The 130,114-nt window shown below is 47.5% G+C and overlaps 2 protein-coding genes across 6 annotated transcripts in view; both read left to right on the top strand.

Annotated features, from left to right (window-relative positions):
• IFT27 (intraflagellar transport 27) overlaps positions 1–9,515 on the top strand; it is a 15,326-nt gene extending 5,811 nt beyond the window's left edge. For 2 of the 3 annotated variants that reach the window (XM_034777501.1, XM_034777495.1), the window contains exons 2-8: positions 218–352; positions 4,959–5,038; positions 6,352–6,411; positions 7,755–7,814; positions 8,460–8,577; positions 8,919–9,028; positions 9,216–9,515. In XM_034777501.1, the coding sequence (XP_034633392.1) occupies positions 319–352; positions 4,959–5,038; positions 6,352–6,411; positions 7,755–7,814; positions 8,460–8,577; positions 8,919–9,028; positions 9,216–9,314 (561 nt within the window). In that variant the 5' untranslated portion in view covers positions 218–318 and the 3' untranslated portion in view covers positions 9,315–9,515. The remainder of the gene's footprint in view (positions 1–217; positions 353–4,958; positions 5,039–6,351; positions 6,412–7,754; positions 7,815–8,459; positions 8,578–8,918; positions 9,029–9,215) is intronic. The other variant, XM_034777509.1, reaches the window with a different exon arrangement.
• Positions 9,516–30,562: 21,047 nt separating this feature from the next.
• CACNG2 (calcium voltage-gated channel auxiliary subunit gamma 2) lies at positions 30,563–95,269 on the top strand. 3 transcript variants are annotated; one of them, XM_034777528.1, is made up of 5 exons: positions 30,563–31,989; positions 86,063–86,146; positions 93,111–93,251; positions 94,177–94,664; positions 95,046–95,269. In XM_034777528.1, exons 1-5 carry the CDS (start codon positions 31,779–31,781, stop codon positions 95,091–95,093), a joined length of 972 nt encoding a protein of 323 aa, XP_034633419.1. In that variant the 5' UTR covers positions 30,563–31,778; the 3' UTR covers positions 95,094–95,269. The 3 variants fall into 3 exon arrangements, with proteins under 3 accessions (XP_034633419.1, XP_034633428.1, XP_034633412.1); XM_034777537.1 differs by lacking the exon at positions 95,046–95,269 and having other exon boundaries at positions 30,563–31,331; positions 31,844–31,989; positions 94,177–94,915; XM_034777521.1 differs by lacking the exon at positions 95,046–95,269 and having other exon boundaries at positions 94,177–94,915.
• Positions 95,270–130,114: the final 34,845 nt, after the last annotated feature.

Genomic DNA, 130,114 nt, shown 5'->3' on the forward strand with positions numbered 1-130,114 from the left:
CACCCTCCCCTTCAGAGCCCACCCTCCCCCTCTGCACCCCACTCCCCTCGGAACCTTCCCCCTCGAGACCTGCCCTCCCCCTCTGCATCCCTCTTGCCCATTAGGACCCGCTGCCCCCACAGCTGGGGCTTTCAAGTCCCACCTCACCCAGGTCCCACCTGCTGACTCGCCCCTGCTCAGCCCTTTGGTGATTGTTTAAGGCTCTTTTCCCCCACAGGCTCCAGCACCCTGGGGTCTCTCTCTTGAGACAGGGCTTCAGTCATCATCGCCGTGACCCCCCAGGAACAGTCCCCGGTTCCCCTTGTTGCAGCACAGAGCATGGTGAAACTAGCTGCAAAGTGCATCCTGACAGGTGAGCTTGTCATCTGGAGTCTAGTGCTTAATTTGTGCCAAGACTGAGCCCCCGGCATCTCTGGGTTTGCTACATCAGTTATAACTGTAAAATAATTGCTTGAGCCACAGCACCTCTTTCATTATAAATTAAGCCTTGCTACAGTCCATGGGGTTGGCTGTTCCTCCTGACCCAAAATAATGGGTCAGCTGAGGGGTCGAGTAATGGCCAAAATGGTCCAATGTTTTAAAACACTGATTTATGAGAACGGTAATGAAAGACAGCAAGACTCTGTGATCTCCAGGAACCCTACATACTTAGACCTACTCACAAAAATGAAGTTACTCAGCTGAGTTATTTTAACTCCGAACAATGCAAGGAAAAAATTGCCCCAGCACTCAAATGAAAAAGATAGACCACCACCTCCTGCTGCAGTAGTTGACAGTGGCCAAATGCTATGTGGTCAGCTGACCAGTGAATTGATGTTATTTGACCAGGCAATTGACTGTCTTGCCAAGCCTACACCGATCTCTCGCCATGTTGTTAGTGTTAGCTGTTATTTATATTATGGTAGCAGCTCAAGTGCCCATTAGGTGAGATCAGGGCTGCATTGCACTAGGTGCTGTGCATGCAAATAGAGACAGTCCCTGGCCCAAACAACTTGCTATCTAAATAGATACGGTGGAATGGGGCACAGAAAGGGGAAGTGATTTGCCCAAGGTCACATGCCAGGTCACTAGTAGAGCAGTGAACAGATCCCAGGTTTCCTGACTCCCTGTCCAGTGCCCTGTCCACTAGATCAGAGTGCCTCAACAACACTGCTTCATTTTGTACAGCAGCCTTCATACCAATTGTACTTCAGTTACAACTGTATTTAACTACAGTCTATAAAAAGCAGAGGGTAACGATATGAGAGGTACAGATGAAGAAGGATGTTTTCAGATGAAATATGATGGAGAGCCAGTGGGAAAAAAAGATGCAAGATCAAAGAGAGAGCTCTCTTCACAACAATGGAAAGATGACGTGACAGGAAGAGCAAGAGAAGCGGAGCAGGGAGCTAAGACCAGCTTCATGAAATAAGTAGGAGCATTCCCATTAGTGATGAAAATAAAAATTGTGTCAGGAATAAAGATGATTCCATGATTTCAAACAAGAAAAAAAGTATGGTGTTAGTCAAGTTGAAAGTAAAAAAAAAAGGCAGATGTGTCTGAGGAGGCTGCTCTTGCTCAAGAGAAGCACAAGTTAACCTGAAAGAAGCTGAGGTAAACCTGCAAGTTGGTTTGGCCATGACAGACTGTGGAAGGTTAAGACGTATGTACAGTTGAATGCTATCAAACATAATAGAAGCAAGACATCAAATGTAGAGATAAGATGACTGAAAGGCATAGGTGTAGTTTCACTTCTATTTTGGGGGGCGCAGCTCTAGCCAAACCAACAGGGTCATGCATGGGGTGCAAATTCCATGCCTGTTGAGGCTTGCAGTTTGAGGAGGGGGGAGGTAACATCCCCCATGTTCCCCCAATTTATGTCCATGATGAAAGGGGCTAGGTAAAATGAAAGATTCTCACTTCCCTGCTGGCTTCAGGAACCTTCGAAGGGGAAGGGTCTTAACACAGAAGAGGAGCCACAATGAATTAAAGGGGGAGAAATAACACAATTAGGTAGGAGCATAAACATCAGAGGAGGGAACAAAAAACTCACATGTACCTACTCATGTGGAGGAGAGAGTGGCTTACATTGCTGAGAGTTGCACAGAGGTCAAGGTGAATGAAAAGAGAAAAAGAGTGTTCATTAGCAGAAGAAGGAGATTGTTAACTATATGATGGACAATGATTCCTTTGTTATTTCCAGGGAAGATTTACAGTCAAGAATATTGTTGTGAGCTATTTGCTGAGAAAAAGGGAAGGTTAAGGATAGGGCAGTAGTTAGATGGTGAAGGGAGTGTTTTTAAAGAGGGTGGTAAACAGCATTTGATATATATATATTTTTTTTTTTAGAGAAATGGGGAAGGTACTGGAGGGCAATGGAATTAGTAACATTAGGAATAGCACAGGGAGCAATGGTGGAAAGATGGGACTAAACGAAAGGAAAAAGGCAGGCAATATTAAATTACTGTAATAAAAAAGTATAATGATGGATTGGAGTGAGGGGAAAGAATGGAGCAAGGGAAGAGAAGAATGTCACTAATGGGGCATGCAGTGTTGTTGTTGGTCTCAGGATATTAGCGAGACAAGATGGGTGAGGTAATATCTTATTGGCCCAGCTTCTGTTCCTTTTGTATCCTCACAAAACAATTTATTTTCCCAACACTGTTGCTAAACGATCCAATAATCCTGTTTCAATACATGAAATAGAATTAGTACTCAAAGGGCAGAGCAACAAATCAATGTACATAGTTTACTTTTCCAGTTGCATTAAATTCAGGCTTAATTTTTCCTAAGAACTGTGTCAGCTGAGCCCAGGGTGAGAGAGAGAAGCTTTGGCACATATACAGAGCTCTTCTTCAGGTCCTGAAGAAGATTTCTGTGTAAGTTGGAAAGCTTGTCTCACTATCAGAAGCTGGTACAATAAAAGCTATTCTCTCACCTACCTTGTCTCACTAATGGGGCAATCAGTCTGAAATAAGATACCAAATTAGATAAGAATTTGCACTGAGAGGTGGAAACAAAAGAACTTTCTGCAGTTTGGGACAGGGTGTGAAGAAGCATCATGTCATGAAACATGGTCTATTATGGTCTATTAAACTATGCATTAGCCTCCCCAGGGAAACAATAGACTGGTCAAAGCACAAGAGAACATACTGTAGGGAACAATCCTGAATTGGTCAAGGTTGAACTAGATCGGCGGTTCCCAAACTTTATTGGTTCATGTACTGCCTTCTTAAGAAGCTGTTGTGAAGTGAACTCCATGACCTTACAGGGCATTTCCATCTTAATTTGTGGCCCCAATTCAGCCCTAGTATAAGCAGGTACAGCTATCTATATAATAGGATTTCAAGATTGTGACTCTGATTCAGCAGACATTCTAGACTTCACTGTGAAGCAAAGGAAACAGCTACAAGCATGGTTGAGAGCTCTTGTTCAGAATATCACCCGGTTCAGTCAGCACTGGTCCCTGTGAGAACCAGGTGGAAAGTTGGAGTCCAAAGGTTCTGTGGCAGTCCGAATGTGACAGCTAATCAGAGAAGGTGGGAATAACACTACTTGGGGTAACAAAGAGGTGGAGCAGGTGTGAACACAAACTTTGGGAGCATGTACTAATAGCACCCTTGCTCGTTGCAACACAGCTCATGAAACGAGCTCCATTTTCAGCCTTTTTTTTTTTTTTTTTTTTACACACACATGACTATGAAGTATACCCATGCAATAGCATAGGCTTTCAGCTACTAGTATTAAATATATTTACTGCAGGGCTAAATTTGGCCTATGATTCTGTGAGCAAGTGTCACTACCCAGAATACTCTCCTGCTCCAGATATGTGTAGCATTCCCATTCTGCCTCAAAACACAGTGTGTACACACTATGGTAAGGTCAAAACTTACCCCATTCCTGGATTCAGCTTTATTAACAAAGTAACTCAACACAAAATATTAATTCCAGGCTTGGTTGCTTCCTAGAATCCCTCCTTATGAACTGTTCAGCCTAGACCTCTATACCCTTTGCACTGGGTAGGCCAGCACAAAGGAGGAGGAAAGTAGGAGTATATCCTGTGGGATCATCAGGACAGCTCTATGCCAGCTTCACAGGAGGTCCTGTTGTAGAGCATGTTCCAGGGAGTAGCCTGTGCATTCTTAAGATCCAGCAATTCGGTGCCACTGCTATGGCCCATAGGGACTATTACAGCAGGAGCCTAAATTAGGGCAGCCCTGGGGGGTAACCTACACTCGAGGGCCAAACCAGCACCTGGCATCCCCAAAATAGGGGCAGCACAAGCCATCTCCCTACTGTCCCTGCACCCAGCTTTTATGGGTATGAATCAGGAGGCCTTTTCGCTCTAGAGAGTGACACTCACTTCCCTTATGTCCAGGATGGAGCTAACCAACCATCTGCAGCAGGAGTTGCTTAGCATCTCCCAGCAGGGGCAACACCTGCTAAGTGGGGGAGGGTTCATAGGAGAACACTGCCATCCTCTTGCAATTCTTCAGTAGCATGAATGACCCGATCGTCCCACAAACATATTTGGATTTGGGAAGATATGTAATCTTGAGAGAGGAAAGTCTCCTATCACAGCTCCTTCTCCCATCCTATTCCACAGTTTTTTGTCTTCACATTAAGGTATGCCTGAATAGGTTTGGGAATCTTTAATTGTTCATGCTAGAAAAGACACAGCACTGACCTGTGAATTTCAGAACAAATGGCAAGTCTGCCCTGATGTTTAGGGACCTCTCAGCCATGGATATTGTAGACACCTAAAGCCAGCTCTGCACATGCAATAGCAACACTCATTTCACCACTTAGACAATTGTCCTATTGATTTTTCTGGCTTTCTTGCCTGTAGTGACTGGTATGAGTAAAATTGCAAATGCAGGTAACCAAAAGTTCTTTTGGGGATTTGGTGGGAACAGGACTGAAGGGAGGGGAAATGAGACTGTCCATCCACAACTAAACAAAGTGTTTTGGTCATGCAGGTGACTCAGCAGTAGGGAAGAGTGCCCTGGCCCAGATGTTCTGCAATGATGGAGCTCATTTCCAGAAAAACTACACACTGGTAAGCTTTGTGGGTTGATACATCCAGGACAGGGATTGAGGGAGGACACCAGGCTCAGTCTGCCATCGAGTGACTTCTCTAAAACTCCATGAGTGAGGAATAGGAAACTCCAAGCAGGATGAATTATTGAGGGCTGGTTTTAGCTATTGACAAACCTGTACACTGATGCATTAAAGGGGGTGTCTAGTAGGGTTTTCTTTCAAAATACTTATAGATACCAGGTTGTAAAGAGAAGCTGACTAACATCATAGTAGATTTCCATATACCTAGGGAGTTGGCTTCAAAGTTTAACACAGAATAAACTAATTGCGATAGTTTCCTTCTGTATCAGAATTTTCACAGGCTAGTGGGGTCTTAGACAATTTCCCATTTTCAGGGAGCTCCAAGGGAAAATGGCTTGCTGCAGGAGGAAGCTTCTTACTCCAAGTAGAATATCTGAGTGTGAAATGTATGCTCTTCACTATACAAACATGAAAATATGCTCCATGGCCCCAAGCTCTTGAAATCTTAAGAAACCATTCTAAGACGAAGAAGATGCAGTTTGCAGCCCTTCCATATAAAAAATATTAATGGTGATAGGTGTACAGAAGCAGGATGAAAAATAAGTCCTGTCACATGTCTTGAAATAAAGACCAAAAGGAAAACTGGAGAATAGAAATAGAAGAGACGAAAAGGAAAAGAGGTTGGGGGAGGGAGAGAGAAAGTCGAAGAGGCATAAAAAGAGGACCCCAGAATCCTATGTGCCAGCTTCAGCAAAGCACCTGTGAAGGATCATATGGTCAGTGCAGAGGATTCAGGGGGATGTTTTGGAGCAGCCAAGCAGAGAGGAACCAGTGAGTATTGATCCAGCTCTAGATCTGAAGTTGTCAACCAATATCCTGGTATGTGAGCAAATCTCCAGAGGCTAGTTCTTTTCTGTCGCCTTTCCCCATGTGAGCAAGTCTCTAGGGGTTGACAGTATCTTTGATTGTAAGAAAGTTTAGAGAGACAAGATCCTGAAGAAGAGCTCTGTATAAGCTCAAAAGCTTGTTTGTCTCACCACCAGAAGTTGGTGCAATAGAAGATATTACCTCACCCACCCTGTCTGTCTAATATCCTGGGACCAACACAGCTACAAAAATACTGCATACAACATGTAAGAAAGTTTGTTATTAGGACTTTAGGAAGTGTTATTGTGAAGTTGGTTCTCCACAGTCTCAGTTTGATGGTATTCTGGTGATCTAAGACGATTGCTGCACCCTAGAGCATAGTGTGTAAGTGGACAGGCCTCTACAATCCCTGCTGATCAATGTTTTCCTGGTTCTGCTTGACAGACGACGGGCGTGGAACTGTTGGTGAAGACTGTATCTGTTCCAGAGACAAGTGATAGTGTGGTGAGCCCTACTGTGTCACAAATAGGGACAGAAGGAGATCTTCAGTCCACACAGTCCATCTATTACGTGGATGTCTGATATGTCTCATTCCCTTGGGATGGACTCACCAGAGGTTTACCTGAATATTAAGTTGAAAACCTGATACACTGCTCATGTGCTAAAATAATTCAAATAATAAATTAAAATAATTATGCACAATAGCTGATTTTTTCCAGTGATAACTTATTTTTAAAACATACATGTTTACATATTCAACTGCAACATGACTTTTTAAACTGAAGCTCTCAGCAATCCAGTTAGGGCCCTGCACTGCCATGTAGGATACCCAGGTATAATTCCAATTCCCTAGAACAGTGGAGACTAAGCCCTATCCAGAATGCTATGTGTTAATGCTCTGCACTACCATTAAGATATAGGTATACTCAGGTTAGCATCCCAGTCTCTTGTTCCACAGATCTAGTTGGTGCTCGGAGTGGAGACAAGGCCTGGTGCACTGCGGAGTAGAACTTTTCACTGTTTATGCAGGAAATCCAGCTACTGCTTTGCACTTGCCCTCTGGGCTAGGTGCACTGCGGAGCGTGTGAGCTTAGCCACTGAGGCATGAGGCTATGTTGCTGTGGTTGTACAAGAAGCAAGTGTGACAGCTTCTAGTATACACCTCCCAAACCTTTCCCCACATAGAATCATAGAAATGTAGGACTGGAAGGGACCTCAAGAGACCATCAAGTTAATTCCCTGTGCTGTGGCAGGACCCCATTAATCTAGACCATCCCTGACAAGCGTTGGTCCAACCTGTTCCTAAAAACCTCCAATGATGAGGATTCCACAGCCTCCCTTGGAAGCTTGTTCTACTTCTAACTACAAGGGTAGTTAAGCCAGTTTTTCCTAATATCTAACCTAAATCTCCCTTGCTGCAGATTAAGCCCGTTGCTTCTTGTCCTGCCTTGAGTGAACATGGAGAACAATCGATCACCATCTTCTTTATAACAATCCTTAACATATTTGAAGACTGTTATCAGGTCCCCCCCTCAGTCTTCTTTTCTCAAGACTAAACATGCCCAGTTTCTTTAACCTTTCTTCATAGTCAGGTTTTCTAAACCTGTTATCTTTGTTGCCCTTCTCTGGACACAATACTCCAGCTGAGGCCTCACTGTCCCGAGTAGAGTGGGACAGCTACCTCCTATGTCTTACAAACAGCATCCCTGTTAATACCCCCCAGAGTGATATTAGCCTTTTTTTTTTCAACTGCATCTCACTGCTGACTCGTATTCTGTTTGTGATCCACTATAATCCCCAGATCCTTTTCATGGTCTTCCATGCAAAAACCTTCTTTCTGCTTTCAGGAACTCTTCCTTTTTGACTCAGCGGGGAAAGAACTATTTTCTGAGATGATGGAGAAACTGGTAAGTATCATGTAATAGTCGTCTTGTTCCTCAAGAGGTGCTTTTGCTGTGAAAAGGATCTGAGCTACCCAGTCTGGCAGATGTAGCAAGCCTTGGCCTGAGTGGGAGAAACCCCTCTCGGTTACCTATGACCCCTGTTCCTTTATTTTCTGAAACTTGGAACAGTACTGTAGGGAATCTGTTCCAAAGGAAGGGAGGTGGGATCCCAGAGGAAGCTCCTTTGGCTCTTAAAAAGAAATGGGAATGCTAAACTGAGATAACTGTGTGGATGTTTTTGTTTTTTTATGGGCATTTTTAGAGGAACTTCCATTTTGCCAATTCTAGTATATCAGATTTTTGCCTTCAGCCTGATCTTTCTGTTCCACATAGACTCTGCCTTCTAATGGGATATAGAACTGCCCTTGACTTTTCACACTCCAGCAAGTGTGTCTCTGCCCCCACCCTACATTAGAGACCTTTGCATTGTATCATCTAATTTTGATGCATAGGGTCAGCTAATTGGGCGTGAGGTCTCATTATATAAGACTCCTTTTATTCCTGTCCTGGAATGTATTTCCGGTACAGACACTTCTTCTCTGGGGATGTATTGACCATTGGTCACACCAGTTTCATTAGAGCTGACAATATCTCCCTCTTGATGTACAGTGGGAGCAGCCCAATGCCCTGTGTATTGTGTATGATGTCACCAATGAACAGTCTTTCAACAACTGTGCCAAGTGGCTGGAGAAGCTGAGAGCACAGACACTTGGAATGCACCTTCCAGGTAGGAGATGGTGAGATTCTTTGCACCTATTCTCATGTTTTGTGGCAGCGTCTCTTCCCATTGAGATGTGGCATAAAGCATTATCTTAAATCCAAACCAGGCATGGCTTCCTCCAACTCACCCAGTCTGTTAATAAGACAGACCAGGGAAGTGCATATTCCATGCATATTCCAGGTGATTTCCTTGCTGTCCTCTCTAGCACCTTCTTTAAGCAGCCATAGTCTAGCAATCCAATTTTTTTCCTCCCCTGTTTTCTAACTCACCCACCAGGTTTTCCGGTATTTATTGCTAACAATTCAGCATTTCTTTTTTTCTTTTCCTTTGTTTCACATTTTTTGTAGGTGTTTTAGTGGGAAATAAAACAGACCTGATTGGTCGACGAGTTGTGGAGCAGAAACAGGCACAGGAGTGGGCTGAGAACCATGGCCTACAATACTGTGAGACATCAGTGGTGAGTGTCTTCTCTCTTCTCCATCTGTGGAAGTGGGCGAATTCTCTTTTGGGGGCTCTGTTACAATCCTTTATCATTTAATCCACTCCCAGTATAAATGTGGGTTTTTTTTATTGAGCAGATAAGAGTAGAAATAGTTCAATGCTTCCTCCATCTATTTTTCACATCCTCTCTTCTCTCTTTACAGAAGGAGATGGAGAACATCGAAGCCCCATTCCACATATTGGCAAACTCATTCCACCGACTGTACAGAGAGAAAGTGGAAACCTTTCACTCACTAGTGTGAGGGCCTTGGGTATAGCAACTTGCTTAGCCCCTGTGGGGTATCTTTTAGTCTGGAAACACCCTGATGCCTAGAATCCCGCAGACTGGAAGATGGAGAGAAAGTGAGAGATGAGATTTTTTTTTTCCCCCCTTGTGACCATTTCCTGACCATTCAGATTAAACCGGAAATAAATATGGGGAAAGGCAGCCTTTCTGAGGTTGAGACCTGGTGTTTCTTTCATGTCTCCGGACTTGGTTTTCTTCTCCATAAAAATCTGTTGGATAGTTGGGGGGGCTACAGAATGGAAATTGCCAGCCTTCTGCTTTGAGATTGCCCCATCCTTTGTCAGAATGGCTTTTCTGCTAGAAACAAGGGTCAGATGATTTGGTGGGGTTTTTGAGATGGGGAAGGAGTAGGGAGGCTAATGGGACATTTCTCACATTGGACAGCCCAGCACTGACATATATCTGAAGGGAATAGGACTGCGGAAGGCCTTACACGTGGAAAGCATATTCACTAGCAGGGCTGGAATAGACTTTAGGCCCAGAGCCTGTTGAGATGTGCTCAGCAATTGTGGCATCTGCAGGGATTCTTCTTGACTCAGGAATCGTTCTTAGATGTGCCTACAGATTGGGGCTTGGGTTACGTGATGTTCCCAGGTTAATCAGCTTGGAGCCCACTGCACTGTTGACATAGTTTGTGACCCTAATCTATGTTTCTGACTTCTCAGAGTCGAGTTCTTACTCTGACTTGGCTCATTTTCTCTCCCTGTTAGAAGCTGTCTGGCTGCCAGGAACTTTTCCCCTGTACCTCTCATAACTTGGTAATGCAGTGCCCTCTGCTGGTCCCAGGTCACAAACGTGCCCAAGAAGATGCCACTGTGTTGTAGTGAGCAAGAATTGTGCTCCTACCTTCCTTCCCCACCTCCCAGATCAGAGCCATCCCTTGGATAGGGTGAATTGGGGTGACCACTCCAGGCCTCGCACTTTGGGGGACCCTGTAGGCCAGTGCGATTGGCCGGCATGGTCGGTCCCGGAAGAGACGAATCCATCACTTCTGTCCTGGACCCCACACCCCCCTAGGGACGGCCCTTTATCCTGAGGAGGGGTCCTCAGGATTTCAAATAGATAATTTCTCCTGCTCTCTCTCCCCATGTTCTCCTCCCCACCCCCAACTTGCCTTTGTTTTGTGTATTTGGGATGTGGGGGGTGTTGCTGAGTAAATTCAGTAGTGGCAACTCCTCGCTAGGTCCAGTTTTCCAGTCTCTTGGTCAAATGAGAACCTCATTTCGTTGTTCAGTTTTCACCATCCATTCTCACATTTCCTAGCTGATCACTTGGTTCAGGTATCACTAGTGCATACAGGACACAGAAAGAGAAAGAGGCCACCTGGCTCTAAACTATTGAGCCAGCAGAGGGACTTGTTGAGGTTTGGTGTGGGGAGGGGCAACATCTCTAGGTAGAATTCTTGTTTCTAATATAATCCTGATGTAGCATGTGTGAGAACCCTTTCAGATCTCCAGTGCAAGGAGATGCACTGCAGTTAGGCAAAACATCTGTGCAGTTCAAGATAGGATGTAGCTCTTTTATTCCAGAAGAGGGACAATTGCAGCGAGTCTCTTCTGCTTCCAAGGTCACAACATCTTCCCTTGGCTAAGGGGTACTGATTTTTCTGGGGTATGCACTGAGTCATTTCTCTGAGACAAGCTTTCTAGGAATCTCTGCTCTTAGTGGGTTGGATGTAATGCATCTAAGTAGGAGATGTGGAGGCAGGAGCCAGCCACCTCCAGCTGCTGTGAATAAGATATAATTATTTTTAATACTGTGTTGAGTTAGTCAAAGAACTTTAGAACTAAAGGCTCACTTTGATTCGATGGCTTCTACTACAGTTTTACTAGTAATGTGCTTCTGTTACACGATGGATCTTTTCATATTTGAAATATTTTTCCAAGTGTATCTTTGCCACCTGTGGCATGATCTATGGAGGATTAATACCTTGGGGATGGAAGATAAGGGGAAACCCATGTGATTTTTATCTGGGAACGCCTTTCTATCTGCCCCAGGAAAAGCCTGCCATAGCTCTTAATGACTGAAGAAGAGCTCTGTGTAAGCTCAAAAGTTTGTCTGTCTCACCAACACAAGTTGGTCCAATAAAAGATATTACCTCACTTACCTTGTCTCGCTAATATCCTGGGACCAACACAGCTACAACAATGCTGCAAATAGCTCTTAATAAACAGTCTGTAAAATGGAGCTGGGTGAATGTTTTTCACTGAATGAAAGCAAAAGCTGGAGAATCTAATTAGAAGAATGCTTACAGTGCTGATTGGTGATTTATAAGGTAGCTGCTTCCTCTGGGTTAGTGAAGAAAAATGCATCCCATTCAGGGAAAGATGTATTGCCTGAGAGTGAAAATGTGTAGTCTAACTAGCTAGCTGTAGGGATTCATCTGCTGCCCCTTTTCCTCTTCCCACAGGCCATGTCTAGAGTAAGAAAACGGGTTGTGTTTAAAACATGGTGGCTAACCTGTTTCGACACACATTTTGAGCACTAATGTAGACATGATTTAATGTCTTTTAAAACGTTAGCTGGTCATGGTCCTCCAAACGGAGGAACTTCGGTTTGACTATATTTAGCTAATGTGTTTCAGAGGCATTCTATCCTGTCTGCTCTCGTATTTTAAAACATGTCAGCTTGTTTTCCTAGTGTAAACGTGGCCCAGCTGGGGAGGTTGGTAGTGGCGTGGAGAAGGGGTGCCTGAGAGCTTGTGGGTTTGTTGTGGCAAGGAGGCTGTGGATGCTCAGTATGTCTGTGCATGAGGGAGCTTGGGGTAGCTAGGTGGGCTGCGGGGGGAGCCTGGAGCAGCTGGGTGCATGGGATGTGTAAGGGAAGAGTCTGGGGCCCATATTGGGTTCCCCGTGCCTTCTGTGATCACAGTCAAACCTACATTCCTCCCTTTGAAGGGTTGACCTGCCATCACCTCTTCCCCATGGGTTGTGTTCTCTGCTCCTGTCGCAGTTCCGTGGCTTGCATTCAGAGGGGAGAGCAGTGAGCAGGGCGGTAGAGAGGCTGCCTGCTGAGCAAGAAACCTTGCTGTCTCCCTGCAACTCTACTGCTTCCTCTAACTGTGCAGGACTCTCAATTTCCAGGGTGGATTTTTAAAACCCAGGACAGTCCCAGCCATACCAGGACAGCTAGAAATTCTTCAGGGTAAAAATTAAATAGTCCTGAATATACCAAGTTCCTTTCAACAGTACATAATCCTTCAGTCTCCTTTTTCCTATTTGCTTCATGGCTGAGCAAGCACTTCTTTTTCTTCTCCAAGCTCCCCTCTCAGCTTTCCAGTGGCTCATTTTCATAACCCTGTTTCACTAAGCCCCTCGTTAGCTCTTTCGCTGCTCACCTTAGTATGAAATATCACAGGTTGTTTATGTTATCTGTCTTTGTCATTGCCCCACTAACTGTCCCAGAAAACCAAGTGGCATTTCTTCTCAGCAAGGTTAATGAAAGAAAAACAAATCTGGAGTTTTTAGACCAAAGCATTTTGGAGAGATGAGCCGAAAATGGTTGCACACATTTTCAAAAGGGAGCTTCCAGTATAATTTAAAAATGTTAAAACTCCTGATTTTCACCACACGTCCCAGAAACATTCTACCCTGGAATAAGCTGCAGCAGGTAGAATGTCAGGAAGATCAGCTTCTCTTGCAGAAGGTGGTGGGAATTTAAAAACGGAGCTTACAATGAGAAGTTTGCCTTCAAGCTCAACAATGGAACAGTCCCTGCTGCTCTGTAATAAATGGTTGAACACCCTGAGACAGGGAGGTCAGAGCAGATTCTTCAAGACCATTAATTAAGCTGAGGGTCTCAAACATTCAGAAAGGACATCTTGTAGATAATGATGCTAGATTAATATACTATTTGGCCCAAATTCATCCTAGTATAACTTCACTGACAGCAAGGGATGGGTTTGGTCTGTTATGTCCATTGACTCCTTTGGCTAAGGTTCCTTTGTACAATTCATATCTTGGGCAGGATTGACCCTGTAGACAAGAATGGCAGAAGGCGCAATGTTGTTGAGGTTGAAAGGGAGAGGGAAAGGGAGAGGGTACTGTGTCTGGGGAGTACAAAAGGGGTTAAGCTGTAAAATAGCAATTAAACTGGGTGCTGGGCAGGCCCCAGCAAGAAATGTATAATCCATCCCAATTAGGAACTGCCTCTCAAGAGAAACCCCGAGCCTGATGCAGGTGCTGACAACAGGGGAAAACACTTCATTTCTAGTCTCTGTGCAGTTTTGACTTTGTCTTTTGCTCAAGGCTGAGGGCTCTGCTTTCGGCACCACACCTAAAACATTCAGGTGGGAACTGCTTCCAGTTGCCATCCTGCCTTCCTATCCCTCTGTGCTTGGACCTCCACTGTGATGAGTCCCCTGCTGGCAGCAGAGAGACATTTCCATTCTTCCCACTGTCAGTCCTGGGGACTCGGCTCCCCCTGCATTGTCAGTCACCTCTCCCACAACCTGAGCGGATATCTGATTCCTTGCCAGTCTCTCTTAATGGACAGCTGTCAACTATGCCTGTTCTTATCAAGTAGTTTTTCCATCTGGTGGACTGCGCTCCAGGCTCACCAGGCACAGGGTCCTGGGGCTGTGCTGTTTTGTATTTAGGGAGTGCCCGAACTTTCAGAACTGAGGCGGAGGGCTGAGGAGGAACTATTAGAGGGCTGTGTTCACAGACCCATCCTCCCCTTTACCCTGAGGGCCCATCTTCCCTCCACAGTCAGAATGTTGTTTCCTCCTACTGTTGTCATCTTGCCTTGAGAATCCTGTCCTCTTGGCCACTGGCTCATGGTTCTTGACCCAGAACAACAAGGTGGGTGGGGGGAAGCTGCTCGTTCGCACTTAAGGTTTCCCAGTCCTTTCCAAGAAATGCTCTTGAGCGGGTCATTGAGTCCCGATTCCCAGCCAGGCTGCCCTGAAAGCCCAAGGGTGTTGCTCTGTCCAAGGTGTATTCCCCTGGCAGGATGGCCCCTGGCTAAGCACTGGCAGCCTAGTCCTGGCTCTGCTGGGGTTGCTGCAATGTAACGTTCACAGACACTGCTCTTCTCATTCTGACTTGGAGTTATTTTTTTTCCCCCTTGGGGGAGTTTCTCTCATTCTTCTGTCACAGCCTCACATAACTCCTCCCCTGGAGCTGTTTGTCAGTGAAGCCTGGATTTGCTCTTTTCCCTGGTCTCTGAGATCAAATCCAAATCTGGCAATGTTTATAGGGGAAATGTGACAGACCTTGCATGTCAGGCTGGGGTCAGGGATGGGGTCAGTTTGATGAAGTTCCCTCCAGCCAGACATGCGTCAACTGGAGAAATGTGGAGCCTGTAATCACTCTGCATGAGTACTGGAAAAATACCCAATGCCTATCCCACCAGCAAGGGGCACTGAAGGAGCAAGGGGTAGTGGGCAGAGGAGAATATGCAGAGGAGAGATCAACTTCTGTGTCTCAGACAACCAGGGGAATTGCAAGAGCAAAGGGGAAAGAGAATATGCAGGAAGGAGTGAATCTCTTTCCCACCTCACTGAGGGCACCAGGGGAATTGAGTGGAAGGAGATACATGGGGAAAGACCAATATTTGGCCCAATTCATGGAGTTTACTGTGGAGAATAGAATGGAAGAAGGAATGACCAACCTCTGTCCTGGCAAGAGGGAGAACTTCAGGAAACAGGACAGAGGAGACCAATGCTCCAGTTTTGGGTTTTGATGTTGGAGTCAGGCTCAACAAGGGTACGCTCCAGGTTGGTATGTCTGGAACAGGGTCTGTGTGGAGATGTCATAACTGCAAAGGATATGGTAGTGACAGGTTGGGCTCAAGATGATCAGTGCCAGAGTCAGAGCAAGGGGTGGCCATGCAAGGGTCAGCGTGGAGGTGTTGGGACTTTGGTGGTGATGTTAGGCTGAGGCGATGCATGTAGTCTCAAGGGTGTGGGCCTGAGTCATATCAAGGACAATAATGTGGGTCTCAGCTAACAAGAGTAGGGTCAACATGGGGAAGTTGGAGCTACAGGCAATGGTACCGGGATCAGGGAGCAAAGCATAGAGGAGAGGATGCTGGGGCCTGGGGACCTGGAGCTGGAAAATGTACAGTGGTAGGGGCTGAGAACACGGCGGTGAGAGTCAGCGTAGCTATGGTGGAGAGGTGGATTGAAATCATTGTCACAGTGTATAAAGCCCCTGAATAGAGCTGGGCCGATATCAACAAATATTTTCCACAAATATTTGCTTGAATTAAAACATCAGTTATCTCTGGCCACGTCTGCAGCTCTATTGTATTTTGCTTTCCCCAAAGATTTCCGTGATCCAGTCGTGCAAACGCTTGCAGAAAATAAATTGTAAATTCATGTGTGAATTATTTGCCCCAGCAACCTGAATATAGACGTTACGTTCACCCATTCAGAGAGCAGAAACAAAACCACATGACTCGTCACCAATCACAACTAACCCAGACATCCTGAATTTTGTGTTGCATACTCACAGGAAAGACTGTTCACGACCACGTCATACAGCAAAAGAACTCAACAACAAATATTGACAAATTCAAGAAAATTGCAATCTCCACATGGACATTCTGTGAACAGAAAAAAAGGCTAAATTAAATGAGCAAATTACTTGCCATAAATAATTCACCCAGCTCTTCATGTGAGAGACCTATTTTATTGTGTGTGCTTCAGTTGTTTGGTCTTTTAAGTCTAAGCGAAGCATCACTGACTGCTCTTTTTGTAGTTCATCAGTTTCATGTGGACTTGGTTCAATGTTGCTAGGGCTTGTTTTTGTGGGGGTGGGGTTTCAACCTGAGCATTTTGTAGTAATGGGGCTCAAGGGCCGTTTGGAAGGCTTCAGGTTCAAAGCCAGCTGATGGGGATGTCAGAACATGGGGTCTGGGGGAGATAGCCTTGAGGTGTCGGGATGGTGGGTTTCACAGCTGATGTTCACATGAAGATACTCAGGCTGGGGTCAGTGTGGCTATGCTGGGCTTGGGGAAAATGTCTGGGCGGTAGGGACAGGAGGAGTGTGGGCTGAAACAAGGTTGGCCATGGGTTGGTGTGGGGATCTTGGGGCTGGGTACCTGTGGAATTCAGGGGACTGTGGCCAGCATAATGGTTGGACTCATATCTGTGTGGAGATGCTTGGGGTCAAGGGGAGAACTGTGTCTGGCAATGAGCATGGAGCTGAGTGGGGTAAAAAGCTGGGGATGAAAGAGTGGTGCTATGACTCACCGGAAAGCCCCTAAACTTGGAGGAATAAATAAACCCTTTCCATCCACTGTGGCCTGCCCACCTACTGAAAGCCTCAGGATATTTCTCTTGGGCAAGGATTGAGTCACTGCTACTGCTGACGACCCTGTCACCTGAGTCTGCCTAGTGGTGTGGCTTTTACTATTCACCGAGATAGGAGACGCTGCTAAGCAGAAGTGACAGGGGCTTGCAGAAGAGACGGGGCAGAACACGTGGCTGAAGAGGAATCTGCTGGACATCAGGCAGTTATATATGCCTCAGCCTCTTGCTGCCTCCCAACATCTTCTATAGCATTGCCCATAACTCCCACCCACCTTTGTGCTGCTGAGGCTGTCCCTACATACCTTTGGTGTGCTGCCTGTGCCCTGCACCCCCATATTGCACCTCCCGCACCTACCTATCTCCTTGGAGCTGCCTGGGCCCTACCTAACACCCATCTTTCTGGAGTCTAAAGCCACAGCCTGGAAGAAGAACTTCACATCCTATCCCTTGGCATGCACGCCTGCCGCTGTCCACCTGGGGCCCCGTGCAGAGCTTAAGCATTGGTTGGCTTTATGGTCTGGCAGGAGACTGAGCTGGTATCAGGACAGTGCCTGAGCTTGGTGTGTATCTGTCACGGGGGGGGAGGGTGTCCCAGGCAGGCACCCCTTTGCCCCCCCATCAGACTGCACTCATTTATTATACCATCTGTTTTCTCAGTGCTGGAGATGATGCTGGGGATATGTGACTTGGGGCACTCAGGCGGAAACTGGCCTGCACAAGGCCGGCCATGTGTTTGCCTCCTAGCAATGCAGCGGTCAGCAGCAAATTCTTTGCCGCTGCCTCCTCTCAGTAGGGGAGAGAGAGAGCGTGGGCCTGGGTGTGTAGGAGACAGAGAGATGGACTGTGTGGAAGTGGGAGAGAGAGACAGAGATGGGCCGGTGTGTGTGTGTGAGGGTGAGAGAGATGAACCGTGTGAAGGAGGGACAGACAGATGGGCAGTGTGTGGGAGCGAGGAAGAGAAATTAACTGATGGAGGGAGAGACAGACAGATGCACTGTGTGTGGGAAAGAGAAGGATTGGTTGGAGGAGGAAGAGAGAGAGTTGTGAAGGGGGGAGAGAGGCAAATTTGGCAGTTGTGAGCAGGGAGAGAGATGAACTGCGTGAAGGAGAGAATGTGGGGAGAGAAACTACAGTAATGGGTGCGTTAGAAAGGCCATAGATGACTGGATGGATGGAGATGGATACACAGTGTGACAGAGAGATTGTGTGAGTGGAAGGGAGAGGGGCTGTGTGAAGGAGCAAGTGAGCGAGGAGAGAGAGGTGGCAAGAGAGAAGGAGACCTTCATCTGAATAGCAGATGGTATATTCAACAGGCTGTGTGGAAGAAAGTTGGGGGGGGGGTGAGCCCTTCCATGTATGGGGGTTTGAGGTTCCCTCAGCACACACTGGGAGAGGAGACTGCAGGGCAGAGTTCGGAGACTGGCAATGTCTCCCTGGTACTAGCAAACAGCACTCACACTAGGTTAGGATGAACTGACAACACAGAGAAAGGTGTTCCCAGGCCTGAGAATGCAGAGAAAGTAAACATTCCCTGGGCACTAGCACAGAACCCTTTCCCTTTGTTAGTGTTCAGGGTGCCCTAGAGCATTACACTGCAACCTGTTGACCAGTTGTTTCTGGAGGGTCGTTTGAATGAGTTTAAATTGACAGAACAGGTTTGTTTGTGTTGGTTTTTTCTCATCCTGTTCTTCCAGTGTGGTTTCGCAGGCGGGACATGCACCCTCTCTTCTCCCAACCAGGTCTGAGCCCGTGGCCACCATCTTAGTGCTCCTTCCTTTTTATTCCTGGTCTTTTAGCCACCCTCTTTCCTCTCTTTCTCCATCTGACTCCAACTGTCCCTTTGTTCTTTTGGCTACATCGCCTCTTTTCTGTTCTTTTTTCCCCTCTCTTTTTTTCCAGTCTCTTTCTTTCTCTGCAACTTTCTTACCTTTTAGGTTTCGCTCAGTCTCTCATCTTCCCTGTCCCTTCCTCTCCTCCGTGTTCCAGACTCTCTCTCTCTCTCTCTCTCTCCCAGATTATAGGTCTTTCTCTTTTTGCATCAGCTGACTTCTTCTGGTTACCCCGTTTCAAGTCTCGTTTTCTCTCCTTAGCCCCTCTATCCCTTTCTGTCTCTGGCTGTCTGCCTCCTTTCTCTCACTCTCCGGCTGTCTCTCTTGAACTGGGTTGTGAATTCTATCAGCATCAGAGCTGGGCAAACTGTAAAACTGAAGTTCCCGGAGGGCCAGGTTGTGATCATTTTATTTTAGCAATGTCCTTGGATGTATAAAGGTGTTTGAGGGGGAGGGGCAGTATGTGTGCTGGGTGGGGGAAGAGAGGGGAGTGAAGGCCAGAGCAAATGGAGCTCAAGACTAATATAGGTCAGTTGCAGACAAGAGTCCCAGTGGTCTGTGTAAAAGAGGAGTGGCTTGTAGCTTTGGGCTAGATACTGGAAAGATGGCAACTGAAGAGTTTTACCCAAATGACAGATGGATCAGACACACAAGTGCACACAAGCAGGCAAGTTCTGTATCATCCAAGAATGCAACTAGTAGTGAGCGGGATGAGACTCTGAATCTGCACAATTGGCTACTCCTTTCCCAGGCATCTCCCCAGCTCGGAGAGTTAACGGGAATCTCCTGAGACTCCAGGCAGCTGGTTCTAATCCTGCTTCTTCTGTTCAGCTCCTTGTCTTGTGCTCTGAGTACGGAGGTCAGAGGCATTGCTGGCAGACCCCTCCCAAATGTCCTCTGCCTGCTGGTTGTCTCAAAAGAAATGGCAGCAAATAATCAACAAGCAGAGTAAACTAGTTAATGACACTCAGAGGAGAAAGACCCCCCCCCCCTCCCCTGCCATATTTGATATTGCAGTGAAGTGGCTAGGATGTGTGTTCAAACTGCCCTTTACTGGAATCAGAACTGTCCAACGGTGTGTCAAAGACCATAACAGCTAGTGGAGATTCTCCTTTAGGTCAAGTGGCAAGAGCCTGGAATTTTGGAGCAGAAGGATCAAATTCTGTCCCTGGTGATGCCATGAAATCCTGAGCTGCCATGGTGCATAGCATAGTGACAACTGCGAAGTGACCTAGCTGGCCACAGATTTGCCACAATATGTGTGAACAGATGCCTCTCTCCCTCCAGACAGCTCCCAGATATTACACAGGGCCACATTAACACACATCATAGCATACAGTAGATGATAGATAATAATAACCATTGATTATACACCCAAATCACAGCCTCTGAAATCCTAGCTTAATTTCTACTAAGATTTTTAAAAAATAGGTTCTTAAAGTTAAGCTCGTAAATCAATATTTAGCCACCTAAATAAGTAGCCAGATTTCCAGAGGTGCTGAGTCTCTGTAGTTTTCTGTAAAGACAGTTGGAGCCGCTGTCTGCTCAGTGCATTTGAAAATCAGTCCACTTATTAGGTGCCTAAATATGAAGTTAAGAGATTAAGCAGGGTTTTTTTTAAATCTTGGTCTTCATTCCTAAAGAACAGGCTAGGACTATTATTCTATCTATGACTTCTGTCTATGACAAGCTCTTATACTATGCCGATCACCATGGTGTCTGAGTGCCTCTGTGGTGTCTGACATGCTTAGTCTGACATGTTTAGCAAAGTTCTTCTATATGGGTTCACTTTGTGGTTCCTAAAATTTGTAATATAGGATTGTGTCATATGAAATATTTTCAGGGTTGCCTACAGCAGCTGTGTATCTACAGATGGCAAAACTCCCATTGATTTCAAAGGAGCCATGGCTTCACCCATTATGATTTGAGCTTCTATATGTTTGACCCCTCTGAGCTCCTGTACTCACAAAGTTCCTAAATAGTCTTTGGGTTGTATATTTCTCTAGATTTGTTCCTCTGCAATGTCAGACGTGCACTTACTAATGAATTCCAGAGGGTCAGCTGCTTTCCCTCTTTGGATCTTGCACTGTGACGGAACTTTTGATTTGGACATAACATTTCTTAGAAAATTCCCTGTCTCCATCATTAGCTCTGACTTGCACAGCTGGATGTTAGAGAAATGAGAGGATCTGTATCTCATTGCTGATCCCCTAAACTAGCCAGTCTTTTGTGGCAAGAGGGCTGAGGCTGGCATAAAGGGGAGAGAGGAACGTATGGATGGCCTGTCACTTCCAGTGGCTGCACTGGGAAAGTAAGTCTGTTCCTTATGAGGTTCAACTGATGACGTTTCTATGATGCTTCCATAGAGGGTCAAATGGAGGGTGCTTGTATTAACAGTGGACCGTGGCTTTGGCAGATGAAAGTGAAAAGGGTAAGGCTGCACAGGGGCTTTTTCTGCACTACTATAATAGAATCATAGAAGTGTAGGGCTGGAAAGGATCTTGAAAAGTCATCTGGTCCAGCCCCCTGCACTGTGGCAGGCCCAAGTAAACCTAGACCATCCCTGACAGGTGTTTGTCCAGCTTGTTTTTAAAAGTTTCCAATAGGGGGGATTCCACAACTTCCCTTGGAAGCCTGTTTCAGAGCTTAGCAACCCTTACAGTTAAAGTTTTTCATAATATCTAACCTAAATCTCCCTTGCTGCAGATTAAACCCATTACTCCTTGTCCTACTTTCAATGGACATGACTTGTTCCTTAAGTACCCTACTATGAATGTCATCTCGCCCTGCTGACTTAAATAACTCTAACTTATCTAAATATTCTTTAACCTGTTCTTCTCTGCCTTGTACACAGGGAGAAGGTCTGCTACCAATAAATATTGATCAATGTCAGAGTGAATAATCCCCATTGTAGGCCTCACTTTCCCTTGCCATTCATTTTCCTGCTTATGCTGCCAGGAAGCCTTTCAAAATCCTTCCATTTAGGTACAATTAGATTTGTCTCCCTCTCTCCTCACTCATATTCTCTGTTTTTCTCTCTTCCTCTTGATTACTGGTATATTTGCATGAAAACAGGGACCGTGTTTCCTTAACAGCCAGTCCACTCCTGCGATGTATTTCCCTACTGAAGTTTCACAGATTTTTTCCTATGAAATCATTAGCTCACCAGTGGACCCCAAACCTGACCTGAAGGGACCAGCGACCAGCCCCTCCTCCTGAAGTGTAAAAAGAATCCAGGGCTAGAGAATGTTCTTATTGTAATCAATGGGAGTTTTGGCATTGGCTTCAGTGGGAATGAGGTTAAGCCTTCTGTCTCTGAATTTTGTTCAGTTCTAGCCTTACATACGCTGCTCCTAGGGTGACCAGATGTCCCAATTTTATAGGGACAGTCCCGATTTTGGGGTCTTTTTCTTATATAAGCTCCTATTACCCCCACCCCCATCCCGATTTTTCACGTATTCTGTCTGGTCACCCTAGCTGCTCCCTCAGTGAGGCTCCATCCTTGTGCCTTCTACTCAAAGCAGTTCCTGACCTCAAGATAATTCCACATCCCATTCACAAACGTCTGCCAACAATGGGCAAATGGCTTTTCCTTCTTTGCTGTTACTAGCTCTGCAATTCAGACATTAGCTCACCCTTGTCTGCAGCCTCCCCAAGCCATTCTGCACGACACCTGGTTCTGGAATTTGCTTCCAGGATTGCATGTGTCTGTGTGCTTGTGGGTGGATGTGTGGGGAAGGGCAGGTGTTTATGGAGGATTCGGTCAGAAGGGTAGGGGCTAGGAGTGGCTATGACAGGTGGATTTCTATGGGGTATTGGTCTGTATGTGGGTGGAGGGATTAGGTACATGTATGGGTGTGAAAGAGCAGGCAGATGGGGTTGTGCAGGGAGGTGTGCAAAGCTGGGTACTCTGGGGTGGAAGCATAAGGAGGATTAGAGACGTGTGGGGTTCATGGCATGTGCTTTGTTTGTGCAACAGTGTGGGGAGGGTTAAATGTGCTGGTGGGAGTGAGGGAAGTGTTCTCCCCGATTGTCTTCACGAGTCCCATGCAATAAATCTGTGTGTGCCTCAGTAAGGATACTCTAGTAATTCTGGCTGGAGTGACTTAGCAGCAGCCTGCCCTCTGTTAGAGCTAATGGGTTACATGCATTGATTTCTTTCCTATTCCTATTGATCAGGCAGTTGCTGAACATACAACACCCACCACAGCATGGAAAGAGGGAGAGAGGTAAAACAGTTCACATCCCAGAAAGCCAGCACTGTGGAGAATTTGCCATGGAAACCCTGTCCATCTCCACTGCCTGTCTCACCCAGAGGAGGGACAGTATTTCCCTGTTGGAAGAAATCCACCCACAAGGTCCAAGAGGTGACATTTAGCAGCATGTAATTAAAAAGGGGTTAGAATGAATACAACACAGAAAGGTCTATTGGGGGAGCAGCGTGTGTGCACTTCGGGAAATTCCAGGACTGAGGGACCATTTAGACCAATTTTTTTTTTTAAATCTCATCCCAAGAAAAGTGGAGAATCCACCAAAGAAAGGAATGTGTGTGTTGCATGTATTTGTTTGTGTGTATTGAGGGGATACTGGCATTAATTTAACTTGGAGACTGAATTCCCCTCTTACTCTGGGAAAAGACAGGACAGGACAGGGCGGGGTTGCTGGAAAGAATCAGGTGGAGGCAAAAAATTCAAGATTTAATGGTCATGGAGAAGAGGGACAATGACTAGGAGAGGACAAGGGAGGTGAAATGAGGGCGAAGATGAGAGGGAGGAGGTGATTAGATAAAGGGAGGAAGACAGTACAGACTTTATCCCATCCAGAAGTCCTAGGTGCTGTTTGTGCACCATAGAACTCATGCATCTGAAGAAGTGAGGTTTTTTACCCATGAAAGCTTATGCCCAAATAAATCTGTTAGACTTTAAGGTGCCACCAGACTCGTTGTTGTTTTCATAATACTCATCTTTTCCTTGGAGATTTATTTTGTTCTGTGATCTGGTAGAACAAACAGCGAATAGAATCCTAAAATCACAGATCAGTGAGGGTTTCAAAAGACCCCACTTAAACTTTGGAGAGCAAGGATGGTCTTGGAGTTAAAGCATGGAAGTTGGGGTTCAGGAGATTGGCAGCTGGTCTGCACGACAAAGTTAGGACGGCTTACCTACATTGCTCAGAGCTATGAAAAATATCATGCCCTGCAATGTAATTAAGTCAACCTAAGCCCCGGGGTAGACACTGTGGGATCGCCAGAAGAATTCAGATGAATTTACTACAGCAACACTTTCTGTCACTGTCTACACTACAGAGCAGCTACAGCACTGCAGCTGTGCCACTGTAACATTTCTAGTGTAGACATGCTCCTAGTTTCAGTTCCAGCTCTGCCAAGGACTTCCTGTGTGACCTTGAGCTAGTCACTTAGAACCTCATCCAAATCCCACTGAAATCAATGGAAAGACTCCCATTGACTTCAATGGGCTTTGCATCAGGCCCCTATCTGCAAAATGTGGATAATAATACTTTATAAAAGTGGTATGAGCATAAATGCATTAATGTGTGTGGGGTACCTAGATACTATGGTGATGGACCTAGTGAGGGAGCAGGTTATCTACACCACTTTCCTTTGCTGAGATACCTAGTTGCCTCTGTCATGGTTCCACTCCTTCCTAACAAATTACCTTTTCCTCTGCCTCTGGAGATGGCTCTTCTTCTGCACCAACATCACTCCGCTATGGAGCCCTACAAGTTTTAATTCTTGACCTCTTTCCTACCCACCTTCTTCTTCCAGGTCATATTGGCCCATGGAGTTACACTACAGACAAATTTGGCCTTTTATATGTATGTTTAATCTTAAGTCACTTTTATGGTTAGACAAGGAGGCTGGGAGTCAGGAATCATGGGTTCTCCCAGCTGTATCAGTGATTCACTGTGTGGTCTTGGCAAAAGCACACTTAACTTTTCTTTCCTCAGCTCACTCATTTGTAAAATGTGTATAACAGTCCCAACCTCATTTAGATGTTGTGAGACTGATGGTTGTAAAACACTGTGAGATCTTCAGATGAAAGACATTAATGAAGTGTTGTTACTTATGGACTGTACATAGCTTTTGATACTGTTACTAACTGCTCTGTTCACCCTCTCTGCTTGTCTCACCCATATCCTTTTATGGCTTTTTTCCTAACCTCCAGCTAAATATCTCAGACTGCAGTGCATCTTTGGATAAAAGGAGCCCTCTTAAGAACTCATCCCCTTCCACAACTCAGATCTCCCTCTTGTCTCCGCTGTCCACTTGGCATCATCCATGATTCTGAATTCTACTTTTCCCACATCTCCTATATCTGTGCTGCTGCCTACTACCATCTCCACATTGCTTATGAATACAACTGCCTCAGCTCCATCACAACTCCAAGTTTACATCTCCTCTCAACTTTGACTGTTGCAACTCCTCCCTCTATGGCTTCCCCGGATCCTTAGATTCCAGCATATGCAGAATATCACTGTCTGCCTTCTCACACCTACCAAAAAGCTCCACTGCATCACCCAGTCCTCAAGCACCTCCTCATCCCTTTCGTAATCTAATTCAGAGTTGCACTCTCTGCTTTTAATGCTCTCCTGTGAACTTGCTTCAGCCCACTTCATCTCTTTCTTTACACTTTCCCCACATGCTTCACTAACAAAGTATGATCCCTTTCTCTCTCCTCCCCAAATCACATCACTTCTGGCGCAAGAACCTTCTTGTCTTCTGCTTCTGCCACCTTAAACAGATTTCCTATATCTTTCTGTTTTATCACTCTCCATTTCATTTCAAATAGCATTCAGATCTCCTTTTTCTCCCATAGCCTATTGCTTTCTCTCCCATTGCTCTGTAGTTGTATTGCATAGTTCTGTTTAAAGCATATAGTAGTACCTTATTGTAGCTCTGTTATAAAAATCTGCGACTGTTGTTAGTCTGTAATGCATTTTTGTATAAAAATGATTCTTTGTATAAAAGATGAACTCTACACTGTATCTCACCCAGCAGCTGCATGCACATTGAAGATTTTGAGTGATTATGTGATTTTGTTTCCTTTGCCTCTTTGCTGTAAATGGTTCCATTTCTCTATCACATCACTACGGATGGTAGAGGAATTATTCAGAATTGTCCAAAGGCATATTACTAGGATAGTGGGAAAGGAAAATTGTGTCTGAATTTCAGGAAAAAGTTGGTAAGAAGCTATATTAGGTCCCGAGCACACTTAATTCCCATTGCAGTCCATGGGAATTTAGGGTGCTTGTCATCGTGCAGGAGTGGGCTCTAGTAAATTGTGGAATAGTCTCCCCGGGGAAGGATCTCCTATTGCTTGTGTAATTTGAAACTATACTGGTCAAAGCTCTAGAAAATGCAATGAAGGGAACAATCCTTTGCTGATGTAGGGAATTGCCTAGATGACCTGGTAGGTCTCTTCTGTCTCTGACTTCTATGATTCTTCTAATATCAATATAATTAGAAACATAATTCTGTTGTTTCAACTGCATTGTTCTTGTTTCAGTTTAAATCTATGTTTTGAGTTTGTTTGGTTTTGGGGGAGAGGGGATGGTTCTGTTTTGTTGTTGTTTTTTCTGGTCCTCTAGTTATATACTGTGGTCCCAGTTGTGCAACACTTACAATGGTTAGCACTTAGCCAAGTAGTCCCATTGGAGTCAAATGCTCACTTGTATGAACAGGGCCCAGATCCCATTGAAATCAGTAGAAGTTAGGTACCTAAATACCTTTGAGGATCTGGGCCTAAGCTCCTTGGGGTGGGGCCTGTCTTTTGTTCTGTATGTATAGCACCTAGCATGATGGGGTCCTAGTCCATAAGTAGGGCTGCTAGGGCTTGTCATACAAATAATAAGGGTTGTACAACTGGGCCCTAAAAAACAATCATAGCACCAGACTATCTTTCTCGCTCCTCATTAAACCACCCCTTTCTGTAATGAGAGCCTAATTTGCAGAGGTGCTGACAGCTGCAGCTCCCATTGACTTCATCTGGAGCTAGAAGTGCTCAGCATTTCTAAAGCGCAGAAGTAAAATTTTCAAAAGCACCAAGTGATATAGGCACTTAAGTCTCATTGAAAGTCAATGACATTTAAGGCTCCTAAGTGACTATAATTTTTGAAAATATGACTTAGGCTACAAAGTCATTTTAGGTGCTTTTTAAATTTTACCTAATTTCCCTAATATTCCAGAATCATATCCCCATGGATTTTCAGTGTTGTTGTAACCAAGTTGGTCCCAGGATATGAGAGAGACAAGGTGGGTGAAATAATGTCTCTTATAGGCCAGCTGCTCTTGGTGGAAGAGACAAGCTTTCAAGCTTCACTGAGTCCTTCTTCAGATCTGGAAAAGGTAGCCAGAGTGTCACAGCTGAGTACAAGGTGGGACAGATTGTTAAGCATGAGGGGTTGCAAGAAACCACTTCAAATGAAGTAGACAATTAAAACCCCTCCAATTATAGGACAAAGAAGGTTTACTAGGTTACAAAATGTTGTAATGAGTCATAAAACCAGAGTCTGTGTTGCAACCATGATTTTTAGTGTCTAGCAGAGTTATAAATTTAAGTTCCCTAGCTCATTTTTTGAAGGCATGTGGGTTTCCTTTGAGGACGAGGACTGATATGTCAGATATAGAGTGATAGCTTTGTGAAAAGTGTTCTTCCACAGGTGATAGGGTGTTTTTTCTCTTTTATCATTTTTCTGTGTGAGTTCATTTGAGAGCATAGTGATTGGCTGGCTTCACCCACATAGCTGTTGTTGGGGCATTTGATGCACAGGATGAGGTACAGCACATGTTGTGATAGGCATGCGTAGGATCCATGGATCTTAAAAGGTGTGTTGTGGAGGGTATTGATCATTGTATCAGTAGAGATATATCCGCAGGTTTTGCATCTGTTGTTCTGGCAGGGTCTGGTGCTGCTTTGAGTTAGTGTGTCCTGGCCTGAGGGGAGCTTACTTCTGACGATGAGCTTGGAGAGGCTGGGGGGTTGTTTGAAGGCTAGAAGAGAGGGTTCAGTAAAGATTTCTTTCAGGATGTGGTCCCCATCAAACATGGATTGTAACTGTTTGATGATGCCCTGTATAGGTTCCAGTGTGGGATGGTAGTGACACATAGGGGGTGTGATCAGTGGGGTTTTCCCCCATATTGAAGCAGGTTCTCTCAGGGTATCTGCATGGCCTGTTCCATTACACAGTCTACTCTGATGGAGTGTCCTTGCTTGGTGAAGGCAGGTTTAAGTGTGTTAAGTGTGTAGGACTTTCTCCTCTGAGCATATCCTGTGGTATCTGAGTGCCCCAGGGATTATGTGTTAAACTACACCTTTAACTTTAGTCATCTTTCTTCATCAGAGCTCCTGCCTCAGAGCCCTTTGTACAGCCAGCTGCTCTGTTCTCTCCTACCTCCTGTACAGAGCGATTGAGGATTCTGGGTGTAACTGAACAGTTCATGATGGGCTGAGATCCCCAGAGGAGAAAGGAATTAAAAATGAATGCACTGACAGAGAGGAAATGGGTCAGAGCCACCACCATCCTCCCTCTCCTAGAACCTCTCCCTGTCACAGTAATGGAACCACCTTGGGGGAAGGGAAAAAACCTCTTTGATAATCCCACCAACACTAGTTCCTAAGTAGTCTTAGTCTTGGAGCTTCAAGCCCCCCAGGACTTTCCTCACAGTTATAGCCCCTCTCCAAAGATCCCTTTCTGGCAGACGCAATCTCTCTGGAGGGATCCCTCTCCTGTATAATTCTAGTGACTCCCCTGGACTCAAGGTTGGAGGAAGGGGTCTCTGAGGCTATTGGCCTTTCCAGTATCTATTTAGTAATAGAACAAGAGAAAACCAAGGGGGAGGGGAACAGCCCCATCCATCCCCTGCTGAAGACAGTGCAGAAAAAGCATCCGGGGGGGGGGGGTGGTACCACCTGTAGCCAGCAAAACACGCTCTTTGCTCGGGGGAACCCCCCTTTGTGCAGAAAGAAACCCCCAATTCCCCTCCCCCCAGTAGGGAGAGAGCAGGGTCACCAGTTCCGTCGCTGAGACTAAGAACTGAGCAGAGAACACTCTCTGGCTCGCCTCCTTCGCTTTACGGTGTCATTCCCAACCTCCAACAAGCAAACCCAACACGCCCTGGTTAACACATCCCACATCAAGCACGTGTGTTCCAGACAGATGCCCGCTGCGCCCAGCTGTGCGTGGAACCGCTGCAGCCCATGCCGCGTGTTAGGCACGGGACCGATCCGGGCAGGCTGGGGAGGGGGGGTCTCACTGGACAGGCGAAGGGGTCCAAAACGAAGTCATGAAACCACACTCGGTCCTCCGATCCTCCCCCTCGCCCCCGCCAGGAGGAACGGCGGCTGCTGCGGAACAGAGCAACTGCTGCTATGGCCAGACATCAGCATTCAGTTGTTGACAAACAAAACCTCCTGAGGGTGTTTGCCATTTTACTCCGTCTTGGGTTACAGTTCTGTGCTCTGAGGGGCAGGGCCAGGTGGGAATTCGGGGGCGAGACAGCGAGAGCTGCTCTGCTGTGGCTGGGTTAGCAATTTACAGGAATAAATAGAATTGGGGCGGGGTGGGATCATAAAGACTCTTGGAGTAGGGCTGGGAAAAGCTGGGGTTTGGGCGTTCTCCTGCCCAGCCCGAAGGAGCTTGCCCTGCACACGTTTTGTTGTGCTGCGAGACACTAGCTTTTTGGTAGGGAAAGTGGGAGTCTCCTGGTCCCACCCATACCCCAATGTAGCCACGTGGCTGCCCCGTCAATAAACTTTGTTTCCCTGCTTGGCCAGGCTGTTTAGTGCACTGAAAGTCGTTTGTAGACTTTCCTGGGTTTAAATGTGCTTATTGGGACCAAGAAGACAATTAGAGGTCGTGGGCAAGGAAGCCACACTGTTAAGAGGGAAAGAAGAAAAAGAAAAAAAGCAGACGACAAAGGAAGAGAGAATGTGTAATCTTCACACTACAGCAAACCTGTCATTGCCCGTGTGGGCAGAAATGGTTAGTCTAGAAAATTAGGCTAAAACCCAGGTAGTTTGGTAATTGACTTGCAAAGCTGAGAAGCGGGTGTTTTATTGTAGGTCAGTCAATTCGATAGCAGAAGGCAACCTTTAGAGATGAATTTATACCTGGTGCAAAGTGGTTTGTAATTCACCTTTTTTTTTTTTTTTTTTTTTACAAACTCTTTAGCGTTCAGCAGACCTCTGAGAGTTTGTCTTCTAAGCATGAGCTCAGCGGGGAAGGGGGGGCAGGGGGGAGTTATGAAATTGCAACGTGTCTCAAACGCTCCAACTGATTCAACTTCCCTGCATCCCCCTCTGGCAGAAAAACAGTGAACCCAAAGCAGCCCTTCTGGTCTCTTGTTCTCTGAACTATGAAGCTGATCAGAGATAAATTAAATCTGTAGCATCAGGAATTAGATGAAGTCATTTTTCTCTTTACTGGCGTTAGATTAAAGAACAGCTACACATGTAGAATGACGAGCGAGGTGAATAATGTAATTAACCGAGTGTAATGATACTGCTCGGAAAGGGAGAGAGGATTATGACATGATTTGATGTCAGCAATGTACAATGTTATAGACATGATTTCGGATTCGGTACTAACGAGTTATGTCTGACACAGGAAACTTTAAATACAATTAACTATTCCGACTTTGATTCGAATGGATTCAATCAACGCTCTTTTCGGTTTCAAGTGTAGACATGAAAGGAGCATTATTTTTTGAGCGGAGAGAATTCAATTTGCAGCAACTCTTTTTTAAAAAAAAACCTTTTCATTACTAATCTTTTCAAAATGTCTGCTTGTTGGAGCAGCATTTGGGATTTCAAGGAAAGCTACAAAGAGAGAGAAAGACACCCAGAGATTCATACACTATTGGATAGGAAGAGACAAAGAAATGAGAGGAGAGGGGGGGGAAACCCCACTATGTAACTTGTAGCCAGCCCGAGAATAATGGAGATCAAGTGCTTTTTAAAATATATATATATATATATATTTATTTTTAATTACCCTTCCACGTTACATTTCCCCCGTCTCCCGGGAAGAGAAACGGCTGATTGAAGTTTTGTGCTGGTCTAATTGTGATGTGAGGGTTGTATTTGGAGCTCTGGGCACGTATAGCTGGAATGCGAAGGAGGCTGGGCTGAGAGCGAGCGAGCGAGATCCAGCTACGCCTTTCTCTCAGCTCCTGAAGCCTAGGGGAGTTATCGTTTCAGGGTTTGGAAGAAGAGGGGTAAAAACAGGAAAGGACAAGTGGGAAGGCTAATCAACCCCCTCCCCAGCCCTCCCTGCTCCTCCGAGCAGAGCAGGGTCACTCGCATTTGTAGACGCTGGGGGAAAGAGGATATAGGAAGACGAAGCGCTTGCCCCCCAGTTTCCCGTCAGCATCCCGGGCAAGAGGCACAGGAGCTGTTCTTCAGCACCGCGGAGAAATCGGTGCAGGGGAGCTGTCCAGATCAGCACCACCACGTTAATGCAGTAGGTGGGAAAGGAACTAACAAGGGAAGAGAGACAGAGGCAGCAAATCCTGCAGCAAGGCACCGGTTCCCTTCTTTTCAGAAGCTTTGCCAAGAGGAGGAGGGAAATCCGTCTCGAGTCTCTGGGAGAAACCCCCCCTCCCTTGCCCACTTTACCAACAACAACAACTGCTGCTGCTGCTGTGGGGAAAGCCATGGAAGGCAAGACCTCAGCACCTGTGCCGCTGAAATCAAGGGCTCACAGTATATTGGGAAGTCTGGTTTGGTGGTAGGAAAAAAGAAAGGACGAAAAGGAAGGAAGAATTTGAACCCCCCCAAAAAGCCAACCCCCCAAATCCCAGGAAGATCACCGAGAACAAAAAGGATTTTCATGGCGCAGGCTGCAGAGCTAAGCAAGACGCCTGAAGGTTGCATCTCTGCTCTTACAATCTCTAACTGTCTAGGTCCAGAGAATGAGAGATTGTGCTGAGGATGCCGCTGCTCCCCTGTTCACTGTGGAAGCCATCTCCAAATTAGCCATTACATATGGAAACTGGAGACCAGAATTTTAGAAAAAGGGATTAAGGCATCTCATTTTGGGGGGGGTTCTCGCTTTAGTCTTTTTTGTTCTTTTCTTTTGCTTTTCTTTTTCTTTCTTTTTTATATTGCAACCGGAACGTTTCTGATTTAAAAGGCAAGCCTCTTCCCGTGTGGTCTTTATAATTTACACTGTTTTCCGTGGGCTTTCTTACCTCCCTTTTTGATATCTCTCTCTCTATATATACACCCATTATATTAGTAGTGGAATTATTATTTTATTAACACATACACCCCAAGAATCAGAAGGCGGTTGGGTATTTGTATAATGAAGAATTATGGGGCTCTTTGACAGAGGTGTTCAGATGCTTTTAACCACCGTTGGTGCTTTCGCTGCCTTCAGCCTGATGACCATAGCTGTGGGGACCGACTACTGGCTTTACTCCAGAGGGGTTTGCAAGACTAAAAGTGTCAGTGAGAACGAAACCAGCAAAAAGAACGAGGAAGTCATGACCCATTCTGGATTATGGAGAACCTGCTGCCTGGAAGGTATTTGATTCCGGATCTCCTCACCCCTCCCCAAAATAAATCTCTCCACATTCCACCATTTTCTCACTTCCACCATGGAACAAGGGTGGTTGGGTTAGTTGCTGAGGAAAGAAAAGGCAATAAGAGGGGTAAAATATGCTTTCTAATATGTTCCTTTATCCTTTCCTTTTTTCCCCTTCCAAAAAACCCCCTCCTAATTGGAGTAATCTATGCATTGTGTAAACATCCAGAGACCCAGTTAAAAGCAATTGTGTGATCCGCCTCTTTCCGGATCATTATTGCCTGGGAAAGCAAGCGAAATGCTACATAACTGGTGCACGGTTGGCTATAATAACAGAGTAAAATAATTGCTCTCCTTTGCAAATTGCTTTGATGATCATAAGTCTGGAAACTGAGAAAAACGGCAAAACACTTCATATGTAAATATCAAGTTCCCTTTATGGGGGGGAACACACCTAACCCCCAATCTTGTTCTGTCTAAGCAGCCTTATTTGGAAAATCCGAATGATTCCAGTCAGCTCAAGCAGAGTTCAAGAGCATTTCGTAATGTCTCTGAGCAACCACACGCTGCTGGGGTGGGTTTGTTTTTGCGGGTTCCCCCACCCCTTCTGAGTGTTTGTTCTCTTTAAAGGGTTACTGCAAAGTCTAAAAATAAATAAGTCTTTGAACAGAAAACCAGCGTAGGTATAATGTGGTGAAACTGAGCAGCAACTCAGCTCCCACCTACAGTGACATGTCTGATGGCCACTGGAGAACCAGCGATGCAGCCAGCCACTGGACTCAGACGTTGGGGGGAGAGAGGGCCGGCAATTTGCTTTTAATTCTGTGTTGTTTAGTATTGCTATTGCTGTATGTGTGCATGGGGTGGTGGTGGGGGTCTTCAAATCACGTCCTGGAAGGAGAGGGCACGGATGCAAATGTCTGGTTTATGGAGACACACACACACACACAGCATTTCCGCGGATCGTAAAATCGGTGTTCAAGACGAGACTCTAAGCAGGAGGGTCGATTGGGGGTGGGGTGGGGACATTCACAGATAATGTGCATGTATGTCCATGTCTCCATGGGTCCACCTTAACCGAATTAGCCTTGATCGCTCTGATGAGGAGGAACGGGAAGTGGATACCGCAGAATTGGTTTTCTAAAACCAGCCCTGGAGGTTTGGGGGTGGGGTGGAGGCGGGGAGGGAATAAACTGTGTTCTGTCCTAACGTCTCTCACCAAAGCAGGCTGTTTGGAAATGGTTGTGGTCCGGGAAGAAGCGCGAATTGTCCCCCCACCCCACCCCACCCCCTCCTCCCCAGTTCTTGGTGCAAACGGTTGAGTGATGGCTGAACATGTTTTGAATAGCTAAGTGACTTCATTGAGCGATGGTCTGTTTGACGCATACTGCATTTGGTGCCCTTTCTCTATCCAAACCGCTGCCTTTTTCACATATTCTGCAGAGGAGCTCTCCGCTGAATACTCGATGCTAGCTCCAAGCCAGAAAATCAATATCAGTAAATTAAGCGGGGAGGTTTTAAACACACACCTTCCACACACAAAAACCAACCCCACCACCCCAGCATGAAGAGCCTCTCAGGCAGCTTTCAGCCGACTCGGGGAACGAGACAGCGACTTCATTAAACATTGATAAGAGCCCTTCATGGGAAAAGCAAAGCAAAGCGAAATGAGTAGGGGAGCTTTGGGGGCAAACAGCCTCTCGGTGAGCTGTGTCCCTAGGCTTGGAGACCTAGCGGGGAGATGAAGGCGAGAGATAAGAGGGGGGAAAGGACATTAATGTAGGGAATATTGTGCATTCCGATTATGTGTCTACCCACAGGCACGTAGCTATGGCTACAATGGGGCGGCGGGGGGGGGGGGAGAGGTTGCATTCCTTCTCCCCCACATTGGACCGGCCCCTAAAGGCACAGGGACTGACATGGCCTCAGCTGGGACCACCCCTAGATTCCAAGCGCTGGAATATTTACATTAAAAGGTCAGAATTGCCCCCCTCTAGCGTAACCAGAGCTGCGGCTATTAGGGGCTTTGTCTTGTATAAGCAACTAACCCCCACCCGGAAAAGCGTCCCGATTTTTCACACTTGCTATCCGGTCCCCCTCCCCCAAGGAGCCATCAGCCCCTTGCACTCCCTTGCTAACGCGCTCCGGGGCTCTCTCCCTCGCTCCGGGAATGAGCTCCAAGGGTTGGGAATAGCAGCCCTGAGATGCAGACAGACAGCTGACTTGCCCCTGCAGGACCCTCTCCCCCTCAGCCTGCTCTGGAAGGGCTCAGCGCCCCCGCAATACCCAGCTCCCCCCTCCCACCCCCCTTTGTTTAATTGCTCTGCCGCCAAGCCGTGTGAACCTTCCGCGGGAGATGAGGCTTCCCATCCCACTACGGGGGAATGCGGAGGCAAGAGGGAGGAGGGTGGAGGGCACAGCTACTGCTCTGCTGCTAATTAACTAGCCCAGCTGCTAAAATCGGCCTCTCCCGAGCAGCAAGGCCAGGTAGAGTTTGCACTAAAACTTTGACGGTGGGCTGGTGAAGGAGTTTTCGCGTGGCAGCACAGCTTGCTGGCCAAGGGTGTGTGCAAGGGGGGGATTTTAGGGCATTAACACTAAGCGGGATTGGCCTTTGTTGCTGGGACAAGTCAGCATTGCCTCATGCTTCCCTGGCACGGGCCTTCCCAGCAGGGATTTCTGTGGGGTTGGATTTCTTTTCATTCCCCTTCCCTAGCTGACCATATTTCAAATCTCTTTGTCAACCTGCTGTCTAATGGTTGCAAATGAAAAGCAACTTTGTGTTTGCATCTCATCTCTCTGGGGTTTTTATTAGTGCGTTTGGCTTCCCTCCCTCCCCCCAGTCCTTTCTGGAGAGAGAATCAGAAACACTTATCTCAGGCACCCTATTTGAAAGCTGGCTGCTTGGGGGCCAGGACCTGTTCCTCCCTTCCCCATAGAGTTCACCAGTGGCCTGTCACCTGGAAGGACAGAAGGCTGAAATCTCACCTGGGGGCTCGGCTAGATGACCCCCTTGCAGTCCCTTCTAACCTCATGATTCTGTGAAGTGCACAATGAGTGGAAATGGCAAAGAGGGCCCTCCACCTGAAATCCCCCACGTCTGCAGGGTGGCGATAGGTTGGAGTTTTTCCATCAACTTCAGTGGGCTTTGGGTCAGGCCTGTGAGGTGAGGAGGGGCCATTGGTGTGTGAGAAGCTATACTGCTGGAAAAGAACTGAGGAAGTAGTCAATGTTTGTTCTCGGCCTATTGGTAGGAAGACACTGTCCAGGCCACTAGCATGGGGGGTTGCCTTGGTCCTCCAAGGACTCAGTGAAATCTGGGCTGGTGCTGGAGAGTGGTGGATGAGTAATGTAGTAATCATTTGAAATTGGGTTTTTCTTTTAGAAATATTTTTGTAGTTATTTACCTTTATATAGGCCAGGTGTGGCTGGGCACCCTGATAGATGCCTCTATTCAGGGTTCCTTCTGCTTCACCAATCAGTCTCAGTTATCACCTAGAGCTCTCTCCTTCCCTGGCCCCATCTATCTCTCAGGTACTTATCTGGCCCCAGTTACCATCCTGTCAGCCTCCATGTTTATTCTGCTTTTGGCTCTCTCCACCCATTCTGTTCCCTGCGGTGATCCACTTCCTCAGTCCCCCTCCTGCAGTAAGAGGGAAATTTAGTATCTCAGCCAAGATTTCCAAAAGTGATTAGTTATATGGGGGAAGGGGGAGCATGTTTTTCAGGGGCACTTTCTGAAAATCAGGTCCCTTTAAGGTGTCTCAAGTTAGGCACCAATACATTCAAGCACTCAAAGTCACTAGTCCCTTTTGGAAATCTGGACCCCCTGTTCCTTCTTTGTGAGGGTTCCACTTCTTTCAAACGGTAGCTTGGCTCCCCACAGTAGACTTCCAACCTTATACTGGAGGACCTTCTGTGCTGAAGTGAATAAGGATTCCAATCTCAATGCTCTTTCATGGCAGAGGGTCCTTTTCCCTCTTCCTCCAGCCCACCAATGAGCTCCAGTCCTACACTAGGGTAAGAGGAGAAATGTAGTCTCTGCTCATGTTAAGTACCAAACTAGCGATGTTTTCTGATCTGCCTCCAGGTACCTCTCTCTCATCGAGCTGCACTGTCTAAGCAATTTCTCATGTCACTCAAGAATCTTTGTGCCGTTTTTCTTAAAAGGGCAGAGACTGGCTCTTTTAATATAAAAACCGGCACTCTTTTTTAATTGCTCACCCACCCACCAAACAGCTCAGATCTGTAAACTCACTGCACCCATNCTTATGCATCCGAAGAAGTGGGCTGTAGTCCACGAAAGCTTATGCTCTAATAAATTTGTTAGTCTCTAAGGTGCCACAAGTACTCCTGTTCTTTTTTAAAAAAATTAGAGTTGTTCAGCTTAGAAAAGAGAGAACTGGGGGATATGATAGAGGCCTACAAAGTCCTGAATGATGTGGAAAAAGTGAATTGAGAAGTGTTATTTACCCTTTCACACAATACAAAAAACAGAGGTCACCTGATGAAATTAAGAGGTAGCAGGTTTAATACAAACCAGAGGAAGTACTTTTTAACACAACGCACAACTCACCTGTGGAACTCATCACCTTGGGATGTTGTGATAGCTAAAAGTATAACTGGATTCACAAAAGAACAAGATAAATACATGGGAAATAGGTTTATCAATGGCCATTCGCCAAGATGGTCAGCAATGTATCCCATGCTCGGACTGACCCTAAGCCTCTGATTATCAGAAGCCAGAAGTGGAAGATGGATGGATCATAATTGCCCTGTTCTGTGCAGTTCCCCTGAAGCTCTAGTACAGATACTGGGTAAGATGGACCCTGGTCTGACCCAGTCTGACAGCTCTTATGTTCTTAAATAGAAATGAACTGTATTTTGTATTTCTGTATTGTTATTGGCTCTGTCATGTCATTATTATTAGAAAAGGGACAGCTCTAAGAGGCTTTTTATACTGGAGAGGAGGGAGAAAATAGTCCAGTGAGAGAAGGCATGAGTGATGTGCGCAGGGTTAGACATCCCTGTAGATCTCACTGGTGTGAAGACAAATAATTGAATGGATGTTGGTGCAGAAAATAATTCCTGCCTAGAGACCCTTCCTGAGGAAAATTAATGAGCTGAGCTGTTTCTCTTTCCAGCTTGTTATATCTGAACAGTGCATAGGAGTTTAGTGCAATTTCAGCGTTCGTGAAAAGGAAGGGTTGACAGCAAAATAAAGCAGGGTGCAGGCAGACATTGGGTAAGCTTTCTCCACACAGTTCTGGCAACATACCTCATCCTTGACCTGCGTAGACCCCCTGTTGTTTCAGTCTCGCAGCTTTGTCATTGTATCTTGATCATGATCGGCCCCTCAATCTCCTGTTCTGGTCCTGGTCCCAGTACCGCCCCCCCCCAGCTCTGCCAATGCACTTCAGTTCAGCCCTGCAGAACTGCCTGTTACTCTAGTCCTTGGCTCACGCAGCTTTGCCAGTGCCCCCCAGTCCTGACTAGTAGTACCCCTGGCTACTCTACTCCTGGACCTCCTCTGAGCACATGTTGTAAGCAGCAACAAATTAACTCAGGGTCCTTGTACCTTCAAGGTCCAGGATCACAGGAGGCCTAGATGCAGTGCTTAGCCTGAATCAGAGCAGCAGGCGATGGCCCAGCGTATAGCTGATTGCTGCTGGCTTTCCACCTGCTAAGGGGAGGGAGGGTCTGGGCTGGCTGGCTGCTTCTTCATCGTGAAAAAGATCAAGGACTCAAAAGTGAGGGAAAGCTCACATTTCATTAGTGTGAGGGACAGCAGATAGGAAGTTTGCCTATGGAGCCCTGAAGCTTTGGTGGTTTTGGTCCTCCTCTAGACTTAATTCATTGCTGTCTGTAAATCATGGCAAGTTGTGCAGAGCTTTTATGATGTGGGTGAATATCCAACAGGCTGAGACCAGCAAACTCATTTCATTTGTGAGCTATGACAGGTTTAGTGCACATCTACAATGGTGAACGGCTGGGAACGGACTTCTAAATAGCTCCAAAAGAGCAAATATGAATCCTCCTACAGAGAGAGAGGGAGCAATGAGTTAATATTGTCCTGAAATGCACTAGGAATTGCCTTGTTGAAGGGAGTGGGTGGGAAATGTAGTGGGAGGGACACAAAGATGTAGTATGGCAGCAGTAACGCATAAAGAAATTACATGGGGGATACGATAAATGTTCTCTTTTCCAGGGAGACAGAGAGCTATTTCTGTTTGATGTTTTCATTTTAACCCATGCATTTCTCCGTGCACCCCTTTACCCATTCCAGTTTGGTATAGTCTAATCCAGAGTTCTTTAGTGGGGAGTGGGGACAGTAGGCAGGGGTGTTGGTGAGGTTTTACATCAGCACCATCCTATTCTAAAACAGAACCCAAAAGCAATGGTAAGCCTGGGAACAGGGAACCCTTCAGAATCTCCGATCACTGCCTCTGTTTTAAGAACAGATTCCCAACTGAACATGCCCTTTTCATCCCTGGGGGAAGCCATCACTCCTCCATTCTGTGCCATTTCTGCCCTCCAGATTGCGATAGTTGACAGGAACTGTGCTCCCGCACATCACCCATGAGGTCCTGCCCATTCCAAAGGGGTCACAGAAGAAAGTGTGTTTCGCTAGAGAATTCAGCTCCTGCCCACCCCTTTCCTTCCCCCAAACATTCAGCGATTTAGGGTGTGTCAGGGGGATCATAGAACTGACATTACAGAAAATTCACCTCAAAGTTAGGGGTTTTTCCTTGCGTATGTGACCTTACCTCTACATCTCTGTTCCCAGCTTTTTCCTCTCCCTCCATCTTTGATTCATTCTAGCCATCCCTATTTTATTTTGTTCTCGTTTCTCTCCATTGTTTTCCCTTTTTATTTTCTTTTTCATCTTCATCTCCCTTCTGTTCTTTCTTTCAAAAGCAGCTGTCCTTTCCCTTCGTTGCTTCTCTCATCTTCACTCCCGGTTCTCTGTTGTCCATCCCCCTTCCCCCTCTCTTGTTACATGATCTTGTCCTCTTGCTTTCCTTGCTCTGTTCTTCATCCCCTTTGCTCCTGCATTTTCCTCTTTCTGTCCTCTCTCCTCTCCTCTATTCCATTATCCCCCATCTCTGGCTCTTTTCTATCTCTCCTCACTGAAGGATCCCAACCCTTTTGAAATCTGTTCCTCCTTTTCCACTTCTGAATTGTCCTAGCTCCCCCCAGCTTTATAAACTGTCTCTTTTTTCCCTCTCCCCTCCCTCTTCCTTTCACCCTCATCAGCTCTTGCTATCCTCCCTTCCTCCACTAAGGAATTTGACAGCTGTTGCTGTTGTGAAGGGGAAGCCAGAGTCCACACTTTCCTGCCCTCCTTCCCCCACTGCCTCCTCTTCTTCCCTCAGGGGGAATGCTGCCGCCACTGGGGCTGTCTGAGACATGAGTCCCCCCTTCTGCTCTCTTCTGATAGTTGCCTGCAGTTGAGCCAGTTCCTCCACTTTGCTGCCTCCAGCCCTTTGTGACTGGAGGCCTCATTGGCAGCTCGGCAGAGGATCGGGCTCAGCTGCAGGCAGCCAGCCAGTGGGCCAGAAGGAGCTCACGGCAGCCTTCCGACATGAATTAGTCCAGGGTCCTACCAAAAAATAAAGGGTGCTGTGGCCACAGCCCTGGGCAACTGTTGTGCTGTGACTAATCTGTGACTGTCAGGGAGAAGTGCCATGGCAAACATTCATTCCCGGCAATCTGTTTATATTGGGGAGGTTTTCTTTGCAAGAAAGGAAATGAAAGCTGAGATTAGCACTGACATTTAAAGGATTTGGGGGCAGGGGCATAGGGTGACTAGATGTCCTGATTTTATAGGGACAGTCCCGATATTTGGGACTTTTTCTTATATAGGCTCCTATTACCCACCCATCCAAGTCCCGATTTTTCACATTTGCTGTCTGGTCACCCTACAGGGGCAATGCCTGCAGGCTGCTGCTTGAGCCCCAAATGAATAGCTAGATGAAAGGACAACGTGATGACAAATGAAATTCAGTGAGGATAAATGCAAAGCAATGCACATTTTGGGGGGAAAGAAACAGGACCACTCGTACACCTTTACAGTGTTCTAAATTAACAGCATCAGCTCAGGAAAGGGACTGGGTAGTCATGGTAGATAGCTCAGTGAAAACCTCTGCTCAGTGCGCAGTTGCAGGCAAAAAAAGCAAACAAGATGTTAAGATGCATAAAGTACAGGATGGAGAATAATATGGAAATGATAATGCTTTTATGTAAATCAATGGGGCAGCCTTCTCTGGAATATTGTGCAGTGCTGGTCACCTCATCTCACTAAGGTTATTGCAGAACTAGACGGGATTTAAAGAAGGGTGACAAATATTATTAGGGGCATGAAAAAAACTCCCATATGAAGAGAGTTTGAAAAGATTGGGATTGTTCACCTTAGAAAGGAGATGGATGAGAGGGGATATGATTAAAGTACATGAAATAATGATTTGTCTAGATAAGGTAGGTCGGGAGCGTCTGTTCTCCCTGTTGTGACACAACGAGGGACCATGCAATGAAATTGAAAGGTAGCAAAATGAAAATAGATAACAGGAAATACTTTTTCACTCAGTGTGTAATTAGACTGTGGAACTCACTGCCACAGGAAGTTGTTGAAGAACTTGTACGATTCAATGAGTGAATGGACATTAATGCGGATAACGGGAATATCCAGAGTTGTCATAATTAATTATGATAATCATTTTCCACGGGGTCTAAAACCTCTTGCTTCAAGTCTTAAGCCAATCTCTCACTGTTGGAAACTAGAATGAGGTCTTTATGAGGAGAGATTATGCCACATTTTCTTGCCGTGATGTTCTTACACCTTCCTCTGAAGCATTGGTGCTGCTCGCTGTCAGAGACAGGATACTAGACTAAGTGGGCCACAGGTCTATTTCAGTCTGGAAATTCCTATGTTTCTAAATGCTAGCCCTGCTCAATTGCACCCATAGGCTTTGAAGTAGCCTGTGTTTCTGCTGCTGTCAATGATTGCCCTAATTTCACAAACTGATAGTGAGACTAGGTCATTTTTATCATATTTCCCTGGGTAGGATCCAGGGATCGAGGGCAATTGAGAGTATATGGAATTAAGGCGAGTCTTTTCCTTGGTACCCTATTGAATAAAATGAGTAGTCAGCAACGAAGATGCTAGATATGTGCAAAGAATTATTCCTATCAGACTCCTGGCTGCAAGAGAAAGCAGTAGGCTTTGGGCCTCTTTGATGCCATCATGACTGAACTAGAAATGAGGTTGTCTCCTTTCTCTTGCCTCAGTGAGAATGATTACTGAACTGGCATTCGATGCCGTACAATGCCATACTGTTTTCATACCCAACAGCAAAGGGCCTGATTCTCCTCTCACTTATCCTGAAGTAACTCTGGAGTAACGCCACTGAATTTAGTGGAGTTGTATTGCTTTTTACACCAGATGCAAGTGGCAGGAGAATCAGGCTCATACAATGCAGTACTTGTGTTTAGTGAGTGAAACGGGGATCTCCGCCACTGTCTTTCTGTGCCCTTCCCTTTCCAGCACACCTTAGGGACCCAGAGCTAAATTCGATGCGGGTGTAAGTGGCTGCAACACCAGTAAAGTCAATGGAGTTGCACAGCCCCTTATACCAGCAGTAAATTGGACTCCCACTACCACTTTCTGGGAGCTACTTCTATTTTTATGCCCATCACCCTGTCTAGAGAATTCAGAAGGAAACTAGAACAAACTGGCTTCTCTCAGGCGCAGATTCCTTTACTAGATCAGCAGCTTGATTTTGAGAATATGCAAAATGGCAGATGGGACAGTCTGGCTTTGAGTCTCTGACCACGAACGCTCCACCATTCTGTCTGTCTCCTTCCTTCCTTTGGAGCCTTCTGTGTTTCATTCTCCTTTCTTCACTGCCATCCCTCCCCATCTCCTGTTACACTCTTTCTCTTAAGAGCACAGTCTCCTCTCATTTTCCACCCCATGCACACAGAGCCCTCACAAGGCACGTGTTTTCACAACAGGGCCCGGCTTAGGAGAGGCAGGAGTCAGAATCAGTAGAATATGCTGACTGAAGTTCATACCCCAGCCCCCCACCAAATCTGTAAGCAAATACCCCTCAGAAGCGTTATGGGCTTTATCCTGAACCTCACAACCCTGAGGCCGTATACTGATACCTGCCAGCTTTTCAAAACACAAAATGAGGATGATCTGTGGACTGCGGTATCCAAAAGGGGTCAGATTTGGGCCCACAGTGTCACCTCTTTCCTGTCCAAAGCTAGGGATTTGTTTGTTTTTGCTAGAAGCAGCCAAACCACCAATAAATCAAAGATTCAAAATGTTGTATAAAGCAAACACTCTGTCAAATAAAAAAATAACACTAGCTGGCTACCTCCCCTGGATGGTTTTTTCCTTTCATTTTTCTCTTCCCATTCCTCACTTTCTCTTCTCCATACCCATGTGCCTTTTTTCAGTGTCTGTGTTTCCTTCCTACCAATTTGTCTCCACATTTTCGTTCTTCCTAAACTTGCTCTTTCTCAGAGACCCTTTCTCTTTCTAAGGCCTTGTTTGCGCTTGTAGCAGTTTAGCTGCACTGGGATTGATCACAGTTTAACTGTGAATGTAGACAAGGACACACCCTGAGCAGCACCAGTTCAGCTAAACCAGGGGTAAACCACAGCTTGCTAAGCCCAGTGCAGCTAAATCAATTGCTGAGACCCAGCGGTTGAAACGGGATATCTCCGACTGAAGACAGTGCCTAAGACTTGTTCTTTTCTGAATCAACTTTTCTCTACTCCCACCACCACAACCACCAATCCACAACTCATTTAAATTTAACTGTTTGTTCTCTCTGTCCCACTCTCTCCCCCCCATCTCTGATACATACCCTCCCACACACACACACAACTTTGGTCCTCTTGACCCAACATTTCTAACCCTTTGGTCCTTTTAGGGTGGGGGTCAGAGCTAGGTCCTGTTCACCCTCCAAATGCAGCTGATTAGAATGAGTGGGTGACAGCGTGTATTTGGGGGGGGAGTCCTCTTCCAAAATGCAAATGAGTTGACTGCCCTGCTATTAAGGTGGAGGGTTTGGGGGCTGAGGATTGCCCTCATTTCTTAGTGCACACGCCCCCCAAGAACTGCACCCAGCATGGGTGGGTTCTAAGAAGTCAGTCAGAAATAATTACCGCTGCTTCATTTAGATCCCGAGCATTACCTTTTCCCTTAGTCCAAGGAGAAACTGTTTGGGCATTAGTACCGTCATGGCTTTTTGAAGGTCAATAGCAGAGGGAGGGTGGGAGACATTTTTTCTCCATGCTTATTTCTGAGTGGGAGAGTGAATGAACTGTGATAAATGTTCAGCCGGGTTCTGTACATCGCCAGAGCTGCGTGGGAAGGTGGCAGGGAAAAGAGAGGCAGTCGTCTTCTACGGGCAGCTGCCTCTGTCCCTTAAGGTGTCACCAACACCAGCTCAAAGACAGTGTTGGAATGGGGATGCTGGAGGTCAGGGGATCTCGGCAAAAAGAATGTATAAATAATGGTCCCCCTGGGCAAAGAGAGAGAGAAAAGGGGGAAAGAAGAAGGGGCGGCAGAACTGGAAGAAGCTAGGGACAGGAGGAGTGGTTTAGAGAGAGGATATATTGTAATGGGAAGTGGCTAAAACAGCCTGGCAGTGCCTCATTAGATGACAGCCCCCTTAAAAGGCAGATGCAATGGTGGGACTGGAAGGTTCCCTTGCCTTTGGGAAGTGACTTTGGCTCTCAGAAGAAACAGCTAAGTCAGGGGTGTGAGGCAAGGATTGTACCTGAGGCTCAGCCCACAGGGATGTGGAGAGGAAGCAGCTGAGTGAGGGAAAGACCCCCTCCCCCCCCCAAAAAAAAAACTGTTCTGGAAACACAGCCTGAGAAAGGGGGAAATTCAGGAGAGACCAAGGGGCTCTGGCCACAGGACCGTCCCAGTCATGTCACCTCCTGTCTTTGATGCACCCCAGCCTATTCCAGCCAGCTGCAGAAGACCCTAGTGCTTCTGAGGAAACAGCACAGCTTGGCACAGAAGTACCTGTCCAGTGGCCCTCCTGTATCTGCACAATTAGCCCAAGGGAGCCAGGCATAGGGCACTTGCGAGGTAGGCCCCAAACTGTCAGAGATGGAGAGATGTACCTCTTCCCGCAACAACCTACTAGAGCCGGCCACTTGCATGTCTGCCAGACACGACAGGGTTTAACAGCATCCCAGTCCCCCAAGTCCCCCTCTTGCTCTGCCAGTGTCTTCCGGAGAGGGAAGCATTTATCCCTTTAAATGAAGAGGAATTTCACAGGCCAGATCAGTGAGAGTTCAGAGTAAAGACTGTGATTAAACTGAGGGAAGGCAAAGACAGCGAGGGTGTGTGTCTGGGAGATCAAGGGCTCAGGATCATGTAATAGATCCGTGTGGGATTTGAAGATTAGAGAAGCTGAAAGAAGGGCCATTTGTTCTATCTACCAGGGGTATTGCTATGGCCTCCTTCTGTAGTATCTGACCACCTCACAGCTCTTAATGGATTTCTCCTCACAACAGCCCTGTGAGGTAGGGCAATGCTATTAGCCCCATTTTACAGATGGAGAACTGAGGCACAGGGAGACTGAATGACATGTCCAAGGTCACCCAGGAAGTCGGTGGTGGAGCAGGGACTTAAACTCAGGGCTTCTAAGTCATAGCCTCATGCCCTGACCGTTGCACCCTCCCCGTTCTACTGTATGAACTGCCACTTTGTTCGTGTAGCAACAGGAATATGTGATTGTGGAAGGACAGACATGGTTTTCCAGGAGTTAATCTCAGGAGCTGGAGTGAGATCACAGGACAGGTGTGTTTCTTTGTGCAGCGTGATTATAAGTAGGTGCACATGACAAGGACAGCAAGGGGAGAAAGTTACGAGAGAACCAAAACTTCCGAGAACACTGTGTGTATGGAGAAGCAAGCCCAGACATGGAGAGAGTTTCCCCCAACTCCCCACCCACTGAGTAGATCAGACTTTTCTAGAGCTGGATTGGCTGAAACAGCAGGGGGAAACCTTGGCAGAGTGATGGTCCCTTTAGGAGGCAGGTGGCATAATGGGACAGGAAGACACCATGATCAGAGAGAAACAATGGGAAGGAGGCTGTGCCCCAGGTCCAGTTCACTGTGGGAGAGAGGAGAGGCACTTCATTTAGACACATAAAACATGCCCAAGGCAGCAGGATCTACCCTCTTACTGGAGTCTGCCATGGGCAAGGAGATTTTGGAGATTGTGCTCTAATGGGTGGGGCTGTCATTGCCCCTAGGTGCCTGTTACAAGAACAGGAAAGACCAGAGAGTGGCGGGGAGGAAAAGTAAATCACAGGAGTTGAAGTTAAAATATTTAGGTCCTACCTTTTTCCTAGAGGACATTTACCAGACACATCCCCAGCCTCAGAACCTGGAGTATAAAGCGGCAAACTCTTTATTTCTCATCCCTTCCCTTTTGTAAAGGAGAAATAGTCCAAGTGGGGAGGGAGAGTGTGAAGGGAGAGGAAAGAGAGGAGATCGGAGTGGAGCAGACAGGGAAATGGGGGGCAGGGACTTCTGCAGGAATCATAGATTCCAAGGCCAGAAGGGACCCCTTAGATCATTTAGTCTGACTTCCTGTATAACGCAGGCCATAGAACTGCCCCCAAATCATTCCTTTTGCATACATGTCCATGTAAGCAAACTTCATACAAACATAGCCACCTCTTGCCTGGGCTCTCCCCTGATTCGTTCTGGTATCATTCTGTATAGTTTTGTGCTGGGAGACTGGGATGTAACTTCAGTGGCAGCTACTTAGGACTTTGATCATGCAGTGTCAATTAAACAGGGGAAGCAAAGCTTGATGTTCCCCTTCATGTGCTGCTCCTTAAGGACCAGAGGGCTCATTATTATGATTATAGTATCATTATTATTGCTATTTTTATCTCTATTGCAGCATGCCCCAAACGCGGTCGGCACACCTTTGTACTAGGTGTTGTACAAACATACAGAGAGACATGGACCCTACCCCAAAGAGGTTACAATCTAAGATGACAAGCACCATACCACAGGTGTCAAAGCAGGATACAACCAACATATGTACAACTCTGATAGACACCATATACATATTTATATACACTGTTGTTTTCTACATCAATAAAAAGAGTATTTCAACAACAACTGACTACCCCTCTTCCTGTGGGGTAGTGGAGAACGAGATGCAGAATCTTTTCCTACCTTAAATCTGAGAAAATAATCATAGGTCACTAGTTACTCTCTGATCCCTTTCCCAAGATTGATTGTGCTTAAAGTTGTTCCCATTTGACAGCTGTTTGGTGCCCTGTGTGAAATGAATTGACAGATCTCATTTTAGTTCCTAATGGACAGGTCTCTTAGTGAGGAGCCTAAGAGGGAGCTGAGCGCTTTTGAAAATCTGTCCCCACTTGTGAGTGCTGAGCTCTTGGAAAATTGGGCCCCATGGGATGTTAATCCACCATCACAACTGGATCTCTCATTTGCCGTCTCAGCAGAGAGAGGCCAAGGACTGAATGAGCCATAGAGCCCGGCTCCCATATCGCCTCTAGACATTGTCCCTCCAGGTCAGGGCCGAGGGTCTTTGGAGAGGCAGCGCTGCAGTGCTGCTGCCCGGGCTGTTGCTGCTCTGGGGATAAATTGAGAACTGCAGTCTCTAGGGCTGTCAATACAGCACGATTGACCTGTGTAAACTCATTCCGTTTATGAAAACTAAACAGCGCAGGAGTTACTGGCAAAGAAATGCTTTTCTGTGAAAAGAAACAAAACTCTGAGCCGGACACAGCCGCCTGTTCAGCTGTTCACGACATCGGTTATTCTGGGTCTCCTTGCTCATTCTCATTCAGCATGCTGGATCTGCCGTGGCTCTTCATGCCACGGCACTGACATCATTGTTTCCTTGAGGAAAGGGTGGAATTAGACTCATGAGCCAGTTGGCCCCTCTCCAGTGATAAATCCAGGGAAGGGGCTCAAAGAGAGGTAACCCCCAGGGCGAACCCCTCATGGAGATGCCACCACATCGTTCCATCAGGGAGGGTGCTGCACTCACCCAGAGAATGGGCCATGGGTTCCAGCCTGGCTCTTCCTCTGGACTTGGCGTGAGGAACTGGGCCCCCACTGCAGTAGCTTTTCCCAAGTAATGTACTCATCAGAAATACTAAAAATAGGTGGCAATGGAGTATCAGGTCGGCCATTTGGAAGGAACAGTGAAGGGCACTGCTTGTGTTTTATGAACTGAACTATAAAGTGAGAATGTCTTGGTTGGTAATCATTGGGAGAGTGATAAACACTTGATAGGTGATCAACAGGGAACTTTGCCTTCAATGTTGTGACTTTTTCTAGCTGCCAACACTCCCTGGAGCGACCCTTGATCTTCCACTTGTGACAGGATGGGACCTCCTGTTCTTTTCAGGACCTAATTTAAGAATATTGTAATATCTCCTTTTCCCAGACTACTGATTTGCGGTGCCTGGGTCACTCATCAACTTTTCATGAGTTACTGGCTGAGGCCACACTAACCTAGGTCTTAAGAACTGGGTTGTGTATATATAGGAGAAGAGGGCGAGATCAAAGAAGAGTTGGTTCAGATATGTGTGGGGGTGTATGAGAATGAGGGAGGGAGTTCAGGTGTGTGGCAGGGAGAGGATAATGGGGAAATTAAGATTAGAGCACATAGGAGCAGGAATGATGGGGGATTAGGATTGGGTTAAAGAAAGCACAAGGGCAGAAAATGGGCAAGACCATGGGGATAAAGGGAGGTTTAGGTTATATGTGAGAGGACGGATGAGCAGAGTATTGTGGCATGGAAGGGAAGGTAGCAGAATTTGAGAAAGGAGTGTCAGGAGAGGCTGGAGGAGGAGTAACTAGATCAGGTGTACGGGTTGGAATTGTGGGATTGAGATAGGTTTGTTCACAACAGATCCCGTTAGTTTGCTGAGTCCCTTCACCATATGGACTCTGGTCTAGTAGAGATGCACTTGATCCAGGACCAAAAAGGAGGAGCAGAAATGGCTTTAAGATACCTTTATGTTCCTCTGATCCCGAAGTTGGCTGGGGGGTAACGTAGCTGCCTCTGGGCACCAAGGAACCATTCTGGTGGCCAGGGGATCATTGTTTTTCCCTTTTCCTTGACCATCTCCTCTGCAGTGGGGAGTGGCACAGGGAGCTGCTAGGATGGCTTATGCCATTTAGGGATTCCCCCATACTGGAGGAATCCTCAGGTTGCAAGTTATACAAGTTTTATGGCTGCTTTGTGCCACCAAGTGGCCCAGAGCAACTGGAGTGAACCAGAGGATTTGGCCCTAAATTTGAGTATTAGCTGGTTTACGTTAATATCTGTGGGATTCTAATGGGGGGGTTGCCAAATTGTCTCATGACAATTTTTGAGTGTCTGTCCTATGTTCTGCAGAACATTATAAAGAATGTCCCTATAACCTCACACTACACTGTTACAACTGTTGTCTTATCAGACAGCCCTCTTAAAAGTGTCAACTTAAATTGTAACTGAAACACCCAACCTGTAGTCAGCCAGTCCAGTTGCTGGATGATAGAACATTAATATCCTGATTAAAAAAAAATCAAGGAAACTAGGAAAAAGCTATTTTCTAATAAAACTGCAGCCCACCAAAGAGCAGCCAATCTACCAAGAATGATATGCTCATACACCAGGGTGATGAGTGCAGTGGAAAAATGTAAATGGGTTGACAGAAAATGCTACAATAAAATAGAGATTATTTAATTACACTTTGGTGGATTAGCTGCTCTCTAATAGGCTGAATCACTTAATGGGTGTCTTCCAGAAGCCAATCACAGAGGGACAGTTCAATAAAGCTATAGTGAGCAACACTCTGCTGCGTCATTCAGCATCCTCTGGTGAGAATGATTAACTCTGTATCATAGGCAATAATCGTTGTCACGGGGTCATTCTAATGGGTCACGCTGGGTTATACTGGTAATTTTGCCCTGATTATATCAGGTACTGTTGTGTCATGTCTTGGTTTATGCTGGGTCATTTGGTCATGCTAGGTTATCTAGATGGTCTATTCATATTCCCCTGAGATACTACTTCTTCAGGGTTGAACTGAAAATGTCAGGAATTTTGTTGGACTATCTCAAGGGGATAATGATAATGGTATGTTGTGTAGCATGTCTAGCTCAAACCGGTTGCTGCTTCCTACCCTGGATGCGGTAGCTTTTCAGGGATGTGTGGCCCCATGTGTCTGTTGCATACCCTTACAAATGTGCATTTACCTCATTTAATCGTTTAAATAGCTGCAGTAATTCTCCATTGTACGTATAGCGAATCCTATCAGTACTCTAAAAATGATAAATGTAGGAAACAGCATGGTCCTAAGCGCATCCGCTGTGTGTGCATCGCACACATGAAGATGATATCCATGTGATAAATTATGTAGCTGTGTGCTGACTGAACAGCAATGTGATAAATGAAGTTATCATGCACCTTTGACTGTTTCATCCGGCCTCTGCCCGTTCACTCACTACATCTCTCATTCAAACACTCTAAATCCCTGGGCAGCATCAAATAGCCACCATTTTTAAAAAAAAACCTTAACCAGCCAAAGAGATATTTTCTCCTTCCTCTTCAAAGAGTAAATTTGTCCCTGCCCCCCCACCCCATAAATTAAATTTGCCCAAGGCCCAGGATGGGTAAAATACAGTCCTGGGCCAGTGACCTTCTTATAACTAAAAAGGGCATGAGTTTAAAGTTCATTACATTGCCATGTGACTCCACAGAGTTAAAAACAGGGGCCGAGAATCTGTTCCCTGATAAGGCTGCTCTACATTGTTAGTTTAACTGGCTACCTGGAGATTGCCGTGGTGTAGAGGAATTCCTGGGTGGCATAGAGGTGCATAACCACACCCACTTGGCTTCCCCTAGTTTAGGAGACATGAGCAAGGGAAGAGTGTTGCAAGAGTGCCATAGTTCTATAATGATCCCTAGCAGCTGCAACAGCTTGTTCGGGCCATAAGTAACCTGCCCAATTTAGAGCAGCCCTGTGGTTACTCTAAGTGAATATGGACCAAACCAGCCCCTGCTTTTCCAATGATCAGAAAAACACAAAGGCAGCATAAAGATACCTTTAAACCACCACACCATCAGTGCTGTTCCAAGTACAGCTCAGCCACACCTGACAATTAGGGCCAGGTGAGAGGCTGGAGGTTCCTAGTTTCTTCATAGGACCCAGCACCCACTTAAGATGATGGAATTTAAAATTGTGACATTTATATGTATATGAAAGTGAGATTACGTCACTTTTAGAGGTATTTATGGCTTCCTCTGAAGTCTGTATGGTTGGATTCAGAGGAACTAAGATACCCAGTTTGGAGGGATACAAAAAGAGTTCCAATAACATTCTTAAAACTCTGCTAAAACAGTTTTTTTTCCCCCTGCAAAACGCATGAATAGAGAATGACAAAGGGGGGGAGTATAAAGGTTTCACTGGCACCAATCAGGATGATCTCTCTAATACACCTGGTCAGAACAAGGGAAAACAAAGACTGAAATATGATTTTCTGAAATAAATGGCCCATTTGACATCACAAATTTCATTGAAAATGTTTTAGCTAATTATCTCTGTGAATGCTGCAGCTGCCTGCCACTCATGCTCATACAGCCATCTTCTTACATGGTATCTCCTTACCATGGTATCTGCGCACCTCACCATTTTTAGTTATTTACCTCTCTGAGATAGGGAAGTTTTATCAGCCTCGTCTTATAGACGTGTCACAGAGAGACTAAAAGTGACTTACACAGGAAGTCAGTGATAGAACAAGGACTTGAACCCAGGTTGCCCAAGTCTCAAGCTAACACTCTGATCAGTGTACCAGCCTTCCTAACATGCTATGCTGCATTATGTCACCTGGTTCTGCAGTTTATCAATGTATTGCCTGCCTATCAACACGATATATGAGATGTATATAGTCTATAAAGTGCTCCAGGAATGTCACGGATCACAATAATTCGCTTATTAGATCTCATTTGGGTTTTACAGTACTTCTCGCAAGGGCCTAGATTGAACATAGAAGGACTCTGTAGGAACCGCAGCAGATACTGCTGGCCTTCTCTAGGAAACAGCCAGAAAGAAGTTATTCCCTCTGCGATTCAAATCAAACCCACATTTTCTTCAGCAGAGCTATTTTAAGTCATTCATTATCTTTTTGCTCTCCAAAGCAAAGACTGTTTGATACTCAGAGGTTGCTAGAACCAAAGCGGGAAGAGAGGACACTGGGGTATTATTCTTCCTGCAAATTCAGACATATTTGGGGCTGGGAAAAGATTTTATGTCTTGTAATAAAAACACCAAACATTTCACATTAGAAGAAGCCAAAAAGAAAAGAGAGAAAGAGAGAGAGAGAATCCTTCCCCTTGAAGTCTAGGGTAGGAGGGTTTTCTAGCACTAGCAGAGAAGTTAAACCTGCAATTGACAGAATGGGTCAGATCCTCAGCTAGCATAAATGTGTGTTGTGACGTTGCACTCCATATGTTTATGGAAATATGGTTAGAAGTGTAAATATAATGTAACTGGAATATGCTTTATGTAAAAGGTCTCTTGTAAGGTATCATTACAAATCTTATAATCTACTGAGTGTGGTCATCCTATCTTGTATCTAAAACTAGAAATATGAAGTTAACTCAGAGGTCCTATTGTAATTATGCAAATTATGCAAATTATGCAATTATGTGGGCCATTAATGGTGGTTTAGAATCTTGATGGCACCCATTGACTAGGACAATTGGCTGTAGATGGTTTATTTACCTGCAAGCCTTCTTGTGGATGTGGGGGCCAATCTGTGGGTAACGAAGAATGAGGTCTTACAGTGACCTGTGACCATATCACCTAAGACTGGAATCTATTTTTAACCTGGTGCTTTTCCATTTAGAAGGAGAAGTGGGAACCCAGAGAGACAAAGGGTTCCCGCCTTGTGCCAAAGCTATAAAAGGGAGTGGAACAGAACAAAGGGGCTGCAGTCATGAGAAATCCCCTAGTTATCACCTGAGCTGGAACAAGAACTGTACCGGGGAAAGGATTGGGCCCAGACTAGAAAGGAGTCTAGTCTGTGAAAGAAGTGTATTGGACCATCTCTGAGGGTGAGATTTACCTGTATTCAGTTTCTTAAATGTTTTAGGCTTAGACTTGCCTGTTTTGTTTTATTTTGCTTGGTAACTTAATTTGTTCTGTCTGTTATTACTTAAAACCACTTAAATCCTACTTTTTATACTTAATAACATCACTTTTGCTTATTAATGAACCCAGAGTAAGTAATTAATACCTGGGGGAGAAACAGCTGTGCATCTCTCTCTATCAGTGTTCTAGAGGGCAGACAATTTATGAGTTTACCCTGTATAAGCTTTATACATAGTAAAACGGATTTATTTGGGGTTTAGGTTCCCAGAAAGACTGACTACTGGGTGCTGGGAAAGTCCCTGTTAACTGAGAAGTCCCTGGGCTAAATGAATCTTAGTTTCTCTGAACTGCGGGGGCCTGGCCCAACCTCTTGGTCTGTGCTGGAGCCAACTGGTGTGTCTAGCTCAGCAAGACAGGAGTGGAGGGAAGCCTTTTCTGACAGGAGGGTTTGTTCTCAGTGGTATCCCAGCACATCTAGTGACAGTCTTGAGGGAGTTTCTGTGACCCAACCCATCACAAGTGTAACGCTGGGGACTTTACTGGCGCTACTCCTGTTTATACCAGTTGAGGATCTGATCCAGTAGCTCTCGTTTGGCCTTTGTGATGTGAGCAGGATTTGGCTTGCAGGTATTGCCAGGATAAATGGGTGACAGTGCCAGGGTGAATTGGGGGGGTTTGGCTTGACTGGCAACACAAAACTACACCACTCTTCGGTGACTCAGCTTGTCTTTTCTGCAGGGTCTGGTAAGAACAGTTACCAGAGGTGTACCTTTGCAGGAAATGTTAGGCCCAATTTTCCACCTCGCTCTTCTCACAGGAGTATTGAACTTCATAAGGAGGCTTCCACATGTGATCTTTTGCTGCACCAGCGAGACACAAAAGGGCATCAAGATTATCCGGCCACAAAGGTCTGGCTGTAGGAGCATTGCACAGCTTAGATGAAGACAGGATTTGGCATCTCCGATCACCGCTCTCTTTCTCCCACACACTGAACCAACAACCCACCTGGTCCCTTGTCTATGTAATTTCTCTCTCTGTCTGCATGTCTTCTCATTCTACTCATTCATGCACCGTGGGTGCCTTTAGTTCTCAAGCATATCCCAGATCGTTTCCATTGTCAGCTGTAGAGCTAAAAAGGCACCTACTGAATATGACTGAACAGAATATGACTGCGCAGCGTCAGGACCAAGTGATCAAAAGCGCCACACCTGGAAAAGAGCCATATAGGACTGGCCTATGCACCATGCCAGTCCAAACACTATTCTAGTCATAGTGTAGGTCTAACAGTTATAGTGCCCAGGGAAGCGACCTGTAGCCCCATTACTACACTAGTAGTTGTTGGCTACTTGGCTAGCATTGCCCACTGGAACTTATGCTACTTTTAGAGGCCAGCACTTGTCTGCCTGAAATTCTTCTACCAGCTCCAATTTTTTCGGAGTGGCGTTGGTAATGGGGAAGGGTGGGGCGAAGACACAGACTGGATTCTATTCTGGCAAAGAGGCAAGGAAACAAGGGGGGTATAGGATCCAGGAGGACAGTGTAACATGCAAATTTAAAAAAAGGAAATATGAAGACTTTACTGTCAGCAGATGTTGTAGCTTAGTTAATGTTCCATTCGCTTACTCCAGTTTCTGAGGCACTGTGAAAGCTTGACTTAGGTGCTGAAGAATAGAGGGCTGGGGGTCTATCAGAGACATAGGAGGCAGGGGGAGGCTTCTGGTGTCAAGTTTAAGCTACCAGACAAAACTCCACCTCACAAATACACACATGAAATACACTCTTGGAAGGTGGACAGTTTGAGTGTGGTTTTATTATAAACAATCCTTGGTTCGCAATGGCGAGCAAAGCTTTTGTAATTTTTTCTGCCCTTCTGGATAAACTTTCATGGGTTGAATCCTCTGTAAAGTCCTCTCCTCTGTTCTTGGGGTAGTGGTGTGAATCCAAGAACACTCTGGCTCTTAATATGGTGAAGTTTAGCAAGTGAAGAATAACTCTGAACCAAAAATTCAAGCTCCCCTAGTTAAACAGCGGGTTGTTGCAGGAAGTGATGGCACACTAACAGGAAGTAAACACTGTACTGTGGTATATAAGGCTGTAATGACGTGTCATTTACACAGCTGAGTCAATCACATGGTGATTATAAAGCAAGAAACTCTGTGAAGATGTAACTATTTAAAATCAGCTTAGGAGAAGGGAGTGTGGTTCAGTTTGGAAGGAAAATGGAGGGAAGGCTGTGTGGCAGGACTTCTATTGCTAAATGGATGTCTGCTCCATGGTGGCATTCCCCACCCCCACCCCTTTCTTGTCAGGACAGTGCCCAGTCAATGGAACTTCCTGGGGTGGGTGGAAGACATCTGGCTAATGAGGAACAGATGGACACCCACATGCTATAGCTGCTCTTTCCTCAGCTCCTTCCTCATTTGCTGAGTTTCTGATTCCTGTATTCTCCCCCACTGCTGAGCTTTGCCCTCTTTTTGCTTTTAAATACCGAAACCCACTTTTTTCAGAATGTTCATTCAGTTGGAAAAGTTGGAAACAGTTTGTTTCAGCTATTTTTTAATAAAAGCAAATGGAGTGAAGGGCTAGAGTGACAAAATGGAGGAGGAAGAGAAGCTCCTGTTTGCCCTTTGGTCCAGTGGTTGGGCACTCCCCTGTGATGTGGGAGACTTACCAGTTCATATCGCTGCTCTGGAGCAGACACTTGAATTCAGATCTCTCCCCCATTCCCCCTTCAAGGCAAATGCCCTAACCCCAAGGCTATTAGGTATTCCAGGATGGGCCTCTCTCAATCTCTGCCATTGAAATTGTTCCACTTTGTGTGAAATACTTGAATAGTCCTTGGGCAGGGATTCAAACTTGGGTCTCCCACACCCCATGTGAGTGCACTAACCAAGCGGTTAAATGTTATGAGGGGAGCACAGCCACCTCCTCCCTGTTTTGGGGTGTGAATTTATCCCTAAAAGCAAAAGGAGACATTTTGGAAAGATCAAAAAGGTTTGCTTCCATTTTTCCACTTTCTTTATTTTTTTTACACTGAAACAATTTGCCCAAATCATCACCAATGCACAAAACGTTTCAGTCAACCCAAATCTGCATTTTTTGGCGGAAAAAAAGTTTTAGGTGAAAAAAATGTAGAGTAGGCATAGCGCCCCCTACTCTCCCAGTTCCAGAGCACCTACCCAGCTCTGACAATGCATGTCTTTTCTGCTCTGCAGGGGAACAAGGGACATACGATGTACAATTAATAAAGAGTGTGCCCCAGGGTAGAGGAGTAGGCTGTGTGTAATGGAGATTATTATACTCTAGGGTGCTGTTTATTTAGTGCGACCTGTTTTAATGATTTGGGAAGGACTTTCCCCAGGATTTTCTTGATGCCGTCCTCTGGAATAGGCAGTTTATCCCATTGTGAGAATTTCCATGTCCATCCTCCCCACACTCTCTGTAGTACACTGGTGACTTGGTTAGAATAGGTGCATGTGATTAGGGCTGGTGACCTGAATTTTCCTTCCACTTCTCTGGCTCCCTTGCTGCCTGAGGACAAGATCGGTGTCAGTGTTCTTTTGTTCTTGTCCAGTACACAGCAGATTCCAGTAATATGGGCTTGCTGGTCTTCCAATAATGGCCTTCAGCAATCTGAGAAGCCAAGTGCACGCTGGGCCCTGAGAGAAGCATGAATCCTCAAAAGATGTGTGCATGTCACAGCTCATAGGAGGGAGGCCAATGCCCCTAGAGGTGCTTACGCAGATGGCGTATTTCCATAAGTCCCTGCCTTCCAAACCATGATGAAGAGAGAAGAGTTACCTTCCTATCAGGCTCCAGTTGGTTTTTATTAATACAGTTGATTTTCCCCGAGATCTTCTCCCTGAGAGATTTGATGAGAAGGTCAGTCCCTGAGACTTTTCTCACTCCTTCTGATGACAGCTTTACTTCATCACTTCAATGCTTGCTCACAGGCACGGGGTGGAACTGACCCCCGGGTTTAAGTTTGGGAAGGAATCTGTTCACCCTGAGACATTTGGACAAGGACCTTGGGGTCTTTTACTTTCCCGTCAAGCACAGAGCAGAGACTGTAATTGTGGCTCAGGAGGGTATATTCCCCAGGATCAGTCCCTTTCAGTTGCAGTGGGCAAATGAGCAATCACTCAGTCCATCCCATCTTCTTCTGTCTGTCTAATTCTGAAGCTGTCGCTGTGTCCTGAACAGGGATTAGCTTTCTTCGCCGCTCTGGTTTGGATGAAAGGCCGCCACAGCTCCTTTGTGCTCTCCCCGCCAGCTCCATTTGTGACATTTCCTGATGATTATGTAGGGCACAGCTTCTCCTCATCACAGACCGCATGGATGAGGGAGGCTGGCTTCAGAGGTGGTTGATTTAGAGACCTTACACGGGGTGGGGAAGAACCAAGTGAATCCATTTGATTTAATTTAACCTTTTCAATGATATAAATAAGCTGGGTCCCTACTGCATCCTCACCAGAGCACACAGACCTTTGGCTAGCGCTCAAACCCAGGCCCTTCCTGGGGTCTGGCTTTATTGGCAACTCAAAACTATGACACAGTGTAAATCTCGCTTAAGCCCCCTCCCTGATCTTGGCTATTCCTAGAGTTTCCCTCCAAGACTTTCTGTATGTCTCTTCTCTAGTGTCCCTTTCCCAGAGGAGCACTCCCACCTCCCTTATATCCAGGGTCAAGTTAACAAGCTGCCCCTGCCACAACGAGTCAGCACTGCTTTCACAGCTGTACGCAGGATTCTAACACCTACTGGCAGTGGTGGGAGGGGGTGTCAGCTGGAGAGCCTGGTACATCCCTTTTCCTCCCCACCAATCAACACCTACCTGCTTTTTTCCCTGTGCAACCCACTCAGCTCCTAAAGTATCATATAACTCCTAGGAGACCTAGTCTCCTTGCTGCCTACAGCTTTTCCAAGGCTACAGCACAGGGTTAGGTCCATGACCAAACTTTGGAATCTAGGATGGTGGGAAGTGCTCTCAGTCTCTTCCCTCACCAGGTAATGAGCCTGACCCTCCTCCCATGTGAAGTTGGCATACATTTCCCTTTGCTCACTGGAAGATTGCAGCCCAGGGATAAGTCCAGGAATCCTCACGGACATAGGTTACCAGAATAAGATTTGGCATCTGTAGCAGCTCATCTCTAACTTAACATTCCCATACTAATATGTGGGTGTGTCCCAAGTCTACTAGGCTGGACACAGTCTCCACTTTCTAGCTGCCTGGGCACAGTACACTTCTTGGTCTCTGAGTCTTGAACCAGACCCATGTCTCTCCTTAGTCACAATTATTATTGGAGCAAAATTTCTTCTTGCACCTCAGTTTTTCCACAAAAGAAAGACACAAAAGAACTGGTGATTTCCCCATAAATTTGGGACCAGGGTCTATTTTTGGCTTCTTCTCTTGTCCATTAATGTTTTTTGATCACTCCCCTGCCTGTCTAATGGAGTGTCCCTCCGATTTAGAATGCAGCTATGGCCATGATGACATCGTCAGTGGCTCCATCACCAGATATTCCTCCCTTTGCTGTACAGCCTCCACCAGTGTGGCAGGACAGTGCCAGTGCACCTCAGTCTGCACCCTCCCAGGGAGACTTTCTGTGTACTGCTCCAATATTATGAAGGCCATTCGTTCCCCTCCTGTGAAGGTCTTGGATTTGAGACAAGTGATCTAGTAAATCAAGGTGAAGGTGTGCAGCCACATTCCTGGGAGCCAAGGGCTGACCTCCAAACCATCACTGCAATACTTCTCCCAATACCCTCAGCTAGCCCAAGATAGCTACTTTCATGGCCTGTAGTAACATCTTCACGGAGGGACTGGAATGCAGTTTGTGCCTCTGCCATCAGAAAAGGTACTAAACCAATAAGCCAGGCCCACTGATCTGCAGGAGCTACCTGCTTGTGGGACAGCTTCTGATCACAGTGAGGACAGGGAAGGGCTGGGACTTACTGGCAGCCTAGGAAGTGCTACCAGATTAATAAGTTTCTGAATCAGCTGGTTTTTGAACTGTTGCTGCCCATCCTGTTGAACCGCAAGTAGGGCTTGCTTCTTCTTTATAAATTGCTGCAAGGTCTAGTGGGTTATAGCCTTGCCTGCTTGCTGCTGCTGGAGAACGGCAGTCTGCTCTGCTGTAAATATTGTTCCACCAGCCTTTTCAGGAATTCCATTTTCCTCCTTTGTCACAGGGTTACTGAAAAATCTGGCTTCTGGCACCAGCCAGAGTCCCCACCCCGTCTTCAACAGAGCACATGGACCCTGAGTTAGTGCTCTAACTCACCCCCTTCCTGTGCTATGGCTCTGTTGGTAACTCAAAAACAGTAACACTTCATAAACCTCAGTCCAAGCTTGGCTGTGCCTTGGGTTTCTCTCCAAGAGCTTTCATCTTGGCTCCTCAGTCATCTTTCCCCAGAAAACCACCTTCTCTCCATTATAATGTGCTATTGCTGTCATAACATAGCATGGCATGGCAGCAAGACCTCTGCAGCTTTATGTAAGGCTCTGTCCTCTGCCTCTGGGGTGGATCAACACCAGAGTTATGTCACCTTATTACATGAGCATTTGGGCTAATCTGGATGATTTTCTTTATTGGTAAGGAAAGCATTTGTAATGCTCCAACAACCAATCTCTAGCTGTGGAAAGTCACAAGATATTTGCCCCTAGATTTATCTCATTCTGATTACTATCTTTTCTTTTTTCATTTTAGCTGCAACATGAATTTAGCATCTGATGCATCCTGAATTTGTAAAGTTGTTTGTTTTATAACTATCGGTGGTATTTATGGTCTACTCATCACCCTGGTATATACTTTTCAAGTTTGCTTTCTAAGCTTTCTGAGGGCAGAGTATTGACTTCTAGCTCCAGTTGTGCTCAGACTGAAACAGAGAAGTTGACGTTGGGAAAGAAACAAGAGAAACAACAGAATGTTGTGCTAGTAAGGTCTGATATGTCCCTTCAGAACTAGAAATGAATGCTCTATGTCACTGGAGAGCAAAGATTCCCAAATTTCCACAGCTTACACAAAATTCGTTTTTTAGTTTTGGTGGTTTGAGCATCAGGCCTTTAAAACTTCCTCTGGTTCCTCATATTAGCAGTGTTTAGCAGGTACTGACCCGTGACTGAAGCTAGCAAGTCCTAGATCTCAGACGAGTATAATTTTCAAACACTGCACAGGCTGTATATATGTAACAAGCAAGCCACAGTAAGCGGCATTATTGAAAGCAGCATAATGGAGCAAAGAGAAAGTGGAAGAGGCTGAGTCCAGAGAGAGCCTTGGGGTGTGTACAGTGCTCGAGAGATGACCTCTCAGTTCTGGGCTTTAGGAGTAAGGTCAGAGGGGCAGCTCAGCAGCCTTATCACATGTGGCAGAGAGCAGCCAGTGGGGCTGGAACATAGGAAAATGGGGGGAGGCGGCGTGAATTGAAGCAGCAGGGTGTTTTGGGCTGCAATGTATGTACAAAGCACTTTCCCAGGGGAACCACCTCTTGCATGCTGCTCTCAGCTACTTGTGTGACAACGCCAACCAGCGTGCCTCTGGTTCCTGCCACCAAGTGTACATGGGGATCTCCCTCTTCCATAGAGGGGGAGGGATAGCTCAGTGGTTTGAGAATTGGCCTGCTAAACCCAGGGTTGTGAGTTCAGCCTTTGAGGGGGGCCATCTAGGGATCTGTGGCCAAAAAAAACCAAAAACAAAAACAACCATCTGTCAGGGGTAGTACTTGGTCCTGCTAGTGAAGGCAGGGGACTAGACTCGATGACCTTTCAAAAATCCATGCCTTCCTGTAGGACAGATTCTTCATGGTTAGGTTGGAGGGATCACCATGCCCTTTTAAAAAAAACCTAGGAAGGGTTGGAATGGAAAAAGCAACACCTAGTCTTGAGTCAGCTCAGATATTGGCATCTGCATGTAGTTCCATGGTGATTTCAGAGAGAGGGAGAGATCTATGCTGTCAGATCTGATTGGCTCCCATTGGACAACGGGGATTGGAAATTGTTAGTCCCATCATGCAATACACGTCTGCACCAGTTTCCAAACCAAGAGAGTGCAGGCATAATAGCAGCAATACTCAGGTTGTGCAGGAAGCGATAAAAAGGTATAAATTTAAATGCTAACTGTTACTGAGCTAGAAAGGGTTAACAACAGCAACATGCTTAGATAGCTCAGATAAAAGGGTCTTTTTGCCCTAACTGTGCTATGGCATCAGAGTTACCATGTGCTAAGGATCTGTTGCTGTACGTCACAGGGACATGTGACGGTCTCAGCCAATGTAGGTCAATAGTCCATTGGCCAGCTAGGGGAGCGATAGCAATAGTACTAAATGATTTGAGGTCACATGACCCTGTATCAACCAATTGGATTGTGTTGGGTAATCTAAGGGTGTATTTATATACAATAAGTATTTCATAAAGTAATCTCTCCCATCGGGGCTTGTGTTAGATAAACACGGCTCAGGCCAGCCCAGACAGTGCTGCCAAAACCTGATGCTGCAGTTCGCCTCTGGGTCATTGGTTCCCCCCTTCTCCAGGGACAGGCTGAACTTCTGGTGCGAGCTTTACAGCTGATGCTCCAAAGCCATGTGTTGTGGAGTGCAAATGGCTTCATGCTAACCGAGCTCTCTGGGGGTAGCTAGGGCGTCCTGGAGGCTCAAGATTTCTCCCCTTTGCAGCCCTGTCTAGGTGCACATCACTGTTTCCTATACTCCCTTCACAAACACATACCAGTTCTCTGTTAACTTGTTCCACTCTGATGGAGCTGAGTATCCGCTCCAGCTGGCATGGCATAGGAATTTCCGGCATGCTGAAGGAGGGTAATACTGAAGCTTGAGCTTTGCAGCCAGGAGCCCAGTCAAATGGCTTTGCAGATGGCCCCAAAGTTGCCTGAACCAGACCCAATGCAATGCACACTGGGCAGACTAAGCAGCACTCTCATATTCTCTATTATGCCCTCTGGCTGAACATAGTTGCTTTGTTACATATGGCAGATTATGTAACATTTATGGATTTAATATGATTTTTAAGTGTGTGTAGGATCCTAGGGGTCCATTACTGGTTCTCAGGGTTTTCCCCATTTCATGGCTGGTTTCTGATCTGTGTACTAATTATTTCATTGCATACGGTAGTTCGATTGATCTGAAACTAGTTGTGTTGACAGTGTCTTCTCTTGCTGTTAAAGGGTTCTCCCAGAAGTTTGCAAGATAGGCTTCATTACCATTGCAATAATCCCCGGCCATGTCTCTACACAGTGGTCATGTTTATCACACACATGTCATCAGGGAATCAAACTTCAGCATTTTCTCCTCTAGAAACCCAGGCCTTTAGCTGAGGATATAAAAGAGCAGCTTCACTGTCTCTGACAGGAGAGAGGGAACTTTATATTTGATGTTAATACCAATAGGTCTTACATATCAGGCTGAATTAGGAGGTGAGTCTAAGTGAACCAAAGGCAATCTGAGCAGGTGTCATTTGCACCTTTCTTTATTCTGTCAGCATGCAATTCACATCAGAGAGGCACTTAAACTCCCATCTGAATCTGGTTCATGTTACCCTGTATAGGATAGTGGTGCACATGCTCAGATACACCACACACAGGGCCGGGTCTGGCTTTTTTGCCGCCCTAGGCAAAAAAGCCACCCGCCGTCCCCCAGCGCGGCAGGGGAGGGCGCCGAGCCCGGCCGCGGGCCCGCAATCCCCGACCGGCCGGAGCGCCAGGAGGAGGGCGGAGAGCCCGGCCGGGGTTCTCCGCTCTCCCCGGGGGCCAGAGTGCCGGGAGCAGGGCGGAGAGCCCAACCGGGGCTCTCCGCTCTCCCCGGCAGCCAGAGCGCCAGGAGAAGGGCGGCGAGCCCCGCCGGTGCTCTCCGCTCTCCCCGGCGGCTAGAGTGCTAGGGGGAGGGAAGAGAGCCCCCGGCGGCCAGAGCGCCGGGGGGAGGGCGGCGAGTCCGCTGCGGCTCCCCTCTCCCCGGCAGCTGGAGCGCCGCGGGGAGGGCGGTGAGCCCAGTCGCGGCCCCGCTCTCGGGCCGGAGCGCCCCGCCGCGCCGCCCCCCTCCAGGCGCCGCCCCAAGCACATGCTTGGTGGGCTGGTGCCTGGAGCTGGCCCTGACCACACACACAAGACTATCCCATACCTAAAAGTGTAGCATGCCTAGATCAGCCAGGAGAGGAAAATCATACACAAACTGAGAAGTGAGCCAGAGCTGATATATTCCCTTCAGTAGAGGGCAGCGATTCACACCCTGTACCCTGTTATACTGACGTAATGATTCTCCAGACACTTATTTTCTAGTTTGAAAGGGTTGCTTCATCAGAGGAACATTCTGTGGTTGCGCTCAAACTAGGGCAGAATTTCTGCACCTTTTTTTGGAGTGAAATGTGTTAGGGTTAAATTTTGGAGTAGTTCTGAAGAGTGAAGACAACTTCTTTAATCATAGCATCATAGAAATGTAGGGCTGGAAGGGACCTCAAGAGGTCATATAGTTCAGCCCCCTGTGGTGTGGCAGGACCAACTAAACCTAGACCATCCCATTAGGTGTTTGTCCAGCCTGTTCTTAAAAACCTCACATGATGGGGATTTCACAACCTCCCTTATAATCAAAGTTTTTTTCTAATATCTAACCTAAATCTTCCTTGCTGAAGATTAAGCTGATTATTTAGTGGCCATGGAGAACAATTTATTACTGCCGTCCTCTTTATTACAGCGCTTAGCAGGGGCCTGGACTAGATGATCTCTCGAGGTCTCTTCCAGTCCTATGAGTCTATGATATTTGAAGACTATCAGGTCCCCCTCAGTCTTTTTTTTTCTCAAAACTAAACATGCCCATTAAAAAAAAATCTTTCCTCCTGTATTGGCCAGGGCATAAGCAGCCAAACCAGTAGTGTCTGCTGGGCTGAGGTCAAAGGCAGTAGTTGAGACTAGTTAGCAAGCTGAGTCAGAAAACAGGTACCAAGGTCAAGCCGGGCCAAGTCAAAGGCAAGAATCAGGAGCAAGCCAGAGTCAGCATCATTGCTCAGAGGCTCCCTGGGATAACTTCCTGGTTTAAATGGTTGGCATGTGGTTCTGCCACTCTGGCCTCTTCAGGTGATACTTCCTGTGATGCCGAACACTTCAGTAGTTTTTGGGTGCTGGTTCCTCAGTGGTAATGTAGAGTCATTGGTCGACCAGGACCCTCCCCACCCCAGGTTCTAGATCCAGAGATCTTTGTTACTCTTAGGTCGAGTTTTTTAAACCTTATAATTTGTGTTGCTCTCCTCTGGATTCTCTACAACTTGTCCATGTCTTTCTCAAAGTGTGGTGCACAAAACTGGACACAGTACTCCAGCTGAGGCCTCACCAGTGCTGAATAGAGTGGGACAATTACCTCCAATCTCTGACATACGACACTCCTGTCAATACACCCCAGAATAACATTTGCCTTTTTAGCAACTGGATGATATTGTTGACTCATATTCAATTTGTGCCCCACTATAGCTTCAGCTTCTTTTCAGCAGTAATACCACCTAGCCAGTTATTCTCCACTTCATATCTGTGCATTTGATTTTTTTTCCTTCGTAAGTGAAGTACTTTGCACTTGTCTTAATTTAATTTCATCTTGTAAGTTTCAGACCAGTTCTCCAATTTATCATGATCCCTTTGAATTCTAATCCTGCCCTCCAAAGTATTTGCAACCCCTCCCAGCTTGGTGTAATCCGCAAATTTTATAAGTCTACTCTCCACCTCATTATCCGTGTCATTAATGAAAATATTGAATAGTAGCGGACCCAGGAAAGACCCCTGCAGGACCCCACTAGAAACATCCTCCCAGTTTGACAGCGAATCATTGATCACTACTCTTTGAGTATGGTTTTTCAACCATTTGTATACCACTTTATAGTAATTTCATTTAGACCACATTTGCCCAGTTTGCTGATGAGAGGGTCATGTGGGTCTGTGTCAAAAGCCTTATTAAAATCAAGACATATCACATCTACTGCCTCCCCCAATCCACTAGGCCAGTAACCCTGCATACTTGTCATGTTAAACCCCATCCTTCCCATTCTACCATTTGAAGAGTGGGGTCCCAGCGAGATGGGGTGGGTGTCAGGATGCGGTATCAGGCTTTGCGAGAAAAGTGAGCTGTTGTTACTGAATGTGCAAGGGGGTAAAATCCAGAAAATATGACATCAAATATTCAACAAACTTTTCAACAAATTTACTTCAGTTGTGTTCAGACCCCGTTTCTGTTTGCTTTTTGTGAATATTCTAGCAAACAAACTTACTGGCAGGAATTTTCACTGAAACAGAAGATTTACAGTGTATATATTTGCAGAGAGCTAAGGTTGAATTAATAATCACAGATATTTCCTTGGGAAATCTGATACTAACAGTTATGATTAGAGCGGATTGAAAATTTTCACTCAAAACTTTTTTTCCCAATGAAAAACTAGGTTTTTAAAATATTGAAAATTTTTGTGGCAAGTTTTCCTCAAATATTTTCAGAATTTCATTGCAAGATCAAAATGTTTCAGGAAACTGAACATTTTCAGTTTTCGGTTGCTGAAAATAGAAAAAAAATGGTTTTCAGAATTTTTTTTCAACAAAATGTCAACATTTTCCATATAAAAATAAACATTTTTCTGACCAGTTCCAGTACCATTTGGCCTATGTGTCCAATCAAATCAGAACTGAATTTCCAGTCTCAAACACTTAAAACAATACTATCAGCAAATGGTTTGAAAACAATTCATATGCTCAACTATGTTTGCATAAAATGTTCTTAGAACAATTTCAACCAATTTGAGGAGATTGCAATTTTTCTTTGTAGACAATTTGAAAACAGAAGGGAATAAGGGTTAAATATGGCGAATAAATTTCTTATGGTGGACAATTCCCTCATCTCTAGCTGAAAGTATCCAGAAAATTTATTTTCTGTTGATCTTACACAATAGTGTGTTTCTGTGTTGCTCAACATTTTAATTCCTGTAATCTCTTGCCTGGGGTATTTGATGCATCTCTATTTGAAGAACCCAGATTGGACTGACAGAAAATACAATACAACTGTATTTAGTATAGAAGCTCTAAAGCAACCTGTAGCTCAAAACACAACAGAGAAAACAGTGCAGGAACAAAGTCAACATTTTAAATAAAAAGATAGCAGTTGAGATAAATTAAGGGGCATTGATTGGTAAAACGGATGTTTTCAGATAAGATTTGAAAAGATCTGGGGAGTCAAAGAAGAAGAGAGTTACAGGGAAATTATTCTGAGCCTGGGAGAAGGGTCTCCTGCCCCCTGTGGCAATGTTATGAGAGGGGATAGTAAGGAGACTGGTGCAAGTTGGACTCTCTGAACGATGAGCTGAAGTAAGATCTGTAATGCAGGCTGGAACAAGTTCATGTAAGGTTTTAAAAATGAAAGAGGGGAATTTGAAACTTGACCTTGAAATGCATGGGAAGCCAGGAGAGGTGTCTGAGAATGGAGGTGGAGTGGGTGATATTATCATGTTTTGTTGTATGTGTGAGAAGATGGACATCATGTGAGTCTGGAGAGCTGGGATTTGGGAGGCTGTAAAAGGAAGTGGCAAAGGTCAAGGTAAGAGGAAAGAAAGGGAGGAATGAGGAGTTCATCAGAGGGAACGCCAAAACAGCTGCATTCATAGGCAATTGTGCAGAAGCGGTGATAGGCAGATTTGGAGTCACAGGAGATAAGGGAGGAGAAGGAAAATGTACAGTCAAGGATGAGGCTCAGGTTACAGATAGAGGAGGCAAAAGAGGTCTTTGTTGGGGATGGACATAGAAGGGATACAGATATATTTGATTAAGAATGCCTTTGAAGCATCCAACTGAATAAAGTTGAGACAAAGCCACAAATTTACATGGGCAAGAGAGACAGAAGGTGACCAGGGAAGAGCTATAAAGGTGTTAAAAATATTTACACTTGAGGATTATCGACATAAAGGTGGTAGCTAAGGTTTAAGGTAGGAAGAAGATGGGGACGAGGGGACACGTGTGGTTTAGTGGACTAAGCATGAGCAGGCCTTGATTCTGTTCCCAGTTATGGTACTGACTCACAGTGCCCGGCCTTGGGCAGGTCACATACAGCCAAATTTTCAAAAGTGCTCTCTAGCTTTGTGTGGCTTCATTGTTGGGTGCCCAACTTGAGATACCTTGCATCTGACTTGCAAGGGTGCTGAAGACCCAACTGAAGTCAGACTGAAAATCAAGCCCCTCAGGTTTGGCACCCAAAAATGGAGGCACACAAAATTAGTGAACATTCTGAAAATGCTGACCTTACTCTTCCTCTGACTCGGTTTTCCCATCCATACAATGGGGATAATAATACTTACCCACTCCTGTAAGATGCTCTGAGCTCTGTGGATGAAAAGAACCATACAAGTGCTATGTGTGATTATTATTTTTATTAGAAAAAAATCAGAAAGACCTTTACTCCATGGAGGTGGGCTCTTGGCACAGAGGAGGAGTCTCCACCATAAGAACTGTTAGACAGGTGAAAGGTTGTTAAGAAACCAAAGATACCTTCATAACTATTGATACACCCCAGAAGGATGGAATGGTCCACATCCACTGTGTCAAAGGCTTCCATCATGAAGCCCAGGAGAATGTAGGGAGGCTTCATAGAAGGAGATTATGAGATTTCAGTACTGTGGTCAGGGTGAACCCAGACTCAAAAGTGGCAAAGATAACATTTGTGAGCAGGCTAGATAAAAATGGATGACTTTAAAATTTGCTTTTATTGAAATTGTAGTTTTTTTATATAAATTAAATACAGGTTTATTTTTAAAAATAAACCCATTTAAAATTAAATTTGAAATTGACAACCTATGTTAAGGCCTAAACTTATTATAAGCTATCAAAGTTATTTCACTTAAATACAAAATAAATATTAAGTAGTACATATTTACTACCAACATTTTAAAGAAAGTCAGACAACAGAACTGGTGGAAGTCACTGGCTAAGCACTGGAACCAAAGTTGGTTGATGTGCTAAACCAGTTTTCGATAACAGTAGCCTCTTCTACAGGCAGGGAAACTATTTTTTTCAATTCAGTTTATTCAACTAGTACAGTTCAATCAATACTTCATTCAAAGTTAAAAAACCAACTGGAAACTGAAGAAGCAGGATAGCTTGTTTTCCTCTTCCAATCTCTGAATAAAAACTAGGTGTGAGAGGATGAGATCTACTAATCTTGAAGGATATGGTGACCAGAAATAATCAGTTCATTTCACTAACTACAGATAATACTTCCTTTGTTCAATTAATCCGTTTCAAATGCAAAACCTGTTTTGATACATTTTTTTCCTTCCACTTTCCAACACATTTAAGGTAGTTTTGCTTAATTTTAAAAATGCTGGATTTGTGCATTTTAAATTGAATTTGAATTTCTATCCAAATGGAATTTGACAAAAATCACAAGTAAAAAATGAATCATTTAGTAAATAAATGCATCAGTCACCATTTTCTAAAATATTTTAAAAATGTAAAAATTAAGAATCTGAACAAATGTAAGTTAAACTATATAATTGCTTAAACAAATGGGTATAGATATAGTGTATCCTCTTGGTTAGCACAAAGAAGCATTAAATTTAGTGTAAAGGCTGTATTTAGTTGCAAATCAATATGTTTTAATGATTACCAACCAATGAGAATCAACTTCTTTTTAGAAAAATAACTAAAAAGTACAAATACAAAACCTGATCAGAATCGATTATTTAAATCAAGGGTTTCTGTGTTTGATCATTTAAATCGGTGATTTAAATTGCTTCAGTTTAAATCAATCCACCCGCTGTGTGAGAGAGAAGTCTTGAGAGGAGACTTATGTCAGAAGCTTTCAAAGATTTTAAAGTGAGTGGGAGGAGAGATATAAGGAAGGACCAGTGGAGGGAGGTGTTGAGCCTACACAAACTATTATCATATATTGGGTCCATTTTACATTGAAAAAAGGAAGCAAGTTTCTCGTGCTTGTCTGGAGAAAGACCAGAAGGCAAAGACAATCTGGGTGTGCTGGAAGAGAATTAATGGTATAGAAAAAGGGAGCAAAGATTACTAGGACCTTTTGAAATAAGAGTATCTCTGTTAGAATAGCTGAATAGCTTCCCAGATCTCATAGTGGACATGGAGATGGGACATGCACCACTGTTTTTTGAAGTGCCGATGAAATGTTAACCTGTGTGATTGAGGATCTGTAGCTGGTCTGTATATAAGAAAAGCTTGAAATGATGGAAATAGGGTAGATTGTCATGTGGGAGAATATAGGAAGTTAGCGAAGAGTAGGGAATAAGACAGTATTGTGGGTATCATAGATGGGGCAATAGAGAGAATGTTCATACAACCAAAGAATGGTCAGTGGAGGTGAGATCATGAGAAGAATCGGAAAGAGGAAAGGGGGATTATAAAATCAAGTGGTGTAGCCATGGGTATGGATGAGAAAAGGGGAACATTAGACAGCATTAGAGGAGTCAAGGAAGTTAAAGGAGACAAAATTAAGGAGGACATCAAGGTGCACAGTGAAGTCAAAGGAGAAGAGATTAATCAGGGGAGAGTCACACTTGAAGTAGAGAAGTGGCAAAAAACCACAGACCGTAAAAGACTGACAGAATAGGGGAGGTGAAGGAGGAGAGATTCAGATGTACTCTAAGGAGAGAGAAGAGAATTTGAAAGAAGGATCCAGTCACAATTCCAGTATCTGGGTCCATCTTGTTTCATATCCTAAGAGTTCTGATGCCATCTTGAGAAAATGACCTCCCTCGCACAATGAGATAATTGTGCATAGAAATAAATTTCAAACGTATATGTCCGAGTCAGGCTCTTCCCCTGCATTGATTTCATGTGACTATAATCTCCATTCCTGCCTTCCCTGGAGCCACTCCTGCAGCTGGCTGTCACCTTCTCTGCACCAGGGAGAGGCTCTCTGTTGGTTCAGGCATTAGATTTGTAATTTCGTCTCTTTCCATATCTAAAAACAGCTGTGAGTTGTTCAGTGCTGCTTATCCATGCAGCAGATCTAGAACTTTCTCCCAGTGGCAGAGGGTGAGGAAGGATGAAGGGACTCTTTGTGGGGAATCGATCACCAAGCTAGCTGGGTTTCTTTCTCAATTTGGCAGCCAGCACTAGCCCTGGGCTGATGGAGGGTTCCTTTGGAAGGACATAGCCCCAGTAACACTACAGATAGTAGCATAATCTTCTCAGGAATCAGCAGAGTGTGGAGGACAGCCTGTGTCTGTGACAATGCCTTCCTTACTGCCTTTATGGGGAGGCGCTGGGACAGCAGGGGCTCCACCACCGTTTGCCGCTCCTATAGGGAGGATCTGTGACAGAGCGCCTGTGTCTGGGACAGTGAGAAGCCGTCACCCTCTCAGTGTGGTGTTCCTGTACCAGTGAAACCTGTACTACAGTCACTGACTGGTAAGGTGGTCCGCTCCCTCGGGCAGGGCCCTCTTGTATAAAATGAAGTCTCCTCATGTGTTATTGATTTCTTGCAATATAGACTAGATCACACAAGTAATGCTCAGGAATAGAGAAGCCCAGTGGGACTCTGGAGTATGCTTAATGCTTGCATGAATATATCCAACACGCTGCAGCTAAATTATCTTCCGTGCCTACTGTTCCACTGGTGTCATCATCTCTCCTTGAATCCCTGCACTGGCTTCCGATCTCTTTCTACATCAACTTCCAACTCCTCATTTTCATCTTCAAGGCCTTGCACTGCTCTGTTAGTCCCTACAGCTCCTCTCTCAGCTCCTATCCTTTACTGTGATAACTTAGCATGCCTCAGCACGTCCCTGAGCGCCTTCTCCCTCCAGCCATGACTCTGCACCATCTCCCATGCCACCCTCTCTCTCTGGAATGGCCTCCTTGTGCACCCCTTTGTGCACTCACGTATTTCAGCTGGCTTTCCTATCCTAATGTCCCTCCGCCACGCCTCTGCTCTTGACAGACTTTGCTCTTCAGTGAATTTAGCATATTGTATTTTTAGAATGAGAAACAATGCCAGAAAAGATATACAACTCAAACCAGGAACAAACAAGATGTGAACATACAATAGCTCATCTCAAGATGCTTTTCCATCACAACCTCTATCCGTTCCTTACTCTAGCCCCCAACCTCTTGGTCCCAATCCTGCTCCTCTTAAAGTTAATTGGTGTTTTCCCACTGACTTTAATAGCAGCAAGATCCAAACTTCTATTTCTCATCATTTGCTGTTCTATGGCTAACTAAGGTCCTGATTCTGCAAGAGGCTGAGTGCCTCATGTGAAATGCAAAACACCCTCAATTTCTACTGAGTTCCAGGTACTCAGCACCTCACAATTTGGGGTCCTAATATTGTAAGAGCCCTGTGGTAAGCTCCTGTCTTTGTAACTGCCTTTAAAGTGCCATGCACACACCTGTCATTGTAGAAATGCATAATAATGCTTCACTTTCTGAGGATACAGCATTAGCAGGGAAAGTCTCTCCCACTCTCCCCTCCTACTCTCCCTTTGTGTATCTGCCTCTCTCCCATTGTCAAAATTTAGCATCCTCCACAGTGCGGCTCAGTTTTCCTTTGACATTTTGGACTGTATCCAGTCTCTGCTCTCTGTCTCTCTCTGCCTGTCTTGGCAGGTATTCTACACACAGCACTCCCAGCGAAGCAACCAACGCGCTCTCCTCTGCCCCCTGCAGGAGATCTTCCAGTGCTGGGTTTGTTACAGAATCCCGGTGGTTTAAGCAAAGTCTCTCATTGTTCAGCTGAGGTGTTTAACTGCCTCTGTGCTGCTGCATTTATAGCATTTCACTGAAACAGGAGCACTTCAGTAGGGACAGGAGCCAGCCCTGAAGATTCATTTGCACCATGAATCTGTTATGGCAGCTGGGAGGAGAGGTGAACAAAGTGGTTTTGGTTCTAGTTTGGCCAAATTTCACTTGGGGTTTTTACTAGAGATTGACCCAAGATGCAAAGTTTGGTGCTGGATTCAAACCTTCCCAAAGATAGGGATGATTGAATCTGGAGGTTTGGCTGGAGACTGTCTAGTTGTGGCTTTCAAGGCTATGTTAACCAAGAGGCCCCTGAGGTCCAGACTGCAGGGTGCAGTGATTCTATAAGTTCCATTTTGAAGAAACAGACAGTCAGAGGAGCAGCAGCAGCTGAGAGAGCTGAGCGAAGAAGTCCCTGAGGAGCAGCTGGCCAGCTGTGTGCTTAGCCTCCACAGCTGTGCTGGCAGGTCTAGAAGACGATGGATCAAGCCACGTGAGGAAAACTATGCCCTAGACTAGTGTCTCATGTAAACTTCACCCCAGTATGTGCAGCCTCATCCCCATGAGTGACCCTACAGTAACAAACCAGTGCATAGAGCAGCAAACAACCCTGTTGTGATTAGCTTTTCTGCGTAGTCCTAGCCTCTGGACCCACTCTATAATATCAAACCAATGTGCTCAATGGATGGAAAAAATACTGGAAAGATAAAATATTTTAGAATCAAACTTCCAAGGGGTTATTATTACCCAACTGCAGTAATCAGCCTCCCCTCTATTCCAAGTAATATCCTTCCTCCTCCTGCGCACCAGGAAACCTCAGACCTCTGTCCTCCAAATCTCATTCCCTTTGGCCAGCCTTCCGTCCCTGACCTCGACCTTTTCTCGTAGGCACCATCCAGAAACCCAAACGTTCCCATCTGGAACAGCTGTTACCTTAGTAATACTGTTCCATCCAGGGAGTATACTGGTGATTATCCTTTGGTCCTGGGCTGTGGGCAAAAGCTTACTGCAGTCCAATTGCTTGTGAGCACTGGGGCTGCACACACTGATTTGCTGACCAGTGGGTCTGTACCTGCAGTTTGTTATTCTAGGGTCTCTCCTGAGGACCGGTGTTGCATGCTCACATTAGTGTGGGGACATTCAGGAGTCCTGGGCTTGTTTAGTGTGTTAATGTAATCGAGTTCTGGAGAGCTGGTTTGGTGTAGAGTTCTTGCTGAATACTGGCCATGGCACAGAATGAGATGTGTCAGGAGTTGCTAGACGTAACTGCAAAATTAAAGCAATAAATCCATACCATTGCATTTTAAATAATGTTATTGTGCATATCCCACTCCACGTGGTCCAACTCAGGTATTCAGTGGGCACTAAGAGAGAACAGTGTAGCAAGCACCATTCTTGTCTCTGGGCCAGTGCACTGTGGATTAAAGTTCAACCCGAGGAGTTGTGCTCATCTGCAATGCTGCACTGTTGGCGGAGCATCCTGTCAAAGAAATACTAAACCGAGTTCCCCTCTGGCCATCTGTGGTGGGCTGCCAAGGGGGTTGTTAAAGCTCCCAGAGCGCTTTTGGAACAGAATAAGGGATAACCAATATTCCCTGTCTCAGTAAACCTGGGTCTGTTCTCAGAGGGGGTGTGCGTGAGTGATCACTGAGCACATAATGGCTGCCATGTTCATCTGTGGAGTTGCTGCACCAGGGGACCTTTCTTAGCGTAGCATGAAGGGCCTTGAGTTCCCTGGAGTATGAAAAGTGCTCAAGGAATCCCAACTCTGATTCTTCCCAAAATAAAGTCCAGACACAGACGTGCTGTATGAAATAGCAAGTCCAGCTTCGGAGTCTCTGTGAGGAGAGCCACCTCATCTCACTCTGCTCCTTACCTGCAGCCACTCCCACAACACCCACCCAGAAAACATTAGAGCAGCCAGGCAATCCCTAGCTGCTTTGTCCTTTTCCCCAGGACGTGAGGGCAATGAGATGAAAGGGGCCAGCATCTGCTGTGGGAAGGGTCATCTTGGGGTGGAGGGGAGAGGAAATTAGGAATTCAAATGCCCTGATGTTCCCAAATTGTGTCGACCCCACCATCATGCTGACAGTCCTGCGTAATCATAGTCCTCGTGCACCCAAGATCAGTAGATACCACTGAGCAGGATCTCTTCATACTGTGACTGGATGGAGGGAGGAGCGGTAAGGTGGCTCAGAAGAGGACGGGAGGACTGGATTGAATGATGCTTGTATAATTGACTTGCTCCACTCTCTGGATTATTTCCCATGGGCTCTGGGGTGTTTTTTTAATTATTAATAACAAATAACTTTAATATAGCACCTTCTATCCTGAAGGACCCCAAAGCATTTTACATAATTTATAAACTAATTACTATGGGCCCAATTCTGCTGTGGGTTACCCCGATGTAAATGTAATGGAATTCCACAGACGAAGTTACACCAGAATGGTGCCAGTATAACTAAGGCCAGAATCTCTCTCTCTAGACCCAAAAGGATATGTCAGAGTCAGGGCCGGCTCCAGGCACCAGCTGAGCAAGCTGGTGCTTGGGGCGGCAGATTGTTGGAGGCGGCATTCTGCCCAATCCTAGGGCGGCACGGCTGCTTTTTTTTTTGTTCCACTCCGGCCGCCCTGTAGGGGGAGGTGGCGCGGAGAACCAGAGCGCCCTGCAGGGCAGTCCTCTTCCTTCCCTCCCCGCCGACTGGAGCGGAGCCCTCGCGGCAGGAGGCGGCGCAGCGAGAGGGGCCGCGTGGCAGCGCCCCTGCTGTAGCCCTGGCCGTCCCCTTCTCTCTCTCTCCCGCCCGCTCCCTCCCCCTTCCCTCCCCCTCCGCGCCCCCTCCACCCCAGCCAGTCCCCCTGCACCTGCGCTCCGGCCGCGCTGCAGGTTTTTTTTTTTTTGCTTTGCCGTTCTGGGTGCCCCGTTTTTTTGTTTGTTTTTTTTTGCTTGGGGCAGCCAAAAAGCCAGAGCCGGCCCAGGTCAGAGAGAAAGAGAGAGAGAGAGAGAGATGCAGATGTGGGACTGGATGGAGGAGATGAGCATTTTAATCTCCTTTTCCCTGTCTAATTTAAAAAACAATCAAGGAGATTTCATATGAAAAGTGACAAGAACATAATGTTAGGGTTGCAAATTTAAACCCTCAAAAGTTGGGAAACAGAAAAGCTAAAGTTCTCACAGCAACCTTCAGTCACCCATAGTGACATGAATTCCTTCAAATACTCCCTGTTCTATAGAGTGGGTCCAATTCTGTTCTCAAATATACCCCAGATGAGTTGCACAGATAGATCTGAGGAGAAAATTTAGTCTAATATGGTGAGTTAAGGTATAAACTCTTTGGGGGTCTCTAACTCGCATTTTTCCAGAGCCTAGCACAGCTCTATTCATTGGGGCTTTTGAGAACTATCATAGTATGGATGAATAATAACTAAGGCTACGTTTTAGTCACAGGTATTTTTAGTAAAAATCATGGACAGGTCATGGGCAGTAAACAAAAATTCACCACCAGTGACCTATTCATGACTTTTACTATATACCCCTAACTAAAACTTGGGCGGGGGGGCTGTAGTGTTCTGGGGGGGCAGTGTGGGGTGCTGCAGTTGCTGGGGGATGGCCAGAGACCCTGCTGGTGCTGGAGGAGAGGTGGGTGGCACACAGCCCGGGACCCCCGCTGTTGCTGGGGAGGGGGGCGGGCGGTGGTGCGTGGCCTGGGATCCCCACTGGTGCTGGGGGGAAGGTTTGGCGGGCCTGGCAAGCTCCCTACCCGACTCCACATGTCCCTGCAGCTCCTGGGGGAGAGGCGCCATGGGGATCTCCGTGTGCTGCTCCCACCACAAGCACCGGCTCCACAGTCCCATTGGCCAGGAACCACAGCAATGGGATCTGCAGGGGCGGGGCCTGTGGGCACGGGCAGCAGGCAGAGCCACCCGGCCCCTCCGCCTAGGAGCTGAAGGGACATGCCGGTAGGAGCCGGGAAGCCTTCCACCCTGAGGTAGGTGTCACCTTACACCCCAACCCCCTACCCCTAGCCCTGAGCCCCCTCCCACACACCCAAACTGCTGCTGCTGCTGTTGGCCCATGAGATGCCCGGCTGTGGCAGCCCTGAGCCAGCACCGGCCGCTGTAGAAGTCACAGAGCCCTAATAATAACCATATGAGAATTTTTGCATTTCCTAACTTTTGAGGGTTGAATATTGTAACCTTAACATGGTTACATGAATATGATTTCCTTGATTGTATTATTGTTTTTAATTAAAGAAGAAGAAAAAGAAAAGCATTTAAATACTAACTCTTGCCCTCCAGTCTGCCATCTGCATTTCCCTCCCCCAGATATCTGTTCCTGGAAGTCCAGCCACCAACTCAAACTACACATGGTGGAAATAGCACTGCTTATCTCCTCCCCACACCCTACCCACTTCATTTCTCTCACTACAGATAATTACACCACCCTTCCAGTTACTAGCCTCACAGTTTTGGTGTCACATTTGAGTCCCCTCCCACACATACGAAGGCTGTTGCTAAATCTTGCGTGTACTTCCTCTGTAATATCTCTGAAATTCTTCATTTACTCTATCTATACTGCTGAAACTTTTCTCCGTGCCCTGGTCATCTTTTGCCTTAACTACTGCAAGCTGCTCCCTGGCCTCCCCAGCTCTCATGTTGTTTCCCTGGAATCTATTCAACATGCTGCTGTTAAAATCCTCCTCCTTACACTCCATCTAGCTATGCCACCCCACTTCTTGAATATTTGGCCTGGTTCCAGTCTCACCTTCAAGGCCTTCCATAGTTTTGCCCCTGCTTACATCTTCTCTCTAGTTGCCTGTGTTTTCTCCCATGTACCCTATCTTTTCAAAACACACCTTGATGTCTGCTTCTCTCGTCTTCTCACAAACCACTCCAGGACCTTCCCTTTTATGTCTGTAAAAAGCCGAGAACATTATAATGCTGTAGAAATAATAGCTAAGTTCTCCGCTGATTTTTCCCTGAGTACCTCCACAATTGCATAGTCACAACTTTGGAATTCCATAGTGAAATAGCAGCAGAAAACCAGACCTACCTATCTAATAGCTCTTCTCTCCTTCTTTGAAATCTACCTCTAATTCCAGTATGCCCATCACCGTTGTGTCAATGCACCATATACAGAATGAAGGGCAACAGTCCTACATGTCTTTTGGTGAACCTACTAATCCTTTTGGTTCTACACTGCTTTTTCAAATGAGATTCATCTCCAGGCTTGATGAATAATGCTCCAGAAAGAGTGTCATGACCCTACACAGAGCCGAAAGTTTGTCCTGTTCATGTTTAACATGGATTTTTCTGTTGCTTCTATTGTCATGCTACTTGTTAATATTTTAAATCAGACTGAAGACTAGCAATTGTAAAGTTCAAACATTTCTGAGTTAAATTATTTTTAGAGTTAAAACATCAGAAACGGATGTACAGATTTTGCGCAACTTTTCTAGACAAATCTATCTGTTGGCTGAGACAAATGATGGGAAATTTCAAGCAAAGACGTTTTTGTTTTAGAAAGTTATGATCCTATGAAAGAGGGTGTTTTTATATGAAAATTTCCATCTATATGTTAATGATAGGTTTTGCTACAGGGATACTATACGTGTACATACAGAAATAACTGTAGCCAGTTCTGAGGTAGAATGCATCACCTATTTAACAACTCACAGCAACATTACTGTACAGTTTAGGATAGGAAGTAAAGAAGAATACCATATCCAATGAATGGCTGAATTTTAGGGTGGCGGAATGTTATTAGTCCAGCTGTAAATGTGGCAAGGAGAATCAGGTTAATGGTCCTACCGGGATGGGGTGCACTTAATAATCACAAGTTCTATTTTTATCCTATATAGGTTTTTATATTACACTAACTATTGTTGTATCTGAGCCCCTTCCAGTATGGCATTTAGCGATGTGACTAATTAGGGTGACCAGACAGCAAGTGTGAAAAATCGGGATGGGGGTGGGGGGTAATAGGAGCCTATATAAGAAAAAGAACCAAAAATCAGGACTGTCCCTATAAAATCAGGACATCTGGTCACCCTATGACTAATATCTGTCACGTTTGGTTCATTCCTTCTTTCATCCTATCCCTGGAGGGAAAATTTGTGTGTGCAGTGTATTGCCTGGTTTGGTAGGGTTTAGTTTTGTTTTGAATGTCTACACTGCTGTGTGTTTATGTTAGAGAAGGCCAGGTTGAAGAAGTGCACCTTGCACTGGAAGTGGAAGGTGGTGAGATTTGTCGCAGGCCTTGGTTCCTGTCAGAGCTTGTTTCTCAGTCTTGGCTCATCCCCCCCACTCACTCCCAAGCTTTGTCTCCTGTCCAGATGAGCTTTCCCTTATGACAGAAAGTTCCATTGTGCCTGAGGAGCAGAGTTGTGGACTACATGGGCAGCACCTCACCTACCTTTCACCTAAAAGGTGGTACCTCCGCTAGTATAGCAACCCTTTGCACCGTGCTGGAACATTGGTTCTCACTCAGATGTTCGAGCCGCAACTGCTGAATCCCCAACATTACTTCTTGCAGCTCAGCCCCCTCTAGCACCAGGGCCAAGACCTTCCACAATAGGACCCTAAAGTTAGGCTTCTAAATCCATATTGAAACAGCTAAATAAGTGGCCTAATTTTCAAAAGTGCACAGCACCCAACAGCTCCCATAAAGGTCAATGAGAGCTAATGGACAGTCAGCACTTGAAAATCCAGCCACTCATTTAGGTGACTGAATATTAATTTAGGAACTGAAGCCAAGATTTTCAAAAGTGACTAGCGGCTTTGAGTGCCTCATTCTGAGCTGCCCAATTTGAGACGCCTTAAAGGGGCCTGATTTTCAGAAAGCAGATTTAGACTTTGGCTCCGAGCCTCGCTTCGCCAGCTGGTCCCAAACAGACTCAGCTCTGAGATGGGGACTTGGAACAGACAGAAATGTGTATGTCTCTCTCTCTCACAACATGATTTACCTACCCCTTTCACACTTTGTTTCTGGCAGCTTTCTCGTGGGTAAATATTAAATACCAGTTTCATCAGAGATCAGGATTACTAATAAAACAGGAAGTCTAAACCTGGTTGGTTTTATTTATTTTGCTTCTATGTCCTCTGCTACCATAGTATCTGAGATTCTCACAATGTATTTATCCTCACAACACCCCTGTTAGGTAGGACAGGGCTGTTATCTCCATTTTACAGATAAGGAACTGAGGCACAGAGAATAAATTACTTGCCCAACATCACACAGAGCATCTGTTGCAGAACAGGGAAGTGAACCACGACTGGCATCCTAACCACTGCATCCATCCTTCCTCTCTGGTGAAGAAAGCAGTCTCATCCAGCTCCCTTTGTACATCTCCCCAGAAGCCCTCTTCCCCAAAACCTGTGCTGAGAAGGAAATATCCAAAAGCATTCTGGGAAAGGAGGCTTTTCATCCCTGGCTCCACCTCTGTCTGCTTGTTGCTCTCAGATGTCTTTCCCTCTACCTCAGGCTCTCTGTCTCCAGATGTATAGTCTTGGCCACTCAAAATTCCTCCTCCCCTGCAGGAAAGGGGTGTTTCTTTCCCAGGAACTCACTGTTATTCAATGGAGCTCCTCCTGCAGCCACGGAGGACTTTTAAACAGACATGGCCATACAAAGTGGTACAGAAGTAAACTGTGTTACTAACAACATAGGGCCAGCTTCTCAGTTGGTGTAAACCAGTGTAGCTCCACTGATTTCATACCATATAGTAAGGGTAGAATATTTCAAACCATCAGGGGTGGGGGGTTGGCTGCCCAGTTCCCATTCATTTCAATGTGAATTGGCCATCCAAAACCCTTAGGCAGCATTGCAAATCTCAGCCTCACGTACTATCTCCACCCTGCCTGTCCCAACTGGAAAATATTATCCCTTTGGTCCGTGCGTTTTGGGGGTGCCCTGGAGTGCTAGTCTTAGTTCTTCAGGCCGCCATTTTCAGAAGCTTGAGCAGGTGCAAAGTAGCCATTTGCGTGGCTGTGGGGACCCAGGTGATATTCCAAGCTGGTGTTTGGTTGTGCCCAAGCTGTATGAGAGCCCAGTCACTTGAATCCTGTAAGGGGACAGGGATGGGGGCATGGTCTGGGCCAAGGAGCGTTTCCAGAAAGGCCCAGGAGCAATCCAGGCCTGCTCCAGGGGCTCCAGAGTAAGTCAAATCAGAAGTTTGACTAGCCCAGGATGGGCGGGTTTAGGTGTTGAAGGAGCCCCTCATTGGCTGTGCCACAGCCTGTGCACCTGAAGGCAGGCAGTGCAGAATAAAGATCCCCACACTTATCTCTTAGGGACAAGACCTTGGCTGGAGAAGGGAGACAGACAGGATATATTGACGGTGTACAGGATTCACATTAGAAAGGAAGAGGAGAGGCAGGATTGGGACAGGACCAATAGGAAATGGGGTGGGGCACAGAAAGTGTTGGGGCTCACACAGCACGGCTTCAGAAGGGGCAGGTGACTAGGGGGTTGGGGAACAGGGAGACAGCACTGAAGACAGGAGGCAGTACAGAACCGGCCCACTTTAGGGTTGCTTCTCATGCAACAACTCAGGGAAGGGAGGTGGTAAGCAAGGGAATGCCAGGCTCAGAGGAGAAGTTGCCCTTGTCCTTCTAACAGGGTCTTGGGCCCACAGATAGGCACCCAAATGGCTATTTGTACCTTCAGAAAGTGTTAGCCACAGGGTAGAGAAATGGCCCCTTCACTGCTTCGCATCCCACTCCTGCAGCCCCTGAGTGCAGAATGGGGAAGGCTGTTTGAACAGCACTCGGGAAGACTGGTGACCAATTCCCTCCCCCACCCCACGTGTACTGGAGGCTTTGCTATCAATGCAGGTGCAGGGGAGGTCGTTCTCCTGTCTCAGCAGGCCACAGGTGCCCCATTAGAGAATCGCTGAGTGACCTTGGAGCAATGGAGGGGACATATACGCCTTCTCCACACCAGGCTTTTTTTGAAAGATTTCCCACCATTGCTAGTCCATCTCAGGCACCCATCTGGCCCCCATTCCAATCATTCTGAGCACCTCACAGTCTGTAATGTGTTGATCCTTGCAATGCCCCAGTCAGAGAGGGCAGAGCACATTTTACCGATGGGACCTGAGGCACAGAGGGACTAAGGGAGGGATTTGCACAGGTATGTCGGCACCTCGCTCTTAATGAAACCAATGGGAGTTAGGCACCTACGTGTCTTTGTGACTCTCACCGCAAGGGTGTGTCTGTACTGTGTTGTAAACCCAGGTCTGTGGGACCTGACTTGTGTCATGGCTGTTTCCAAGCCCATGCTTGAGCATCCAAACTGCATTGTAAACCTGGGCTTACAACTGCTGGATCCAGGTCTCACAGCTGTGCTAACACATCCATACTGCACTACACAGACCTTCTGACTCGGGTCTGTGGCTTGAGCTGTGTGTATCCACATTACAAAATGACAGGGCTTGGACCCGAGTCACAGCAGGACTGGCCTCTGATCAACCCCCTAGCAGGGTCCTAGGACTTCGGACCAGAGTGCTTGCTGACCCAAGTCAGACTGATTTGTGTGTGGACAGAAGGGGAGCTTGGACTCAAACCTGAGTCAGAGCTGGGCTTAGTGGGCAGTGTAGACATACCCTATGTGAATGTCTAAACTGCAATATAAGTACAGAGTTAGTAGAACTCGAGTTAACAAACCCTGGGTTTGTTACCTAGGGCTTGAGCATCTACATCAGGGATCGACAACCTTTGGCACGCAGCCTGCCAGGGTAAGTCCCCTGGCGGCCCAGGCTGGTTTGTTTACCTGCCGCGTCTGCAGGTTCAGCCAATCACAGCTACCACTGGTCGCAGTTCGCCGCTCCAGGCCAATGGGGGCTGCGGGAAGCGGCGTGGGCCGAGGGATGTGCTGGCCGCCGCTTCCCACAGCCCCCATTGGCCTGGAGCTGCGAGCCGCGGCCAGTGGGAGCTGTGAGGTAAACAAATTGTCCCAGCAGGGGGCTTACCCTGGCAGACCGCATGCCAAAGGTTGCCGATCCCTGATCTACACTCATTTGTAACCTCATGTTAGGCATTATTGAACCCTGGGTCCCAACCTGGAGATCCAACATCTATACTGCACTATGCAGGCCTGCGTCCAACCACCCGTAGACCACACTTCTTAGCACCCTTCCAAAATGTAGTTGCTATAGCCCTTTGTGGTGCAGTGTGGAAAAACTTGACTGTCCACCAAACTTGACTGTCCAGAGAACTAAGAAAATCAGCCCATGGGATTGTTGGAATACTTGGAGCACGAGTCCAGTAAGGCTGCATCTACACTGCAAAGCAATAGGGCGTGAACCCTGGATTCCAGTTTGACTCAGGCGTGGCCCCTCCACCCTTGTGGGGTTCTGAGATCCTGGGTTCAAGCTCTAGGTTAGCACAATTTTTTTGTAGAGAGAAGGGGGATTAGGTTTGAGCCTGAGTTCAAATCCTGGGTTTACATTGCATTATAGACGTACCCTAGGGTCATGGACCTCCGCAAGGGGTGAGGAACCCAGAGCCCAGGCACCAGCCCAAGTCTGAATGTCTACACTTAAATTTTATAGCCCCGCAGCCCAAGCCAGCTGACCCAGGCCAGCCGCAGGTGTTTTACTGCAGTGTAGGCAAACCCTAAGTGACTTGGTCGCACAGGAAGTCTGTAGCAGAGCAGGAAATTGAACCTGGGTCTCCTGACTCCAGGTTTGTGCCCTGACCATGGCAGAATCCTTCCTCTCATCTGGCTGGGCTCCAGATGTGTTAGCAGCTGGGGTGCTGGGCAGTGGCGGATTAATGATTTTGCCGCCCCTAGGCCCTGAAATAATTGCCGCTCTGCCCGCCCCTGACCCCGCCCCCATTCCAACCCCTTCCCCAAAGTCCCTCCCCAACTCCGCCCTCTCCCTGTCCCTATTGGATCCCTTCCCCAAATTCCCGCCCCGGCCCTGCCTCTTCCCCCAGCGCACCACGTTCCCCCTCCTCCCTCCCTGCCCTGCGAAACAGCTGTTTCACAGAGCAAGCACTGGGAGGGAGGGGAAGGGAGAGAAACAGGACACGGCAGCACGCTCGTGGAGGAGGCGAGCTGGAGCAGGGGAGCTTCTCCACGGGTGCTCAAATTTGCAGCCCCTGCAAATTTGCCGCCCTAGGCCTTGTCGGCCTAGGCGATAATACGCCGCTGGTGCTAGGGAAGACAAAGTTGTGATGGCCAGCAACATTCTTACCACCTTGGCATGTCGATATGCTCTGAGCAGCGTTAGACAGCACAGTGGTTAAAATGACAGCAAACACCTGGAGCCCTGTGTGCACCAGCACTCCCAGCTTTGCTGCCAGTGGTGGAGCTAGACCAATGGCAGCAGTCATAGGCATTTTTCAGACTAAAGCCTGGTGCAGACACAGCGTGAACAGCAGTGCCTGGAGGGGGCATAGTGTCATTCAGCAGGGAAGGTTTGAAAATCCCAGTGGCTGGGCACCTGCTGACCCTGAGCACCCAGACACCTTGGGCACCCATTACTGGAAGTGGATTTTCAAAGAATAAGCATTGCCCCATGTGGTGCACTGAAGTTTGCCCTAGTTGTCTGAGGGTATGTCGACACTGCAATTAAAAACCTATGGCTGACTCGGGCTCGTGGGGCTCAGGCTAAGGGGCTGTTTAATTGAGATGTAGACATTTGGGCTTGGACTGGAGCCCAAGCTCTAGGACCCTGCAAAGTGGGAGGGTCCCAGAGCTCAGGCTGCAGCTGGAGCCCGAACAGCTACACCACAATTAAACAGCCCCTGAGCCCGAGCCCTGCGAGCCCGAATCAGCTGGCGTGGGCCAGCCACAGGTGTCTAATTGTAGTGTGTAGACAGACTCTGAGTGCCCAGAATCTCTGTGGGGTACCCAAAGGAGGTCATATGAAAACTGTCATGCACAAGATGCAGCATCAGTCACAAGCAGCCTGATTTTCACACAGGGATTAACCAAGCTAAAAGACAGGAAGGTGTTATGGAGTGGGGAGGAGGGGCAGGGAATCATAACTGCCTAAGTGTGCCAGGAAGCATAGGGTTCTCTCCGCACACACACATACACACACAAGCACACAGTGTCTTGGGCTCATTCCTGGCCATCTGTTATTCCTCATTTGCTGGGGCACTGACTCTGTCTGCTGTCCCCACTGCATGTGGTGGGAGGGGGCATTCCCTGTCGAGGAGGCGGTTCCATCCCAGGTGGGAAATGTGAAAGCTACGGCTGGAGGCTTTTCTGGTGCCACCAAGTGAAAGGGGACGGCCAGCTGAGGTGCCACTGAGCATGGCCATGCTAAAGGGTTTAGAGCTGCAAGCTAACGAGAGGTGGAAGGTGGGCAATTTAAGACCAAGGGAAATGGAAAGGGGTAGAGACATAACTATAGTGGGGACAACATAGTCTTGGTCTCCTGCAATTCTGTGGGCAAAATGATGTCACTTGTGGTGGGTGAGAGTTGCTTTTCTGGAGTTTGGGAAAACAGGGGAGATTGGGGTTGTAGAGAAGTCAGCCCCAGCCACGGGCCCAACAGACAGGTTCTAGGCCAGAGGTGCTCCTCTTTCATAGACTGCTGGCTATCACAAGCAGTCAGGAGCAAGGAGAGGAAAGGACGCCCCTCCCATGGCAAACGGCAGCACATCACATGGAGAGAAGTAAAGGGTGAATCAGCGGAACCTGGCCATTCACGGACTATGTCCAGGCATCCATAAAAACAAGAGGGAAGGGTTTATGCCACACCTGGGCAAAGGCATCTCAAGAGCCTTAAGCTTTACCTGCCTTCCATGCAGATGATGAGTGTGCAGGTAGTGGCGTGGGGAGGGAGATACAGCAGATTTTCTTGGCTGTGAGGCATTCTTTCTAGGAGAACCGTGGCTGCAGAGCAGGTACTTCCTGAATGTGGGGCTCGGTGTGGTGAGAGGGCTTAGTGGCTCCCCCCTGCAGAAGGGAATCAACTGCTCTGAATATGGATTCATGAGGCTTGAAAACTTCGGAGGCACCCAAAGATATTTTGTTCCTACCTCCTAATATTCTCAGGTCTTAGACTCACCTCTGCTGTGTCCCAGCTTCTTGGGAGCTTCTTGAATTGGTTGTTAGATACCATGGTGCCTTAAAAAATACCAAAGATCAGCAGATCAGATAGATAGGGTCAAAGCAGGGAGATTTGATAGTGAGGAGTATAACTATCAGTACTGCATGGACAGTTACAGGGTAATAACTTGCATTAAATGCCCTAAGTTCTGCTCAGGCAGAGTCTGGGCTCAGAGTAAAACCTGGGATGGATTCTTTGTGCTTGGTCTCTTCTTCAAATGTCCCAAAGTCCTGTCCAGGAATACGAGAGAATCTTCCCAGGATATTCCTCTAACCAGGACACCTGCATTGTTCCTTGCATGGCCTCTTGATGGAAAGGCTGGGGCTGAAGTGTGCTGGGTGCTCCTCACAACCAACACCATTCCCTCTGTGCAACAGCTAGGGCTGCGGTGGCTGTAGGGACCCCGCATCCTCCATTCCTGATGCTGTGTTCTGGGCATTGTTAGGATTGTTCCTTGTAAGGCAGTGTAGTTCCCCAGCTTCTCCCAGGATTCCTCACTCTCCACGATCACTGTGAAAGCTCTCCTCCCTTCAGCCCATCCCAATTTGGGAGTGCCAATGCCAGGAGCGTAACCCCCAAGAGCATCTAATCCATAAAGTCAAAGAATCTGGGCCCAGGTCTCCTACACAAACGCCTCTGCAGTGGCTGAACTCCTGCTCTGGAGCCCTAGGGACAGGTGCCCCCAAACCCAATTGCCTCAGTCTCTGTGCAGACACAGCAACTTCCCTTCTGGGCTAGTCAAGGGCAGTTAGTTTTACCTGGATGATACCACTGTAAGGGTAAATTCCAGGAAAAGAGAGGGACACTGCATTGGGGGGTGGGGAACCCATGGAGATTAATGAGATTGTTTTCTGCGTGGTCTTGTTTTGCAATCGGGTGAATGTCCTGATACCAGAAGATAGGGGCTGAGTGATCCCAGTTCTGTGTTGTAACCACGGTTCTTCTAGTCTGCCCCAGCTTTCACTCTGTTCCAAGGTGTCAGCAGGGGTCAGGGAGCTGGACTGCCACCGCCCCTACCGAAATGTAGTGTGTGTGGTTGGAAGTATGAGGACATGCTGATAGCTGTGTGTGCATGTGCATGTTGTAATGTATTGGCCAGGGCTTACTTGTACCACTGCTGCTTCATGGCTGGCCTAGAGAGGATAAGAGCCCTACTATTATTGACAGTAAAGGGTGGATCTCCTTTAGCTAAAATCCTGAGGTTTTTGAAGCTGAAGGTCACATGCCAAAGCTGCATGTGTGCAGTTTAACCAATGCCCGTTAGATCTGGATGTAGCTCCCAGATTCCTTTCCATTTATGTGTAATTGGGTGTTATTGAAGAATTAGAGGGGGGTCAGAGAAGATTGACAAGAATGACTAAAGGCCTGGAAAAACTCTACTATGACCAGAGATTGAAAAGACTGGGATCGTTCAGCTTAGAAAAGGGACAAATGGGAGCAGACATGATAGAAATACATTAAATAATGTATGATCTAGAGAAGGTGGAGCTGGAATGTCCGTTCTCCCTGTCTTGTAACACAAGAACAAGGGGATATGAAATGGCAAACTCAAAACTGATAACAGGAAATACTTTTTCACACAATGTGTACATAAACTGTGGAACTCACTGCCACAGGAAGTCATTGAGGCCAAACTTTAGCAAGATTCAGAAAGGGAGTGGACATTTATATGATACCAAGAATATCCACAGTTAGCATAGTTAATGCTAACAAAAATTTTTGAAGGGGACTATAACCTCATGCTTCAAGGTTTCAGCCAGGCTCTGTAAGGGACCAGGATGAGACCTAATGTCAGGGGTAGATTATCCCACACCTGCCTACTTTGTAGTTCTGACCCTTTCCTCTGAAGCATCTGGTGCTGGCCACTGCCTCAGACAGGATTCTGAGCTAGATGGATCTTAGGTCTGACACAGCAATTCCTATGTTCCCATGTGCATATGGGGATATGAAGGTGTGTGTGTGTAGGATAGGAGAGAATGCCCAAGAGCTTAACGTGAGGGTATGTGTTGCCTGCGAAGGAGGCAGAGAGGGCAGAAAGAATGACCCAGAGGGGAGTTGTTTGTCTCGGCTGGTTTCTGATGTTCTCATTTGTTCTTTCTTCTCTTGTTTTGCAGGGAATTTTAAAGGTCTGTGTAAGCAAATCGATCACTTCCCTGAGGATACAGATTATGAAGCTGACACAGCAGAATATTTCCTCCGTAAGTCTGCAGGCTCTTTTCCTTGGAACTGATTGTGGGTGCGAGCACTGGGTGCCCTTTGCTTCCTGTAGATGACACTGTTCAAAGTCTGGTTCCCTTGAGGATTAACATGCCAGATGAGGCAAAATCTGGAAGAATTGACTGGGGGCATCCCTAAGACCTTCTGAATATCTGTCTCAGTGGGTCCCCTGCCTTCCACTAACGAATCCACTCCCACCTCCACAAGACCAAATCTACCGGATCCTGCTAGAGTCAAACTTGCACTGGCAATTAAAGGGTTTTTTAATTAAAGGTATTTAATTATGATAAAATTCTGTAGCCCCTCAGCCTCACCCCCAACTCTAAATACATTGGAAGAATACTGATAAGGAGAAGGAAGCATTTCCAAGATGCAAAGAGAGTGTCCCATTAGCTCAGATAAAGCAAAACAGATAATAGGCTTCCAGTGAAAATTACTCTAAGGAGAAAGGGAAACGACAGAAGCACTGACTGTGTCACCAGTTGCAATCATCTCTCAGGTGGGAGGGACTAAGTAACCCTGTGGATAGAGGGTATGTTAGAGAGACTTGCAGAGAAACTGCAGGTCATTTGTTCCATCTGATCCCCAGGCAAGGAGATTAGAGGGTTTGAGTATGGGGTCGCAAGCCTTTCACTTCTGAGTCTCTGGATCTAATGCATGCCAGGTCATTTGTGACCAGGAGTCACTACCCTCTGATAATTGTCAATCCACATAAAATGAGTCAGTGGTCTTAGTCTATTTCTGGAGCAAGTAGTCACCTCACAGAAACCAGCACCATGAGAGACACTAATTAGTAGCCTTGGTAGCAGTCTCAGCAGAGCAACCGAGGACTGAATGGGCCATAAAGACTGACCTCCCTTAGATGTAGTAGCCCCTCCATGAGGGGCGGAAGGCACACTAGTGGGGAGACTGGGATAGTGTGTGTGTGTGTGTGTGTGTGTGTGTGTGTGTGTGTGTGTGTGTGCGTGCGCACTTGGGGGATAGGGGCACAAAAGTTTACACCTCTTCTGCTTCTGCTGTCCCTGTTGGACTGCATATATTGAATTCTTATACTGTGATCATATCCGATTTCAAAAACTGAGTAGGTTTGTGCTGGTCAGTGCTCAGATGGGCAAGCTCTGAGGAGCTCCTGCTTCTGTCACCAGAGTTGTTGATCAGACACCTTTGGCTGACAGAACATTCACTGAAGTGGGCTGTGGATAAGAGATGGAGAGCGGGTGGTACAGGGAACTGCATGGGAAGAACAGAGCCTGTTGGAGCTAACACTTCTCTTTGGAGCACAGAAAAGACTGAAGAGCATATACCAGGTCCACTTGCTGCACTTAGAGCATGGTGTGTCTCTGGAAGGGGCACAGAAGTGGAAAGCAGAGACATCAGAGATCAGAGCCCTACTTGGGACATGAGGGCAGAGTTCACAACTCCCATGTACGGGTAGATGGAGCCAGCCTGGAAAACTGTGCAGTTCTGTGTGGTCCGTAAAACCTTCACTGATGAAAAGAGACCACTTTTGTTCAGTGCAAAAGCGGAGGCTCGGTCTTCCTTTACAACAGATGCATAGGTCCCAGCAGCTAATCTCTACCACTATGTCCTGTTGTCACTCCTTGAGCACAGTTCCTGTTGACATCATGAGAAGAGATCTTTGCTCTAAAGGAGCCCAAAAGAAGTGGCTTTTAATTGTGTGGGCTAAGCATCAGGGATCTGCTAGGGCTGGGGATCTCTAGGAGTCATCAACTACGACTCGTGCATGTTTGGAGCATGCTGGAGGCCCAGCAGCACCGTGGAGTTAGAAAGATTTGGGATTCTTTCAAGATCATTTATGTGGATGAAAGAGGGAAACTGTGATAGGATTTAATCATCAATTCTAAAATATTTGCCCACCTGCTGTGGTTTTAAATAATCCCCTGGAGAAGGTTTCCTTAAAATGTATTTCTGTTGCATTGCTTGCCACACAGCTTGTGGGCCAGGGCTGTAAACGCGGGTGACACTCATCAGCAGAGGGATGGGCACACTGGTTTGTTGCTGTAGAGTTACCTCTGAGCACAGGTTTGCTAGTGAAGACTTGTTTGCTGGCATTGGTCTCTTTTTAGCAAACAGAGCTTTGGAGCATTTGTTTTGGGGAAGAGCCCACAGAGGGCTCCAGATCACTGTCTCCTCCAAGAGGAGACAAGTGTAGGTCAAATGGTAGGTCTATTATCCTTGACAATGTTCCCTTCAAAGCAAATCCCCAAGGTGGAATCCCTTAGGAAAGAGCAGTGTTCAATGAACTGAAGCGGGATATTGGGGTTTGGGCAGACTTAATGAGATCCTTGCTGGGTCATGTCTGGTAGAAGGAGCCTCATGCTGAGCTAGGCCTGACTGGAGATGACCTGACTTGGACAGGTTCTCCCAGGACTCCTGCCAAATTGGAGCTTGTTGAGGCTTCACCTGAGCTGGGGCTGGTAGTGTTGGCATGACTGTCTAGGAGGTTGTTTCTGATCTTTAGATTAGATTGTTGCCTGGATCAGAGTGGGCAGGAGATTGGGATGGCAGGGAGCCTGATTAGGACTCAGTTTGGTTTTGCTGACCATTCAGATAAAATGGCTCGGGTTCCTTGCAATCAAATGGCCAGTGTCAGGAGGAAGGGGGGGAATGTCAGTGTGTTTCTTTGCCACAAGACTCTGAGGCTGGGTAGAAGCCATTCTGAACACATTGCCAGCTCTCCTTCCCTTCAGACGGCATGGTCTGCACAGGGCCGGCCAACAACATTTTGGCACCTGAGGCAGGGAGCTCAAATGATGCCCCCATGCCCCCTCGCTGGGACCAAAACTTTGAAAGGTCTCAATTCTGCCTTCTTCCTGTTCTACTCCTCTCATGGTACTGCTCTGCTACCTACCCCAATAAAGGAGAACTAACAACTTAAAATGCCTTGTTCAAAAATTTTAAGTAACACAACTTTCAAATGCCTGAACAGCAAATGTAACTTTTCTTGTCTGGCATTTTTATCTGTTTGAATAATCAAAGTGATAAGTGATGCTTTCCATGCCTTCTTGGTTGCAAAGATTTGAACTGCTTCCTGAAGGTCCACAGTCTGGGCCAACTCCTGTTCTATGGAGATGGTTGCAAGGCCGACCAGCCTCTCCTGTGTCATTGTGGAGCGTAGATGTGTTTTTATTAATTCCAGCTTGGAGAAGCTGCGTTCTCCACTGGCAACTGTTACAGGAAGTGTTAGAAGTATGCGCAGAGCAACAAAAGCATTTGGAAAGAGGGTGGTCTTCTTATTTGTGCACATATATTCCAGAACAGCCTTTGGAGTTGATTCTGCTGAAATGTATCTTGAAAGGGCTTTCAATTCATCACCTAAATCACTCGCATCAATATTGCGCATGGCATCATGTGTCAACACTGTCTCTAGTGCCCTGCATTGCTGGTGTAGGTCTTCTGCAGGTACAGTGAGAAGTTTTGGAATATCACACAACATCCCAAATATATTGCTGCGTTCCTTGAGCTGCATGAAACGTTCTTCAACTGACTGTATTGCACAATCTAGCACCTGGTTAAAGAATTCAACTTTGAATTGTTGTTTGGGGTCTCTTATGGGATTATCCTGTGCCTTGTAATCAGAATGTCTTCTTCTTTGGTGACTCTTGTATTCTTGAATGGGTAGGAAAATAGCTTCAGTGTGAAGTTCCTCTGCCAACTTCTATGCACTCTTCAAAACGTTTTGAAATTCCTCATCTGGCCGGTAAGACTGTAGGTATGACTTTGTCCAGTTGTTCCATTGTTCCAAATATATCAAGGTCAACACCTTGGAGTCTTTTGCTTACAACATTTATTTCAAACAGTATGTCATGCCACAACACTAAGCCAAACACAAATTTGAAGTTATGTATGTTTCTGGTGATTCCATTTCCCTCTGCCACTGTTCTCCCATGAACAGTTCCTATCATAGTATTATCCTCCATAATGGCAACTATGGCATTGTTTGGCACATACAAATGATCTGAAGTGCCACGCAGTGCTAGGTTTTGGGTAGCAAGCATTCTCACAATGGCAATGAGCCTTTTCAGAACATTTTGCTAGTAAAGAGACTCTGATGCAATCTTCTTTTGATGCTGATCATCTCTGGTGGCCTTTAACCTTAGTCTCATCTCAAGTTCTTTCCACTTATGGAATGCTCTCTGGTGATTTGCTGCCTTCTCATGGCATGCCAGATTTCTAGCCAGATTTTTCCAGTCCTTTGTTCCTGTAGAACCCAATGTGGCTGGAACATTAGACTGGAAGAGTTTGCAACAAAAGCAATATGCAGCATTCTGGGTTTTTGAGTACATAAGCCATGGCCTCTCCACTTCGTCACCATTGGGGATTTCACAACAGTAATGTGTTAGATGGAAACTTCTATTTTCATTGTCTTTGGGGAACATGAAGTTTTTCACTTGCTGTGGCCCATGCAGTACAAGGAAGTTCCTCAGGCTACTGCTCAAGTGGGTCCACAGTCCTGGATCATCTAGACTTAAGGAACTAAACTTAGCAGCAGCTGTTTCTTGCGCCCCCACCACACTCTTCTCTGATCTACACTTTTCTTCAGAAATGTGCACGGAGATGGAGATATGGATGCTGCAGTAGCTGCCAGGTCACCTGCACTCTGACTAACTGGAAGATCAGGCATCTCCTCACCACTCACATCCTCACTGGGGCCGGAAGGCTCACCATGAACATTTTTGTCTATGTATCTCAGGAGAGCTCCTTCCTGCTTAGATAGAAAAGCTTCCTTTGCTTTCTTTCTTTTTCTGCACGCTGCCCCAGAGGGGCATTTTCTTCTTTCACTCATGACTGCTGTTCTGTGCCAACTATAGTGGCTCTCAACACTCAGTTGAAGGGGACAAATAAGCAGGCTGGTAGCAGGGCCTGAGTGAGGGAAGATATCAGCGTCTTAAGGGCCTAACTGGCTCCTACTACTTCAGTTGGCTGCCTGTTCTCCTCAAGTGGGTTCAGGGAAGCAGCAGGAAACAGAAAGCTCCCTGAGAAGCTGGTGTTAATCAGTCCAGGCTCCTGGGGGTGCTAGAGAGGTACATAAGAGGCTCCTCCTCCTCTCTCTCCCTGCAGCTCCAGCTGCTTTCTGTTATTCCCTCTCACCTTTTCTCCTGCCTGCCTGTTATGTCTCTTGTGCCCTCCTTCCTCCAGCACAGCACTCCACCATCTCTGTGCATCTAGAGCAGAGAGAATACATATGCACCAGCAGCAGATACAGTTTTCTGCACCCTGGGTCCTAGTGGCGCCCCTCTCCCCCTGCACACAGACACACACACACACACAGAGTCTGGCACCTGAGGCGGCCGCCTCAGTTCACCTCATGGTAAGGCCAGCCCTGGGTCTGCACTGGACTCTGGAAGGGTACGGTGGGTTCAGTGACAGCCCCTCTCTTCCATGGTCATTTGACTCTGTGGAACTTCTGAAATGAATAAGGCAACGGAGCTGAGATTAAGGCCAGAGAATCCTGGTTTCACCCCTTGAAGTGTCCTCTGCTCCCAATTTCACACTGTGACCTTGTGTTCTCCCCAGCATGTGATGCTAACAATTTCCACGGGGCCCCTCCATACAGCGGGCATCCACTTGGCATTTGCTTGCTGTCATCTGGCTCCCCACTGTTCAATCTTCCCTACTTTCCCCAAACCATTAGCACGGTTATTCCCATCCCGTTCCCTGAAGTAGAACTACATAGGACTGGAGAACAGGCAAGAGGTTCCTCACACCCCTTTGGGTTTATAGCAAGCAGGGATTGTGCTAGAGTCAGCACCAGCAAGAATTCAGTGCCTGATACGAGGGATAGATTCTCCCCCAGGGCCTGTGAACCAATCATCCCTGCTTTCTAGGGAAACCCCCTTTGTTTGCTTTATTCAGGATGATTCTCCCACCTTTGCGCTGAAAGAAGATTTGCATTGGGCTGTTCTTGCATTGAGGCATGTTCTTTCTCAGCCATGTGTTTGTTTCACTCTGTAGCATCTTCTTTCTGCTGGGAAGAGAGGACAGGCCTCTCTCATAAAAATACTGACTGTACCTGCTGTGATGTATTGTGCAGCGTGTGCCAGTCCACAACACTGCTCTCTGCTGGACAGAATATGGAGGGAAGGGGTGAGGGCGGCACAAACGCACACCACCACCATCTGGTGGCTGAAATAAGTGAGAGCTCCTCCCGGTGTGTGTGTGTGTGTTTGCACACGCATGTGCACTGCTCTCTGCTGGATGGAATATGCATGAGGTTGTGAAGTTGCACCTTTAGCTCGCCTGTGCTTCTGGAGGATTAGATTGTGAGTTTTATTTCCCAATGCCAGTGAGGGCTGCAGCCTCAGCCTATAGCCACAGACTGTCACCCTGCCTCAGTAGCTGCTTTCCAACTCTCTACAAATCTCTCCTTAGGAGGCGAGTTCACTTTCCAAATGATGTGCAATTGACTGACTCTTTGGGTGAAACGTTTGGGACGCTGGCACTGCTCTTTAAAAACCAAACTGCATTGCATTATAGATGGGAATAATAGCTGAAGGGCCCTACTCAGGCACACGGTGTGAACAAAAGCAGGAGTGAGAGGTTTGCAGCGGGTTCAGCCAGGTTATGAAAGAGTCCCAGGTAAACTTCTGCCACCAGGCCCCCTGAGTATGCCACTGGCTTCTGATAGTCTCAATGACAATCCAACACATGGGTGATCCATTTGTGACCACTCTCTCCTTCTGTTTCCTCTCGCCCTCCCCTTCTTTCTCTTTATTCCTCCCTGAATCACTCTGCCCTCTCCATGTTTCTCTCCCTTCTCTGTTTCCTCTCCTTCTCCCCCACACAATACATGCTATTGTTTTCCTTCTGAATCTGTTCCCTCCCCTCCCCATCTCTTTGTCTCCTGTGTTGTTTTCTCTTCTCCCTTTCCTCTGTCTCCTACCTGTGCTGTTATTTCTCCCCCTCTCCCTCTCTTTTTCACAGGGGCTGTAAGGGCCTCTAGTATTTTCCCGATCCTGAGTGTGATTCTGCTTTTCATGGGTGGACTCTGCATTGCAGCCAGCGAGTTCTACAAAACCCGACACAACATCATCCTTAGTGCCGGCATCTTCTTCGTGTCTGCAGGTAAAGGGATGAGGGACAAATGGGCTGGGGAGATGGAAGACTAAGAGCAATAGCGAGGAAGATGCCATCAGGGAACGAGAGTGACAGGCTGTCCAGGTGATGGAGCAGCAGGGGCAGAAGGGAAAGGAGGTGGTATGTTTGCACAGGCAAAAAGGGCAACATATATTTTTCAGTCTAGATGAGCTTTATTTCAGATGAATGAAAACATTCAACCAGAAAGAGTAAATATAAAGTCTCTCTGTGTGTGAGAAAGAGAGAGAGAGAGAGCACACAGTGACTCACTCTGACATTCTGCATCTGAAGTGACACACAAATGGCAGCTTCTCCCTGCAGAGAGATTCCTGTACATGTACAAACGCAGTAAACAGAAAACAGAATCCCAGCTCCCTTCAGTTACATGGCTACGTCCACCACTGGACAGACTCTGACATCAGACAGATGGAGCCATGGGGTCCCTGGACTACTTCTCAACAGGGTGCAACCACCTTGGGTGGAGGAAATATAGGAAATCAATTTCTCCAGGACAAGGTTAGAGCAGTGTTGGGGTGCAGGGCTGGGAAGGCAGGATCTCAGAATTGGATGTACATGGAGACTGAGCGCCTCTCTACATCTGCTGAGGGAGCGGGTCTCACAGAGACAGGCAGGACTGACTGGGGTGCCAGTAGCAGGGTGAAGTTTAGGATTCAGTGAACATGTGGAATGAATTGCTCTCTCACCTGAGAATCCCCAGAGAGGGCTCCAAGCAGGGCAGGGTTGGAGGCTAGTTTGGGGAGCTGTGAGCAGACAGGCAGTCGGGCCCTCACCAGCACTGGACTACTCTTGGGAAGACCGGTGGGATCCTAGGCTTTAACCTTGCACCTCCTGCTGTCCTTTCCCTCTAGGATACTCTAATGTTTTCCTCTCTCTCTCTTATCATCGCCCGCAGGTCTGAGTAATATAATTGGCATCATTGTGTACATATCAGCCAACGCTGGAGACCCCTCCAAGAGCGACTCCAAGAAGAACAGTTACTCCTATGGTTGGTCCTTCTACTTTGGGGCCCTGTCCTTCATTATAGCTGAGATGGTTGGAGTTCTGGCCGTCCACATGTTTATTGACCGGCACAAACAGCTGCGTGCCAACGCTCGTGCCACGGACTACCTCCAGTCCTCCGCCATCACCCGCATCCCCAGCTACCGCTACCGCTATCAGAGACGCAGTCGCTCCAGCTCCCGTTCCACTGAGCCTTCACACTCCAGGGATGCCTCGCCCGTCGGGATCAAAGGGTTCAATACCCTCCCATCAACGGAGATCTCGATGTATACCCTGACCAGGGACCCCCTGAAGGCTGCTACCACCCCCACCGCCACCTACAATTCCGACAGGGATAACAGTTTCCTCCAGGTTCACAACTGTATCCAGAAAGAGAACAAGGACTCTATCCACACTAACACAGCCAACCGCCGGACCACCCCGGTATGAAGCCACCGCCAGGAGCTGAAAATGGGGAAGGAGCAGGCGGGAGGTGGGGAGGAAACAGAAGAGGAGGAGCAGGGGCACCAGGGCGGGCAGGGGAGGGAGAAGAGAAAGCAACCATGGGGGAAACCTTCCAAAAGCAAAAAACAAAAACAAAACAACAACAACAAGAAAAGAAACAAAAGAAAAGAAACGACAATGACAAAAAAAGTATAAAAAAAATAAGAAAAAAGAAAAAAAAGAAAAAACTTTAAAAACCAAGAGAGATTTAAAAAAAATAGAAAATAAATTCAAAAGAAAATGCATGATTTCCCATGTACCATTATTTTAACATTTAAGGACTCTATCCACACTAACACAGCCAACCGCCGGACCACCCCGGTATGAAGCCACCGCCAGGAGCTGAAAATGGGGAAGGAGCAGGCGGGAGGTGGGGAGGAAACAGAAGAGGAGGAGCAGGGGCACCAGGGCGGGCAGGGGAGGGAGAAGAGAAAGCAACCATGGGGGAAACCTTCCAAAAGCAAAAAACAAAAACAAAACAACAACAACAAGAAAAGAAACAAAAGAAAAGAAACGACAACAACAAACAACAAAAAATTAAGTGGGAGGAGGAGGAGGAGGCAGCTCTTTGGATTTTTTCAGGTTTCATTCTTTCATTTTTTTGGTTTGTTTTCTGTTCAGTTTTAACCCGACGTGGACTCACAGGCTCCGGGGGTGGGGAGTCTCCAGGAAGTGTGGGGGGATGGATTAGCAGTGATGAGTGTATCTGTGGGAGTTCTAGGGGTTCGTGATGACCCTGGAGATCTTGGGGTTACTTGTGACCTGCTCAGACTTGCCAAGACCCTGAGATCAAAGGTGATTCATGTGTCTCTTGTGGGCCCTTGAAGGGTTAACATTGACTTTCCTGTCCTTGGGAATCCCAGGGGTTAATGCTGATTCCCTGGTCCCCAGGGCTCCCAGGGAGTTAATGGTGACCAACCTGGACTCACTAGTCCCTGGGGATCCTGTGGTTAACAGCAACATTGCAAAAAAAAAAAAAAGTTTCTAAAAAATAAGTAGCAATTTTTTAATAAAACAAAACCAACTATAAATAAATGTAAATACAGTAAGTGGATTTACTTGCAAGAAAACCAGATAGTATTTTTCTTTTCATTTTTGTTTTCTCCAGCTTTAAACTGTGAAAACGTGGGAGTTGGGGGGAGGGAGGGAGGGAAATGCAAATTAGCAGGGGGGGGGCTTGTAAAGAGAAAACGGAAATTGAATCCCTTTAACAAAATGAAAATCGCTGAGAGGCCGGAGCTCACCTGGCTGGCAGGAGGGGAGAGGCTCCCCGCTGGCCACAGGGCTTTGTGCTAGACACACATCTCTCCCTGAGGAGAGGAAGATGCTGCTATTGGGGGGATGGGTGACAGACAGCATAAGGACTATATGCTAATAAGGAGACTAGCATTCACATGCGCACTCCCATCATGCATGCAGTGGATGCTCCCCGGCGTAGGCAGACATGGGATGCCTACTGCTGTATATATCTTCAAATGTCAGTTTTGCCTAGTCACCAAGAGCCTGACCCCCACCCCCACTAAAACCAACGAGAGTCTGTCCATTGACCTCAATGGGCATCGGATTGGGCCCCAAGGCTTGGACGGACCTCGTCGTGTACAAGGCCTGATTCCCTACTGCCTTGCCCCTGCGTAGTCGTTTACATCCAGCAGGGTAGGTGCAAAGTGCTACCAGATTGGAGGTCCCCATTTGCTTGCCCCAGTGGTAGTGTTTTACTCTCATTCTGTCCCGGGGCAGTGACTAAAACAGGTGCAAGGCAGTGAGGCCCTTGAACTCCTACATACATGCTTTCCTCTTTCTGCTCATACACACTCTGGGCCTGATTCTCCTCTCCCGCTGGTTTGACCCCAGTTAACTCCCCTGCAGTTAGTCCTGGTTTACACTGGTGCGCATGAGAGGAGAATCAGGTCTACAGTCTCCCATTCATACGCGCACTCGTCCCACCACATCATTGCAGACATCTACCCTCCCTTCCCTGCTTCCTTCAAGAATGTAAATCCTGCAAACCTCCTCACCATGCCTGCAGCACCCATCCATCCCAGGAATTATCACACGCACCAGGCACTTGGCCTAACATTTAGCGCCAAGGCTTTGTGCTGAGGAGAATCAATGTGCCAAGGAGGTCCTAGAAACCACTTGTAATTCAGCTCCCTTTATAATGCTGCTACCAGGACACAGAGAGGGATGGCGGGGAGAGTGGGCAAAGCAAACAGAAGGAGAGCATTATCAATATGCCGCCGTGTGTCACTCAGTCAGCTACAGACCAGCCCAGGGCCAGCACAGATTGAGAGAATTCTCCGTGGACGTATGGACAACAGAATCCCTTCTGTTGCATCCAGGGGCAGGTCAAGGGCTGCGGGTTTATTGAGTGGGTCAGTTAACCCTTTCAGCTGCTCAGCCCCACCCTTGACTCTGTTCCAATTCCTGCTGTTCCAGTTTTAAAGGTTGTTAAGTCCCATGGTTCAGCTCCCACTGGAGTGTAGACACTGTTCCTAAAACGATTCCTGGCCCCAGATATTGCTGCTTTATCCTACTTTCCCTCTCAGCACAGGAAAGTGGGGTCCCTTCCAGGGCAGGGTTGGGGAGCAGCATGTGGGAAATTTAAGTCCAAGGTTAAACGAATTCTCTCTAGGTCTTGAGGGGAAGGTCTGGCGCTGATGGAGAAGCACAGAGAAAGGTTAGATGAAACTGATCATCTAGGTGGCATGCCTCAGTCTGTACTGGGTGTCTGGGATTCCTGCTGAATTCCAGTCACCTCCCAGCCTGCCATCCCCACCTGGTCCCCAGGCCTTTGAAAATATAAAAGAATAGATGAAAAATAACCCCCTCCCTCCACCTCCAAGCACTGAATTAAAATTGGTTTCCCAAACTCCGGCATAGACAGAGTACGGTGTTTTGGGTTAAATCCAAAGCTGCTTTCGAGAACTTGATGCCCACAAAGTTCTTGAGCATTTGCAGAGTGGAACGAGAAGATGAGTGAGCACCTGGGTGTGAGAGAGGGGGAGAGAAGAGGGAGGACTAGGACTGGCGGGGAAGCTTTTTCTAAGGATATTGCTCATGTCCAGCTCAAACCAGTTCAAGAAACCAACCTCCATTTTCTTTATTTTGTGGGGTTTTTTTCAGACTGTTAAAAAGAAAAAAATTTAAAAAACAGAAAATTACAAAAAAAAAAAAAAATCCTGGTACATGAAATAAAGATTTTTTTTTTTATAACTTGGTCCTCGTTTATGTGGCTTTATTGGGAAGTCTTGAAGAAAAGAATTTTTGGCCTGCCAGAGGAGTCCGTCGGGGGAACAGTGACACAGAGTAGTTTGGAGGGAAGCGTTGGTCTGGTTAGGAGTTCTAGCTGATGTTGCCACTTTGTCTGGTCTTCCCACATGTTTGCGGCCCAGGAAGAAAGGATGACGTGGGGGGCTTGAGGGGGAATAGGTTTTGCCATCCTTATGTTTGAACTAAATGCAATTAAACTGGAGTTGTTGGTGTGTTTGTTTTCTGGAATAGCAGCCATGAGACAAGGTGCATTGTGGGCTTTTCCCCCCTTCTTCTGAAGCATCCCGATGACAGGCCAGTTATCTGTCAATGTTGCCAATTCTCGCAATGTTAGTAATAAGCAACAGAGGGTCCTGTGGCACCTTTAAGACTAACAGAAGTATTGGGAGCATAAGCTTTTGTGGGTAAGAACCTCACTTCTTCAGATGCAAGTCTTAAAGGTGCCACAGGACCCTCTGTTGCTTTTTACAGATTCAGACTAACACGGCTACCCCTCTGATACTTGAATGTTAGTAATGTATTTTAAAGCCCCAGCTCCTGGAGTCCAGGGGAGAATCTCAGGTTTCATTTCAAAATAAAAAGTTTCTAGCTCTTGTAGCTATGGAGAAAAGTCTGCAAATATGAAGCTAATGCAGCCCCAAAACCAGAAGGCAAATTAAAAAAACCACAACTTTTTTAAACATCTCATGTATTTTAAACCATTCATTATTTTTGGGGTGCTTGACTCATAATCTTTGAATGCTTGAAGCTGGCAATACTAGGCTGGCAGAGAGGCAGTAGGGTTCAGGCTGCTGCAAGCAGGCTCAAGGAATTAGGAAATGGGGCTGGGACCAGACCTCAAGGGGAGCCTCCTCAGATATACGCCCTTTGTATTAATTGTCTGGGTCTGTTACATCCTGGCACCTTTGGATGTCCAAAGCATGACTGAAAAATTTGGGGCAGAGATGGGGATAGATATTTGTGGGCAATTTGGGAGGAGGGAGGATCCCCATGTGAGTGGAATCAGCTGCCTTTGGCAGTCAGTGTCTATAGAGAAGAAACTCCACGCTGGAGGGGAGTGAGGCAGAGGAACAAGGATGGGGTGAACTGGCTCACCAGAAATGTAACTGAGTTACCAAGTCTTTGCCCAAAATTCAAACTCACCCCATCCCCGCTCCCTGATGTGCAGTCAGAACTCAAACTGGATCCTCAAACTTTTGTCCTAAACTCAAAGGAACCCCCAATATCATCAACATCTCCCTCCCCCTGCCACACACACACACAAAACTTTGATGGGGCTAGTTAGTTGTCATTTGTTTTCAATTTCACTTTTGCAGGCTGTTTTGCTTCCTGGTTCCAGCCAAAAGCAACACTGTTTAAAACCCTGCAAGGAAAGGTTGTTGTCCGTGGAACAGGGGCCTGGCTGGAACCAGGAAGTAATGGAGAGGGGACATGGCCTGACAAGAGGGCTCCGGACTTGACACAGCCAGGAGAGTAGGAGGTGCTTTGAGTGACTGAACTACCACCAAGCCTTCTGGAGCTTTGCCTGATGCTGAGTAGGGGCTGCCAGGGAACGAGGTGACACACAGCTGAACAGGAAGGAAGAATCTCTGCATTAAGCAAATAGAGAGCAGCTGGATGGAAGCAAAAGGTAGTGGGGAGTTATACCAGATTATACCAGAGCTGGGAAAAAAACCCAGTAAAGGGCAGAATCCAGTCAGAGAAATTAAACAGACAGTGATGAGAAGTGTGAGGAGGAGACACAGGGTTCCCGCTCTTCCAACACAATGGGCAGAGTGGGTAAAGCAAAGTCAGCGGAGGGCAGATCCGGCACATCCATCGGCATGAAAAAGGCACGGTGGTGTGAAGGAGATGCTGGGTTAGGGCAGGCTTGAGAGGCCATGCAGGCGGGGGCAAGCCCACATCCCTGCTGTTTGCTGTTCAAGGGACAATGATGGTGCTGGTGGCTCAGAAGGAGCAGCAGTGAAAACCCCTCAGGTACGTGAATAGCACCAATGGGGAGGGGAGGGGGTGTGCGTCCAGAGCCCTGCTAATATTAAACTGATGATGCTGGGTACGAACACTTTGCATTTCTCGGGCCCCTTCCATCTGAAGACATGAAAACACTTTGCAAACAGTAACACCTACAGCCTCCCAGCCTCCCTGTGCCATAGTCTCTCTAGGTCAGGATCCTTATCAGAGAAGAAACCACAGGCACATGAGGAAAGTGACTTGCTCAAGGTCACACAGTGAAGCAGTGGCAGACCCTGAAATAGAGCCCAGCTCTCCTGACTCCCAGTCCCCTGTTCTAACCACTAGGCCATACTGTGTGGAAGAGCCCAACCAGGAGGAGCGGAACTGAACCCCTGACTCACAGACACAGGATGGCAGCATATGAACAAAGGGGAAGCCTTTGCAGGGGGTTCAGAATCCCACAGGGAGGGGGGAGGAAATGTTCTTGCAAGGAGGAGTGGGGGGGCTGCAGACACCTGTGGTGGGAGAGGTGAGGAACAGTACTCTGGGAGGAACAGATCCTGACAGCAACATGTATGTGCTGTGGGGGGGGGAAGGGTAGCAAGGCAGGCAGGCAGGGGAAATGGCAGAAAAAGTGATAGTAAGAAAAACCCAGAGACGATCTCATAGGGGAGGGGGCTATTAAATTTGATCCTAGTCCTAGCCTTAACGCTGGGGGGGCAGAGGGGACTTGTCATGGCTCATACCTGGAGGCTCATGGATTCGGGGCTGGATGGCCAAGACACTGCAGAGCTTCGGTGCCCGCAACCTGGCGGCACAGGAGTTAGCGTGCTGGAGTCGCCGGTGCACTGTGCCTGACAGTGCAGGTGCCACCAGGGTGACTAATTCCTGGTTTCTGCCGGGAATATTACACTTCCCTCCAGCCCCAATTTCCTTGTTGCAGCCCCCCCAAAAAAGAAGACACTTGCTGCTGCAGTACTTCTATTTTGTAGCTGCCACGTTCTGGATTGAAGGGGGAGCTGGTAACCAACTGTCTTTGAATCTGTTGGAAAGGTCACAGCAAAAGCCACTGCTCCTCCTCGGCCTGAGTGAACAGCCTCAGCAGCTAAACCAGCACGGAGGAGACAGATTGTGACGGCTCCCGGGTCTCCTGCATTGGCAGCGCAGGGCACTAACCACTGGCGCTCCTAACCCACCTGCTCCCACGGGACAGCAGTCCGGACAGGAAAACCTGGCTAGCTTGTGTGGCAGTGTTCGCCAGAAGGCCGACTTGGAACCTTCCACTCCAGATAGGCTAGAATCCCACCCCTCTTCTGCAGACGGAGATGCTTTGAACTGATGTGTGGGAGCAGCAGGGTTAATTCTGCTGTGCGACTGGGCCAAAGGCAGAACGGCTCTCTGGGAATGAAGGGGTTGAAGCAGCAGGTTGGCTCTCCCCGGGCTGACACTGATGGATTACAGTATGTCCTCTGTATTAATAGCACTGCAGTTCTCTCCTCTGACTCTCGCACCCGCCTGCTGCATCTTGCACTGATCAATACTGGGGCCTTGCATTAAAATTCCACAGTTATCTCCTCTGGTCACTTGTAAACACCCTCTCTGCCCCAGCGCTTTCTTCTCTCCTCCTGTTCGCTAGCTATCTGTCTCCCTCCCCCCAGTTCTCTGACACTCCTTTTCTTCCCTCCTCCAGTCTTCCTAATTAGCATCCACTTCCCATTCCTGGCGCCAAGCTTTCCCCCAACCTGCCGCATATAAGTCACTTACTCCCATTAAGTACAAAGGGCATGGCTTGTATCTCCCCAGGGAGCACCACACACACAAAGCCACGGTGTGATGCAGCATGGCTGTGTTAGAAAGGCTACAGCACCACAACCCTCTTCCTTCCCCCTATTGCTGCATTGGGGTGCTGGGAGACTGAACATGACCAAGCTATAGAATATGGCCCTTCATTCAACGTTGAGTCACAGCTGTTGTATCAAGCTGGGGTTGCTGAGCTTCCGTTGTCATTTCTCTAGTTTACCCTCTCTGGGTTCACCCCCAGGGCAGTGAGATCTGTCCCCTCTCCCTCACTGTTTTCCCTTTAACTCTTTTCGCTTTCCCTCCTGCTCTGGACATCACTCAATCCATGCCTGTCCCGTTCCTCCTCCCATCTTTCCACCTCCTCACATCTGCTTCTCAACAGACACCCAGCAGTCCATCAAAGTTGTCCGCCTAGCTCCTTCCACTTGCCCTGTCCTTTCATCCCAGCAAGGATCCTTCTGCTGAATAACTATCCTCCAGATTTCCAGAGCCTGCCTACCCTGCAGGCATTTCTGTGTAAGGCGCTACCAAGTCCAAATGGGATTCACCTAGCAACAGGTGGAAATGGCAGCCCATGGTGTGAAGAAGCAGGCTCCTGGAGCCTGGGAGTATAACCGAGTGCTGCTCCTCACCCCATGCCCTGAGCAGAGGACACTGCTGGAATAGCAGAGAGCTTACCCCTTGGTTCCCAGTGTGGGGGACGGAGCCAGCAGATGCAGCTGTCTGGGGGAGTCAAGGCTGTCTATTCCTTAGTCAGCAATGGGAGATAGGTGCTCACTTCCTTCTGTGCCCTCTGCTGTCTCCATAACACTCCCGGCCCCCACCAGCCCAGAGGACAAGAGGCTGGGTCTGGAGATCTAAACCTAGATCTCCCAAGTCCCACATGGCAGGGCAGGAGCATTAATCTCACAGCTCATAGACTCATAGACTTTAAGGTCAGAAGGGACCATTATGATCATCTGGTCTGACCCCCTGCATGCTGCAGGCCGCAAGACCCTTCCCTGGACTCTGCCGTTGAAGTCCCCAATCCTGTGTTTTAGTGACTTCAATCGGCTGAGACCCTCCTGCTAGTGATCCCTGCCCCATGCTGCGGAGGAAGGCGAAAAACCTCCAGAGGCTCAGCCAATCTACCCTGGAGGAAAATTCCTTCCTGACCCCAAATATGGCGATCAGTAATACCCCGAGCATATAGGCAGAGTCTCTAGCCTGACCCTTGTTGGCCATTATGCTATTCACGTACCATTGCTTGGTTTTCCTTGGCTACTGTGTTTTACCATTAAACCATTCCCTCCATAAACTTATCCAACTTAATCTTAAAACCAGACAGGTCCGTCACCCCCACCGTTTCCCTCGGAAGGCCGTTCCAATATTTCCTTTCATTACCTCAGTCATCACTTTCAGCATCTCCCCCTGCTGGACCGCCAGTTTTTGGAGAGCTTCACTTAAGCTTTCCAATGTTAGCTGTGTTTGGAGCAGGGCTTTTTCCCCAGCAGCTGCATTCATGAGGCCACCACTTCGTGTACGGGGGTTAGTCTTGGCTGTCTCTGTCACAGGAACTTTCTCTTCTTCTGACCACATAATAGCAGCCTGCATGAGTTCATGGAACTTCTTACTGAGCTCTTCCTTAAACCTCCTTTTCATTTCACGGCGGAGGGAATCATCCTGGAGCCCCAGCACTAACTGCTCTTTCAGAACCGTATCTGGGTCTGGAACTCGTTGAGGGTCTCGCCGCTCCACTCTGCTCATTTTCTCCAGCTTGTGTTGGACCCTGGCATTGGATGGGGCCAGGGATTTGAAATGGCCTGGCAGTGCAGTGAGCTGATTGCAGGGCACCAGGACCTCATCCTTCCTCTTTTCCTTTTGTCTTCCTTTCCCTCTCGGCCGCTGCTCTTCTCCCTTTTTTTTGCTCCTTGCTGGCATGGTGCACAGCGGGCAGTGCTGCCTCCTGCAGGCTGGTATCAAAGCTCAGAGGAAGCCTGCACTGGCCCTTTGATCTGCATGTTTCAAGCTGCCAGAACAAGCCAGTGGGACGCCTCATCCCAGAGATAATTACAGACGCCTGGTGTTCCATTTCCACTCATCCTCCAGGGACCCCTTCCACAAGCAGCAGCAATGGGCCTGCCTGGAGAATGAGGGCACGAGGAAGGGATGGAGCTCCAGAGCAGGCCAGGAGCCCATTCAGCAGAGAACAGGCTCAGAGCTGAGGGCCCTGTTACTATAATGGGCATCACACACACACATGTACCAGGAACAAGGCAGCCATGCACATGGGCCTACTCTTCTGGGGCATAATCATCCTCCCATTCTACTCTCCCCTCCACCTGCTTCTCCTCTAGGGTGAGACATGGTCCCCCTCCCCCTTCTGGTTCCTGCCAGCCTCACCAGGACACAGAGGCCTGAGCTCCCCAGTACTGAAGAATGCAACTGGGAGGTGCCGAAGGAGCCAGTAGCCTCTCCATCCCCACTGCATTGTTGCCCCGTCCCTGGGCAGCTCTCGGAAGTTGCTGGCCTCTCCTTCATGGCTGTGCATGGCCAGGTCTGAGACAGACTGGGAGAAGGATGGGGTTAATTCTCCCTGGCTGGAAAAGCCATCATCCGAGCTAGGGACTTGTAAGGTCCTCATCACCAGAGTAGCGGAGCACCTTGCAACGCTCCTGGAGCAAGAGAACAGAAGAAGGCAATTATGCAAAGCACTAGCTGGTAGGAGCTAGGTATTAATAATAGTGTCATATGAAAGTAGAGTCAGGAGTGAAATAGCCCCTGGACCAGCTCCCAGAGGGGACAATCATGGCAAGAAAGGATGGATCAGTGAATAGGGCTCTGGATGGGGACCCACGAGACCTGCGTTCAGTTCCTGGCTTGGCCACAGACTCCTTGCGTGGTCTTGGGCAGGCCGATCTACCCTTTGCCTCAAGTCCCCATCTATAAAATGGGGATAATCTTTCCCTACCTCCCAAGGTGTTGGGAGGCTAAAATCCATTCCAGCGTGTGATGCACTCATGCTATGGTGGTGGGAGGCCACATCATTACCGAACTGTGGAGAAAGTGATTCCTTCTTGGGATGTGGCCTGTCCAGCAGGGATACGTGATTCTCTACCAGGGAGAGATCTCCATGCCTGGGGTCGGTGGATCAGTGGTTCCCTCCTAGGACTCTGGAGTGGGATGCTTATTCTGCCCAAACCCCAGAGGTGTTTTTAAGGTACAGGGGATTGAGAGTGAGAGACAGGGAAGGGATAAGGTTCCGGGGCCAAACACTGTGAATTCAGTTCAGGCCTCAAGGGGTGCAGACAGGGGCAGGCTCTATATAATAATAAATAACTGAGCACTTACACTGCACTGTTCATGTTCAAAGCACTTCCAAACATTAACTAATGAATCTGTCGTAGTAAGGAATGTTTTAAAAGGGCAGAGCTGAAAGCAAATGGCTCATGGGTGGCTGTGAGCACATTTCCCCTGTTTTCAGGGGTGGATTAAGACTATATTGGACTTGATCCCTCAAAACCACCCTCCCCAAGGCCCCCCACCACCACATTCTTGAGTCACTAGCACTGTATGCTACCCTTGCCACCCTAATCAGAGTCACACTTCCCAGATGCTGCCTGCCTGCCCCCGCTGTCCCTCAGGTCATGTTGTGAAGTGATCTGTGGAGTGGAGTGGAGGAGGGAGCACCATGGATTTAGGATGCATGTCCTCTCTAGGTCCTGTGCTGGCAGCAGATGGCCAGCTGGCAGCAATCAGCTGCGCTTTACCCTGTGTGCTGCTCACTGACTCACACTATGCAGGGTCCTGATCCTGCAGCCTCTCCCAAAGGGTTAATGGTGCCCAAGCTGAGGGGACAGCATTGCCCTGGGAGAGATGACTGGTGGCTGCTCATGTGGGTCTGGAAGTCCTCAGCTTTACTCTTCCTCTTTATTTTTCTGTCTAAGCATTGGCCTCATCTGCCCAGCTTTCCTTACCTCTTCCCGTGGTAGCTTCCATCTGCAGGCTTGGTGCAGTCCCTTCTGAGGATACATGCCTGGCCTAGCAAGGCAGGGATAAATCTGCCTGGCTTCTTACTATGAGATCAATCAATGTACTGTAGTATCAGCTGGTGAGCCCAGCAGGTCTCAAGGCCCACCCCCACAGGGAGTCAAGAGCTAGCAGACCATTCATAACTCAGGAGGAGTGGAGCTGTGATATGCTAACCCTGACCCCAATAGGACATAGTCATGGGGAGCTCCCATGCCCCCAGCACTGCAATATGAAAGGTTTGTCAGGAGGGGATTTCTTTTCCTCAGTTTTAGGTGCCATGGGCCATACAGGCCCTTTAACAGGAGGAACTCTGGGAACCACCTGAGTGCCTCCAGGCCGCACTTGCCCAGTACAATCATGTGGGCAGAGGAATTTGAGGAAGTAGGAAGGGCTCTGAATTGGGGTAGGGGAGGGAAGAGGAGCTGGAACTATGTCACTGGGGCACTGCCCCACTCAAAACCATGAGAAAACAAAATCCATGTAAAACGAATGTGCCCTTGTCCCAGTGCTGTGCACCATTCCTAGCTGGTCATGGAACAGGATGGACCTTCGGACTCACATAAAGGCAGCCACTCCAATGCCCCAAGTTATATAGGGCAAGTTCTAGTAGGGGGTGCAAATGGAAGAAGAAGCAGCAATCGCCTTCCCTGAATAGCCAAGCCACTGCAGCTGAGAATTGAGGGTCACATTCAATATGAGCATGCACAACTAAGGCAAGTTAGTGTGAGCAGCTGTAGACCTGCCCCTGGGTGGTGCCTGAGTTTGCTTCTGGCTACAAAGGGTCTGATGTTAATGTTAACTCTCCTCATCCTCAGATGTCCCTCTGTGTGAATGTTCCATAGTGTGGTCCTGTTAGCCTGGAGCACTGTTTGTTCTCATTTCTGTGTGATCTACACTAACGGCCATGCATGTGGGAAACCTGGGGACTTTGATATTAAAATATTCCAGGGCATTAAACACCACTGTGCTGAGTATGTCTGATGTTGGATCACAGAGAGAGGGAACTCATTCTTCCAGAGGTGAGCAACAAAGGCCAACCCCACAGCTATTGGTGCAGTACTTCCTAAAGCCTGTTTTGATGCTGCTTCAGGCAGTGCATTTATAATCTACTGGCTAAACACGGGGTCAGGTTGCCCTCTAGTGACTGCCTCACATAGCATCGTAAGAACTCCGCTACTGTTGTCAGTGAATGCGGATTCTCTTTCACCAAGAGACAGTGAACTCTGGTTTTGAAGTAGAATGATGGGTCTGGAATCTGGCCCCCATGCTGGGGATCATGCTGTCTGTGTGTCTGCAGCATGGGCTTTTGTCGCATGCTCATCAGGGCTAGCTCTGCCTTTGACGTTGGACCTGTATCAGCTTGAACTGAGGTCTTTTAATCATGAGGCCAGCGCTCTCGCCAAGCCTGTGTTTAGGGTGGAGCCCAGCTATTTCCTGACACTAGCAGAGTTGATACTAGTTAACGTTTTGAGAGATCTGTCATCCTGCTGGCAGGTCTCACTCTTAGGCCAACGGGAGGAGCTGGTCTCTTTCCTGGGTACCAAAGGGTGTGTGACCCCAGTCTGAGCCTGCTGGTCTTTATTAATGCACGTGCTGTGCCCAGCAGTGCTGGGGTGGCAGGGGGGTGGGAATGGAGTGCAGAGCCTTCAGCATCTAGGTCCCCAGTCCCAGTGAGGCCCAGTCCCAGTTGTATCACAGTGAGAACTGTTATGGAAAATGAGGGTGGGGAGATCTCAGTGCATTCTGGACTGATTGGGTGCTGGTGGTTTGGAAAGTCCTACGGCCACTGGGGCTAAGTAGCCCTGTCACTGGTAGTTTCAGGACAGAGGCCGAGGATTAAGGTGGCTGTGGAGATGAGCTCACCCCTAGGGGTGGATCCTCAAGGACAGTAGCAAGGGGTTGGCAAGAGAGACTGTGTGTAGGAAGCTTGCTCTGTGGCTGGTCCTACCCCTTCTGTACCAGTCTTGGAAATAAAGTACAGGGCTTCACTCTCCAGGGACCAGTCAAGCGGAACCTTTCACCACCATTTCATTCTCTTCATTCTTTTTTAATTCTCTAAATGTATTTATTGATTGCTTTAAAGAGTGTTGGGCGCTGGGTCTTTTCATTCCTTAGGAGGCAGTGCCATCCAGTGGAATAAGCTCAGCATAGCAGGAAGAGGCTTCCCTTCTCCAATCCTTCTCTTACCCGAATAACACCTAGTTCTTACAGCATTTCAACAATGGATCTCAAAGCGCTTTACCAAGGAGGGCAGTGCCATCATCCCTATTTTACAGGTGAGGAAACTGAGGCACAGAGAAGGGATTTGTCTTACCCAAGGTCACCCAGGAGGCCTGTGGCAGAGCTGTGAATAGAACCCAGGCCTCCTGACTCCCATCCCAATATTTCACTAGCATCCACCATGTGCCAGGTGCTAGCGATACAGCCGTGAAGAGCTTCCAATCTAAGATGACCCTTAGGTCATTAAGAGGAGAAGTAAATAACTGAAATGCAAGAAATAGATTTTATTAAAATTATTATTACAGTAGCACCTAAAGGCACCAACTGAGTTCAGTGCCCACATCATGCCAGGCACCATACAAATACAGTCAGAGTCAGTCCCTGCCTCAGACAGCTTACAATCTAAATAGACAAGACAGACAAAGGGGAAGGGAAACTGAGGCACAGAGAGGGGCAGCCTCTTGCCCAGTGTCACAATGCAGGTCAGTGTCAGAGCTGGGAATATACCAAGATCTCCTGACTCCCAGTCCGGTGCCTGTTCACTGACTAGATCACACTATCTCATACGAAGGAGGGAAGCCTGTATTTGCCATCAGATTTGCAAAGAATGTTTTCCAGTTAAGCACGGCTCCCAGCTCTCCCTTCCAGCTTCTCCCAGTGGAGCTGCTTGCTGTTGGCATTCTCCCTTCCCCTCGGCAAGAGTTCTCATCATGGACACAATTAATATTATTTATTTACGTATGTGTTGTGCTCACTACTGTACAAGACACAATACAGGCAGCCTGTGATCGTGTACAGCTTTAGCAATGGAGGCCAGGTGTTTAGCAGGGGCACTCTGATGAGTAATTAAAGTTTGCTGTTTGGCCAGCCAGCAGTGCAGCTGACACAAAACTGTTATGCTAAACTCAGTGGGGGAATTGTTGGGTGGCAGGTGTATCCTAAGAAGCAGAGTCAAGCACAACAGCAAGCCAGCTCACCCTCCACTAAGGGCTGTAGCTGCTCCAATCCCCAGCAGATGTTGAGCTTGTTAGGCCAAAGGGGGTGGCTAGGGGGAGGCACAGCACAGATCTGGCAAAGCTCAGATCTGACCTCTATCTAGTATCAGCTACGACCTTGGGAAGTGCGTTAGTCCAGACGGGGGCTGTGTCTTGGGCTGCTGCAGTGCAAGGCTGAGAATGTGTCTCCTCTTTTCCTGCTACCTCAGGGTGTGTGAGGCCTAATGGAGGACATATGTAGTCAGGCTTTGCCAGAAGAGACAAAAGCACATGGGTGACTCCTCCAAAGACGGAACTGAGCAGATGGTGCTGAAATCTGCTCAAGAGGAGAGCAGGGACCCTGAGGCTCAGAACGCTGTAGGCCCTGAGAACCACATGCATTGAAGCCTTAGTACATCCCCAGGCCCAAAGCAGCAGGCTACTCCTTCCACTAACTTCTCAGGGCAGGGTTCTGGGCCCCATTGGCTGGTATGGGTCTATGCACCCTCTTTCCACTTTTTCCTCGCTCAGGCCAACAAGCTTGTTGCACCACCAGCTGAGGTGAGCAATGGTGGGCAGGGTTAGAGTTAAATGGAGGGGCCCCCCTCACCCTCCCGCAGACAGACTCTTGAACCCACTTCTGGCTTAGCCAGTGCTGCAGTAGCTGTGCGTTCTCAGGCGAACGATGAGACTGGGCAGCAGGGAAGGTATTCAGAAGGTGGGACGGGGTGTGGGAGAGGAGGAGGATGAGACCACTGTTGAAACAACTTGGAATACGCAGCAGAGGATAAGTATTGCAACTAATGTTATAGCCTGCACCTGTGTTTGTGTAATTATCCTGGAGAGAGAGCTGTATAGAAAGCAGGTTCATGCACTGGCCTGGGACTTAGGAGATATGGATTCAATCCCTGGCTTTGCCACAGATTCCCTCTGTGACCTGAGGTAAAAAATTTCATCTCCCGCTGCCTCCGTTTCCAATCTTCTGCTTGGATGTTGTTCCCTTTATGCCACCCTTTGTCTGTCTCATCTATTTAAAGAGTAAGCTCTTTGTGGCAGGGGCTGTCTCGTACCATGTGTTTGTACAGCACCTAGCACAACGGGACTCGGCTTTTGACTGGGGCCTCTAGGTGCTACTGTTAATACTACTGAGATTAATGCTAAGGTATAAAGGGAAAAAATGTGTGTGGTCAGTTGAATGCTTCTGTGACAGGTGGTGTTTCAGTCAGGAAAGTCTGTGTCTTACATGTATTGCCTGCAGTCATATTACATCATGCTGTGATCCCATCAGCACTCACAAGCTAGGCAGGGTCAAGACATCACTTGATGTAAACTTGTGTATTGAAGAACTACAGAGCACTAGGTTGGATTCCCACAGCAAAAGGGCCAACTTCTATTAAAACAGAGACAGTATTGCAAGGATCACATCACCAGCCTTTCCACCACTCTCCTCTCTATACAGCTCTGTCTCCAGAGTACTTAATGAAACACAGGTACAGGCTAGAACATTAGTTAGAGCACTTACGATCTTGTGCCTCTTACATAATTATGTGCCACCCAATTACCACAGCACCACTTTTGATGTAGTTCTCCTCCCAATGCCTCTGTGAGGTAGGGGAGTGCTATTATCCCCAATTTACAGATGGGGAACTGAGGCATATAGAGGATATGGCCCACGTCCTCAAAGATATTTAGGCTCCTAACACCCACTGAAATCAACTTACTCAAGGTCACACAGGAACTCTGTGGCAGAGCAGGGAATTAACCCTGGGTTTCCTGAGTCCCAAGCTAGGGCCCTAACCACTGCACCATCCCTCCTATTTTCTCAGAGGTGCCTAGCCAATAGAAACACTGCAGGTACCTGGGCTCAGCTCACTAAAGTACTTGGCACCTAAATCCCAGTTTTGGCCGCACTGCGATCCCCAAAACTCCGGTTGAACCCTGCAGACAGTGGACCTACCTATCTCACTAGAAGTAATCGGCTCTGAGGAAGTACCTGAGGTCCTATATCAGTTGAAGAGTAGTAAAGCACCAGGCTATGATAAAATAGATACTGAACTGTTAAAAGCTTGAGTGGAAGTGCTGGTGAATTACATGTGCAGATTGTACAAAAAGGTTTGGGAAAAGGAGATTTGTCCTAAAGATTGGAGAGAAGGTGTCATCTGTAAAATTCCTAAAAAGGGGGACCAGCATATTTGTAAAAAGAACGAGGAGTACTTGTGGCACCTTAGAGACTGTACTCCTCATTCTTTTTGCTGATACAGACTAACATGGCTACCACTCTGAAACCTGTCAGCATATTTGTGATAACCAGAGAGGCATGACACTCCTATCTGTACCTGGAAAAATGTTTTGCATTATAATTGTGAATAGGATGAAAACTGCTGCTGATAAAGTACTCAAGGAAGAACAAACTGGTTCAGGTTGTGTTCAGACCAGATTTTCACCTCAAGAAAACTTACTGAGAAAGACTCCCAGGAGAAGACAGCTTTTCACGTCCTTGATTTTATGAAAGTATTTGATAGTATCCACAGAGAAACCCTCTGGAAAATTCTGAGACACTATGAAATTCCGGCAAAGATTTTTAATTTGATAAAAGCTTTGTATGACAAGTCTGCGTGCTGCATCAAGACAGAGAAAGGAGACACAGAATGGTTAAACATTATTACTGGCACACGGCAAGGTTGTGTATTATTCCCCACTTCTCTGCTACGTTGTTATAGACTTTGTGATGAGATGAGTGGCAACTGCTGCCGAGGACACTGGTATTGTTTGGGCAAGAGATAAGCTGCAAGACTTTTACAGATGCTATAGTCATAATGGATATAAACTTGGATTGAATAAAAAGACACATTTTTCTGTGGGGAAGCAAAGAAATCTGTGGGGGACATGAATTCTGTGCCCTCACAGTGGTGCAGAATTCCCCCAGGAGTAATAATATAACCCAGATGAGAGAACATGGAACTGAAAGAGTCCATTATACATGATGAATGTAGCTTGGGCTCTGCTACAACCTACGCATTTCCTGCTGCCAAGTCATTGTGGTTACATATCTTGCAGTACTAAGGAAATCTAAAGCCTCATCTGTTCTTGAAGAAGGTACGACTCCACCACCATCACCACATTTGGTGACCTGTTTACCCAGTACTCCATTTCTCCAAATGATTTGGGAACTCCTGAATGTCAACATCCTCATTCAGGTTCTTTAGTCCCCTTGCAGGCCATCTCATTAGTACCATGTCAATGACATCTCAGGGTTATTCAAACTCCAGAGTCACTTTCAACCGACACCAAAGCACACATGAGAAGAGCTGACATCATTTGACCCTTAGTTCCAAGTATGGCCCCTGTGACAGGTTGGGTCACAGAAATCCTCTTGGGACTGTCACCTGATGTGCTGAGACTACTTCTGAGTCCATTTTCCCTACCAGCTTGGGACTTCAGAACCCTGCCTTGTTGAGCCAGACACGCTAGCCTGCTGCAAACACAGACCCAGGTCTGAACCACGTCTCCAAAGCTGCAGACTTAATTGAAAACAGCTTAAGAAGTGTTCCTGTCTCTAGCACCCAGACCCCAATGGGATCCAAACCCCAAATAAATCCCTTTTACTCTGTACAAAGCTTATACAGGGTAAACTCATAAATTGTCCGCCCTCTATAACATTGATAGAGAGATATGCACAGCTGTTTGCTCCCCCAGGTATTAATTACTAACTCTGGGTTCAATAATAAGCAAAAGTGATTTTATTAAGTATAAAAAGTAGATTTTAAGTGGTTTTAAGTAATAACAGACAGAACAAAGTAAGTTACCAAGCAAAATAAAACAAAACACGCAAGTCTAAGCCTAATACATTTAAGAAACTGAATACAGGTAAATCTCACCCTCAGAGATGGTCCAATAAGCTTTTTTCACAGACTAGACTCTTTTCTAGTCTGGACCCAATCCTTTCCCTTGGTACAGTCCTTGTTCCAGCTCAGGTGGTAACTAGGGTATTTCTCATGACTGCAGCCCCCTTTGTTCTGTTCCACCCCCTTTTATAGCTTTGGCACAAGGCGGGAATCTTTTGTCTCTCTGGCAGTACTGGATTTACCATGGCACCACTGGCGCCATGGTGCCGGGCCCACAGTCGAAAGGGGCCCTGTCCCATTCTTCTCCGCCCCCTGCTCTCTCCTGTGGGGTCAGAAGCTTGATGCTGCCACTGCTGGGGCTCCGTGACAGGCTCTGCCGGCAGCCAAGCTCCTCCCCCGCCTCTTTCCCCAGCATGCTACATTCCCTCCCCCCCTCCCTGCCGCCGATCAGCTAGATCAGCTGCTTGCCAGCAGGAGGAGGAGGAGCAGAGCCACAGCACACTCGCCACTCTGGGGAGGAGGAGGAGAGGTGGGGGCGAGGCCTTGGGGAAGGGGCTGGAATTGTGGCATACCCCTTCCAGCCCCCTGCGTGAGCACCCCCACGACCCCAGACCACACCCACAGCCCTCTGCCCACCCTGACCCCTGCACCCCCTCACACACTGCCAGCCCCTTGCACCCCCTCACATACCCTGAGCCCCCTGCCCTGACTCCTGCACCCACACACACACACACACCCAGCCCCCTGCACCCCCTCACACGCCCTGAGCCCCCTGCCCTGAACCCTGCACCCACTCACACCTCCCCAGCCCCCTGCACCCCTCAGCCCCCCACACCTCCCCAGCTCCTGCCCTGATGCCTGCATCGCCCTCACATCTCCCCATCCCCCTGCACCCCCTCTCACCCTCCTCACACACACCCAGCCCACAGCCCTGACCCCTGCATCCCCCACACCTCCCCAGCCCACAGCCCTGACCCCTGCATCCCCCACACCTCCCCAGCCCCAGCCCTGACTCCTGCATCCCCCCTCACACCCCCCAGCCCCTGCCCTGACTCCTGCACCCCCTCACACACACCCAGCCCCCTGCCCTGACTCCTGCACCCCCCACATCCCCACCGCCATCCTAAGAACCAAACAGGAGCTGCCCCAGGTAAGCACTCCACACCCCAACCTCCTGCCCCAACCCTGAGCCCCTTCCCTTACCCTAGCTCCTGGCCAGACCCCGCACCGCAACATTTTTTTACAATATTTGGAAAGATCATTAAGTGGTCCGTCGAGACTCTCTATGATTTTCAAGTGGTCTGTGGAAAAATAAGTTAGACTACAAAAACAATCAAGGTACCTCACTTTATTTTCATTTACTTGCTATTACTTATAGGAGGAGGATGAAGGAAAAAAAGAATGAAAAACGGGGGCAGGGGGAGATAAGAGAGAATGTTCTTTTTCTTGGCTGGGTCCCAAGGAGGAGCCCCAAAAATGAAGCTGAGCACAGGGCTGGGGGGCCCCACTAACTATAAATCTACCACTGGCTGTCACGTCACCTGGGCTGGGGATACTGTCAGGGCCGGTGTAACCACTAGGCAAACTAGGTGGCCGGCTAGGGCGCCAAGATCTGGGGGCGCCAAAAAGCGGTGCCCAAAAATTTTTTATTACACTACAGTGGAGTCACATCTTATGTGGGGGTTAGGTTCTAAAGTCACCGCATAAGAGGAAAATCGCGTATGTGAAAATTACCACAAAGTACAGTATACACAGTATACACCAGAACAGGGGTCCTCAACCTACGGCATGCATGCCAAATGTGGCACGTGAGCCAATTTTTTTTTTTTTTTTAATGGCAGGCTACAGGTCCGGGCTGCCACGGAGCCTGCTGCCGACCTCGGGTTCCATTCACTCAGTCAGCAGCAGGCTGAGCAGGGCCGGCAATGGGCCGGCTCCTGCCAGCTGGGGTCCCAGCCACCAGCCCCGCTCAGCCCGCTGGGATCCCAGCCAGCTCCGCTCAGCCTCTGCCGGCCTGGGTGAATGGCCTGGGGTTCCGTTCACCCAGGGTTCCGTTCACACAGGCCGGCAGGAGGCTGAGCGGAGCCGGTGACTGGGACCCCGGCTGGCAACGGGCTGAGGTGCCAGCCGCTGGCCCCGCTCAGCCCACTGCCGGTCTGGGATCCCGGCCACTGGCCCTGCTCAGCCCACTGACGCTCTGGGGTCCCAGCTGTCAGCCCCTTGCCAGCCAGGGTCTCGGCCATCGGCCCCGCTCAGTCTCCTGCTGGCCTGGGTGATGGCAGGAGGCTGAGCAGAGCCGCCGGCGGGGACCCCGGCTGGCAGCTTAGTGAACAGAACCCCAGGCCAGCTGCAGGCTCAGCGGTGGCCGGGACCCGCAGCCTGCCATTAAAAAAAAAAAAAAAATCAGCTTGCGTGCCACCTTTGGCACGCGTGCTGTAGGTTGAGGACCCCTGTTCTAGTGTATACAGTGTATACTGTGTGTACTGTACTTTATGGTAATTTTCACTATACGCGATTTTCCTCTTACGCGCTGACCTTAGAACCTAACCCCTGCGTAAGATGTGACTCCACTGTATTCGTTTTTGAAAATTTATAATAAGCCATGCTCCGGGGGGGCGGGGGGGGCGCAAGGTGGAAATTTCGCCTAGTGTGCAAAATATCCTTGCACCGGCCCTGGATACTGTGTCAGCTGATCCCCACAGTCTCCAACCTACCAGGGCAGTACAGCAGACATGGCCCTGCCCACTAGCTCCTCTCCACTCCCTAGCCCATCCACTACTACCTCCCCACACACACACACTTTAAGGCTTAGCCCTCTTACTTTTAAAAATGATTGCTTGCCCCTCTCCCCGCTCAGGGTTTTCTGGCAGCCCTCTTGCCAGGTATCCAGTTTTAGACTGGAAACTCCGGTAGAAAACGGGACCTGAGTGTCTGGTTAGCTGTGCTGACTGGAAACTAAATGTCCGGTTATAGGAGTAACCACATTAGCCTCTGCTCCTCCCACTCCCAACACCCACCCCAGAGGGCTGGCAGAGAACCTGTCCTGCTGCTGTGGGAGGAGGGGCAGCTCAGTGCAGAGAGAGACAAAGAGAATGGGCTAGAACCAGGTAGGTACCCGCTCTATGTGGGCAGGGGCGGTGGGGATCCTGTTTACCTCCTCCCCAGCCCTGCTGGGCTTGCAGTTTACCCCGACCCCTCCCTTGCTCCAGAGACCAACCCTAGCTCCTGCCCCACTGTGCTTTTACCCCAGGCCCCTTTTACAATCATTCCCCAGGGGGGCCCACAAATATGTTTGGCGCTGGGCCCACAAAAAGTTAATCCGGCCCTGCTCTCTGGGTTCCCACCCCTCCTTCTAAATGGAAAAGCACCAGTTTAAAGATGGATTCCAGTACCAGGTGACATGGTCACACGTCCTGTGAGACCCCAAGCCTTCATTCTTCCTGGCCTGACTCACAGGAAGACTTGCAAGTAAACAGAGCCATTTACAACCAATTGTCCTAGTTGATGGGAGCCATCAAGATTCCAAACCACCATTAATGGCCCACACTTTGCATAATTACAATAGGACCTCAGAGTTATATTTCATATTTCTAGTTTCAGATACAAGAATGATACATTTATAAAAATAGGATGACCACACTCAATAGATTATAAACTTTGTAATGATACCTTACAAGAGACCTTTTGCATGAAGCATATTCCAGTTATATTATAGTCACCCATTAGTATATTTTCATAAAATCATATGGCGTGCAAACATCACAGCCCCATTGTTTCTTCCTATGCTAAAGGGGACTTCGCATGAGTATGCAGAAGATCAAGATAATGGAGGTAGGAGTGAATGCTGTCAACCCTGGCAGATGTACGATGGAGAAGAGTACAAAAGAGTTGATGACTTCTTTTATCTTGGAAATTAGATATCCGCTAATGGCCAGCTCACTAAAGAAGTGAAGGCAAGAATAAGCCAGTGGATTATTTTCCCATTTGCAAAACATCTGGAAGAGTAAGACTACCCAGCTACAAAGTTAAATGATATTGTACAATGCTATTGTCCTTCCACCCTAGTGTATGCCTCAGAAACATGGCAGCTGGTGGAAATACATAGGAAGGAGCTGGATGCACCACTAGCATTTAAGAAGACTCTTGGGAATTCTTTGGAGAGATTGCATAACAAATGTGAAAATGCTGTGCCATATGGGTCAGCAGACTGCAGACTCGATAAGTAGCCAGAGACGGCTATAGTGGTTTGGCCATGTCATCGGGTTACCCAGTGGCAGAAGCACAAGCTATGTCTTAGATTGGATTTCACCTGGAGGGAAGCGAAAGCATGGAGGACAAAGAATGACCTATTGCAGGACGATCAAAAAGGATGCTACCATCTTGGAGACAACTTACAATGGAATCAAACATGTGGCTCTGGACAGACAGCAGTGGGGAAAATGGCTTGCCTTGAGCCCCTAGGCACACGACATTCTACGTAAGTAAGTCTGGGATGTGGGAGACCCAGGTTCAATCCTCCCCTCTTTGCCAGAGGGGGAGAAAGAATTTGAACAGGGGTTTCCCACCTCTCAGCTGAATGGTGTAATGAGGGGCGAGAACTAGGCAGTTGCTTAGGACCCTGAGCAGCTCAAGGTGGCCCCCGTTCACTTTTTGTTGTGTGGAAGGCCCCAAAAATATTCTTGCCCCCAATGGCCTAGAAGCAATTCTGGCTGTAACCACTGAGCAATGGGATAGTCTCATGTGGGACTCCCTCAGTCTGTCCTGTTGAAGCTGTTTCTCTGTGGATAAATAATGAAAGAGTGACTGGAGCAGAAGGAATGGAACTGGCTCTCCCATCTGCCAGGTGGCTGCCCTCACCACTGGAGTACAGAGTCATTCCCACTCTCTTGCCCTCTCTGGCCCAGTGATTGGGTCTCTCACAGCACAGATGAGCGCTCTAGCCTCTGGGCTACAAGTGGACACCTCCTCCTCCGGCTGTTTTATGTGGAGTGAGGCAGGCGCCTAACTCATTCCCTCAAGCATCTAAGCTGCCTGGCTCCAAGAGACTGGTTCCCATTCGTGGATCACTAAGCAGAGATATGCACCTTATTTCCAAGAGAGGGGTGGGGCCTAGCACACAACCCTGACGTTGGTGTCTCCCATTGGCTAGCTTAGATGGCTAGCTTTTGTGGATCACATTCTAAGATGCCTGTCTCTCCCCATTCATTGTATAGGAGCCTGGGCACCTAACTCAGGCTTTATGGGTTGCAGTGTTTTCCCTGTGATTTTCTAGGCCTCTAAAAGTTAGAGATGCATCAGCATTTCAACACCTAAGTCGCTTCATGGATCCCTATCTTGGTTTTCTAATTTAACCATGTGCTATAAACTTGGGTAATTAGCCTGCTGGTTGCTGGAATAAAATACAGTGCATAGTACAGATTGAAAATAATGATCCTCCTGGTAGCTAGCAAGGAGTCTGTGAGCAGTGAGTTGTGAATGAGTTCAGACCCTGTTCCCTGATGAAGGCTCTGGAAATCTGCGGGGAATTCAGCAGCTGAGGAACAAAGGAGTTTAGATAAGCTTTGTCTGAATAATGTACATTGTCTGGACTCTTACCTCTTAGGTTAAAGATCCCCATGAGAGATCTTATGTGGTGCCCACTGTAAATAAAAATAGGTAAGGGGAAGGGAAGTGGAGAGCACTAATTCTGGAGGAGATAAGTTTTGTTGGGTTGACACATGTCCCAGCCCATATGGGGCCTGGACCTTCCTGCCCACCTTTTTTCTAGCTGGTGTGACGCGGGGGATGGTGTACAGGCCAAGGTAAGGAAGATATTTTAAGCCTAGGATGTCAGGAGGAGCTCAAGTCTGTGAGATAAGCAGCAGGAGAAACCTGTACACTGCACAGGGCTATATATCCTCGGGAAGGGCGACCCCTTGTCCTAGCAGTGCTGGGGAGGCAGCCAGTAGAGCTAAACTTTGGAGCTGGAAGCTGGTGCCTCAAGGAGCTGGAGAATGATCAGCAGCCATCCAGGCAGCTCCAGGATGGTGTAGGAAAAGGTGGCCCCATGCAGCAGTGGAGATCAGAGTGCAGTGGAAGCATGTAGCACAGACAGAACATCCTGAGTAGCCAGTTAGTGGATGGAACCAGAGGGATGTGGCAGGGAAGGCACTGGTTTGCGAAGCCGGTGGAGGGTAGCTTCGGCCCATGAACAGCAGAGCGAAGAGGCATGGGATGCAGAGCACTTTTTGTGGATTATAATGCTTGTGGACAGCTGAGGAGCCAGATGGCTCATGGCCTGTGGCATGAGAGTATATTGCAGAGAGTGGCTGGACTGGGAACATGGGAGGCAGGAGTTTTGTTTTTAAGAGAGCTGGGAGGAAATATGACCCGGGTAACTTTGTAAATACTATGGTTATGGGACTTGGGGTGGGTTGTGGTGAGGTGAGGAGTTAAGATAGAGATTATTTTTCTTGGTTTCTGGGTCTTGTAGAGAGGCGCAGAGGAATGAGAGGTTAGACATGAGCAGCATTACAGTACCTATGGGCGGAAAATGTTCAGCAGGAGGAAGGAGGGTTGTCTACTTTTTTTAAAATCAGCTATTAATGTAGTTCTTAAAATAAGAGGGGAAGGACCTGTTGGAACATGGTTGTGTAATGTGATGGCTAGTCTTCCAACTCCATCCCATCTGTCAGATCAGCATTCCCCCATGAAGGGAAAGAGTACACGGAGAACTAGTGGCCCTCAAGGCTGAAACAGGTCCTCACCCAAAACTTTCCAGGTGGTCTCCAATCAGGTCAAGGGAAATGAATGATTCTTCGATACAAGAGTCGTACAGGCACGGCAAGGTTAAGCCTGATTCGTCAGGCTGGATTCCGTTCCCTCTGTTCAAGCCTGATTCTCAGCAGCATTGTACATCCACAATGATGGGAGAAACTACCAGAGAGTGAGAAAAGGCACAAAGGAAAGAGTCTTTCTCTGATAGCTGGGATGCGGCTGCTCAGGCATTTACATTGCTTACGTTTTGGTTGTCGGCCATGGAACTTTATGGGGGCCCTCTTTTGTGGATGATGAATCCCAGTGTGGTTTCTCTGCTGTGGTCCAGAGTTGACTTCCTGGGATGAAGAGCTGACATTTGCCTCCCAACAGCGGTGATTGGGTGCTTGTAAGGAGCCTGAAAAGATGTCAGGGATCAGGTGAATGAGATGAGTCATTGCCTACAACTTCAAGAGGCTGTTACAATATCAAAGTAACCTTCTAATGGTTACTTCCTTATTCTACTTAGCTCAGCAAGACCACCGGCCCTGATGGTGTACGCCCTCTTGGCATACAGTCCGTTTGGCAGAACGGTTGCTCTTGTACAAGCCCTGGAATTGTCATGGAGGACTGAGAGCCTTTCAAAGAGAATAACAGACTATGACCACAAGTATATCATTGAGCAGCAGTGCCCAGAGTGCTGGAGCAAAACTTTTTACTTTCACTGACTTTGCCAGTGCCATTGTAGCCCCCAAAATGGAGAAACAGGGACCAGAGAAGTATAGGATGCATTCCACAAGGAGGCAAACAAACCCCTTGAGTAGTTTAATCTTGCTGAATTTATAAGCAACTTCTAGGAAGAAACAATGGGGCCATACTTGGAGCTAAGGGTCAAATGATGCCAGCTCTTTTCATGTGTGCTTTGGTGTCAGTTGAAAGTAACTCTGTAGTCTGAATAACCCTGAGATGTTATTGACATGGTACTAATGACATGGCCTGCAAGGGGACTAAAGAGCCTGAATGAGGACGTTGACAATCAGGAGTTCCCAAGTCATTTGGAGAAATGGAGTACTGGGTAAACAGGTCACCAAATGTGGTGATGGTGGTGGAGTCATACCTTCTTCAAGAACAGATGAGGCTTTAGATTTCCTTGGTACTGCAAGATCTGTAACCACAATGACTTGGCAGCAGGAAATGCGTAGGTTGTAGCGGAGCCCAAGCTACATTCATCATGTATAATGGGCTCTTTCAGTTCCATGTTCTTTCATTTGGGTTATATTATTACTCCTGGGGGAATTCTGTGCCACTGTGCAGGCACAGAATTCATGTCCCCCACAGATATCTTTGCTTCCCCACAGAAAAATGACTTTCTGACGGGGAAGCAAAGGGAAGATGCAAGAGCAGTCATGTGCCCCTCCACAGCAGTGTGGGTGCATCCTTTTGGGCACCTGGAGCAGCTGGCAGAGAAGCTGGGGACGTACCAGCCGGTGCTGAGTTAGACCCATCCGGGACCAGGTCACACCCACCCCTCATCTGCCCACTCTCATGCATCCAGACCCCCCCAGACCCTCTATCAAGCCTCACCCTCCTGCATCTGGAACCCCCCCATACCTGAATCCCTACCCCAGCAAGCCCCACCCCCTATGCACCTGGACCACCCCAACAAGCCCCACACACCTGGACACCCCACCCCACTGAGCCCCAACCAGCTCACCCAGACCCCCATCCCACCAAGCCACACTCCCGCAGCACCCAGACCTCCTTGCTGAGCCCCCCACACCCAGACCCCTTCCTGCAGAGCCCCAATCACCTTCACCTGGACCCCCCTGAAAAGTCCCATTGCACCTGCACCTGGAGCCCCCACCCAATGAGTCCCTGTGTATCCAGATCCCCGCTACACCTCCCACTGAGCTGCCTGCACCCAGCTTGCCCCATACAGAACCCTCTCATCCCACACCTGGATCCCCCCACACTAAGCCCCTCCAAACTTGGATCCTGCCAGGCTGAGCCTACCTGCCCACACCTGGTGCACCTGGCATAGAGGGGCAGGCCCCCGGGGTGTTTCTGGGGCAGGCCTGGCCCTTGCACTGTGTAAGAGTTGGGTGCAGCCTCACTGCTGAGTCCATGTCCCGGGGGTGGGGGTGGGGGTGGGGGTAGGGGGGCTGAGCTGCAGGGTGATCTCCCACCTTCATGCAGCCAGTGGCCTGTGCTCCCCACTGCCGTGCTGGAGCCTCCAATGTTATTTATTGACAAGTAAAATTTGCAGAATTTTAAATATTGTGTACAGAATTTTTTAATTTTTGGCCCAGAATTCCCTCAGGAGTAAATTATGCACCCGTTCTGTTCTCATGACTGGAAGCCATTATCATTGCTTCACCCTCCTAAGCACTACACAGAGGATATTGCTGTTTCTTCTGTGCTCCTTTTTCACATTCTTCTTTTTTTGCTTTGCTCATTCTCTGTTCCTTTTCCCACCCTGTCTTTCTGCTTCGGATCTCATCCCTTTGCTCTTTTCCCCACTCTCTCTCCTATGCAGAATGTCAACCCAATAATGTTCCACTTTAGCCCACAGTAGTAAGTTAGGTAAAGTGTATTCATTCATCCTTAATAGGAATAAAAAACTTAGTTACAGGCTATATTATTATCAGGCCACTTGCATAGAGCCGTAGGGCCTGCTTCTGCTCAAGACAGTTGGCAAAACTCCCATTGACTTCATTGGGTGCATTAGCAGAGTCAAGAGAATGTATGTAATTAAAGTTGCCATGGCACAGCTGAAATTGGGCTTGGTGAGACTCCCACCAAACTGTTAATGGGTTACTACTAACATACTGAAATGTGTTCCCTGGATCTGCCCATTGCATTTGTCCTGTGAAGGCTGTTTGATTGTTGGGCTAGTACAATTACTGATTGCTTGTGTTTTATAGGATATATCTCTATAGGCATATTATCTGACGGTTGAGCAGGTGTTGTAGTAATCTCGCTGCTGGCTGGTGAGGGGATATTGTGGTTTTTATGTGGCTTCTGTTCCCTCTCCTCTGGAAGGATTTAGCAGTGATGGATTAGGTAGGGGAGAAACTTTGCATGCCTCTGGCTGAATAAAGCTGTTAGTGTGGACTCTTCTTGAATTAAGGGATCTTTTAAGTGACCTTACAGTGGAAAATCTCAAAAGAAATGGATCTTAACCTGTGGGCTGCAGCCCTGAGTGGACTGGGTCTTGCTCTATCTATAGAGGTACTTGTGGCCTTTATCATTGTTCTATCTAATCACCTCACAATCATTAACAGATTTTATCCCCAAAATCTGTTGAGGCAGAGAAGTACTCTCCCCACTTTACAAATGGGCAACTGAGTCACAAGGTAGATTAAGTGACTTGCCCAAGATTCTGTAGGAAGTCTGTGGTTGAACCATGCATTGAAACCAGGTCTCTTGAGGTCAGTGGCCTATCCACTAGACCAATGTTTCTCAACCAGAGGGTCTGGAAAGGCAATCAGAGTGCCATCAGCTTTCAAAATTTTATCCTAAAGCAAAGAAAATTTTGCTTCTCCTCTTATAGACTCATAGACTCATAGACTTTAAGGTCAGAAGGGACCATGATGATAATCTAGTCTGACCTCCTGCACAACACAGGCCACAGAATCTCACCCACCCACTCCTGTAACAAACCCCTAACCTATGCCTGAGTTATTGAAGTCCTCAAATTGTGGTTTAAATACCTCGAGGTGCAGAGAATCCTCCAGCAATTGACCCGTGCCCCACGCTGCAGAGGAAGGCAAAAAACCTCCAGGGCCTCTGCCAATCTGCCCTGGAGGAAAATTCCTTCCCGACCCCAAAGATGGCGATCAGTTAAACCCTGAGCATGTGGGCAAGACTCACCAGCCAGCACCCAGGAAAGAATTCTCTGTAGTAACTCAGATCCCACCACATCTAACATCCCATCACAGACTATTGGGCATATTTACCTGCTAATAATCAAAGATCAATTAATTGCCAAAATTAGGCTATCCCATCATACCGTCCCCTTCATAAACTTAGCAAGCTTAGTCTTGAAGCCAGATATGTCTTTTGCCCCCACTGCTCCCCTTGGAAGGCTGTTCCAGAACTTCACTCCTCTAATGGTTAGAAACCTTTGTCTAATTTCAAGTCTAAACTTCCTAATGTCCAGTTTATATCCATTTGTTTTTGTGTCCACACTGGTACTAAGCTTAAATAATTCCTCTCCCTCCCTGATATTTATCCCTCTGCTATATTTATAAAGAGCAATCATATCTCCCCTCAGCCGTCTGTTGGTTAGGCTAAACAAGCAAGCTCTTTGAGTCTCCTTTCAAAGACAGGTTTTCCATTCCTCGGATCGTCCTAGTAGCCCTTTTCTGTGCCTGTTCCAGTTTGAATTCATCCTTCTTAAACATGAGAGACCAGAACTGCACACAATATTCCAGATGAGGTCTCACCAGTGCCTTGTATAACAGTACCAACACCTCCTTATCTTGACTGGAAATACCTCGCCTGATGCATCCCAAAACCTCATTAGCTTTTTTAACAGACATATCACATTGGCGGTTCATAGTTATCCTGCGATCAACCAATACTCCGAGGTCCTTCTCCTCCTCTGTTACTTCCAACTGATGTGTCCCCAATTTATAACCAAAATTCTTGTTGTTAATCCCTAAATGCATGACCTTGCACTTTTCACTATTAAATTTCATCCTATTACTATTACTCCAGTTTACAAAGTCATCCAGATCTTCCTGTATGATATCCCGGTCCTTCTCTGTATTAGCAATACCTCCCAGCTTTGTGTCATCCACAAACTTTATTAGCGCATTCCCACTTTTTGTGCCAAGATTAAATAAGATTGGTCCCAAAACCAATTCCTGAGGAACTCCACTAGTAACCTCCTTCCAGCCTGACAGTTCACCTTTCAGTATGACCCATTGTAGTCTCCCCTTTAACCAGTTCCTTATCCACCTTTCAATTTGCATATTGATCCCCATTGATTTAGCTAATAATTCCCCATGTGGAACCATATCAAATGCCTTACTGAAATCGAGGTAAATTAGATCCACTGCTTTTCCTTTGTCTAAAAAATCTGTTACCTTCTCAAAGAAGGAGATCAGGTTGGTTTGGAATGATCTACTTTTTGTAAAACCATGTTGTATTTTGTCTCAATTACCATTGACCTCAATGTCCTTAACTACTTTCTCCTTCAAAAATTTTTCCAAGACCTTGCATATTACAGATGTCAAACTAACAGGCCTATAGTTACTCGGGTCACTTTTTTTTCCTTTCTTAAAAATAGGAACTATGTTAGCAATTCTCTAGTCGTACGGTACAACCACTGAGTTTACTGATTCATTAAAAATTCTTGCTAATGGGCTTGCAATTTCATGTGCCAGTTCCTTTAATATTCTTGGATGAAGATTATCTGGGCTTCCCAATTTAGTCCCATTAAACTGTTTGAGTTTGGCTTCTTCCTCGGATGTGGTAATATCTACCTCCATATCCTCATTCCCATTTGTCATCCTACCATTATCCCTAAACTCCTCATTAAAGACTGAGGCAAAGTATTTGTTTAGATATTGGGCCATGCCTAGATTATCCTTAACCTCCACTCCATCCTCAGTGTTTAGCAGTCCCACTTCTTCTTTGTTTTCTTCTTATTTATATGGCTATAGAACCTTTTACTATTGGTTTTAATTCCCTTTGCGAGGTCCAACTCTACATGGCTTTTGGCCTTTCTCACTTTATCCCTACATGTTCTGACCTCAATAAGGTAGCTTTCCTTGCTAATCCCTCCCATCTTCCACTCCTTGTAGGCTTTCGGCTTTTTCTTAATCACCTCTCTGAGATGCTTGCTCATCCAGCTTGGTCTACAACTCCTGCCTATGAATTTTTTGCCCGCTCTCCCGGCTGCAGCTCCAGCCGGACCACGGGAGCCCCGCAACACAGGCTGGAGCACGGCAGCCCTGTGACCCCGTGACCCTGGCTGGAGCTCCGACCAGACCACGGCAGCTCCGCCACCCCAGCTGGAGCTCCGGCTGGAACTCCGGCCGGAGTGCAGCTGCCCCACGGCCCTGCGACCCCGGCTGGAGCTCCGGCCAGCCCCATGGCCCTGCGACCCCGGCTGGAGCTCCGGCCAGCCCCGCGGCCCTACAGCCCTGGCTGGACCACAGCAGTCCTGCAGCTCCGCAATCCTGGCCGGACCGCCGGCCAGAGCGCGGCAAGCCCCATGGCCCTGCATACCTGGCCAGAGCACTGTCCGGAGCGTGGCAGCCCTGCGGGGCCACCTCCCCTAGCTGGCAATCCGAAGTGCCACCCCAGGAACCGGGGCCCGCACTTGCTAAAGCTGGCCCTGAACCCAGGAGTCTGGACTTCTCCTGGGAAACAATTCCCCACTTCAAAATCCCTAGGCATAGCAAGGCCAGGGCCCCCTTGGTTCCCATTGATTTCCAAGCTCAGCAGCTCACTGGGTCTGGCCCAGCTCAGAGACTCTCAGCCTGGGGAACAGTCTCCCACAAGGGAAGGGCTGGGAGCCCCATTGCTGGGACCTTGCCAAACACACTCGAGATGGCTCTGGAGAAGCTCCTCCCCGATCTGAGAGTGAGGGGCTCCTGGGAGCTGTTTGCAAATCCAATCTCCTTTGGGAGAGATTCTCTCCCCCTCTTTCTGCCTCTCCCCAGACAGACAGGGGACGCCCCCGAGGAACCCTAATGCCACTCACTTGTTCTGGTGATGGAGCGATGGATGGAGGATGTTCAGGGTCGTCCCTCGCCCTTCTCCTCACTCCCCAAGCCCGAGGCAGGCTGGAGAGGGTGGTGGTGACCTGAGGAATTACCCTGCCCAGCAAGCAGGCAGGGTGATGGAACGGGGCAATCGTGAAAACAAGAGTCTGTCTTATTGTCAAGGGACGGAGAAATTCGGCCAGCAGCAGGGGGTGAAGAACACCGCCCTAGTGCGGGGGTGACAGCGCGTCCGGGATCCCGACATCCCAGCACTTTACACACCTTCCTGGAGCCTCCTGACCCCCCTGGGCTGTCGGGACTGCGACCCCAACCCCACTGATGAGAAACAGGCCTGGGGATGGGAAGCTACTGGCTCAGGGTCACACCAACTGTCAGAAGTATGGATGAGACCCAGCAGGCCTTATTTCCAGGCCCCTTCGCTAACCACTGCTGCACACTCCCTCCCACAGCTGACAATTACAAGCAGGCCACCATGTCCACTCCCCCTGTTTTGAGAGGGAGTGTGCTCCGCTGGAGTGACTGGACCGGGGGATTGGAAGTCAGGACTCCTGAGTTCCATTGCTGGGTTTCCTGTTGGTTCCACTGCTGGTTGTTCTCCTTTTCCTGTGGGACTTTGAGCAAATTGCTTCCCCCCTCTCTGGCTCTGTCCCCAGCAGTCAAATGGGGATTTCATACTTTCCCGCTATTGGAAAGTGCTGGGAGAAGCCCCCAGCAAAAGCTGCTCTGACAGCACTAAGCAGCATCTGCCCATTGAAGGTGGCAGCGCACTGCCCAGGAGCAGGAGTGTTTGGCTCTGGGGTTTCACTTCAGCCCAGTCTATAGAGAGGGGCCCAGCCATGGATTTTGGCTCAAGAAGGCCAATTCTCCAATTTGTTAAGGGCGTTTTGAATTCCAATCCTGTGCTCCAAAGTGCTTGGTGTCATTTGCAAATTGTAGAAGCATGCTCTCCACTCCATTTTCCAAATCCTTAAGGAAAATATTGAATAGTACCAGCCCCCGGACTGATCCCTGCCGGACCCACTAGGCAAACCCTCTCCATTGGACAGCCAGACATGGAGAAGGGCTCTTGGAGTCTGGGCTTTCAACCAGCTCTGCACCCACATTACACTGATTGCATCTAGACCACATTTCCCTCGTTCGTTTGTGAGAATGTCCTATGGGACTGTGTCAAAAGCCTTAGAAACACCAAGAGAGATCGCATCTACTGTTTACCCACCTCCACTAGGCCTGTAACCCTGCCAAAGAAGGAGCTAGGATTGGTTTGGAATGATTTGTTCTTGACAAATCCATGCTCACTAGTCCTAAGAACCAAATTATCCTGTAGGTGCTGACAAACGGATTGTTTAATGATGTATTCCAGTATCTTTCCAGCTATGGAAGTAAGGCTGGCTAGTCTGTAAATCCCAGGGTTCTCTTTGTTCCCCTTCTAAAGATAGGTCCTGTCTTGTTAATGGATGGGAAGATGTTCTTTTTCAGGGATCTCAGATGAGAACTGGGGCACAACACCTGGTTTGTTAAGGCCACAAAAATGGAGACAGGAACCTCTTCTCTCCTGCTGGCAAAGAACCCCAGGTACCTAAAAGACAAGGACTCACATCCCTGAATGGGCTTTTAAAAAGACAATGGTTAAAAAATTTGGCCCCGACCATTTCTTGTTTCCACAGATTAGATATTTTAGCAAACTTTAGAATTCCTTGGTACTAAACACCGAGAAATTCCCCTTTCTCTTTCACAGAGGCTTTAACGCCCCTTATCTCACTCAGGCTCATGACCGCCCAGAGTTCGAGAATTGTCCCTGTTCGCATTGGACAGATGGGGAGGAGCCTGAGGTACAGAGAAGGGAAGTGACCTACCCAAGGGCCTACACAGCAAGGAGGTGGCAGAGTCAGAAAGAGAAGCCACCAGTCCTGACTCCTGTTCTAATGGACAACAAACCCCCCAGAGTCATGGCAGAGGTGAAAGTAAGCCAGTACGGTATGGTACGGCGTAGCGGCAAGAGCTAGCACGCCGTGCCGGACTGGACCGGCTTCCGCGGTGGTGATTTAAAGGGCCGGTGCTCCAGCCGCTGCGGGGAGCCCCGGGCCCTTTAAAATGCCGCCGGAACTCCAGCAGCCGGGCTCCCACAGTGATTTAAAGGGCTGGTGCTCCGGCCACTGTGGAGAGCTCCGGGCCCTTTAAAGCGCCGCTGGAGATCCGGCAGCCAGGCTCCCGCAGTGATTTAAAGGGCCCAGAGCTCCGCGGTGGCCGGAGCCCCGGGCCCTGTAATTCACCCCTGAGCCCCGGCCGCCTCTGCAGCTGGTAGCTCTGGGGTGATTTAAAGACCCTAGGGCTCCCAGCCACAGCTGGAGCCCTAGGGCCTTTAAATCTTGAAAGGCCCCATCTCTTCCAGGTGGAGGCCACAGCCCCGCTCAGGACTCAGGCGTAACAGTAAATCCTTTAAGTTCCTTTCACCCCTGGGCAGGGATAGAGCCCAGGAATCGAGATGGTGGAGAAATTTCTTTGAAACCGTTTCTGTCAGAAAATCCCATTCAGACTAAACCAGTTTGTTTCTTGAACTCATAACAAGTGGGATGAAAGTTCTTTGCAAAAATATTTTGTTGCAAAACAAAAGCATCTCCTCTTTGTCACAGTGTGTTAAATTTTCTCCTCGCACACAAAGAGGAGACACTTAGATCTTGAAAATTAGATAAGATGCCTCAGTTTGAGCTAAGTAGTTGCTGCTTTTATCAATTTCAAAATAAAAAAATACAAATAAAATTGACTATTTCAGCTATTCTATTATGTCACAATCTGATCTGAGTAAACGTGATAGGACACCTCATATTATGCTCTCCTCCTAGTGATACTCTCCAATGGATCCCCATCCTCCACCCACCGTGAGGTAGGTAGGAGCGGATCATTATTATCCCTACTTGAAAGAGGGAGAAGCTAAGGCTGAGAAAGGAGAATTGACTTGTCTTAGGTCACACAGCCAGTCAGTGGCAGAGTTGGGAATAGGACCCAAGAGCCCTGATTTTCAAACTAACCATCAGATTTTGAATTTCATACATTGAATGACCTGAATAAAGTGCTCTCAGATGAGTTCCAGACCAACAACAATGCACAGTAATTATTCAGCAGGTATTTTAGAACTGCAATGTTAGAGAGAATCATGAGCTGCTCAGAGACAATTAATGCAGAGCAGCAGCATAATTCATCAAACATATAACCGCTTATGACTTATTTAATTGGTCTAAAAAGAGAACAACAAGGACCTGAGTCTCCTCCCTGTCAATAACCCCCTGCTCAGCCAATCAGGGTAGAGGCTGAGGACGGGAGGCTGAGGGTTGTCACCAGAGAGCTCAAAGGATGGCCCAGATCACTGGTGGGGATCATTGGCGTAGCCAGGTTCTAAGAGCAGGGGGAGCAAACATTAAAAAGGCGCCCCCCCCATTGGCTCCTCCTCTGGCCACGCCCCCCTTGGCTCCTCCTCCAGCCGCTCCGCGCCCTCCCCTTGGCTGGCTTCTCCGCCCATGCCATGCCACTCCCCGCATGGCTCCTCCGGCCGTGCCGCCCCCGCAGCCCCCATGGCTCCTCCAGCTGTGCCATACCGCCCCTGCGGCCCACCCCATGGCTCCTCTGGCCGCACTGCGGGCTGCCATGCTGTGCCCCCCCTCGCTCCTCCTGCCGCGCCGGCCTTCTCCCTTGACTCCTCCGGCCGTGCCGTGCCACCCCTGTGACCCCCCATGGTTCCTCCGTCTGCGCTGTGGGCTGCGATACTGTGCCCTCCCCCATTCCTCCGGCCACGCCGGCCCCCCTCA

The sequence above is a fragment of the Trachemys scripta genome, chromosome 1 (assembly GCF_013100865.1).
Source record: "Trachemys scripta elegans isolate TJP31775 chromosome 1, CAS_Tse_1.0, whole genome shotgun sequence".
Classification (NCBI taxonomy): Eukaryota; Metazoa; Chordata; order Testudines; family Emydidae; genus Trachemys; species Trachemys scripta.

Excerpts from the sequence above, each read along its gene's own strand:
- CACNG2 (XM_034777528.1), top strand. The coding sequence starts at position 31,779 with ATGGGGCTCTTTGACAGAGGTGTTCAGATGCTTTTAACCACCGTTGGT. Across the intron at positions 93,252-94,176 it reads CATCTTCTTCGTGTCTGCAG|GTCTGAGTAATATAATTGGC; the intron begins GTAAAGGGATGA and ends CATCGCCCGCAG. Across the intron at positions 94,665-95,045 it reads GTATCCAGAAAGAGAACAAG|GACTCTATCCACACTAACAC; the intron begins GACTCTATCCAC and ends TTAACATTTAAG.